The sequence below is a fragment of the Numenius arquata genome, chromosome 2, assembly GCF_964106895.1.
Source record: "Numenius arquata chromosome 2, bNumArq3.hap1.1, whole genome shotgun sequence".
Taxonomy (NCBI): Eukaryota; Metazoa; Chordata; class Aves; order Charadriiformes; family Scolopacidae; genus Numenius; species Numenius arquata.
The window spans coordinates 83302434-83418956 of record NC_133577.1 but is presented as its reverse complement, the minus strand read 5'-3'; the positions used below and the strand labels follow the sequence as shown (position 1 = coordinate 83418956).

At 40.4% G+C, this 116523-nt stretch overlaps 1 protein-coding gene across 2 annotated transcripts; it reads right to left on the bottom strand.

The window, feature by feature from the left end:
* Nucleotides 1–7007: 7007 nt before the first annotated feature.
* EEA1 (early endosome antigen 1) lies at nt 7008–77946 on the bottom strand. Of its 2 annotated transcripts, XM_074168111.1 has the most exons (30): nt 77817–77946; nt 69766–69858; nt 66674–66796; nt 56429–56556; nt 51999–52053; nt 51794–51859; nt 50929–50968; nt 49960–50067; nt 49752–49873; nt 47933–48088; nt 42840–42956; nt 37707–38045; nt 33274–33423; nt 32128–32247; nt 31692–31895; nt 30878–31078; nt 30429–30542; nt 28997–29152; nt 26921–27060; nt 25978–26308; nt 24442–24543; nt 23483–23677; nt 22475–22657; nt 15361–15546; nt 14785–14916; nt 12763–12948; nt 12213–12451; nt 10586–10706; nt 10144–10242; nt 7008–9083 (listed from the first exon to the last, which is right to left on the bottom strand). In XM_074168111.1, the coding sequence occupies exons 1-30, from the start codon at nt 77838–77840 to the stop codon at nt 8961–8963; spliced, it is 4353 nt and encodes a 1450-aa protein (XP_074024212.1). In that variant the 5' UTR covers nt 77841–77946; the 3' UTR covers nt 7008–8960. The 2 variants fall into 2 exon arrangements, with proteins under 2 accessions (XP_074024212.1, XP_074024213.1); XM_074168112.1 differs by lacking the exon at nt 66674–66796 and having other exon boundaries at nt 77817–77925.
* Between the last annotated feature and the right edge of the window lie 38577 nt (nt 77947–116523).

Sequence of the window (116523 nt, the reverse complement as noted above, 5' to 3'; positions counted from 1 at the left end):
ATAAATTTCATTAAATTAAAATTGTGTAGCCATAGCTCCCAACAGTTATGCCTCTCTAAACTATAATATCAGATGTTTTTTGCATTAACATTGAGCGTGTGGAGGCAGACCAGTAAAAACATATATTGTGTTCACCACCTATTAATTTTTAAAGTGAGATTATTTCAATTTCTTTGAAAAGGGTCATATTTACATATAATATTCAGCTAAACTAGAGATGCTGCAGAAAATATAAAAAGGAAGAAAAGTACAATACCCTGCTTTATTGGGATTTTTTTTTTTTAACCTGAGGTTTATTACCACTTTATTAACAGTAGATCTGTCATTACACATTTTTTACACCCATCACAGCTTTTAGAGTTCAAGTTTGCTTCGCAAACTTGAGTGTTCCTTTTGCATCAAACCATTCAACACTTCACTGCTATCCCACATCTGTGGTCCACATAGCAGAAATGTGCCTGTTAATCACTTCATTTTTCCCTCATTTTGTGGAAGAGACCCACAGAACAGCCCAAAACTGCTTGCCACAACATTCCTGCAGGTTACTAACCGCGGAGGGAGGGTGCTCTCACCAATCCCACCCCTGAGATTAGCCACAGTCTGGAGAGAAAGGGAGACTTCCCTCAAACTGCTCTCGGTGACTGGGTCACTTCTCCCACCTTCTGTCCCCAACCAGTCAGTCTCCCTCAGCAGAAGTTAGCCCTTGGAATATCCCCTCAATGTCAGGAATCACTTCAGGGGGGACTGAACAGAGAAGCCACACAGATGGGGGCTATGCTGAAGGACGCGGGAGCACGATTCAGGTTGTTCGCATTATTCACAGGGAAGTCAGCGCTCATTCTGCGTTCACCTCTACTCCATGATCAAACTAGTCATGAGCTCAAGCCTCGCCCCTAACCCCGCTCCTCCCCAGCTCCAACCATGAGGATGTGGTGGCACATTTTATGCACTTGAGCTGGTTCACCTGTACATACAAGCTCCGGTCCGGAGGCTGTATATATGTATGTGCTTACCTGGTTCAGCGCCCTCCAGATGCGGCCTAGGCCTCTGCGGCACACCTTCCTGCTCTTCCCCCTCTGCCCGTGACGGGCAAGGCTTTGTCACAGCTTCCTGGGGAAGGAACAGCCACTCAGGCTCCATGCCAAGGGGTAAATGGGCAAGGCGGGAGAGCAGAAGAGTGCGGAGACAGCAGATCTGCTCCAGGGCACCACGCAAGCTGCGGCCACTTAGCCACAACTTGGCTTACACAGCTGTGCGCAGCCTCTCCCCACCCCAAGCCCAGCTGCAGACCACGTCGCACCCTCCCCCTGCCACCCCTCGTGCCTCACCAGAACCTCCACGGGATCTTGAAAGCAAGGCTGACAGGACAGAAAGGCATTCCAAGCCCAGAGAAGTCACACCTGACAGATTAAGCTCTGCACTTTGTGCAATGGTGGAAGCGAGAGGAAAAAAATACATCTCTGTGTATTTTTTTTCCAAAATGACTAAAGTAGTCCCAGAGATTCAGTATTTCCTGGAGGCCAGCACATCTCCCAGGAGGATACCTCCGGGCAAGGAAGTACTCACACACAGGCTTTAGGGAGACATAAGCTCAACAGGCTCTTCTGTGGTCCGGAGAGAAAGATGCCTCAGAAAGCAGTCCAGGCAGAAATTTACTTCCCAACTCGAATTGCCTTTCAGAGGAGACCTCTTCTCTCTGTCTTTCTCCACTGTCTACACAGAGCCCCTAGGAAGATCGGCTTCAATACCTAAACACACTTTTTTGGTGAATGCCCCCACAATTCAACAGTGGCTTTGTCACAGGACCAATCACACACAGATTAATCCCCTGGCTTCTCTCTGCAACACAGCTCCACCCTGAAAGGTTTCCATATGAGAAGCAAGCCCTTCATTAGTCTAAAGAACTAAAACAAGTGCCACTTCTGAGTCTTCCAGTTAGGCCAGCTGTCCAATTGCATTGAATATGATGTCTGAACATAGCCAAGTGACAGAAGGACTTTAAATGAAGGTGGGATACCCAGCAGCCTCGTGCAGTTATTGGGAATGGAAAAACTACGCTGAATTTAACCCGTGAAAAAACAGGTGTGAAAAACAGTCATTATCACTGCCTCCTCAGGAACGTGAAAGCTTTTGGTGCAGCTCCCCACAAGCCTAAGAAACTGGAGCGTTTAGCTTGTTCTGAGATGTGTGGCTTCCCAGCAGTTCATTTGTAAAATGATATATCCCCCATTTCAAAGTAGCTTTGTTGTCTGAAATGGGACAAGGTAGTTTTGAATGACAGAACTGATCTATTAGAAAGGTCCAATTTATTATTTTTTTTATTGTCATTAATCATTCCTTTAGCAGGTTAGAAAACAAAAATGACATCTCAATAACATTTCATCATAGTTTATACAGAACCATTTGATGCATGGTGTCATCTTCTCATCCAAATCCACAGCCGCCTTCCAAATCGCAGAGTTTAGGAATTACAGTGCACGCTGGACTAAATTCTTTCACAATGTAAGGCACAACTACATGATCACAAGTAGTAAACACAAACACTGAAACCAGAACTTAAGAGAATCAAACTTCGATTAAAAAGAAACAAAACCAAAACACACTCATGCAAAAAAAAAAAAAAAAAAGAATCTATCTACACCTACCAAGATGGTATGATCCAGTTTAAAAGACGTGCAGTACTCTGTAGGTAAAACTGCAACATAAGGTTATTATAATACATTACCTCTAAATACTGGGTAAGAACTTAAAACTTTTTCCATTTATATTTTATACAATTATACAGAAATTAAGCTGTATGGGCAATATTCACATCTGCAATATTAAACTGATCATTAAAATTCAGAAAAGAGGCAAAAAACAAGACAGTGTAATTTGTGACACGCATCCGTTACAGAATACCATTCATCAAGTTCACATCTTGAGTACTGAAGAAAAAAGAGACGACTAAATTAATGGTACATTTGGTGAATGAGGCTATCTATAGCCAACTGACAAAGCTGCATACAAAATTGTTTTTACCCAGCAGACCGTGACTATGAAAGCTTGTGGTTATGGTTTATTTCCTGTCCAGCAGCTAGAGTTTGCAAGATTGAAACTACAGAATTTAAAAGAATACAAGAGAGTTTACAATAACCTGAAACTATTGGATACTTTCAAACACATTTAAAAAAAAAAAGACAACCTTTTTCCTTTTTGGTGATAAACTTTTGCAATTTTGGCATTCACTATAACTTATACATAACATGAAAGTAAGCAAACCTTATTAAACTTACCTAGTGTTTGAATTTCACGCTGAGAGGTAGTTTAAATGAAATCTTATGTAATGGCATCAAATGGTGGGGTTTTATGATTTTTTTTTTGTGATTTTTTTTTTTCTTTTCTTACAAAAGTGACAAATCCTATACAAGCAGCATTTTGGACACATTACTATAAAAAGTTCTGGTATTTGCTAACCCAGCGAGACATTCTTTCAAATATCCCTTTTGTGCCAGGAATCAAGCTTTAGCGTGACAGAATGAAGAACTTTGCCATGAAGCCAACAGCAGGAACTTGGACCTGCCAGCACTGGCCTGTTGACTTATAATGATGAACACTCTTTCCCAGCCCTCTTTATCCAAAAAAGGCAGGAAATACAGATGAATTTGGTTTTAGTTTAGGCCACAGGGGGAAGGAAAAATTGGAAAACACGCCTACCAGGCTTCTGCTTTCATAGTAACGTTGATCCAAAAGGGTTAGCAGGGCTTCAGTAATCTTCAAATGAGCAGATACTCCTGTATCTGCTGCACAGTGAGTGCATAGTATGTGGTGAGCTACAGACAAAAGGCAGAGTTTATTACATTAACTAGTACCTATCCTCTTCCTTATTGTGATCTTAATTGGCATCTAATGTTCTCTCTAAAGATGCAAACCTCTTTATTCAGTACCCCTTTAAAAGAAAAAGAAAAAAAAAAAACCCAAACCAAAATCCCCTAGCAACAGAATACCCCCAAAACTGAGTTTCTGTGGAGGGACTTTACTATCCAATTATTGCTGGTTTTGAAAATACACCACTTAGTGCTTTTGGAGAAGCTGTGGTTGGACAACAATTTTAAACTTATCCTAGAAGGGATGGTGAGGCCAAGACTTCAAAAATTAAAAACTGGACAACTGTCAAGTCCTTTGAAAATACATAAAAGTCATGTTTTCTCATTTTATAATCTTAAAATGAAGCTCTACAAAGACATCATGTGCGTGACTACATGGTTTTTGTTGTTACATGTGCTCTCAGACGATGATCGCATTTTTGGTACAAAGGAATTATGAGTGCAGTTCTCCTTACTTAGCAAGGGGCCAAATGTGATACAGTGAAAAATCCAGCTGAAGATAAGCTGTAATCAACGGACAGAAGGTTAACACGTACAATGCCAACGATGCCGTTCCATTTACTACAGATTATATCGGTCAGACAGCAAAAAGTGCATAGTGCAAATGACAGTGTTGTTTCCTAGTCCTCCAAGAACATGAGAGTGGGAGGGGTGGTACTTGGAGGAGTAATTTATCAGTTTCAACATACTCAAACTATGGTATCATTCTTCTTGGCGTAGCTGATGTTCTGTTTGAACTTAAGCTCTAGCGGTTTTCTGTCTGCCACTGAGTACTGGTCGTAAATTTTTAAGTTTTGCAAAAAGCATTTGTTCCCACTTCGTGTTTAACTGACATTTTACAATCCAGAAAAGTACTTGAGCTTTCCAGGTCCCTTCTTTAGGAATGTCACTTATTTTACATCTAGCATGAGACTCAATTGTTCTTGTTAATGTAATACAAACACAGCAAGGTTACTTCATGCTTCTGCTCCCAAATCCCTTCTTGCTTCACTAAGAAAGCTTTTCCAGTGAGGATACTCAAACAATCCTAATCATCCCAAACCCAACAAAAATAGTTATTCATTGTTCTTGTCTACCTAGAGCTCTACATTCCATGGCAACTTGGTTACTTGACGCCTTCAAAAAACAGAGGAAAAAACCCACAGTATACCCTAGAGCTTCGGACTCTTGTGCCAGAGAGTGAAGCCAGCTGAAAAATGAGATCCCTCTAAACCTCTTGCCTCTGTTGGAAGCTGCAGCAGAAAATTCCTTTTGTCTCCTCATCTGCAGACAGCAGCTTCTCCTACTGTGACTCATTAATTTTATGCTCAACCTTTTTAAAGTTCAACCTTTGCAGAAAGGGGAAGATTACTGGAGGGAAGGAATACATGGGGAGAAGAAGTAACAGTGAAGCACAGCCAGCTAAGATCAAAAGCCTACCACTGACCCCTGCAACGCTACCTGCCTCCAGAGGGCTTGCAGGAAGGGACGCATGAAGTATGTATTGCTGACACGACGCTGGAGTAGCACAGTAGGATTTGGCATTTTGGAGGCAACAACACAAGGGATTGGGGCTCTTTGACTGGGAAGAGAGGTGGTCTCCAGGAAGCTCTCCCCACCCTTAACAACACTATCCTTTTTATACTTTTCCTGCCTCTGTAGCTTCTCTCAGCCCACATAGCAGCTGGTCTCTCATATTCTGCTCCCCAACAATTCTGAATGTGGCAGAGTGTCCTGCAGAGGGGATAGTTTCAGGAACAAACCCCACACTTCACTGTCCCATTCCTCATGCCATGGTAATGGCTAGTAATCAAAGGCAGCTTGAGGATCCAACACACCTAGTGGTTCGAGCGCTGGTTTTACCATTATTTCCACCTCTTGCTCTATAATGGCCTCTCCTCAGCGAATCAGAGCAATCTAGTTCTTGCTGGAGGCTACTAAAACACATCACTGTGTGTCCTGCGGTTCCAAGGCTCTAGTGTCTGCTGACATTTTATTAGTTTTTGCACTCTGTTCCTGTGTTTCCAGTCTGAAAAATCAGTGCACTAAACTATTTCGTCTGGAATCCTTTAACTCGGTGTGGTAAAGGTTACCAGGCTTTTTACTAGGCTTTTCTATTATTTATATTTTAAAGCAGCGCAACAAAAATCCCACATTCCTACCAAAACATGTCCATCAAACCAGCCAGACTCTGCAAGCCGATTTATAAATGCAAAGCTTTTCACCTTTCAGTTTCCCTTATTATGTATCTCATGGCTCATTTTACTGAGCTTGAGCGGAACTTCCAACCTGGCAGTGAGGCTGAGAGCATTATAGGGTCTATTATACCATCAACTTGTCAACAAATACAGACCAGCACTAAGAATCACAAGCACAAAAGAAGGAGCGTAAGATTTAGCAATGGAGTCATAAATTTACTCCAGTGAAAAGCTGTAGAAATCCTGACCTATTGCTGCAAACTCAAAGCTCAAGCATGAAAGCTTCTACCAAACCACCGTTCCTCCAGATTTTAACAATCCTTCTTTCTACAAATGTGAATTTGAAAAGCATTTCCATCTCCTTGAAAAGTTGGTCATATAAACTGGTCAGCAAAAAGCGACCTTCAGAAATCAAGCTGGTTTTGCCCCTGAAGCGGAGGAGCTCCAGACCAAGGTCTGATCTGCAGTCAACCAACCAACTTCCTTCAGCAGCCAGCTGAGGTGACTCTGCTCATCTTTACACTAAGGCATCCCGAAAGGCTGAAATAAGAACAATTAAGAACCCTAGTAGAGCTTCTACCACTTCCTCTTTACTGCAGAGCTTTCACACGTTCCTATTCAAAAACAAAATGCCTGAACACAAGTGAGTCTTTTAACCACTTTCCTAGCTCACCCTAAAAGATTTCCATCTTCTTCTGCCTCATGTATTTTGTCCTTGTGCAGTCCCAGGAAGCTTCTCTCTTCCCTCTTTCCACGTGGTCGTCCTTCACCCCAAGAGCAGCACGAGGCTCCCTGTGTTACACAGCAGGGCAGAGCGCATCTGGGCTGGGGCACAACTGTCACATCTTTACCTTTCCCACATTTCTGAAGTCACTCGTTGAAGAAAGAAAGGCTCGAAAGCAAACTCTTTGGATTCTCGCAGTAAATAAATCAGTCAAAAAAAATTCCCGGAGGCAGAGATTCTGGTTGTATTTTCTATTCAAAATATTCTTATGCCAAACAGCTAACACTGACAAGGCGAAACAGTGAGTCCAGAGCCCCTGTTCATACAGAACCGTTGCAGCAATTGTTTCTTTTGAGCAAGCACCTCTCAAGTTCGAGCCAGAAAAGCAGGTCAGTATTTCACACAAAGCACGGTTGTAACCCAAACCTTTTTACAGCGAGGAGAACCAGTTACACAATTCAGCTGGCTTTTAGGAAATAAGAATTTAGTTTTAAGAAAACTCCTTGAGGAAGACTCCTTGAGACTGCAAATGTAAAACTAGACGGGTAAGCTAAGAAGGGACATGAAACATACAGATCACTACTTCTGGAGAAGTGGCATTAAGAAGTTCTTTCACTTGAGAGTTCATCAGGACTAGACGTTTTTCATAAAAGAGACTCTTCTTCATTCCCACATACAGCTGTCAGTAGATAAAAGCAAACAAACCTGCGTAACGATGGCTAAGCTTCCATCATTGTGACAGATTTTCATTCCTTACCTCAGGAAGAAGTAGAGGAATTCAGGACACAGTCCTTTTCTCTGAACAGCTGGCAAAATTTTGTAAGATGCAGAAGGGCTCAGGGTGTGGGGAATTTATTAGGGTATTTAAGACAAAGGGTCCCTAGATATCAGAAGGCATAACCCCCACGCAGTAGAAATAACCTTAACAATTTTGAAATACCAGATACAAAGGGAGGAAAAGTCAGAAACAGGCAGCCAAGAACAAACAGGTGTAAATAAAATCACAACAAAAAAGAAATTTGGAGCCTATATGAACTCTACAAGAAACCTCTGTTGCAAGTACAGAAAAGAAAATGTGAACCCAGTAATGGGGGTCAGATGGAGCAATGGAAAACTGAGGTTTTTTAGGTGTAGCAGGACTTCAGCTTCTTCCACCAAAAGCTGAGGGAAGGGACAGAAGAAAAGGTCAGATAAACTGCAGCAGTCTCAAAAAAGACTTTTTCTTAGTAGGATACCTAGCATGGAAGGTCTGGATATCCCTTAGAACTACAAGGTCCTCTCAGGGTTTCCAGAGTACGAGCATGGGGAGAGAGGCACTACAGGCTACTACCAGTGTTGATTGTTTGCTTTTTAAAACCCACATATAAGGGTTTCTGGAACATTAAAATCCATCAACCGAATATGTAGAAGTGAAATCAATCAATACGGGATGGAATATTGTAATGTATCATGTAATATTCCTACAGCGCCAGCTAAACTTTGTCTCATCACTTGGTCACACATACTCTCTCTCAGACACACACACAAACTATGCAATACAGTATGTGTAAAGATGGTCCTGTAGCTGGGTAAGGACTCGGGTGCTGATACTACAACAAGTTGTAAGTGAGCAAATAAAACTGAGCTGGAGTCGACTCCAGCTGTTACCCTCACTGTGGAGTTTGAACTTTAGAGAGAAAAGTCCAAGAACCAGAGATAGAAAGAACAAAATCACAAGGGGTTATAAAGAACATCAGATATGCAATCAAATGCAACAATTAGTTATGCTTTTATGGCAACATTTGATACATAAAATCCTCACAAGTTTTTGCATCTTCCTTTTCCTTTGAAGGAAACAAGAATAAACTTCAATATCACATAAACGCTGTTTCTCTTGAACAAAAAAATAAAAGATAAAAAAATACATTGTTACTCCTCTGTTTAAACTTTATTTACAAATAACTGGGTATTTCTAAACTAGACATAGAAGCTCTTTCCAGGATAAATGGCAATAAGCTATGGATGATCTGAGCCCATGTCTCACAAAAAATACAATAGTTTTACTTGGTATCAATAAACATTTTAAAATATACTAAATTTTGCCAAGTGTTACAATCATTGTCCAAACTGAATAGTAGTCTGAGCGCTGAACGAAGTGCATCAACAGAAATTATAAGTTTAGTGTAACATTTCTTTGTCACTCACGATAGCCAGTTATCCTTGCAAGTCATTAAAGCAAGTATCACAGACTCGAACAGGCTTCTTAGAAGAAGGAGTTAAGGCATTCTTTGCTGAGCACTCGGCACAAAAGATATTTCCACACTGTCTACAGTGATGCTGTGAAAGAGCAGAAACATATACGCTGAATATCAATGACAGGGCATCAATCAGTAACAGAGATCACTATCACGTCAAGTCAACACTCATGTTTCAGAAGTTACCTTGAATTTTAAATAGTAGTTACATAGCACACAGAAAGGCATAGGAGTAAATCTTTCCTAAAGGGTATAGGAGTAAAATATTCAGAAGTGTTTCACTGAGTCGGGAGACTGTATCAGTTTTGGAAATGAACAGGTTGAAGTTCACCCTCCTTTTGAATTTCTCCTCTTGAACTTGTTCTGGTCACATAAAACATGTTATTCTTACATGTAACTACCTGTTTTCACATTGAGGAGTGAATGTGAAAGGATTCAGCAGCCTTTGTTCAAAGACTACCCAAAGAACATCACTGAAATAAAGCAGGACAGGGAGAGCCACCTAAGACCAAGCCAGGAAGCACTGCAAAACGAACCTCATGAATATCCCTCATCTACTTCATTGCCCAGTCACTTGTTGGAGGGACGGTCATCTCTGGATGAAGGGCAGACCCAGCCAACTGAGGATGCTAACATCTTAGCTGACCATAGCTCTTTTTACAAAGAAGTTCTGACTACAGACCTAAAACACATCCAGCTGTTTTCTTCTGTTTCATGCCTGGTTAGTATTTAGAAATAAAGAGTCACAAACCACCAGATCATGTTGATGCCTCAGATTCTCACAAAGATCTAATTTCAAAAAATGTACATTCCTTTTATACCTGTAAATCCAGTTCAGACCAGTTATAAATAAGTTTACTGTAAATACCCCCACAACAGTGTAATTCTGCTTGCTTGCTTAGGGGATTGAACTATTTTAACACTGTTTGTAAACTGATGTTGTTAAAATGGCAAAAGAATCATGAATATAGTAAGTCCCACGATTTTTAATACTTAAGGCATTGCAGGCAATGACTGTATTCTGAGATGTCCTGAGTATCACAGCACTACTAAGGCCATTTTCTGAAGTTTGTATCCCATCTAAGAGTTTGAAAACAACAGAAAAAGAAAATCCCCACAGACACACAGTAAAACACACCTACCCTTCTCACTGTCACTGAAAAGCCTTTTCCACAGGCCATACAATTCTGTACGTCATTGTCTTCTGCCCATTTCCTGTTGAGAGCTTGGGTTTGTTTGATCTATATAGAAGATATAAAAAAGCAGGGTTTTTTCTTTAAATGCATGTCTAGTTCCTACTAATTTCCTCCATTTTCAGTGCACACGCTACCCAGTGGGGTATAAAAGCACCAGTTCTGCCATGAAACTGAGAGCTTATATTTGTTCAGAGAGAAAATCTTCCAAGTTTCAAAAACTATGAGCAAATTTAAGAACCCACAGACAGCAATATGGCTCTGATACACCACACTGTAACATCTTTACCACTCTGGATTGGTAGTAACCCACCGCCAACCTGACACAAACTTGAAATAAGTTTCCCACACAGAGAATCAACAGGTTTAGATGCTTCAAATCAAATTGTACCTGTAATGACTGGTTTTCTCGGCCAAGTTCCTGCATTGCAGCAGTAGTGTTGTCCAGCTTTTTCTTCATTTCTACAAGTTTGGCTTGAAGCTTTTCAATTTCTCCCTCACTTTTTATACACCTGAGGCAAAATAGTAAGTAGTCAGCTCAAAGCATATAAGGCAATGTAAACTGCCCCCTTTGGGCGGGCTCTCATGACTGAGAAGTTACTCTCATAAAATCCAGCCAAAAATATCCTTGCTGTGAAGAGTTCTTGGCTGCCTTGACTGGAAAAATGTTCTGTTGTAACAATCAGTTTATCTGGCATTGCCTCCAAATATTTGGAGTTACTCCCAAAACCAGGGACAGTACTGAATGCAGCCCATCAATAGCAAGCCCCGATAAGTAGTACCCCTGTGGAACAGGACACTCTCACAAACCAGCTGCAGCAGATCAGGTCAGACAATGGAGCAGAAAAGAACCCTTTTTCTTTTAGCAAGGCCACCTCCCATCAGCTGAAGTTTAGTTAACTGTTGAAAGCTAAATTTCAAAGGGTGGGTTTCTGCCAAGCTGTAAACAGCTACTGGATGAGTTCAGCACAGTATGGCAAGGGATTGCCAAAGAAAGAGGATCTCCCTTAAACTGAGCCCATCCTTTCCCGAGGTCTTCTGCTCAACAACCAAATCAGCAAGCTTGACAGTATCAAATAAAGTTTTCCACTCTGCCTTCACCAAACATGTTAGGATATAAGGACAAAGAAAGCCTCCTGTCTCACATGTGTTTTTTCTACCCTTGTAATCGCTGCTTTCAGGTAACTCCTGCTGCCTTGCATGCCTCCTGCTGCCTGAAGGAAAGATTTACTAAGACTAAGTAAGGGTCTAACACTACTAAACTAAACACTACTAAAACACTACTAAACTAAACTACACTAACACTACTAAACTAAGATTTAAATATATTGTAGAGACAACAGCAGAACTGGAGAAAAGAAGACTGTAGGTTTTCAGGAGGAACAAAATGCCTCCTGTGTGAACCTCAGCCTATCTAATCCAATTACAAATTCAATCTCCTAACAATGAGCAGTGGGCATACCAAGAAGTCCCTAAGCAAATGCTATGTTATTGGAGGCACTAAGGAGTCTCTTCCAGGCTTGTGGATGACTAGTGCATCCACTCTGATTGAGTCAAGGCAGGGGAGCCTCAGAGTGATGGAGAAGGATAGTTAGATAAGAGAAGCTCTCTCTGCCAGGCCTTGCAAGGTTCACACAACAGATGAGATGAGCAGCCACAACCTACACACCTTAAAGTTCAGAGGAGCCCAATGGATTTAGAAGGCTTTTACAGATGGGCATAAATCTTCAAGCACAAGCATAGAGCTGTGGCTTCAGTGGTGAGGTCCTGATAAGCCTGCCTGATTTTCTACAAAATGGTCACCCTGTGCACAGTTTGTTCTCAACACCCCTTGCTGTGCTTTGGCAGGCAAAACAGAAGGTGGCACTTTGGAAACTGCACTCACATACCAGGCACTAGGAACAAACAGGGATTTAATAAAGCATGACAGAGAATCCTGAATCAAATGAAACAAGTTTTCAGCATGAGCCTATCCGTTTCCCAGACTTCACTTCCACATTGTCATGACCACAGCTTACCTCTCCAGCAATGCTCTTCTCTCATCCTGATTATTCTGCACTGTTGCTTCCAAGACGGCAATGTCCCCACGTAAATCATCCGTCTGCTTCTCCAGCTCACTCACTCGCCTCTGACTGCTTTGCCACTCTTTCTTCATGGTAGCCAGGTTTTCATTCAGAGCTGTGACCTGCATGGTGAGCTTGGTCTCCTTTTCCTCATGCTTCCGGTTTTCTTCTTCTTTCTCTTTTTTCTCTGTGTGCTAAGCAAACAACGGAACAATGAAAAACAACCTTCCAAGTATTCTTTCCCTATTCCCTACCTTTAACTGAGGCAAAGAATCTTACTGTACTAGTAAGATTCTACTGCTTTTAATCAACAACCTCTATTAGACAAGGCTGTCAAACCACTGAATTTTCCTACACCGTTAAACGCCTCAAAGATTTCTGACTTTGTCATTTAAAAATTAATGTAATGTGAACCCGAAGTCAACTCTTTGCTTCCTCCCTGTCTCTGAAAAAATCCAAAGGCGTGTTCACAAAACAACAGCCTTATACTCTCTACCATACTAACCAGTTTAGCTTCAATTTCAGCACATTCTTTCTTCAGCTCCTCTTCTCTCTTTTTCAGCTGATCTTTGACAGCTTGATGGTTTTTCTTCTCCTGTTCCAGAGCTGAGTTTATCTTATCTATTTTGCCCTGCAGCTCTAATTTCTGTTGAATCAACAGCTGTTTTGCGTCCTTGAGATTTGCCACCTCCTGTTAGGATACAGAGCTCAACGTTAAAGTAGCTACATTGAAAGCATAAATGATTTAAATTCAAAACCACTGTAATTCTTTCTAAGGAGAGGATAGCAATAATTTTTACTTTTATCACTGGAAGAAAGTATGATTTTACAGCACAAAGTATCAGTGATTTTCACGATCAAAGATTTTAAACTTATATTATGAACAACATTCTATTTTTAAAATAAATTTAATGTATGTTTCTAGTAAAGTAGTGGAAGCTCTGTTGGATTATTTTCTACAGTTCTTTGAAAAGGTAGGTCCATTGCCATTTTCTAGAGTCTGTGTTAAAATTTACTTCACGCTCTTCTCTGGTTGCAATACTGAGGTTAAAAGCATCATGATGACAATGTAAAAACCAAACATTGATGGAAGAAAGCTTGTTTCTATTAGTCCTAAATGTATAAGTAATTACCCTACGTTTTAAGCAAGTAGGATGATAGATTTGGTTTTAAATATTAGTTTTACTTGTTCTTCTGTAATAAAACATAAAAAATCCTTTAGTAGAACAGTTAGTTAAATTTAAATAATCATTTTCCTTAAAATTACATAGCCAAGCATGCGGGTCCTAAGACTAATAGCGGTTGTCAGTTTTCAGTAAATCAAAATTCACCTCACAAATTAAAACCAAACCAAAGACACCAAGAGAACATATACTGAGGACAGGGGGGTTCCCTGCAGATGCATACCTACCCATTCCATGGTAGGAGATGGGAAACAGAGTATAAGCCTTTAGGAGACAATTTCTGGTTTAGTCTGATTGCTTGTAGGGAGATTGAGAGTTAAATATTAAGCTGCCATTGGTGTGCACACATTTTATATACATCTTTATAAAGTTTCTTCTTTAGAACAGAGATTTTAGGAATGACAAGAATTATAATAACGTTTCCCCAAAATCCAAGAAAGTACCAGGCATAGATTGCTTGACAGAAACAAAGTACAGACTTCTATCTAAAAATGAGAGCATTTTCTAGACACTGGAGAACAAAAGAACATCTGAAACTCGTAAGATATCACATTATTTTCTTTTTATTAGCATATAGGGACTGTACCTTCATTTATAATTGTGCAGCAACTTAAACCCTATGTGCTTAACAGATGCAAATATAACTACTAATAGTAGAATATGGAAAACACAAACTATGGCCCTTTAGGAATGTTTGTTTCTACAGAGACTAAAAAATGAAGTACATCGAATGCGGAGAGAAATAATTTTACTAAAGAGTAAAAAATATTTCATTAAAGCCCCCAAACTTTTACTCTTTAGAGAGCTCATTTGATTGTTATGGTTTTGGAAGACAGTTAGTCTTTTATGAGACTCCTGACATTGTTTCTTTCCCGACTGTGACTTTTTAAGACATTTTAAGAAACCACAGCACATCAAGGGAGTTTCAACTCTACCCTGCATCCTTGAGAAGTACCAGATGTGCCTAGAATATCTGGGAAACTTCACATTCATGAGACTTTTGGACATTTTTTCTGCACTTCAGAATAGTCAAGCAAGGGTATGCACAGTGAATCTACAATGGAACAGAAGAAAAGCCTGGACATACAACCCATCCTGAACCTAAGACAAGTTACGTGGTCCACCTGGCCAAGAACACTGGGCACTGGTGCTCCAGGGTTATCACTACCAAGTCAGCATTGCTCAGGAACCTCAACAAAATCTGTGCTTTGATTCCCTTACCTGTAATACTGATATTTACAGCAACCATCTTTGCAAAGCCATTCCAGATAACATCTACTGAGTAGGCACATATTTCTTATCAGATAACCAACCACATGAAGACTCTGTTTGTCTCAATATACCTTCTCAAACTCTTGCTTGCAGGCTCTAAGCTCTTCACCCAGCTTGGCACTTTCTTTTTCAAGTCTACTCCTTATTTCCTGGAGCTCTGTTGTTTTACATTTTTCATTAGCCAAGTCTTTTTCTTTCAAAATCTTGAAGAGAAATAAAAAGTGCTAGAAAAGTTACTTCTTCCAAGTTCACAAAATAAAAACAACCAACCAAATAAAAACCATCCAGGGTCCAAAACCTGCTTGGAGGCTTTGTAATTAAGGGGAAACAACTGCCACGGAGTTCTATTCACCGTTCGTAGTGCAAACAATTAGCAGCATGTTTGCAGTTTTAGATCTAAAACTAATAACAATTAGTTTCCACCTGTCTAGCCACTTGGAACAAACTGACAGCCTATTTTGAACCAAATTCATTTCAATTGTCTGTTAAAAGTCTTTGCACCGCAGGTTCAGTAAAACTGCCATTGCTATGCACTACAACAGAGCTATGCCCTCAAAATACCCCTTGTTTAGAGACATAACAGAAATTAGTAACAGGTGCCAGCGTGGGATGGATGCAGGAAGATTTCAGAAGACAGAGGCACTTACCCTGTCATTCTGAAGATCCTGCAACATTTTGGTCTTCTCAGCCAGCTGCTGCTCCTTCTTTGATGCATCCTGCTCCAGTGTAGACTTGGCTTTCTTCAGTTCCTGAATCTGCTGATTATTGCTAGCAATTCGATTTCTGCTGGAAACTAATTCTTCTTGAGCTAGAGCAAGTTTCTCTTCTGTGGACTAATTACAAAGAGAGTTCTGCATATTATCTGTCAGTATAAGAGTTTCAGATACTCAATAGTCACTTAAACATTTTCCACATGGAAAAATCATTATCCAGCATGCAACCTTTTGCTTCAAATGTTGAGAAAGCATAGTTACAGAAACTTCTAGGTTATGAGGTTACCTTAAGTAAAAAGAAACTACCCCATTACCATTTCCAGCAGCAATACTTTACTGTACATATTCCAGTTTGCATCCTTCCACAGAGAAACGGTGAAAACATACAAAAGGGCAGAGAACAAAAGTTTGACTGATGAAAAGAGAATGAACTTGAATTTGCTCACACATATTTATTTTATTCTTGGGGCAAATCAGCTGTTCTATAACTCTAGACAGCTGTTACTGAAGAGGCAGTGAAGCTATCCTGTGAAGATTTCAAAAGTCATTCAATAGTATTTTTTACCAGTGAGTTAATGAAGCTAGTGCTAGGGTGACTGTAAAATTTCTGAAAATCTGAAGTGAAAGGTACAACCTAAAAATACTAATATCGGGACAAAACGTTTCACAGTCTCAGCTGCATCAGCATTTGTCCTGGTTTGAGGTAAAACAGAACTAATTTTCTGTTCAGTAATTTTACCTTTTTAGCTGGGCCTCTACTAACCAACTAAACTCTGAAATTAACGGCATATTGTTCAGAAACTGCTCGCTCTCATAGTGATAAGACCTGATAATACCAAGGAAAGGTATGCAGAGAGGCCCTTGCTTATACTTATTGCTATAACAACCAAGGTCAGGTAAATTTGTTATTTGCCCCATCGGAGGGTCGAAAGCAGAAAAGTGTAGAGGGGTCACACCTGTAGGGAGGAGCGGACAGGACAGGTGACCCAAAACTGACCAACAGGGTATTCCATCCCATCTGCATCATGCTCAGTATAAAAGCTGAGGGATCAAAGGGTCATCTCTCTTCCTTCAATGGCCGACATCAGAGAAGGACCCTGTCTGTTCATCTGCCTTTGATCCCGATCCGAGCAATCCTGACTCCAGATCCGGAATCCAGCTCCTGTCCATCACCGAGTCCAGCCTGGGACTTTCCCCTGTGCCTGCTGGTGACGTGATCATCACCCTGGGAGCTTGATACGGTTTTGTATATACTGTATATTTTTTTTTTTCCTTTTTTTCTTTTTTTAAATTATTTATTATTTCATTATTTATTAATATTTTCATTAAAGTAGTTTAGTTTTTTCTAAACTCATAAATCTCTTTTATCTCTTCCTCTCCTCTCTTTTCCTTGGGGGGGGGGGGAGGGGCCATCTGTCGCTCTGATTGGTTAATCTGGTCAAAACCACGACAGCATTTTAACCACAAAATTTAAACTTCCATTCAAAATCTACTACAGATTATATTTTAATTTCCCTCTGCCTCTCCCCATTACCTAGAAAAATAACTTGGACTATCTCTCTACAACAGGTCGCAAAAGCCCAGGAAGCAATGTGAAACTTGCACCCAGGGCTCATTCTGTTTGCTCACAGTGAAGTCAAACTTCAGGGATCTTCTTGAGTTAGTATTCTGGACATTTTTTTTAAAGCCTTCGGCTTAGGCAAGGACTAGTTCCATTTAGAAGCATGTTCTTTCACAAAGAACCAATGAGAAAGAAGAATACCAAGTTCATACTCCACTCCTCCAAAATACTGGTATTTTATGAAAATTTTTGATGCTAAGATACAGAATGTGAGGTGAGGAGATTTGTTATTAGTAATAAATTTATTACCTTCAGTGCATCAGTAAGGATTTAAATTCTTCCAAGACAAATTAAATTCTTTTTGAAGCTCTTACTTATATCCTAATCAAACTTTTTGTTGAAGGTCAGTGATTTTAAAAGGAATAATAAGCACAACTTTGACTTCACTTAATTATTCATATGCGTTAGCCACTCCCATGTTGATTTAAAAACAAATTGATTTCTGATGCCTCCTAACCCTCCCTTGTAATGTCTAAAGTATTTTGCCTGTAGAGTCAGACTTAGTTTGAAACATCAATGATGGAATGCCGCTGATTCGACAGCACTTTCAACAACCCCAGTGGCTCTTAAAAAGCTCACACTGAGTTTTAAAATTAATTTGTAAACAAATTATTTTATTTCCTTTCTGAGCTATTAGAGTTTACTGCTTAACACTTCACAAGATGTTAACTCAGAAGCTTTTTTAAGCAAAACAGGAGGTGCTTTTGCAATTTCAAGCTTTCAGCAGGGTGGGTCTTTCAGAAAGCAAAATTATCCCTCTCTGCTCCACTGGGGGCAGTGGAGTACCATATATTTCCTAACAATGAGAAAGGATGGGAAGTGTAGCATCATCATGTAACATCTTCCCAGGAAAAACCAATAGTCTCTGCAGTCTTAGAAAGAAACATAATGAAGCCACAGCTTTTATCCATTTTTTTTTCCAGTAAAAGAAATGTGGTTACATCCAATTTGTTAGCACAGAATGATGAAATTTGATGAAGTGAATAGTGACACCCAAATTAAAAACCTCACACAGGGAATATTCCTCTCTCAACAGCCTCCCCCTCCCTCAAGGTTTCTACACTGGACAGGTTATCTCATTGTGTCTATACCTAGGCTAAGATGATGCAAATGCTCTTATAAGGGGAGACAGTATTCAGCTTACTCTGCAGTGTATTACATACAAACATTATTATCATTATTCTTATGTATTGTATTATCATTCAATAGTTTGTCATATAAAAGACCTGGAATTTTGCATACAATTTAGCATACTATCACAAAGGTGCCTCTTAATTGTGCTGTGATTAATCATGATGTTACCTACCCTAACTGGGAAACCATTCAATATCATTATAACAGTAAATCAACCTTCTATCTATTTATGCTTTTCTTTCTGCTTTGCTCAGAAGTGCCTCACAGCATCCTTTGGGAATGAGCAGAAATCTTATGATACATGGTTAAACATTCCAGTTATTATCCTCTTGCTCCTGGCCCAGTCTCCACTGAGACTGTTAAGGAGCTCACATCTTTAACGCAAAATCACCTCTCAAAACATCCAATGCCATTTACCTTATTTAATTACCATTCAGCTTTGCCATTGCTCCCAGAATATGACAGGTGTTCTCTCAGCAAGAAACCCTCAGTTACATGATAGCTCTTTAGGATGACAGGCAAAATTGAATGCAAGGAAAAGGTACAGAATGGAAGATGCCAATCTGTATTTACTTTTGTAGGCACATCCTACCTACAGATGGTAGGATGATGGTATAGAGTTTAAATAAATAAATAAGAAGATACCACAGTCTGATTCACTACAACTTGGGCTGTTGCAGTGCAAATAATAGTGCCAACAGCAGAAGTGGTCCTAGCTGCGTGGTAAGACCTGGATTCATTCCACCCAAGTAAGATGCACAAACGAGCAGTTTATTCAGTGTGCTCCCTGATCCCAGTCCACAAGGAGAGACACGAAATTATTCACAGATGCTAACCTCATCTCTCTTCGCTTCCTAAGAAGAAGGGTTAGGCAGACTGTAGGCAGCTAGGCTCCTGCCTTACAGACCTGAGGTTTGGCATCATGAATATTGTCCCAGAACGTTGACTGAAGATACACTGACAGTGATGCCAATATTGGAGGCAAGAAACATTCTTTTGAGAACACAGAGGAAAAAAAGCACAAATGCCAAGACCGAAGGATACTTGGCAAAGCTCAGGAGATCAGGATTCACACAAAGTATGTTTGCACTAACTCAAAAACAAGGCAAAAATAACAGTTCTGCATTTTTGTTAACTCTTCTATATAAAAAATGCCTTTTCCACAAATAAAAAAATCCATTAACTAATTAGTGTGTGTGTATACAAAAATGTTTATATATTCTATATATACAAATACATATTTGTATATATGTGTGTGTGCATACACACAAAACACATTCAGTGGTAGTCTTTTTTTTTTTTATATATTCTTTTTTTATCAAAAACTATAGCTTTTATAAGCACCCAAATCCTACCCGATTTCTTTTTCTAGTCAGAGAGACAAACTTGTATGAGTGTAGTTAGTTATAGACAGCGAATTTTTAAACCGAAGTAAATTTGCAGCAAATAGTATCCATAAAATTATAACCACGCTCTCGCTTCCGATTCTGTTACAGCACTTCTCACTTTTCCTCTGCAAGATCTACAGCTTCAAAGTTTGCATCCGGCTACAGCTACACAGGATCTTTTGTTACGGAACCAGAAACCAGGATCCAGCCGTGCTGATGGCATTCCAGCAGGCAGCTGCCCGCTCTGAAGCTCTCTCTCATGCGATCTCCATGTATCTCCAGCTACAAAACTTCACTTTTCAATCACACCTCAGTCTCCCTGCTGGAGATGAGCCAGCGATCCCAGCAGTGATATTCCAAATAGATGCCAGCAGATGGTGCTCTGTGAACAGCCCAACTCCTGCCATCCCCTCCCAGGAACTACACCTATCACCCTACTAGGATCACCCATCCACTATATGGCCTTTTATGATCTATCCCCACGCCTGAAACCTTGACCTCACCAATAGCATGGTGCTACACCACGTGAGAATATTTAAGTTTTCCCTTGTAGTATTTTTAACTAGAGAAAACCTAGCGTTGCTAACATCTCACCACACGGCCTGGCCATGCCTGTCTTGTCCAACGCTGGGCTTCAGACTGTGCTGACTCAACACGGCTGTGCAGGGAGTTCCTCTCTCTCCTAAAAATCCTGCACGGAAAGACACCCAAGCTCACCTTACATAAAAGTTGTAAAATCTTCTACTACTGCCTACTAAGAAGATTAAGACCAATCTGAACCCCAGCCCACACATCAGCTTTGGTTCCAGACTTTAATCGAAATCCATAGCTCTGGCTCAAATTATCTACCTTTATTAAGTAACTCAGCTAAGGCAAAACATAAACCAGACAACTGACTTTGAATTGGACTGTGAAACACTCTACCATAAAGTTTTTCTGACTTGGGTAGTACTAACACTATCATGCTGGGGCTTTTTGAATGCGCTTTTTCCTTTGTGGTCTTCTAAGACAAATAATCACTGCTTCTTCAGGTCAACATTGCAATGAGGCAGCACATCCATGATTAAACATCAGCTCCCCACCTTTTCCCTCTTCTACATTGTACAGAAAAAAGCTGTGGCAAGCAAACCTCACTAATACTAATTAATATGTTTTTAATTTTTTTTTTTTTTTAAATCAAGCAAACAGCCTTGAAGTTGGTACATCACTTCAATACTGAGGACCCCAATCTTCCTCAGGCTCTCTAGGCTCCACAGAGACTTACACAGTAAATCAAGTTACCTGACTTCTCATCTTGAAAACCTTGTTTTCCCATTGCCGTCACCTTATTTTACCTTTTTGCATGGATGTTCTCTCTCTCTCTTGCTACCAACCCCATTCAGGTTTAAAAGCATGTGGGACACCTACTGTCCTATTTTATACTTGCCAGAAGTAGAGGTCATCAAGTTGGTTTAATACTACTTATTCAGAGCTATTTTTGCAACAAGCAATACTCAAATGAAAACTGTGCCCCCAAAAAAACAATTACTGAGCACATCCAATGCTTTTAAAGGTCATTGCATTACCAAGTGTTGAACTAAACACATTGCCAGAAATTAACTTACAGACGTACATGTGCAATAGTAACTAACTGTAAGGAAGAGTATGTTTAAACCACCTTTGCTTGTTAATCAAGCCGAAGTTCTTCCCATTTTTACACAGTGATTCAACCAAGCAGCACTGATAAGTAAAGCTTCTGTAACCTGCAGGGAAATGCAGCAGGTAATCTAATGATGCAGGGGAGGAGTATGATTAATGAAACTCCAATGGCCTATATGTAAAGGAGCTATTTTCCTTTTACTTAAAATAACCCCAAACCTGGAATTTGGCTAGGGCTCCACAGCTCACATAGGCCTACCTGAAACGGCCACAAGACCTTTAATGATTTCAGTGGTGGGACTGAAAGGCCTCCAGTGGGACAGGTGAAAGGGAGCTCTGAAATCTAAGCAGTCACCAATGGTTCCCTTTATACATAACGTAGCAAACAGAAACTGGCATCCAAAACAGATGATTTGTCCTCAGAAAGTGCCTATTTCCATAAACTTCTCCATAAAACAACACAAAGACACAGACACAGAGAAAGTTGGATTGGGATTCACTTGAAGAGAAAAGTGCTAAAGCTACACATCTTGCCAGCAGACAGTCTCTGCTGCACATTACATCTTGGGACTAACTGGAGAATTGCCTTAGAGCTGACAGGAAGGAGGATGGCAGAAAAAAAGGACAAAAACCACATTTACTGACTGACTCAACTCCCAGCAATATCTCTTTGGAGGCACTACGCCCTAATACCAAATCAGATAAATACAGCTTAGGAATAGCAAAAACTTCAGATTCAGGCACCCGTACTCCAGGCAGGTCCCTAAATCTACTGTTTCCATTAGTCTGACATATCTAGAAGTCTACATTCAGCCAGGAAGAAGTGGAAGGGTCAAGGACATGTAAAAAGACTGACAAAATTCTAGTTAAATCATCTAGAAGACAGCGGTTACTCACATGCTGGCAGAGACTTTGCCCTAATTAGCTATGCTATTTAGATTAGTTGGAAGCTACAATATATAGCAAGAAAAAGCAACACAAAAAATTAACTCTTAAAAGAATATGGAAATTAATCATCTGTCACTTTGCTCAGATTGCTGCTGTGCAAATGGAAGAGTAGTTCAGGTAAGCCGGCAAATACCCTTGGCTTTAAATTAATTTCAGGATGTCATTTGTCCCAGGGGAAGTGATTGAACAGCACTAAATTCTATATATAGCAGAAGAGCTTTTTTACTCCTATACAGTTCTTGCACTGTTTCTTGTTCTTCAAAATGGATATAAAAGAGATCTACTAAGTCATATACGACATTAAAATGACTCTAAGTACCTTAAGGTCTTGCCTGGTTGCCAGCAGCTCAGACTCTTTCCCATAAAGGTCCAGCTGCAGCTTCTCCATGTTTTCCTTATGTTTTTCATAGGTCTTCTGTAAGTCTCCTAGCTTGACTTTCTCTGCTTTAAGCTCCTGTGCTGACAAAATAGACTGCTGTTGCAGCTTATTCTCCAGTTCTGCCTGAAACATAGGATAGGAAGCTTCAATTGAAGTCACAGACAGTAAAGTAAGCTTAAATGTTTACTTTTCAATAAACTGTATTTCTACTACAAGATGAGATTTTTTTCTACTTATGTAATAGCATTTCAGTAATCTCATGTTTGTGATTTTACAGTAACTAATTTAACAACAAAATTTAATTCATGTCAAAAGACTAAGTGAAGCACATTAAGACCAAACAGCAAAAGTATAAATAATGTTTCCAAGTGCTAAGGTTTCCACAGACTGACTAAAGCACAAATATGATCATGCAGCATAGGGCAGCCAAAGCTGGAGCGACATTTAACAGTGCATGGCACACAACACAACATTCCCTAACGTTCCAAGATATTTGAACTCTTTCCATTATGGTTTATAAGTATAATAAGAGAAGATTTGGTTTGTAACTGCCATAGAGGTTCCAGCACACCACAGAGTTTGTCTAAAAAGAACTCTCAGAAAACTCTATTGCTTCACAAGAAAATGGCAGCTCTTGCCTCATAGCATGTTCCTGAAGCAAAATAAAAACATTAAATCTAGCCATTTTTATCACTTTATTAAAAGTCAATTCCTACATAATCCATATTTCAGCACTAGTTCTTTTTACAGTATTGTTGCTGCTGATGATGATGCTGTTTCAATCTCCAACAGCATCTCAAGACCTTGTTTCCACATCCTGACCTTGCAATTTCCAACAAGACTACAGCAAGTAGCTGTTTATCACAAAGATATTGACATAAAAGCTGCAGCATTTATCAGAGAAATTTACATTAATTTTCTTAAAGGAGTAAGAGAGGCCAGCCTTACCTTTTCTAGGAGGGCAGTTTTTAATTCAGCTTGCAGTGTCTCACTATGTTTTTTCTTCTGCTCAAAAGATTCCTTTAACTCTCTCAGCTTTCCCTGGAGGTGTTGCTCGCTTTTTTCTTTCTCTTTCAGAAGACCCTGAATTTCCAGCACTTGGGCTCGTGCTGAATCAAGTTCTATCGACAACTGCTTAGAAATCTACATTCAAAAAATATTAAATAACTGTATACAATTTTAATTTAAATCACTATTTGTACACATGCTATACTACGTGAAACTGCCTGTTGAACTGTGTGGATGACAAATTACAGAGTACAAAAAGCAAACGCATAATTTCACAGAAAAAAAAACCTGGGTAAAAGCTCTTAAAACTGAAGATAAAGCTTCAGGAAATCAGCTCACAAAGGACTGCTAGAAGTTGTGGAGAATCCCGATTGTAGAAATCTGAAAGGCTTGTCTTACTCCTCTCTAGGCATCTGCTATTTTCCTCTGCCAGAGACTAGACACCGGGCTATCCCTTTTCTTGTAATCCAGTATGCCCGCCCTTGTGTTCTTACAAAGAGCTGCAGATCACACTCAGCAAACAGTTTCCAAGTATGCTACTGTTATTTCTTGCACAGAGAACCAGACCATCCCACAGAGCCATTGCTGCTGCCTTCTGCTTCAGAGCTAGGTGCTCCAACACCAGCAAGTAGATCTCAAGAGCTACCACAACACATTAAAATCATCTGTTATTCCCAATTTCCTACCCTTAGAGCAACTGCAGTCTTTTTTCATCATTCAAAATTAAGAGCAGGCAACTTTTCTTGTATCACCCTATTTCAGTGCCCCAGGTAGGTTACAATTAGAGAACTACAATCTCTTTATCTCTCATCAGTCCCAGCATGTGAGACTGAAAACAAATCTTTTAAACATTTGTTATTATTGTTTTCCAGATTTTTTGAAACTAGCGGACAGCTTACCCCCTCTTTTTTTTCCAGTGAGTTTTTCAATTCATTCCTTTCTTTAGCCACAGTCTCTGTTTGTACCTGGAGCTGGTGTTTTACCTCTTGGCAAGATTTTTCCTAAAAAACATAAGACAAGGAAATATTCCTGTGAGCTTCTGAGACGCAGTACCAGGTATTTTTGCAGGATTTACAAAGCCTTGACAAATAATCCTTTCCTTTTCACTGAAAAAGCTTTCCTTGACAACTGCAGATATATTTTCAGCTCAAAACTCCTCAAAACTTTAACAGTGGTAAACCCAAGCTGAACAGAGCTGATACCCTGTACTAACACATGCAGCCATGTGCCAAAGATTTCTTCTGATTAGGAACAGTGTCCCTGTTTGAAGCTGCTGTTGGCAGCTCTTCTCCATATCTTGGGGGAAGCAGTAGGCTTATCAATCTTATCAGGATCCAAAATTTCCTGATGTTCTAAAACTCACAAGCAAGTACATTTGCAGGACTTGTAAGCAAAATACAACTACATTTTAAGCCCAAATACTATGCACTTAAGAGAGTGGCGAGCCTCCAAATGACTACAGAATTAGAAGCAGAATCTGGACTCCTATCTTTAAATTGTGGATAAAATCTTTCCAGTTTTTAGGAGAAACAAATATTTAAACAGCAGTAACTAAGTAAAGCAAACAAAAAGGCTTATCTTAAAAAGGTGAAAGAGTAAAGGAAAAAAAGTTATTTTTAACTAGGAGCAGATTTTTTTTTTTTTTAGATCAGAATAAAAGCACCCATGAACCAGTTCTGGGAAATGGTGACATGTAAGACGAGAAGGGAATGAGAAAGCACCCCTACCATGTCTGAGGCAGGAGTCAGAAAAACTGTATAAGAGAAATCTATAAAATATGTATTCATATAGTGCCCACTCATACTACCAACAAAGCAAAAGACGGAAGCACTTGTCGCTGTACTGTCACTTGTGAGACCTTTCTTGAACTCAAATGGTTCTAGTACTTTGATAACACCTGGAGCTAGGCATCGCCCCAGACAACAGTGTTACTCTGCTGCCTACAGTATGCAGACTTCCGGCACGTCCAGACAAGTGCACAGAAAGTTTCTACATACAAAGACTCCAGAAACAAAACTAAAATGGTCTCAGAAAAATAACATCATCTTCAATATGGTGGCAATTAGCAAAGGGTTTGTAAGTTTGTTTTGTTATAACAAGGCTGATGTATTTTAAAACGGGAGGACATTTCCCATGAAATTGTTTCACCACTTTTCTCCATTTAGTTTCTTCACTATAATAAAGGCATGCAGCAAGAAAAAAGTATCCTGTTGTGTGATATGACTGACGTTTACTACTGTGAACACCCAGCCAAAAATTTAAGATAGGACATATGTATGAACTGCTAAAAATCACAATTTGTCTTTCCTTAAGGCAACTATTTCCATACATTGTACGTATACTGTTTTCAGTCAGAAGGCAAAGTAATTTATCAGTCTGGAAATACACAAAACTCAATGTCTAATACTTAACATCTCATGAAACAAACTACTAACCATTTCTGCCACAGCTTCTTTTCCTTTTTGTATTTCTTTTTCTAATTCTTCCTTTCTTTTTTTGAAGGATTCCGAACTTTTTGAGAGCTTGTCTTTGGTAGCTGTAAGGTCCTTTAATAGATTATCCTTCTCTAATTTCACTTGTTGCAGCTCTGATGTTGCTGCTTGCATTTTACAATCTAATTCCTTGAGTTGTTTACTTGTATCTTGATTTGATTTCTCAAGGTTTTGTTTCAGGCTGGCCTTTTCCTCCTCCTGCTTTGAAATTTGCTGCTTCGCTTGTTCAAGGGCCTCAGATTTCTTCTGTAAATCCAATTTAGCACTAGACGTCCTGCAAATACAGGGAGAAAAATAAAGCGCACTGTGGTTTTTTCTTCTTCTTCTTCACTGGTTATTTTGTATCATTTGCATTATTAAATGTCTCATTTAATATATTAACTGCAGAACTACTTCAAATCATAACTTTTTAATCTAGAACATGGGCATTTTGTCTCTCCAATGAAGACATACCAGCAACTCTAAATACTATTTTGAGATGGATTTTTCTTCCTCAAACATTATGAGCAGAAACTACTCCTTTGCTGGTTATGCATAAACTGCAAATCGGTCTTTGAAAGTTACAGAGCTATCGATGTTTTAAAATGGACCTCGGTACATCAAACTGTTCAGATATTTAGCTGACAAAAAGCACAGCAAATAAACTGGTGTATTGAATCACAGCAGTTAGTGATTCACATAAGACAACGTGGCAGATGGGGTCTGCATGGCATAGAGGGAAAGAAAACAGGTAGGATATGACTCAGTTTTCATAGCAGAGGGAGCACACTGCTTTTATCTTTGATTTTAAGACATCACAGGAGAGAACAACAAAATCTGAACTCTAGTCCAAGCCACTCAAGCTTTATGTCTGACTGAAAAGTACTGTAACATAGGAAATGCATACGCTTCTCTTGCTGCTTCAAGCTGTTTACTCAGTTCTGCTGTTCTGAGGTCTAATTCTGTATATTGCTGTCGCTGCTGCTGTAACTCCTGAAGAGCTTGTTCTTTGCTTGCTTTAGCATCAAGAAAGTCAGCTTCAAGTTTCTGAGATAGAAAAATGAAAAGTTAGAGCCATCAGAACACAGCCAACAAAATAAAAATAGCAATAAAAGGAAGAAGTCTAGTCTGTGAGTAGCATTTACTGCAGAAAGTCCTTACTGTAGAAAGCAGTCACAATTCTCACACATGGTCTGACCTATTTCATTAGTTTGCTATTTATCTTTCATTATTTAGCTCCTGCAAATCTCTTGCTCCCCTGGAAGTGAACCATTTTGGTAAAACACTCTGAAATCATCTTTAAATTAAATGTCAAGCAGCCTTTTCACTGCTAAGTAATAAATAAAAAGTAGAAATTTTTAAAAAGCCTATCCAAAACACCTATACAGAAAAAGGTCATGCACAGTGCTCAGCTCTGGGACCAGGTTCTCAGCCACCGCTAAGGAGTTTCAGCAGTTTCAAACGACTGTTAATCTACATATCCCAGGAACTCCACCATTCTTTATAACAGAAACAAAGGCGCCAACTACAGCTGTAAAGAAATCCTACGCTCGCCTGGAAGAGGTTTTTCTTGTTTTGTTTTCAGAAGGTACTTGTTCATTGGCGTGGAGTATAAAGAACACAGGAGTCTTCGGCAAACAGGCACTGCTCAGGCTCTTCAACACACTGGCTGTTTTACAGGCACTTCTGCTTTCGTGCAGTGACCATAAAACAAAATGGACAAGTTTCTCCGAGAAAATTCCTGAGGGCTTTTTATTTCTATTTTTTAAATTTTTTTTTTTTTTTTAAATATCACGCATTCAACTAGAATAATCCCAAAGAATGGTGATGACATCAAGATTTTACACAGAATTGCATTTCTGTTGACAGCATCAACAACCCTGTGCATTTTTCACACTTCAGTTACCAGGAACCTCGTAAAATCTTGTGCAAGCGAGCACTATATTCCTCCCAAGCATTTGGATCTGTTGGTTACTTACAAAACTTTAGCAAAAGGATAAAAAATAAAAACGCAAATGAAAGTGGACAGAAAAAAAAACAGCATGCAACAGAAAACAGAGCTGGAAGCACAAAATAATGATGCTAATAATGCAAATGTATGGCTGCTTTATATTTTAATAACATTGGATTTAAAATTTCATACTGGGAAAGCACCCTTCCTTCTCTCTGTAGAGCACATAAACTAGGAAAAACACCCCACTCAGTTTTGAGCATAGAGACTGCTATCTCCCTCAAAATAGGCAACACTGCAAAACAATTCTGCACTGCTCCTAAGATCCCTGTATGATATGGTTTTATGTATTGTGAATCTTTGTTAAGCAAAAACGCTTAACAAATATTGAACAAAGGTTAAAGCCCAAACTAAAAAGCTTTCAAGCATCCATATCCTTAACTGAAAATATTAATATCTCAAAACACCAAAAGGTTCTGCAAACCTTCCACTAGAATTATATATACTTTAAGAGAAAAACTAATTCTAGAAATAGAATGCAAAACTCATGGTCAAGTTAGAGGAAAAACACTGACAGAAAAATCTGATAAAAAAAACCTTGTAGAACCCTAATTAAAGGCTTTTGAAATAAATTAAACCAGACAGGTAGTGTTAACTTGGGCTAACCGATGTAACATATATTCCCTGCTACCACTTGCAAAGTGGACAAGGTTGAAGACTCTAATTTCAAAAAGTAGTCATTTTCCCTCTCATAACACTTTCCAGGTAGCGGTTTGTAGAAGCCCACTTTCAGAAAAATGACAGTATAGTGGCAATGTCCTAAGGCTGTCACCTTAGTCTGATATGCTAGCACACAAGAAGAGGAGAATAGGATTAAAGACTGGATCAGGAAACACTAGTGAAAAAGAAAACATACAAAAGTGGTATCGATATAATCCTTCCCCCACAATTTGAGCACAGCTTTTATCACATACTACCAAACAGAAGAGAACATCAGCTTCTGTAAGCTCAGATACCGTGTTCAATACAAACCTTAAGCTGTCCCTCTAGCTCTTCAGTTTTCTGTTCTAAATGAAGACTTTTCTCTTTATACTCTTTAAGATTGGCTTCCAGCTGAGCACAATATTCCTGCTTGTCATTCAGCTTAGCCATAACCTGATCCAACTGAACGCTGACCTTATTTAACTCCTGAGGTAAAATAAAAGTACAAGGATTGTTAGTTTTTAAATTACTTCCAAAAATGACTAATTTTACATATGCTTTAAATGATCTAACGCGTTCAAATTAAAAAATGTTAAAAATGTAAATAAAATGTAATAAAAAAAATAATGTTTCATTTTTATTCTGAGGGGGAGGAAATTGAGAGCAGAAACACAAACACATGCACAAATTCTCTTTGTTAAGCTGACAAAATTTCTTTTAAAGCCTCAATATTCCTCTCAAACTGTACAGGCTGTGGGGCTAAATCTTAACAAAGGTGTTTTAACTTCTAAATGAAAGAGGAGTTGTAGGTAATAAAGGCACTATATTCTGCAGTTAGTACAATAGTAACAAGAAAGTAACACTACAAAACCTTAGAGAAAATTTTTGCTGTCTTCATGAAATCAAGCACCACCGAAGAGGAAAGTCAATGCCATGGAAACAGTCATTTCCCCACATAACAGAGATGATTTCAAACCATTTGGTTCAACACAAAACAACGTAATTTCCGGAAGAGACTAGGTGAATGCATTCACCTAGTAACCACTATGATGACAGCTGCATCAAAGCTCATTGCTCTTTAACCAAGCTGATTCATTTAATTATTAATTACTTATTTAGTAGTTGGAAAAAGAGGTCTTCTGTTTATAGCAATTAATTACATTCCTGCACTAAAAATGGTGCTACATGAGCATCTGCTGGATGTTTCCACGAAGACCACAGCAGCACTGATTCTAACAGTGCAAGTATTTGATTCAGCAGCTGGTGGAACGCTTCACTAGGATTAACACACATTAAAACACGCAATTTTAGCAACAGTCTTTTGGGTTTTTTTGTGTCATTTGGCACACAGATAATTATTTCTTAATACAGGCATCTGATTCTGAATTTATCTGAATCTGCAATTCAGACAAGAATTAACTGCAAGAGCTAAGAGTTTTCCTTGTACCCAGTGCATTCTACAATCTTTTCTTCATAACATACAAGTGAGAACTGAATTATACCCCAGTAGGATATGTTATATTCTGAACCGTAATCCTACAGCAGAATGGATTCCCAAGTGAATTCCTTACGCTGCAAGATATATCTGGTCCAGATTACAGCAAAAAGAACTGAATAGATATCACATGGTTAAAATATCCTAAATTATTATTTCCAAATGTATATTCATATGTTTATCTAGTTTGTAAACAGACTATATTCTTAGGGTTTTGAGTATTTTTTTAGGTAACATAGGAACTTGATGTTTATATGTTGCTTTAACCTGTTGCTTATCTTGCAATGCATGCTGGGCAGTGTCCAAATGATTTTGAAGATCCGCTCTCTGAGCAGCTTTCGATGCTTCTGCTGAAAGTAGCAATTCAGTCTTTGCTTTTACCTGAAAGATGAGTTGTATTTCACTAAAACATTTATTTTACCATAGCTCATTTTAAGTTTTTTTTTATACTTTTATATCAGTAAGTTTGATACTAAAATTAATTTTAAAACCCCACAAAATAACAAAAACAATAGACAAAAACAACAACAAAAAACCCAACACTTGTCATTCTGAATCCACTTACATTTTCTTCACTTTTATCTGCCTTATGCCACCTCATTCATCTGTTAGTAAAAACATGCAATTTTTCCCAAATTGCTTTGTATGTTCTCTGGAGAGAATACAGAAATCACAAGCAGGATTTATCATCACCAGACAGTACAGAGTTCCATTACCTGCACATCAAGTTGTGATACTTTCTCTTTACTTTCATTTAGCTGGCTGGTTAGTTCAGTGATATTTGCTTCCAGGGAAAGCACACGGTCCTGAGCAGCTCTTAGATGTGCCTTTTGCTCCTGCACTTGCTCATGCAAATTCTCTTGGGCTTGTTTATGACTTTCTGATTGATTCTTCAGCTTTTCTGTCAGCTGAGTTACCTGCAGTGAAAAAAAAAAAAAAAAAAAAGGAAGGAAGGAAGAAGAAGAGAAGGCTGGAACAGCATGTCCAAGGAAGTCATAAATCTTCTGAATTTTAGCATGCCTTATCATGGCTCTGGAGACTCAACACTATCACATGTCTTTTTCTGAATTATTACAGAAAGCTATGTTGTACACAATACCAGAGTTTAAATAAGTTACCAGCTGAAAATGGAAGCAAAAGGTAATCATCGATTTGGCCTTAATGTAACAAAAACAAAATACTAAGGTGACAACAGATGCAGGCTAAACTGAATTTTGGTGTTGAAAGTGGGAATTAAACCTCTTTTTAAAACAAGGGAAACAAACATGTAGATGTACCTAAAGATTATTTGTAAGCAGATACTACTGGCATAGGTACAAAGGAAACATCTAGGAATTCCTTCCCTTATGCTGATAGCAAGGAAGTCACCAAAACTAAGTCCTGCAAAATTTATAGCAAGGTATTTAAATTAATTATAAAAGAAACAGCGAAGTACAAGAAAGATTAGTGTCATACCTGATGAAACAGAAAAAAGGAAATAAGATTCAATAATGAGAATGAAAGAAAAGAAACAAGTATCCCAGTGCTTACCTGTATTTGCAATGCATGGTTTTTCTCTTGTAGCTGGTTAAGAACTGCAGTTTCTCCTTCACCAGCTTGAATTTTTGCATACAGGTCCTCTCTTTCCTTTTCTAGCAGAGAGATGTTTTCCTTGCTTTTTTGAAGCAATGCCTCAAGATTTTGAATTTTTTGGTCCTTATCTCCAATTTGTCGTAGTACTTGCTCCAAATCATTCTAGAAAATCGCATAATAGCTTCCTTAATTATAAGGACCTTAGAAGTTATTCCTAATGCATAAAATGTTGGATAAATTTATTACACACTTTCTGTATATTCTGTTATAGATTTACAAGTTAATTTATTGAAATTAGTGTAAGTCATGCAAGTCACTTTTACAGAGAAAAAAATATTTAAAATAATGACATCCTGAAATACACTTTCACATGAGGATACAGAACTATGTTTACCTGGGCTTCTCGTAGTTTTGCTGTAGTATTTTGCTGAAGTGTCTGCTGTTCCTGGTGCTGCTGTTTTGCCTTATCTAATTGATGCTGCAATTCTGTGGAATTTACTGCTTTTTCCTTTAGCTGAAAAAAGCAAACAAACAAACCAGACTAATGAGTGAACAAGCACCATTCAGTATGCTAATAGTGCTCCACGTTCATTCTAATGTTAAACGATTTTAGTCTAAACATGAATATTTGAAAACTCGTACAAAAATAAAACGTATGTAATGCTAGTTAAAGACTCAAAATCTAACCAAAGCATTCATTACTATTAATACGTGAGATTCTACATCACAAGTGAGAAATATAAAACAACTATCAGACATGTATGTATTTTAGCTCTCAAAATCTAAAACATAAGAGATTTTTAGTACGTTTTTTCCAAATGTTGTTAAAGTGTAACATGACTGATGATACAGATACCTGTAAAACAACATTATTATTATTAACATTGTTGTTATTATTACCATCATTATTATTAGCGGGTTTAGTAGCAACTTCAGTTTAGCAATCTCTCCACTTCTATACCAGTCAAGGCTTTGCAAATTAGCTACAGAAAAGCTTTAAAGCTTTGACAACATACCACTCAGATATTTGGCCAATCCCCATACAGGCAGCAGAAAATCAGCAACATATACAAGATGCTCATTAAAACAAATAAAAATTAATAAAACAAGTGTTTTCTGCCCATCCACCCCACACAGGTTATTAAATATCAATGACATGCTGTGCCATGTTCACTTTTTCTTCACGTAGAGTTTTATGTCACAAAAATACCTACAGACAAAACTTGACCGTCATGGGCTTAGGTGCTCCTAGGTCTTTTTTTTCATAAGATCCTTGACAAAGTTCATAAATGCAAAAAGCACATCTTTTATTAATCTGTAAAGCATGATACATGCATCCAATGAGCATTTAGCCTTACAAAAATCTGTAATCCAAGTGGGATTTAGGCAGATTTTGACAATTTTACCATAAGACTTGAACAGTATTAGTCAAATGAAATTCCCGTAAGTACAAACTTTATAAACTGCAACATCACCGCAACTGTATATACAGGCTACTAGCAGAACCAGAACAAACCAGAGTCTCCAGAAAAGCCCCTACCTGCTCTTCAGCACGAGAAAGTTTTAATTGCAGATCAGCCACCTGCTGCTCTTTGTCCATCAGTTTCTCACTAGACAGCTGCCTCTGTTCCTTCAGCCGCCCATGTGCTTCCCCTAGCTGGCGCTCTGTTTCTAGCAGTTTACTGTGCAACTGCAAAAAAAAAAAATATTCCATTTTTTTTTAGTCATTCTTTAGTCAACGGTGCTGTATTTTAGACTCGATTTGTGCAATGTTTACCCTAAGTTTTCATAACCCAGAGTAAAACAACTACATGAGCTCCTGAAGTCATGTATGTACATCATATACTGCAGAAACACAAATCATGTTGAAGAACAGCATCAGCTGCATAAGCATGATTCAAAAAAGTGGGTTGGAGGGACATCAGAAACATCCTCATTTATCTAGAAGCACTTGAATACGAGTTACAGAGATTTAAGAGAAATACAAAGAGGGCAAAATCCTCCAAAGGCATGAGGACTATCATGTAAAATAGTGATGCTTATAGTGATGCTTACAGCAATCTCATCTCACACAGCACACATCCTCACTCCTATTGATTCAGTGGCTGAAGCACCATGCCTTTAGCTGCTCCCCTGGCTCCCACAATATACTGTTCTGCACTGCCAGATGAGTAGGAGCATAATTTTTAGCTTGACCTGGCTACATCAATGGCATTCATTCTCTGTAGAGAAGAGATGCATGAACCTTCAATGCAGGGTACGCAGCAACTTTGGTCACTTATAGTCCAGCACCTCTCAGCAGCAGAAAGTAATTAGGGGGATGTGCTCTTCCAGCGGGACATAAGCCTACCTCGTAATTTTTTCAGTCATGAAAAGCTGTACTGCACCATCTTCAAAGTGCAAGGACGGCCTTTTACTATTCACCGTTATAAAAAGCTCTCTCCATAAAATCAGCTGTTGTTCTATGTGAAACTGCCACTGTAGGTCCTGGGTTACCTCCTGCCTACTTCCACATGAACACATCCAAGCACACACAAATGAACTTTCAACTCAATGCAAAACCAGAGAATGGATCAGGCCTTGCAGCACAGCAAGAACTTCCTACAGGTATCAGGATGAATGAAGCTTGCTTCCCTATGAATTTATGTCCAAGACGCCTGAACCATTCACCTTTTAATTCCAGGCCCTCCCTTCAATATCCCTTTCTAATGCTTTCCTCAAATTCCCACTAATACCTAGGCGAAAGGCAGCACAATCATGTTGCTCACTGCAAGCTACCACTTGTTGACCAGCTGGCTGCCTAGTGGGACAGAAAAAGGAACAGTGGTTGTGATAACATTAGATGTTCCCCGCAGGCATCGAGGGGGTGAGGCATGAACATAAGCCTCTCTCCTTTACCCAGCTGCTTGTTTCCACAAGAATTTAACACTGAAGAATCTAACGCTGAAGACCTTTGGGCCATCTGTCAAGATTTGGCTGAAGTTATCAAACAATGCAAAAGTTACAGGGGATGGAGACGGGGAAACAAATGTGTCTATGCCTTATTTTCTTAGGAAATTAAACTAAATTATTTGTTTATATGCCCACAACCACAAAACCTGTGAACGAAAAGCTGTTCAGCATGTGGTCAAGATGCTGATTGCTAACTGTGACTGCAGAGTTAAGAAAGAGGTAGGAGAAAAGGGTGAGGAAAGAGACCATTATCTCTCCTCTAGTAATCAAGAACATTAGTCTTTTTCTGCAGGAATCACTAAATTATTAATACTTCCTCCTCCCTAAAAATATGAACAAGAGCTGGAGGAAAAAATCTAATGAAGAAACGGTGCTAACTATTCATGGCTATGTTGATAATGGGAGAGAATATTTAGAAACGAGGAAGTCAGCAAACAACATTATACAAAATTTTATTAAAGGCACAGTTAAGTATTTTTGAAGGACTTTAAATAAACAGAACCATAAAATCCAGGATTAACCTATGTTACAGAATGCAAAAATAATAAAAAAAAATATTACACTTTCAAAGCTACAATCAAGTAGATTCACATTTTCTAAACAACAACAGTATTTATTAGCAATTAACATTTCTTCAAGACTGAAGGAGTCCCTATTTTCTTGTGTTACCCTCTTCCTATTAGCTGTGCTGGAACCAACATTATTATTCAAGTTTCCTTCCATTATGAAGATCATTTCATTCACATCACTCAAATTCTAAAATATACAAACTTAATCAGACATGTATCTGTTCAAATGAATTTTGGCAAGGATTCTTTGAAAATGTGGTTTTACTGAACAACTATACATATACCTTCATAAGCAGCATTCATTTTGTCAACACAAGCTACTGGATTACATGCATAAAAAGATAATACCATTAAAGTATTAAGTGAAAAAATATGAGAAATTTAGTCTCTTCACAACAATAGTAACTGAACTCTTGTTTGGAGGGAGAGAGGGCAAGAGAAGTTTTTGCTTAGCTTTAATTTTATTTTATACCATCTATGAAGGGATTTTTTACCTCCACTATTCTTTTACAATACAATTCTAAAACACATCCTGAGATCCAGCAACTTGTTCAGGTTTTCTTGCTTAGCCTGTCTCCTTCCCAATGGTATCACCAGAGGATGGGCGATGTCTCCATTTCCTTTCATAGGAATGCATTCAGCAATGCATCATGTTCCTCCTCCTTCATTTTTCCACCCCCAAAAATCCTTCCTGAAAATGCCCTTTCAGGCTGAAGCCAGATTTCAGCTCAGCCTCTTGGTTGTGTGTCTGAAGCTTGAATACATGTTGCCCAGACAGACTGAGGCAATTTTACCAAGTGACGATTCCTAAGCAGATAACTAATATAATTACCTCCCCTCCCCCTGACAGAAGACTGATGGGAGAAGGAACATCATTCTGGAGATGTAATACATACATAAATGAAGTTTTGCCAAGCCATAGTTCTTCCAAGATAAACTATACGCACACCGCTTGCAACTTAATCTATTTCAGACTTGACAAAGGGTTGAAAATTGAGAAACACTTTAAAATGCTAAACCTTTAGTGAGAGATTAAAATGAAGTACGTCATACTAACAAAAAAAAACAGATTATTTTTTCCATCTCAGGACTGGACACGATTCCTGGCGTACAAATATTTCTCCAGTCTAATACACTACTCCCCACGACACTAGCTAAAACAGAGTTCATCCAGCCTCAAATGTCAGCATGCTCAATGGTAAACAGAAGTCCTGCTTCCATAACTCATTGGACTTAGCAGAACAACACGTAAATGATGGGGGGATGTACGCTCTGGGTGTTCTCGTAGCTACCAGCAACATAAAGAGAAGGTGTTTGTTAAGAGATGAAAAGGAAGCAATATTAAGAGTTCATATTATCTCTGCTTCTCACTCTTAAGTATTCCCTACTGTATTTACTACTCAATTTTAAAGCAAATCAAGCATTGTTCAGTTCAGTTCATATACAACAAAGACTCACTTTTCTCAAACTTCCTAGAGAGTAGTAAAATTACTATTAGAAGTGAAACTACTTCTGATACTCTACCTGAATTTGTTTTTCTCATAACCTGAATTCATTATAGCTTCCACTACCTTACTGAACCAGAACAAATAACCTTACTGACTCTTAGGATTTGTATATTACCATATTTGTCATGGAAACTCAACATTCTGGGTTGCCCTTTCATTTGACAATACTTCCCTAATTTCAGGGAATGCATCAACAAAAAAAGGGGAGGAGAAAAATTGCAGGATGAAAGAAGAGTTCATTAACACTAAGAGAAAAAGAGTGGACCAAAATCTGTCTCAGATCAGCTAAGGCCTTTTTTAGTCACATACAAAAAAAGTCAAATCAGAACATGAGAAATAAGCTACAAAGTTTATGCTCATTTAACCTTAATCTTCTAAAACTGAAATTACAGACATAGTTTGAAGAAGAGTTCCAGATAGAAGAGAATTAGTAGGATGTTTCCCTTTCAGAAAAAGGGGAATTATACTACAGATAGACAGATGCTACAATAACCTTCCCATAAATAAAAATGTGGAAAGGTTGTTATAACTGTAGGTTTTGCTGAGTTTGGTTGTGACACAGGGCCTACAACCACCCTCATTTGCCCCTGACAAGAATTTGGACCTACTAAAAACATTCAGATGTAATGACAAGCAAATACCAAAGAATTTCTGCACTCTTATCACAGGCTCTTCTTTTTGCCTGTTCTTTTCTTTACTTCTCTAAGGCGAAGAGGTGATTGTATTTCATTCTCTGCAGTGTTAGGAAGAATGCTTTACATTTATTCAAATACCAGCTAGCTTTATATTTATTCAAATACAAGTGCTGGTTAGTTACTCCCCTTCAATAAGGAAATGCAAATGCACATGCATGAAAAAAATGCACGCACAGTTAAGAAAACCCCCATGGGATGGTTTGAAGAGCCATCCCAATAGGAAGGTCTAGGAGGCTTAAGGAACCTTACCTGACTGAGTTCACTTTGGAGTTGCAGGCCATGCTGCTCTTTTTCCTCCCTCTGCTGCTGGAGCTGTTTACATTCCGCCTTGAGATGCTGGTACTTGGTCTCTACTTCGGACAACTCTTCTTTAAGTTTCTGGCTTGCTTCCCCCTTCTCACCCAGCTCTGTCTGTAACCTCTGTATGGAGGCTTCAGATGCAGACAGCTTTGCCTGAAGCTGTTGGCAGTCCAGGTCCTTCTGGTGAAAGCTTGCCTGCACGTTCTTCTTACTCACAGATACCTCATTGTGCTTTTCTTCTAGCTGGGTGTAGTCCTGCTCTTTCTTCAGCAGCTTCTCAGTCAGACTCTATGAAGAGAGTTCCACAGCAATTGAATTGCAATTCTGCTTATAGCTGTTCAATGCATTATTCAAATTTCTTCTCAAGTCTTGATGCTAAACAGCAACAAACTTGCTCAAAAACATTATTAAAGGAAGTATTGACCTCTACTTCATATTACACAACTTAATTCTGGACCCCATACGGCACACAGTTTCAAATAGAAATACTGTTTTCATATTCTCACATAAATCCACTTCCTCTTACTGAGAGCACCACAAAAAATCTATTTCTGTATTGCGAAGACTAATTTGCTTTCTCTGAACGTTCAAATTCTAGGTTATTACAACTGCGTTTGCTTGGGGGAAAGTTGAGGTAGTAATTTGAGTTACTAGTATACAGGAAAAGTTTTCAAGTATCACTGTCCTGCACACAATTGCCTAAGCAACAACATTTGTGGTTTAATTCCTGTCTAATCCTGTGCAGACATCATGCTGGTAATTTTTAGACGTATCCTAATTTTGCCCTGTCACTATACTTACAGCATGATCTGTTATCCAAATTACGGAAGAGAACCTATGAAAACTAATGAAATCTGTGATGTTGACAAATCACAGAATAAAACACTAATGATTTAACCTCCATCTTAGAAGATGATGTTTTTACATTTTAACTCATTTTAACTCATACCCTCTGATTTCCTTGCATACAAATCAGCTCAAAGAGGATGGTTGCTTTGAGTTTGAAAACACGAAAAATTGGGATTCTTAAAGGAAAGACATGAACATCACTGAGTGTCAGATGTTTCTTACCACATTAACAGTAAAGATTGCAGCGTCTAAGGTCATACTATCAAATTTACACACTGAGACAACTACTGGAAAAAAATTATTTACAGATGATTTTCAGCTATTACATAATGCTTTTTATCAAATTTCATGAACTAATCAAAACCATATTCAGAGAGAAATTAAAGTCTGAATGGACAAGATACAGTTCCAGAAAAATTTAGGTTTTCCCCAAAGCTTAGCTGAGACACTAACTAGAATTTCAGACATCTCCAAGCAGGACAAAGAAGCCATGAGAACCATTTCCATTTTCCAGTGGCACTTTTTGAAGCACAGAAATACAGTTACAGGGAGGCCCTGGTCATCGTCCCCCCCAGGTAATTGATTCCTTCTTCTTGAAATGTATCAGCAGGTTCCATTTATTGTAGCATCTTACCAATATCTATCTCGTTACTATGCACACCTTTTAAATGTTTGTGTTCTTCCTGCAGTTTCAGTAACTACTATATTCTCTAGTGATCCTTTCAATTAAAAAAGAAAGATAAAGAACACTTCTATCATGTCAGCCTGAAACAATGCCAACACTGAGGTCAGTCTTATGTATCAAAACTTCAGACAGTTCTGCAACTTTGGAATAACAGTTCCAAAGATAAGATAGTGCTGCAATTCCAGCTATGCTGGGCATCTTAGAAGTGCCCTTCTGCACAGCATCCAGGGATGAAACCTGTTTGGCCAGAAGAAAAAGTTGTTCAAGGAAGTTGAACAGTTTTTTTCTTTACAGATTTTAACAAATGATGACTATATTGGTTGTTATAAACCATATAAAGACACTTTTATTTTACAATCATGGTAAAATAAACAGAAGAATCTATTAAAAAAAAAAAAAGATAAGTTAGAAAACAAGTAATCTTGCAAATGAGAACTCTAGCAGTCCAGAAACCCATGTGATAACAAATATAATTAATGCCCTATGTGTCTATTTAAAAGAATATATACTTTCTAAAGCATAAAACTTAGCCAAAAATTCTGGCTCAAGATTAAAGTTTGGCTATTGAATTCTAGCCCTGAAGTAGTGTATTTTGAAACGTTTCTTGAAAAATAGAACAACTTGTTGCTGTTACAGGTATGTCAAAGTTTTTATATATGCATATATAAAATACAGGAACAGAGCACATAAGAACACACTGACAGCAGGTGCCATCTTTTTCCTCCTGAAGTCAGTGGCAAGGCTCCCACTGGTTTTAGAATATATTTCACCCTCAGAATATAAAATAAAGTTGCAATTCCCTTTTCATTAAAATGACCAGGCAGGATCATTAACATTTGTAATGAATAGCGTTCCTGCAACACCAACACCAACACAGAACCTTATTCATCATAGCTGGGCAAGTAAGAGCTAAGGCATTAATCTTACTACTACTCCTTAACTAGATCCACACGTCACATGTAGAACCGCTATGAGCTACTTTATGAAGAGCCAGTGCAGGGCATTAACTTAAATTTTCAAGTAAAGGAGTGGGGAAGGGAAAGAAAAAAGAGGTACTGTTGTCTTGAAGCAGACTGAGACTCTGGGAAGCTTTCAGGAACGCCAAGTAAAACAAAAAAAAGAAGCATAGCTTCTTCACCATCACCTTACAGGCTATCCCAAGGACAGCCAAGAGCAGCAGCTACACATGGTTGGAGACGCTGCCCCACATCCTGCACTACTCTTCCCTCTTCCTCCCTGGTCTGACGATCAATACAGCAATGAATACCAGTGATTAAAGCCACTGCCCCTGACAGTAGAACACCCTCTGCAGTCACAAATGGCCAGACAGAGCTGCAAACTGTTGCTTTCAGGAGAGAAAAGCTGAGTTTGCCCAACAGCCTGCTACCACCATGCGTGACTGAAGCCCACAGAGCTGCTATGCTATGCTCATTCAAGTTACATTAGTGGACCCTGCAGTTTTTCCTCCCTGGATGCATGTCCCAGCTGCACCCCAGATATATAAAGGGATGCGTGGGCACACACGAGCCACCTCACTTCCCCAAGCCTCCATTTCCACAGAAAAGAAAGAGGGAACAACAGTATGTTACAGCATTCAACGAAGAGCCCTGAACCTTCAAAGCTCATGAGATACAAGAGGGAACACCACACTGATCCTTTTCTTGCTCCTTGCAAAAATACACGTAAATACATATTAGTAGTGACAGTGGCCAAGCATTAAAGAATGAAGTCTGTCGTCACTGATTGAATTTCAGAATAGTTACTTCAGCAGAAGGTTAGAAACTAAGCATTTTTCCCTGTAGACAATGCATCGCAATTTTCCTAAAAGAAAACAAACAAAAAACCCCACATGTAATGGGTTTAAGATTACAGCAGTCTAATACTTCAGGGAATATGCTGGTTTTACACATTAGGTCTCCTCCAGGCTACAGGCCATTACTGGCCTCTGCAAGGCAAGCCAAGCCCCGCCCCATAATTAACAGTGCTTTATAAATGAAGGAAAGGAAGTTCCTGCTGGTCTCAGAGAACTCTCTTATCTACTTGTCATCTGCTCTTCTCAGTATAGCTCCTGAAAATGTAAGAAACAGCTTGCTTGCTTAAGGTTGTACATGAGCTTGAAAAACTGCCTCAATACACAGAAATATCTTGCTGGATCGCGATGGAATTACAAACGGATGTACACTTCAAACTTCCATGTATTCTATCGTTCATTAAGGGCTCCTCCCTGACAGTTTCTTCAAGGATGACAAACTGTTCGAAGTGGGAGCAATTTATGTTATTTGGGAAGCTAGTCTTACCTTGTTCAATTCTAGGTCCTCCAGGGACAAGATTCCTTGGCTGACATACCATTTTTTACGGTTATTGTCTTTCAAAAAGCTGCATAAAAAAGTGGCTGTAAACTGCTTTAAGTAACTAAAACAAAGACGAAAAGCAGCTCACTGCCACTTCTCTTCTTCCTGTTCCTCAAGTGGTGTTCAGCATTAACCTGACATAGCAGAGACTCTCTGTTAAAGTACAATTATCTTATGCAGCAATCTGTTTCACTCCACGTTGCTAATGGTATAGCAATATACTCAAGCAAGGGCTCTATACTGAATAGCAATAATTTTCCCAAAAGCTTGTTTCAGTGTTGCTGGTCTGTGGAAAAGAGCAGCCTGACAATACTCACCATGCTACTAAGGGCAAGTTTAATTTATTTAATTTTATTTACTTTAATAATTTAAATAAATAATTAATTAAATTACTTTTATTAATTTAATAATTTAATTGCACCTTCTTACATTCTTTGCAAATGCTGTTTTAGTATTAGATTACACTAAATACACACTGTTTGGTCCCTGTCCTTTCCTGTTTTCCAAGACTGACAAGGCTGCTGGTAAATACACATGGGTAATATGTGTAGTTCATATACAGTGTTATATATACACACAACAAAAAGCAGCAGGCATCTTTCTTCTTGTCTCCTGTCCTCCCTCCCCTCCATTTATTACCCCACAACACATGCTTTCTTAATGCAAATAAAAACGCAGCAAGCTCAAAGGGCTTTGATAAAAGCTCTCAAGGAATACTTATAAGCTGAGAAGCTCCTGGAGTTTATCTCAATTTTCTTCCATTTATGACTCTGATAACAGCCAGAAAATATGACAGGAGTACAATCTAAAAACTAAGAAACTGGAACAGCAATGAAGAAAGCTCAAAATGTCTTCTGAATTATGATTTTTAGGAAAACACTGTAATATTTCAAAGGGTAATGCTTTTTCTTTTAATGTGTGAGATGGCAATACTGCTTAATAACAGGCAAGATAAACAGCAGTAATTAGAAATAATAACAACCTCAGGATTTCAGTTGTAACATACTGATCATTAAAATATAGTGTTTGCCTGTACATTATGATATCCCTCATGTTAAGCAGAATGGTAAAGGAATTCTCAATTTCTGCAACATCAAGAAGTGTTTTGTTACAGTCCTCAGCGCTTCCAAAGGCAATGTGTGACACGTTTCCATTTTAACGTGAGCCGACAAGCATAGGAAGTAACAGCATTCTCACCTGGTTTTTCTGTTCTAGCTCTTTGACTGAACTTTGAAGTTTTTGCAGCTCCTGAACATACACAGCTACCTCCTGAGGTCCTTTGGCAAGTTCAGCTCTTAACTGGTTAATGGTAGCCTGAACAGACAAATAGAAAAAATCCACATTTAAAACAAAGCTTTGCATGCTTAACTCAAACAAAAGCAAGATGTATGGTAGCAAAGTAAAAAGCATCTTGTACACAAATAAACAGCTTAAGAAAAAAAATCACCTGCAAATTCATCTCAGAGCACCATCAGCTACAGAAGTACCACTGAGCATAATTTCCCAGCTGAGATTCATTCATGTCCTATTTCAGAAGACATAAATTTGCCCCCGTCCAATAGAAAATGCCAGGTTGAGCCCGCAACCGATGAAAATCACAACAGATTATCCATTAATCATTATCACAGTTCTAGCTCAAGGTGAAACCCTCCCAAGTCATTGCAGTTACACAGCCAAAAGCTTTGCCCCCCTGGTAAGGGGAGTACTGGAAAAGGCACTAGAAGCGAGTCTGGCATCTGATGCAAACTTGGGGTTTTAGTTTTTGGACACATCAACCCTGCAGGTCAGCATAATCAGGGTAACGATACTACCCCATTAAACAGGAAAGGTACAAAACAGAACATATCAATGACTGTGCAGTATTTGAATACAGTAATGAAAGCAAACAAGAAAAGCACTTTAGATGGGTAACAATGGCTGCCCTAAAGCATGCTGTGTATGAACACGCCCACTTTGAATACACTATATAATAATGACCTTTTAAAAGAAGTTTTCTTTCCTATTGTTCTCATAACCACAGATTTCAGCACAAAGGTATAAATACTGAATTCAAGAATGAACTAATGCAGTAGAAGGAAGTAGCAGACAATTTACAACCTTCCTACAGAAAAAGGAAGACCAAAGAGAACATATGAACCAAGGAGAACCATATGACTACATATAGTTATTAATTCTGACTTTCTGTAATGCTGTGCTTTACAAGGCTGTTTTGTTACAAAGCCATTAGCTAAAACATATCCTGGGATCTGCCTTTGGCAGAAAAAGAATCAAGGACATTTTCTTAGAAAATAAAGTATGGATATCTCACTACTGAGAGAATACAATGCAGAAAACATGCAGAAGATAGCTAAGGACACCACTGCAGGCTTTCAAATTAGAATTGTAATTTATATGCATAAAGATACATTTCTCTCATTCACAATTCAATAACTCAGTCCCACATTTCATTCTTAACATGGAGATATATAATGGATAAATATTCATTCCTGATATTGTCTGGCTGATGTGTCTGTATGATTAATGAACCAATAAGCAACCAGGAATGCATCTGTTTAACAGCCTCTTGAAATTATCTTGATACAACAGAAATCTACTATAAGAATAAAAAGCTTTCAAAAAGTTTACCTCAAATTTAAGTGTCTCCATTAGAAAGCAGAAAAAATAAAATGGATGGATGAAAGATGGAAATAAGCAGTCACAAAAGCTGTTAGCAGACACACTTCCTCAAATCTGTTTTCAAATATTCAAGTGTTTTTAATGCCTTTGCTTAATGGGAAAAATAAACAGTCCTGGCTTTATTAAGTTTACTCATAATTTAATCTACTAATCTTATTCTGCAGGCATTCAACTTAACAATCAAGTCTAGGCCCTGTATTTTATGAAGATTTATCAGATACTGAAACAAATTCCAATCTGTGGAGATTCATAGAAATGCTTAGCTCCACAGCAGTGCAGCTGTTTTCATAATGTGTTTACTATGCAGGAGTCGCTATAGTGAGAAACCAAACATGGAAGGAGTATCTCAGAATGAATACTTATCTGAGCTATCTAGACACCAGAGTTTCAGATGCAACTCTGAAATAAAGCATAAACACCCAACAACAAAACAACAACAAAAAAAAAGACAGGACAACAATGAATACATTGAGATAACAATTGTAGAGCTATTCTTTTCTTCATATCCCTCTCCTGCAGCATTTGAAGACACTCATATAGGGTTATGATGATCTTTGTTATTCTATTCACCCACACCATAAATCTAACTTATTTTAAAGACAACTCACTTCGGAAATCAATATTAATATATGTATCCTCAGCCTGCCTGGCAAAATAGCCATGGATGGCCTAAGAACCACTTAACTCTTTCAGCCCTTGAGGTAGTCTTAAAGAGCAAAGCTAGATGAAACATGGCCAAAATGTTACAGTCAGGACTGTACCTATTCTGCCAATGAAGGACTTCCGTTTTTTGTTTTCTTAGGGCTAACACTTTTCACAATTGAGGGTTTTTTTTTAAAAAAGTAGAAAAGTTTTCACCACAATGACTTTGAGTAATTTTTTACTTTTTTTAAAGTCTGATCTTTCAGTTTACATTGACAGAGAAGCTTTTCTTTCAAACACGTCTTGGACTATTTGTTGCCATATGTTGGAATTAAGCAGAGAAGGCAGTAACATTTCTGAGAAGAACTAGACTGCCACTGCCTACCCTGTTCTGCCATGCAGCAACTTGGGTCTTCTCCGGTTCAGCCTACATACTGATGATACTACACAGACATCTGATATTATTATAGTTCCTGCAATGTAGTTTATAATCTTTCCATACGTCTAAGACTTCTTATGTGAACACATAGTAACAGCTAGCGGCATCAAGCAGCCTTCTCCCCCATCTGCTGTTACTTCCAGGAGGGCTGAAAAAACCTTCTTCACTTGTTTGGGTTTTTTTCCTGTTAAAAGCTGCACTTTAAAGGTAACTTTTAAAATGGCTAGTTATGTAAAAACTTAAACATACCTAATTTGGGGGAACAGGAGCAATTCACACTTCTGTGAGAATTTTTTAAGATGAAAGTTTTTTGTTACACCCATGTCACCATGTCATTTTATCTTCACATGAAAACTAAATATCCCAAACCACAAAAGACTACAGAGACAGTACTTTGAAATGAAATTTAAATTCTGCAGCATAGTTGTGGGATCTCACAGTTAAAACCAAATTACAACTATGTAGCAACTTACATGGCCACATAACCACATTATATTCATAACTCCAACTGGGATATTCCTTTTTTCACATCTTATGAAACTCTTGGCATACATAATTTTAACTTGAAAACAATGGTAGATTCATGTTTAGTACAATACTGTACCCTTATACAATTCCTGGAGCTCAACATATCTGTTGAGGGAACAAGGCAGGAGGGAAAGCCCTAAGGAGTTTAGAATAATGCTGGGCAGCACTTCTCTAAAGCTCTGCACTGCACATCAAGAAATAGAAAGTTAGAACTGCAGCTCTGAAATCTAGGGCACTTGAAATCCCAGAATAACAAGATGTCAGGAATCCTTCACATCCACAAATCTCACCAGGAGACAGGATACTAGGAGTCCTACAGAAACTCTAGGCGTTCCCTCTTGTAAACTGGGTAATTCTGCAAAGACCCCACTTCACTAGTGACCACAGCCCTGCGTTGACAAGTTTTGCTGGTGTTGCTGCACTGGTGGGGTACAATAGAAAAGGGAGAGGACAAAATGAAAAGGTCTCAACCACAGCTGACAGTCTTCAGTGAAGATGGTTACACTGCCAAGCCATTCATTAGTAAAACTATACCACTCAACCCGCTAGTGAGATGCAACAACGATCAGCAAGAGAATTCTTCTGCAGGTATGGATTTACCAACTCCTTAGTAAAATAAATCATGTGTTAGACAAAAGCCTTTTTGGTCATACTGTATTTTTATTAGGATTTCTTGCCATTATCTCTGTCGGACATTTCCATCACTGTCATGGTAAATAACATCAAACAGGCTTTAGACAGGAGGGACCTGAGAAGTCTGAGGAATAAGATTCCCTCTTAAAGATCCAAGTCAGAGCTGTTATATTCCCTTTTCTCCATCTTGCATGGAAGTGGAAGTGCTCACTGGCAGAAAAGCAGAGCAACCAAAACCAAGAAAACTGAGTATTTGCTGTGGGAAAGCCAGTTAGTTTTGCTTCCTTAAACACAGAGTTGTCATCAATTCTGTATGTTTTCAAATCTCCCATCAGCAATTTAAAACTTCTTCCACTGACTCAGCCAAAGCAGAGGCAAGCCTTCACAAAGTACTTGTGAAGAAACCAGCACATTCAGCAACTGAAGTAGACAGTGAGGTCTCTTTTAAACAGGATGAATTTAAAAGGTTCAAATCCAGGAAAAGATGGGTAAAAAACATTTAAAAAAGAACAACTAATATGACACCGATAGATTTTATTTTCTACTTTAAACTGCAACAACAAAGAGAGGAAAACTAAGGTGCTGTTGCCTGAAAACAGACTACAGGTGACATCCTGACATCTTGACCTTAAGACATGGTGAGGCCTGGCAGTCACTCACTTTCTGCTCCAGTAGATAACAGGCAACACTTGGAGGCCATTATGCACTGGATTTGTGGGGGGTATTTGTGCAGAACAGATTTGTCCTTTACACACAAAATATTCCTACAATAAATAATAGAGGCTTTCCATTTGACAGTAAAAACTAGAAAAAACCAAGAACGAAAACCTGTTTAGCCATTAAGACTTTTAAGTCTTGTGTAAGTTCAAGAATGAAATGTCCTAAGAGAACAGTCAAATTATTATCTACCTTGTATTAAAAACTGCTTTTTTATATATTTTAATACTCTAGCATCACTTTTCAGACACATAAACTCAAATACTAACCAAAACCATTATTTTCAGTAAAAACTGGTTTTATCCTCATGTAGCTCAATAAGGGCAACAAGTCTTTCGATCACACAGATATTGCTCTATTTCTCTCTCCCAACAGAAAGAGCGCAGCTCTGCCAGGTGGCTTTTTCCTCTGCTATTGGGCTCTTGTAATAACTTTTTATGCCAAAGAAAGGTTTCGCAACGAAAAGCATGGGGGTTTTTTGAGGGTAGATATTGACAAAATTAGGCAATTTACTGTAATGAAGAAATATGTCTATCAGATAAGTTGGAAGATTTGGTTAAGAAAGAGGTTTTTCATTATTATGAATTAGTATTTTCCATTTTCATACGAAAATCATGGCAAAGCTAACACACACATCTTTAGGTATGACTATTACCTCTGAGTTAACCTGCTCTGCCTGCAAGTGCTTGCACTCGTCTTTTAGCTTTTCAGATTCCCTCTCACGTTCCAGTGTCATTTTGTCCATCAGTGTCTGAACTTGGACCAGCTCCTTTTTCAGGACAGCTACATCTTCCACACCAGGCCTTTGGAGCTGAAAAGTAAAACAGCAGCAATGAGCAACATGCTGTTGGCAGACATGCTTTCAGTGTCAATATCATCTCTAAAAATCTTTCAAATCATCAATTTATAGATAAGGTAACATATACAATATTACAGCTGTGAAGAAAAAAAAGAGAGGGGGAAAAAAAAAAACCCACAGAAAAGTATATATTATTCCCAAAGGAAACAAGATTTAATGGCTGGTTGTCAGTTCTTGCCTACTAAACTTCGAACTTGTTGATTGATTTCAACCAAATTTGACAAATGGGAAAAGGTCTCAAAGATTAAATTTCTGCAATTTTCATGCAGGTAGATGGCTAGGTACAGGAGGGAGACTTTCCCTGGCAGAAAACAACAAAGTAACAGGGAATCTATGCAAGAAATTTATCTGAAGTCACAATTCCCTGAGAAGTAGGCTGTATTGCCGCCACTACCCTGGAGAAGGGATTACTGTATAAACTCTACCGCTGCAATACTCAAGCCCCTCTCAGGACTGAGACACGTAACAATCCAGCAGTATGCAGACTTTTATAATGATCCTGCTTCTGTCTTCAAGAGCTATTTCAGAAAACCACAAGAACAGACAAAAAAAAAAAAGGCAGCTGAAGGAAATTCCCTGAAAGAAAGTTCCTAAAGGAACTGTCAGACACGCTTCATACCAGACCCATAGGTAAAATCTGTTGATAATTATATCTAAAGCACCATAATGTTCCTTAAAGAGAAAAGCTATGGAGGGAAAAGGGAGGGGAAAGGCAATACTGGGCACTGAAGAAAGTAGAGAAAAGGAAGTGCTGGCATCTAGAAAAGGTACAGGGAAGGGGTAAGAACACAGAAGGAGAGCGGAAGACAAGAAACGGGTAAACAGATAGAGAGGAATGGGTGGGTCCAGTGACTAGGCAGGGCCAAGAGGGACTCATGAGCCTACAGGGAAGAAGTGGGATAAACAAGTCCTACTTTCCTCCAGAGTGTAAGCAGCGGTTGAGTGGAGGAATGAAGACAAACAAGAAGCTAGAAAGTCCCTTCACTACTGCTTTGGAGGCGGCACGACTGCTGAGTCACTGGGATTGCTCCCTGGAGCCATGGCTGTACATAAAAGTCACCAGGAGTCAAAATCCCAGAAGACACATACATTAATATTATCAGCCAAGCACAAGAGGGACAACATTAACATAGGCATGGTGGTGACAGCTGCCAGCCTTCCAGCCACCCTCTCACAAAACACCTCTCTGAGCAATTCTTATGAATGCAGCTGTCCAGGGACTGTCAGAGCGTTACACCTCATGGAAAAAGGGTGATCTAAAGACAGCTGTGGAAGTCAGCAACGGCGTGCTCCAAGTACAGGCCTGCACAGCACATCTATATGTGTAATCCCCTGCAAAACTGCTGAAGGGTAGTGCATCAAACAAGCAGACTAGAATATAATATAGGGGAAATTTTAATATGTCAGAAACTACATGTATTTCCCCACTGGAAAAACACTGAAAATGTAGGTCAGTGAAACAGATCAGAAACAATGGTGTTCTGAACATTTTCAGCCCACAAGCAGATGTCTTCAAGTTCAACAGTTTGGCTGCATTAAAACTGCATTTGCAATCATTTAAGTATATCCCTCCCTTGACTTGAAAATAACAAAAACATTAGTGTGATGTGAATACCAGTTCTGTCTTTAAGTCTTCCACTGTACTTCTCTCTTTCTGCAGTTCTTGTGTCAAGTTTGTCACTTTCTGTTCTGCACCTTCCCGAAGGCTGATTTCTTCATCGTACTTTGATTTAAGATCTAATAAGAAGGAACTTGAATAAATGATCACTTGCACAAGTTGCCCAAGCAGAGAACAGAATCAGACCTCATGTTAATATACTCACCCACAAGTTCAGTGGCCAGTTGTGCCGCTTTTTGTTCAAATAAGTCTTTCATTTGCTTAATGTTAAAATTTTCTACTTGGATCTCTTCTAGTTGCCGTTCTAATGATTCTATTTCCATAAAAAGAACAGTATTATTTTCTGGAAGAGCTAGGACAATACAGTTACTCACACCCATAATGAAGCACAGCAGGTAAATAAGTAATCTAAGTTCACTTAACATCCAATTAGCTTAGCCAAGTGAACAACTTTACTAAGTTAAATATCTACAAGCATGATGCTGGAACCTGTCACTAGTTGAGTACTCCACAGGATTAACTACATATTGGTTTTCACTGGTCACAAATAGACCTTCGGATCACTGCAACATGCTGCTGAATTCTGAGCTCTGAACTGTGATTAAGAGCTCTTCAATCATGATTAGTCAGATACTTTATGCACACATAAGGAAAATTTTATTCCATAAGTGCCTCATGGAGAAAACCAGAGAGAAAAATTATTGGTCTGCAAAACAAGCGAAAAAAAAAACCCACAAAATTTATTGTTTTCTTTGCTAGCAATGAGTTCAGAAAAACATCAAATGAAACCAGCACTGACAAATGCTATAGTTTAAATATCAACAATCACTGTCTTTCTCAGCAAAAGACTTGTACTGAATGCTTAAATATACACAATGATTAAAAACATGTTCAAAACTACTCATGAGAACTGCTTTCAGAGTCAGGAGAAGGCCTGTCTCGCTTCTAGAAATTAAAAACCCCGAGCCTCTGGAACATTTCCCCAGAGTATAGCTATCAAGAGCTATCTAACTTAAGCACTTACATGAACTTTATTTCCTGTAATTGTACCATTTCAGCTTTCTAGCTCTTTAATTTACCAAAAGTGCTTATTCACAAACCTAAAAGCTATAATGAAAAAAATTTCAGAAACTACAGAACAGTGAAGAAATGAATATAATAAAATGTTAGCCACCTGTAGACGTAGCCGTTGTCAATCCATCAGACTTAGGATCCTTAAGAGAACAGAATAAATGCATCATTAGATAGAAGGAATAAAAAACTACTATTTCCAAAGTTCATCCCATTTTTGGAAAAGACAGGGAAATAAAGACTTCTGTGCTCAAATACCGTACAGCAGTATAAAAATACCTGATTTCAAACAGTCATATCTGTAAGACTGGAAAAGGCCAAGATGATTGTCCATTTCATGTACCACTACACTATCAGTCTTCCAGACTTGCAAGACTCCAGTAACAATCCCCTCCCCCTCCCTTTCCTCAATGCCCTAAAAACAGAGGTTACAGACATCATTAAATACATTCTGAGAAGGTACCTTGTCAGATAGCAATTTCTGGGGTTTGTAACAATCCAGTATCTAAGTAGTTCATAGCAATAAAAGAATTGAAAGCTTCCTTTGGGCACAACACACCACAATTTGCCTTGCCTTGTTTGTTCATCTGGACATCTGTGAAACCACACTTCTGTTCTCCAAAAGTTCTTACAAGAAAAACTCCATCACCGTTTCTCATAACAGATGAAACACTACATTTCATTTATTTTCTTTAATAAACTGAGTTCTGAATAAGGCCAACAGAAGGAAAAGTCTGAACTGCACTTGTAGTGAGTAGTAGGGAAGAGTCATTATCTAATCTGACTTTGTTCTTCAGATTTATATATACAGTTACATTGTGGAGAGATAACTAGCTTTGTTTTCAAGAACATGTCAATATTCAAATTACGGAACTAACTAAATCAGGCCACGTGCCTTACAAAAAAGGTATTAATCTTCAATGTCAATGCTGATGATAAACCTGCTTCAAGTATTTTAAAGCAATTACTTGCTGCCGCTGCCCCTGCAATTTCTCTAGTTCCTTCTTCAGCTCTTCTGAATACCACCTCTCCTCCTAGGGGAAAAAGGAAAAAAAAAAGGAAAAAAAAAAAAAAGGAGATGGGGGAGAGAGAACTGTAAATTTGGTTGCTTTAGACAGTGGAACACTGCAATTTGAAACAAAGAACAAAGTGCAAGTAAAATACATTTCCAACCTTCAGTGAAGCTTGCAAGTCTTGGACTTCTTGTCGGAGCAGTGATACTTCATCTCTGAATAAATATATCCACGGAGTGGAGAAAATGAATATGCAGTGGTTATATTTTGTCAATTACATACAGATTATAATGTGTATTAAATAACTGGAGTGATAGCCAGGTACTACATAAATATAATTTACATAACTATAAATAGTTATTTTAAGGTTTTGAAACTTGGAACAAACCAGATTAATAGATACTTATTAGGTCACTGTACATCACTGGAAAAATGCTCAATGTATTAATTGGATAAATTAAAAAAATAGATATGCAAAGAGCCACATGAAAACAGAATGCAAATCTAAATCGGTGCCTCAGCTCAACCACGTAAGTTCAGAATGGCAAAGCTGTGCACTGGGACATTTAACTGTTTTGCTGCCTTTTTAGGAAAAGGACAGGCAAAGTGAAAGAGAATAGACCTATCACATACGGGAACACTGCTAAGAGACAGCATGCTCTCTTCCTCCTTTTGAAATATGCAGTTACATAATTTTTCATGCACACAGCAATTCGGTATGCCCCACGGACACACCCACTTAATGGTCTGAATGTTTATAGCCTTGGGATTTTAAATTCTCAAATTTCGTGCTCAAGCCTCCAGCCACGCAAGAACCAAGGCTAGAATTGTCACTAATTGATTTAGACAGCACCCTTCTAAATCACAGGTCTCCTTACAGAATTGCACAACTATACATACAAGGATAATGTTGCATTACTGAGATACAGCCATTCCAAATGTAGAATACCGAGGTCATTAAAATAATGCAAACATACCCTTTTCTTATTGTTCGTACAATGGCCACACTGAGGAGTACACAGAATATATGTGTGTGGGTGCCAATGCCAACAAATTCTCTCAGTTTTATACAACACAATATTATTGCTGCTGTGCTGCATTATCCCCTCCTCCACAGATGTTCTTTTAAATTATCTCATATTTAGGTGAAAAAGAACACCAAAGCAAGTTGAAAAAATAGTTGAAAAAAGCTAAACTTTGAAGAAATAGATTCAACTACATTAGCATATTAACATCAGGTCAGGGTCATCAAGAAGCAAGTGAAACACACACACGCACTTGAACCAGTGAGGCAAGAACTCCAAGGTGGACCAATTTTAATGGCAAAATAAACGTGGGATATTGGAATGCTGATTTTTTTCAAAGGAAGATTTTCTGCTAATTTACACATTATTCTGCCCGTGTGAGACATTCACTGGAGGTTTGCAAATATAACTTTACTGAGACAGGCGTAGCTGTAACCCAAAACTCATACACTGGTTGTGGGTGGAGAAGAGGCAGCAGCTTTCTCACCAGTATCAGTAAGTAAATCAGCTAATATTCACACCTAAGGTTATAAATGTAATCTCAGGCAGGTGAAACAGTTAACTATATGGAAGTTGGGCCTGAACATACACCAGATCTGTGACACTAAAGCAGTTAAGATGCTCTGGTCTTCGTATCAGATAAAAGGTTTTGAGCTGTATAAAACCAGTTTGTAGTAGAGGGGAAGGAGGAGGGGAGGAGGAGGAGGAGGATTACAGAGTTTGTAATGTAAGGACCCTTCTACAATAGTTGCCTTGCTATTCCCAACGCAGATTTGCTTGACAGTTTTAAGACAAAACATAAATTCAGTTTAACTGACCAGTGGAAAATGAAGGGGGGGGGAAGGGGGACGGGGAAATGTAAGAGATCACTCTAGACACTGTAACTTTATTTTCCTTACTGCCATCCAAATCCTCACCAAATCTTCCCTTCTTCTAGGGCTGTTACAATCCCTTCCTCCTCTCAGCACATCTCCCCAGCCTCACCATCTGGCAAATCCTTACTACCTTTTCCTTATGCTCCACTCCATTCCCCAGCTGTAACACCAGTGCCTCCATCCCAGCACTGACTACCAATGGCCCTGATAAATTGCATTGGGGAGAGTTACGAGATTTACTCCTGGAACTTAATTATGGCAGTTTATTGGGAGGGTGAGGGGAAGAGGACACAATGCAATTTATAATACCTAGCTTTCTCTATTGACTGCATAAGGAACTTCACCTCCCAATCTTGTTCCTATGAATTACATGTAAGCTTCACTGCTAGACCACAAACAGAGTGGCTCCCTGCTGCAGGCTGCAATATTTCTTTAATGTGGTATTCCAAGTCTTGGGAAAACATATTTATGTTGAATGAGAGTTTTGTCAAGCAAGCATGCAACTGAGAAACATTGAAGAATGCCACACTAATAGAAAGAAATAGCTCGTGTTACACAACAGCTCTCATCAGACTCCCTTCGCTCCATCCAAACTCCCTGACCTTGTCCGCTTTTTCAATTATATGACAGAAAACAAAACCACTTGCCCTTAAATTGTCAAGACCCAGGAATAAAATAAATAAATTTCACCAGCCAACATCTGGTTGACATTGGAAACTTGCAGGCATAAAAATAAATCTTTCATAAACTATATAAACAATAGTTATGACCAGTAATTCCCCCATGAGAATGGTATTATTCTACTGAGACTATCATTTCAGGTCTAAGTTGTATCACCCTGAAAAGGCCTAATTCAGGCAGAGAAGAAATACTAATGCTTGAATAAATGTGCAGATAGGAAACTGAATATAACTCCACCAGTACCCTACCACTTTATCCTACATAAAGCCCTAATTTTGACTTCTTTTGTTGCAGCAGCTGGGAGAGAAGGCAGCTATCCACAAGGAAGGGTCTATCTGTGCACGAAGACATGGCCTCTGCTAGTGCTGGCTCTTACCGGCTTGTCAGCTCTGCACAATACTGGGGAAATACGAATCTTCATTCAGATAAGTGAAATATGTTACCTCCCACACTCTTTTCTCACCAAAGAACCACCCTCTCTTGAGTTATCACATAAATACATGTATTTCTTTCAATGTAATTATTCATCACTTTGGGTCACAGTTCTACTAGTGACTACAAAACTTCTGAAGCATTTACTTCCCAGCATCGGCAGAAGGCAGCTCCCTTAGCAGGTGACAACCTGCCGGGCTGTGGGGTGTGTGCCTCTGTTCACTGAATGAGGCCACAGGCAGCTGCTCACTCTGACACGACTGGGTACAAACCAAGAGAGTTTGGGGAAGTGCTACAGACCAACAGAATCATAGAATGGTTAGTGTTGGAAGGGACATCAAAGATCGAGTTCCAACCCCCCTGCCATGGGCAGGGACACCTCCACTAGAGCAGGTTGCTCAAAGCCCCATCCAGCCTGGCCTTAAACACTTCCAGGGATGGGGCATCCACAACTTCCATGGGCAACCTGTTCCAGTGCTTCACCACCCTCACAGGAAAGAATTTCCTCCTAATATCTAATCTAAATCTCCCCTCTTCCAATTTAAAACCATTACCCCTTGTCCTGTCACTACATCTCCTGACAAAGAGTCCCTCTCCGGCTCTCCTGTAGGCTCCCTTCAGATATTGGAAGGCTGCTATGAGGTCTCCCCGGAGCCTTCTCTTCTCCAGGGAAGAGAAATAGAAATTAAAGAAAGAGAAATAGAAATAGTTCTTCAATAGAAAGAACTGTCATTTATAACAGTCCAAAAAAAAAAAAAAAATCACTGAACAGAAAAAGAACTAGCAGGAAGTAAAAAGGAAACCTACATAAACGTTACCCCCAAGAAGAAAGCTCCCCAAACCAACATGAGGGATTACTCCAACACAGGCAGACTATTCAGTTAAACTCTTCTAGAGAAACTTTCGCGTTATCAGTTCCTGCTACACATCACTGCTCTCAAAAATAAAACAACATGGTATGCTTCCTAAGAATATATTTAGCAATACAGTTTTGACCAAACAGTTAAATAAAATAAATTAGAGAAGATTTCTGAAGATCAGCATGGAGTTTCTGGAACACAGAAGGAGAACTAGTGACACAGACAGAAACTTCTCAGGTTTGCAAATAACTAGGTAAATATGGGAACCTATTTAGGCAAATCCTGATATTATAATTACCCAGTAAGTACCCTATCTACACAGGGACAAAATCAGCTCCCCTCTCTATCTTCAGGGTTGTCCTGCCCCACTCTCAAAAGATGAAATTTCAGCTCTATACTGGAAATTAGGAGGAACCTGTATTTTTTCTGCCACACTCATAAAAATCATTCCAGTCTGTAATATTGCATTGTCAGCTGCATGAGAAACAGGTGATTTAATTAACAATATAAACATGTGTATCTGATTTTCATTTATTGTCAGATCAGTCTCAGCCAATATAAGTTTCAAGCTGCTTTGTAATTGTAGCTGGAAATGGGGCATGAACATTTAAATACTTGACTACATAATTAAGTGTTCAAATTAATACAGCCTTTGGTGTAATTAGAAGCAGCTCAACACTGACACAAAAGCACATGCACAAATGAGTACTGTTGCACCTTTCCAGTGACAGATGACCTTCCCCTCCATGAGTTGAATCAATGCCAGAATTATGAACTGCTTCATAGTGCTTGAACAGCTCCTCAGCTGATCCATGAGACTTCATACACAGAGGACAAATAAATCCCTATTATGAAAAGGAAAAGAAAAAAAAAAAAAGGTAAGAAGTAAAACTTATTTTTTTCCATCTTATTTTTCCACAGAATTCTAAGTTTTGTTTGTGCATCTAAAAGGTAGCAGATAAAATTGTTAAGATCCATACTAATTATTTCATGCACTGATAACAGTTTCAGCAATTAAAAAGTTTAAAAATGCCTACAAAAGTCTTATTCCGTTATTCAGTGTTTTTTTTCCAAACAGCATTACATACTAGCAACAAAACCTTTATGTAGAAAAATAAGAAGTCACTTCAGAAGGACTGCTCCGCAATTTCTTCCCCCCTCAATAAAAGAATTTCCCATACAACTTTTCGTAAAATCAGATTCTTCTTCCAACGAGGAGGTAGGGTTTAGAGCTTGGTCTTAAAAAAAGGGGATACAAAAACCCACTCTAAAGCCTACTACCATCATATTTACGCTACTGATTTTAATATGGGCCAGGAAATTAAGAACCACTTTTTATGTTGCATATAATTAATTAGTAAATGCAACTCAGAGAAATACTATATCAAGAAAATCACATCTCTTCAGCCTAAAGAATCAGAAATCATCCATTTTCATTTCAGCATTTTTACTGCAAGGTTACCAGAGTAAAAATTTAGCAGAGTCACGCCTTTATTCTACCCATTAGCACACACAAATGAAAACAGTAAATATTATGTACCTCTAAACATTTGTGGAGTGTCCAAACTGCTATTTATCAGAAGTAACATCCATCTCATTTTATCTAGCAACCTATTACACCTGCTTTTAAGGGCTGAACTTTATATTGGTTCTTCACTCATTTGGTTGTCATGCCCACTCCAAGCCCAATTCCCATTTATGCTACAGCCCATACACACCACGGTGGGAAAACAGAGAAACATCAGAGTGAGAGGATACTATTTAGTCCCATGTTAAAGGTCCCCTGTAATTGCAAGCTGTGCAAAGAGAATCTCGTGTAAATCAGATGAAGGCCCCCAGTTTCCTAAATTCATTTCAAATATTCTTTTGCATATTTATATGTTACCCTTAAGTCCCTTACGCTAGTACAAATTGTAGCACACTCTAGTATCGAAGATGAGATTACCCCTGCGGGATTATCACACTTCACGTAAAATATGCTCCCATATGATTTCTGAAGGATGTATGAAGAGTTTTGACACTTCTTTTCTTCTCCTAACTTTGCCTTTGGATACTACGAGACAAGCCACAAAACTTTAAATATTAGCACAAAATGAACATACTGAATGTGTATGTTGATAACTGTGATAGCACTCATTTTCTAACTTGACATTCAGAGTATTTTGTTTCACTAGTCACTAAGAATTCTACAACCAAGCACTTACATGGATTTAACCCAGGAGAACCATCACGTTCAGCCACTCAAGCATGTCCGGAGCTCCAGAGCACCAAACAGGGACTTTGTAACTGCTATTACATGTTTAGTGCTTCAGAAATAAATAACTAAATACAGCTGCTTGTCAAAGCCACCGCATATCATATTGAAGATTAATTCTGGCACTAGATCGAAGAAAACAGTATAGTCCTTCCTAAGCAGACAACAGGCATTCACCCCTTAACAGCCATTTATTTCTTTCTAGGACTGATCAGCACAATTCCACTCCAGATTAAACCACGTTAACTCATACAGATGTATACGTGCCAAAATGGCTACAGAAAATTGGTTAAACTACTACGTTCCCAGTAATGTTTATCTGATACAATTAGCATTTAATTATACGATGGCAATCACTCTGAGCCAAAGAACCAGAGGGAGATTCCTGGCAAACAGCAATGGCAGTGAACTACGGGAGGAATCAAACAGCACGCAATTTTTTTTTCCTAGTAGATGAAAGCAGTCAGTCTCATACAGTGATGCCGCAGCAGCATCCTTTTGGGATGAAATGCTACTGAGTGGTTCTCAATGTTTAGTTTAGTTTCCCAGTGATGGGAAAATCGTTTGTTCACAGAGAAAAGCAAATGTTCCTCCTAGCACCAGTAAGTGCATCTGGAAAGAACGAGTGTAGAAAATTGCTCTGGCCTCTCCTTCTTTATGCTCTTTATTTCTTTCCATTTAAACAGCAAAGTCTGTTTCTTTGCTTGGTTGTTTTTTGGGTTTTTTTTGTGGTTAGGTTTTATTCTGTGGAAATAAGAGTCCTGGAGAAGAGGAAAGAATAGATTATACGCACAATTAGCCCGAAGGGACAGCAATCGGTCATTTGTCTCAATTATTAGGCAAAGCCAGCCCAAGATTTCCCAGGCAGGCAGATCTGAAGGGGGTGGCTGCAAGGACGAGGAGCCAGAGGCAGAGCAGAGCTGCCAAGGCAAGGGAACGTGCTGCGGCCGAGAGCCTGCAGGGTGGATGGGAGCTCTGAAGAGGCAAGCGGGCTGCCACCAGCAGAGCAGGGAAGCACAGACAAAATCTCCTCTTTATGGCAGAAATCATCTTGCTTGCACCCACCAGCCCCAGCCTCTCCACCAGCACTGCCGTGGCCACAGCTGGCCTTGTTTTCGGGGGACCTAGCACCGACGGAGGCAGCGTTGGGTTATGGATAATGTCATCCAGGGGTGGGCAGGGAGGCTGGCTCCTACAGCTGCAGGCACCACCGCTCGCACGTCGGAGCCTTAAACTGCACAAACCCAGGACCCGGCTGCGTCTCAGAGGCTGATAATACTCAGATGTTGGCTCTGATGTCAGCAGCATTAATTCAGTTCTCTTTATAGTAAGAAAATCAGAATCGTCAGGCTCTTCCTGGGTACCAGACAGAAGCGTAAAGGTTTCCAGGGCCTGCAACTATTAGCCCCAGGTGACAGTCTTGTTCAGGGACTTGGGTTGGTGCGTTTCTCACTTTACCTCTTTATTAAAAAAAAAAAAAAAAAAAAAACACACACAGCCACAGCCATAAAAATATCTCTCTCAGCATCATCTTGAGATGAATTTTGAAAATACATGCAAAAGTGTATTTTACTGATCTAAAGACAAATGTGTGAGAAGAAGGGAAGAAGCCTGATGGTCTGAGATGCTTAAATCTTGTAAGCATTTTTGTTAGTTTGCTGGAATTTCTATCAAGTTCAACGCATTCCTGTATCGGGACCATATCCGTCCTGGATAAAGAGGAGATAGTGCAATGACAACCATGAGATGTAACACTGGTCACCATAACCTGGGGGAGCTGAGGTGTCCTTTCCAGTAAACCTGCGCTTGGCTCCCTTAGCTAAGAGTCTCCTTCACAGAAGAAGCAAGTATGAGATGAAGAAGAAAGCCACCATATAAAACATGTGCAGTTACACTTTTCAGAAGGCCGTATTTGCAAAAAGGCACTTGGTAGGTTTCATTTTAAAATGCGTTGAGGAATTACTTTGCATAAAGCAGAGCCACAGAGAAGTGAAAGGCATCTCATATTATTCATCTAATAAAAGCGTATATTCTTCATTTAATAAAAACGAAGACATCACTTAAAGCCCCTGCAGCGCTGCACTGTAAAGTCATTACTCCCTAACTGATGTTTCTAATTGGGCCTTATCTTTCACTTTACACAGGCACAAAAAGAGCCTAAAAAGTTAAACAATGATTAGTTGGGTTTTGTTTTTATAAATAGAGAATCTTTTCACCAGGAAATGACAATTTATGGAATCCAAAGCTTTTTGCAGATGCCTGTCAGTTAACGGAAAACAAAAAGAAAACAACAACCATCACATGCACAAGGTTTTATCAGGAAAGAGTTCTTAAGATCACCACAGAACTGCTGAAGCAAGACAGAGCCAGAACAGTAAAACAGAAAAGGAGTCCAAACCAAACCCCCATATGCAGGCATAAGCAAGCCACTAGGAGCACACAATTTACAGCTCAAAGCAGCCCCTGGCTGTCAAAGGGGGGCCATGAGCAGTCAAGGCATTCCAGTGAGAACGGGAGAGGTGCTAAACTTCAAATCCTAATTTTCTGATCCCAAGGGAAATGTTTCTCTTTCAGGTGGACGCCCGTGAGCCGTGCCAGGCACCAAGCACCTCTACAGCACCACGCTGTTCGTGGTGGGTCGGGCCTTCCTCAGTACAAAGACTCCAAAACACACTGGTTTCACTCCAAGCAGAACAGAAAGAAGTTACATAGAAGTTCTGTAGGAAAGTGTCTTGCCTCAGCTTGAGTTATAATGCCAAATCTCACCAAAGATTTTGGACTCCGTGGAAGCACCAGAGGCTTCTTGACTCGCCTTTCTCGAGACAGACTTACTGGTAAGCCTGTAGAACACCACTTGTAGCTTGTAGTATTTTCCCCCTCTAATAGTTAAGAGTTACTTTCAGGCCTGACAAAGTTAAGCTTCTCAGTGCCCTCTCTCCTAAAAGGCATACGAGGTAAATGATTCCTTTCGGGTAACATTAATATTCGTACGAACCATTAATACAGTATTCTTTGGGAAGTATGCCAGGATGCTTGCTTTTAGCAAGACTGGAAAGAAAGTCTCACCACAAGAACTACCATATTTATTTTTATTGCATCAATATAATTTACAGGGCTATTAACTGTTGGAAGAACTTTGGCCTCCCACATCGAAACACACTGCCCAGGGAGAGCAGGGGAACGGACCCACAGGCACACGGCACACAACCAGATTGCCTGCAGGCTACCATAGAGCCCTCCTAATCCTCAAACTATTTTAAAACGGATTCAGAAATAGTTTACATAACAGAAAAAATAATGTATAGGACTGAATGGATTCTGTTTCTCTGGCTTCTCCTCATATTACTCTGTAGGACTTGGGGGGCGGGGAGGAGCAGGACTGTGGTGTAAAAATATATTTCTGGAAATTTCAGCCTTCTTACTGTCTTACTTGTAATGTTTTTTAACTCCTTTTCCATTCTGCACAAACCTGATCTAATGAAGTTGTGTAGTGTGACAGTTTGAAAAGCAGTATTTTCCTTGCTCACTAGCAATGAAAATTGAAGATTTTCAAAGATATTCCCTCAACAGGCTAAAGGCTCTCACTTGAGGTTTAAAAAATAACCAAACATTTACATGTAGGTGTCTAGTCCCCAATGGAGAACTATTCAACACAGTTAATGGAGAAAGAAACTAGTTGGCTGACCTAACAAATGTGTATCCCATATGTAGGGTCAGCATAACAGCTCCCTGGGCTCCATTATCAATAACTGGAGCCTGAGACACCTACATATACATGCATTAAATCTGTCTTCATCTGCCAACTGCTCTTTTTTTCCCCAGAGCTTTAATGAAATCTTGTCTTAAGTAATTAATGGATGAAAGCACAGCTTACTTCATCCAAAGCTCCTTTTTCACAAATTAAAACTAGAGTTATCTGGCAGAAAGATGACACTTCTTGAAGGACAGTCCCATGGGCAAAACAGTTTTTGTAGGATGGAATTCAGATTTGCTCATCTAGTTGGAGTCCAAGAAAAAAGGTACCCTATTTAAGTTTGAAAGTCACAGCCATAGCTACCCGGCTTCCTTAGCATTTTGTTGAAATATCTGATGACTGCCTAGTCTGTTTTCCAACCCCACTTTAATACTGCATAGACCTGAACAAGTGGCCCCATTTAGGCTGCTATGATGTCTACTGATCTAACAGCTGTATGTGGTAGAGAGCCATATAGCATGAATAGCGCACACAGAGCTCCATTTGCTAATACAAGCAGAGCTTCTGCAACATCTTGAATTTTTATCCCAGCAATTATGTCATGAGTCAAGCTCAAAGAACCAAGGAACTTTGCTGTTTTCCACTGAGAAGTCAATTTTATTCCACAAACACTCTTCTTGGAAAATATTTAAGTACTGTGGTGAACAAAAAAAAAAAAAAACACCCACCCAAAAACCTCACCAAACCAAAAAAGCCAAAACCCACAGAATTTCAGTATAATTGATACTTCTACCATATGGAAAAGATGAGTTACTAGTCTACCATACACATGCTATAGGACAGTTTAGCCTAATCCAGTATGCGCTTCAACATGCTTGATGTTGACATAACCAGACTTTAAGTTTATATAAATTTGAGTTTCTGGGCTTCATCTTTCACCTTCCAGAAGTACTGGGCCAGCACTCAAGCCTACAATGTGTTTCCAATGAGCACAAGAACAAAAAGCAATCGCTGTGATTCAAGCCCAAAGCTCTAACACCTTCCAGCCATGACCCACCTTTGCCCATGTCTCAGAATCCAGACTTACATTAACAACTCTTTCACAATTGTATTAGTACGATAAGCTGTATGCTGTGAAAAAAGTCCAGAAAAAACTGAAATGAAGTTCAAGAGCTGTATGGCATGTTCATGTGCTCAGAGGCATAAACACTTTCCTGGAGTTGATTTTAGTTTTTGCGTGTCATGAATATTTGGAAAAATTCTAAATTCACTGTTCACAGGTTTGTTTTTTTTATTTATTTTATACCAGACTGCAGACTCGGTGTCTTCCCAGAAAAGAAGCTGGATTCTTCTTGAGAAGAATAGAACCAACATAATTTCTAGTTCAGTTCTCTTCTGTTTTTACTACTATTGATGAGTAAGACTACAATTCTGTCACAACCTACAAGACTACAATTTTGTCACGAATTAAAAATTCTAATCCAGTGGATTCTCTGTTTCTTAAAGAAAAGTCACATCACATGGCCAAGTCAAATCAAACCAGTATCTCTAATTCTTCATTCTCTTAGCATTGTTTAGATGTTGCAGCAAATTAATGTAATGTAGCTCAACCAATGACTTTTCTTCCTGTGCAAAGCAGGCAAGTACTGCTAAGCTGAAAACAGCCGCTGTAACCTGATTTGAGAAGCAACTGAAAGAGCAGCCAAGGAGTATAAAATGTCAGCATTAAAACATTGACATGTTCTGTGCAAAACCAGTCCGCAACATTCCAAGGGCATCCAGAAAAACAGAAGATGCAATCAATTGCATCTACAGTAAGAGACATGTAGGGAAAAAAGACCCATAAAGAATGAAATATTTTCTAAGACAACAAACCCCCACATTTTTGCAAAACTAGTGTGCCAATTTACACTCCAGGCAATCCTGCTATGAAAAGTCTGTTCAAAAAACATCAGGGGCGAAACTTACAAAGATTACCCAAAAGAACTGTTTAAAAATTGTCTTAGCTTTAGCCTAGTTGTAGATAAGACAATAGATATTAACAGCCACTACATTCTACACATTGCAGGAGGTTTTCTGAATACCTGAGGAGAAACCGGAAAGGGAAGTGTGAAACTAAGCCTCTCTGACTCACTGTTTTGATGTCCAACAGAAACAGTCAGGAAATGCTGGAAACAGTTTAGAAATGTATCATTCCATTAAGAAAAAGAAAACAAAACAGAAGAAGAGTAGCAGCTTTTGCTAGTGACACCATAGTATACATCAAAGTTGGGAAACAAGGTTCCTGTTTGGGATCATGGTGATACATGTGACTTCCATAGTGCATTTGTTTGGTTGAGTTGGCTACGTATGGACAGAGACAGTTGCCAACGTTTTGGTGGTTGTTCCTGCAGCTGAATAAGCCTTTGTCTTTCAAAGTAAGGCTTCATCAGTGCTTGGGGGGCAGGGGAAAGTATTTCACTGTCGTTTTTACCAGTTACCTTACGGTGCAGGTAAGGTCATTGAAAAACGAGGGCTGCATAGACAGCTGTTTTGAGAGGAAGACCATATATAAGGCTGTAGGTCAGTGGCAAGGGTCTTTTCCCACAACAGGACATCAGACAACTTCTGAAACTGCAGGAGTGGATGCCTGTGACTGAAGAACAAGACAAACTCTCACTGCATGGAGGACAGAAAGGAGGGAAGGGCAAGAAGAACAGAGGGGCATATAACTTAACTTACTAAAATTTTCACCAGCAGGGAGGGTGTATTAGTGGAAAATAGGTTAGTGAAGAAAGCTATAGGTAAAATTAAAAGCAAGGTACTAATGCTTTTGTCAATCCAAGTGACAATTTTTCAGATCTTACAGTGTGAACAAACACTGCCCTTGCAACGTGTCCTATCTCTGTGTTTGAGGAGAACACACTGGCAAAAAAAACCTGAACTCACGAGCTTCTTCAGCATCGTTTCTAACAAAATGTATTTGAACTTCTCACAGTAGTTTCCACAAGCAATAAAAAGCCAAACACCAGTCTAAGAAAGCCAAACTCAGTGATGTTTCGTGTCTGCCACATAAGATGAAACTGATAACAGATTACATTCTTCTTATAATGCTGACTCAGGAATGGTAAAGATGGAATGAAAGGTGACAACCTGGTTGTATGGCTGCTTCAGGATCACAATGTGCTTGTTGCAAATGCAAACTCTCACTTTCTATCAACAAATGCAAACCAGCTGCTTCTCAGTAGTTACGTATTTTAAACTTTACATATTAGTATTGATGATAATGATCAACAGACTTACCCACTTTTTCAATGCTTCTACGCACACTGATATAATAAAAGATCAAACTGGAAAAAAATCAACCTATATATATTAGCATTCTTTGTTTCTCATCTCTTCCAGATATTTACTGAATCAGTGTACCAAGAAACATAGCTTTAGCAACATGAAACAGCAGCAGCTAGAAACAACTGGATTTCCATTTAATGTGTTACATTCAATACACAAGTTTTACTGACAAGTAAAAAGTACTGACAAGTAACTGATAGTGGAAAAACAAAAAACCCAAAGTGGGCAAGAACCTGCAGTCAGCTCTATGAAACTACGTTAAACACAAGCCAGCTAAATAAAAGAGTAACTCCTTTAGGCAACCAAACCACCTCTGATGGCTCACATCCCACAATCTACTGATATCATCGCATCAGGAATGCCACAATCTGTCACTGGTAAGTCACAGCTTATTCAAATAAGGCACTTGCATTGTGACCAGAGAAGGAAGAACATGAAAAGCTGACTTGATCACTAACAGCTCTACAGGCAGTCCCTGCTTCAACAGGAGGCAGCAAGGAGTCAATCACAAACCAGTCTCCAGTTGTCCTGGCTCTGAGGAGGTCCCCCAGCACTCCAGGGGAGCAGCATGGGCCACTTTTACCACAGACCCTGCTCACTTTAACTCGTGACACTTCACCCTTTAGAAGAGATCTCAAGTAACTCCAGGATAATCAGTGTATTGATGGCTTTCATTATCTTTTGGGAATAACATCCCACAATCTGAAGTTTTCCCTTCCAAAATAAAGCGTAAATACACATTGACTGTAGAGAAGAGGAAAAGCACTACTTAGCAAACGCGTGCAGCAACAAACACAATAAAATCACATTGCTCACACAGCCTACAATAAACATTTTGATTCCAAAATGCAACAAAACTAACGTCAGCAGAAAGAATGCAAAGCTTCTACTCTCTGAAGGTTCACAGCAGAAAAAAGTACAGATAGCCTTGTGCAGCTGGAGGCTGTTATCTTACAGAATCTGAATTCTTGCAATTGAGGAGAGTAAAACAGCGCACTTCGTTTAAGTTCTTCCACAACTGGAAGAATTTAGAAATGCGCTACTATTCATAATGTCTATTAACTGAAAGAGCCTTTGCATTTTGTCAGGGGCATAAAAAAAATCCAATAAAATTCTATACTAAAAAGTTGTTTTTATAATTACTTTTATAATGTTGCTGCAATACCTAAGGCTCTTAAACATGTTCAAGAAAAGAAGCTTCTAAATTTTTTTATATTCCTGTCCTCTGTTCCATCTTCTACCCAATGTTCCTATCTCCCACTAGAAATCTGCTTTAAAAATAGTTAGCCAATAAGAGCTCAAAATATTTCTTTTCACAAAGGATGTATCATATCCAATACTGTATTTATCACTACACTGAGCCTGAAGTGAAGTAAATCAAATAATGTAACAGCCTTATTTAGAAGAAAATCAAGCAAGAGCCGTTCAAAAAGAATACATCAGTGACTGCAAGTCACCGCAAATATTTCATGCGAGAGACAACTGCAGACTAGAAAGCTAGACATAGATTAATTCTTCTGCTGAATGTATACTTTGGAATCATGCATAAGAGATCAAATTTTGTTTCAGCAAGGAATCAAAAGAAACAATTGAAAAAGCTGACACCCAAGCCATGAGAAAAGATTTATGTTCATTTAAAGCAGCCCATTACCAAAGCTATTGAAACAAAATAAACAAGACCCACAGTAACAGCTGGGAGGTCACGAAGCTCCTGTCTTCTTTCTGTCCCAGTGTGCTCATTCTGGTAATGTTCAGACAGATCAGTGGGAGTTACACACACTTTCATACATAGTGGACAGATGAAGCCCTGTGAAATGTATATTTGTTTTTAAGAAAATAATAAAGACCAAAAAAAAAAAAAAAAAAAAATTGATGTTCAAATTCTTACACTAACAGTTCTCTACAATCACCAAAGGCAAAGTCCACTTTCCTATTGGAAAGATTGGTTTTGCAAACCACATATCAGTATCATGAAGAAAGCAAGAAGGAACAGTTATTAAGAACATGAAAATAAACAAATCCAAAACACACTTTAAAAGCCGGCACCATGCTGCATATTACTATGTGTTTTCCAGACACTCTTGGTATTCCCTTCAAGTGAGAGAGGAATAAACTGCTTAACAAATTGTGAATGGACCATTGTAAGGAACCACGTCAGATCCACCACGTAGCTTCCCATAAGGGCATTCAGATGCTTCACAGAGAGAGGCAAGGGTGGTGCAGTGAGATTGCAGAAATACTCCTGTAAATTAATAGGCAAGTGTGCAGCAGCAGGAGAAGCCTACGAACGAGCGCAGCCGCGCGCCTGGCTGGCATGCTCGCTTAGGGAAAAATAGGTGCGTTCCTCAGTAGAATTTAAAAAAAAAAAAAAAAAAAAAAAAAAAAAAATCAGCACACTCACCAGAGACTCACCAAAGCCAAAAGCGAAATCAGTTTCTGAAGAACAACAGCTTTACATCTTCTAGACACACGCTACATGCTTAAACACATAGAAACAGCGGGGTGGAGAGCGAAGTGCCGTGAGCCTCCATCCACACTGCTGGCTGGAGGATGCCCACGCGGGCCTGGCAGAGTGCTGCAGGCAGAAGAGACTGAACACAGCCCCGCATGCACACATTGGAAGGCTAAAGCCCCTTCCAAAAAGGGATGTCTGTGGCAAGCATGCCTAGCGAACACAGCCACATTACACTAATGAAAGCGTAAACATGCTGGTGGACTCACGGCAAGCACAGAGTATTTAGCAACCCTGTACTGCAGATGGGGTTGCACTGCGACCTAAGGTAAAAAGGACACGCTCAAACATTTCCTCCTTGGGCAGATTGCACAGTGAATAAAAGATGTATCTAGACTTGATTACAGGTCTACGTGTGGTCTGAAGTGCTGACGTGGCCACAGACAAGACTAAAAATGTTTCTCACCTCTCCTTGAGCAAGGAACAGTTTGAATTCAGACTTCTCCACACCTTTTGTTTCATGCTACAATACTCAAAAATCAGGATTGATTTCAAATAGACTTGAGAAGGTAGGAAACACAAGAATCTGCACCGATTTAATAATTATTTTCCATTTGAGCCTTGCAGCAATACAAACCAGAAAATCTCGCCAAGAAACCAGAGTGAAAACAAGTCAATTGGATTTCTGACTCTCCGTAATACTGGAGAACCGGGTGGGAACATAACGCTAAAACAGACAGCAAGCATTCTGCAAAGTCTGGCTACAGTGCTCCTGGCGAGAAGTTCTCAGAGAGACAACACCTCAGGCTAGCTGCACAGGAAAAGGAAGAAAGACCAACAGAAAGGCTCAAGTTGCGCACCGGAATGTGAGAGTCTCAGGAGAGTAAGAGCCCATCACCACCTCCGGAGCTCAGTTTCAAACAGATTTTGAAATTATATGCCAAGGAGAACACCTGATTTGTAAGTGATGCAACAGATGGTGGAATTATTGACAACTAAAAGATATGTTTCAGTATCAACCAAAAGTGACACAGCAGCCTTTGGTCAGACCCGGTTTCAACTCAGTAGCAAGAAAAGCCAATGGTGCAATAGTGCCTGCACACCACCACTTTGAAAGCTGGCCCTATGTCAAGAAAACACTACTACGTTAGTATTGAGGTACCCTGTGACACCCACCAGCTGTACAGTCAGTGATATTGCACTCAGGTTAACAGAATTGTGCAATTTTAGCCAAACTTTGGAAAGAAGCAATTATCTCATTGCACATTTTTAAGCCTTAATTAACTACAAAAGTAATGAGATTTTAGTCTGTAGTTTAAGAATATTTATTTGTTTCAGGGACAGTGTAAATATGCATACAAAACAGATTTGGGCTCACAGATGTGTGACGTATAACATGCAGCAAAATATTAAGGAATGCCTAATTATACTGACTGTAATAAGGGTTCAAGAAATAAGCAGATGCACAGAGGGAAGGCAATGAGGATTTTAAACAGCACAGTGAAAGTTTCTCTTATCTCTTATCATAACAGACATAGGAGTATTTGAATCATCATGCACTTTATTCAGTGTAAGAAAGGGCACTTTGCTCCCTTTAATGCTGTAATAGGAGTAATTAACCTTGCACTGCATTTGTATGCTAAGCTTGAAACATTTTCAAGCTAGGTAATCAGGCGACATTAGCACAAACTAGCTTCAACAGCCAGTGGAGTCAGTTTGCATTTTTCAGAGTTAATATTTGACAACACTGTAAATCCAAAGACATTGTAATAAGGGATTGAAGCAAGAACAACAACTTATTCTGCTGGTTAAGTATGCCATACAGTACATGAAAAATGGATACGATTTACAAGTGGTAGATTTATACACTGGCACCAAATAAAAACCAACATGTTTGATATTTCACAAGGAGGAGGAGGCTCCAAGCATACATTACAGCTTAGCAGAAGCAAGGCGAAAAGGGCATACAAGTGTGATAAAATGTTAAGCCTCATTTTTCGGAATTCTCATAAAAAGATTTATTAATGAGGAGCCTTAAGCTTATGTCTCATTGCTTTTAATTTTAATAATTCATCGCTAGGATTACAGGAAGGACTGCTTGTGACCATTTAGGTAGATAACCCTAACTAACAGTTACATATAAATATGGCCTAGCCTTCCTTTCTTTATTTAAATAACAACCAATTTGTAGAAGATGATACTTCTGAGTATTTATTTAGTACAGCTGTTACTTAGGGCAGCAAAAGCTACTCCCAACAGCTTCATGGCTCAGAGAAACAGCCCCCAAGGTCTAAGACTCCAGTCCCGTGTATGGTGTACAGTACCTCAGAGGAACCTTCATTATTCACGTCCACGGCATTTCCTGGTGTGGCAGATGAATCCGAATCCGAGCTCTGAGACCCACCTCTACCCGGAGTCTGAAATAGAGGGGGGGGAAGAGAAAAATGAGTGTCTACAGACTGTATTTAATAAAGCATGGTACATATCCTTTGCAAAGGCCTCTCTTCTACTTGCTGGAATACAGACAAATTTCCCCTCCACAAGAGTAATGAAGTGAACAAGCTGACAACCAATTACATAATTTTCAGTGCAACACTTCAACAAAAGCTTTTATCCAGGACTCTCCATGCATCAAAGAACAAGGAGACACCAGAAGCAGAGGCCAGGATTTTAAACTACTTCCCCTCATGAACACTCAACACAAAACAAAGAATTAGGCTAAACTCTGCCCTAATATCACTCACTCTGATGTTAAATTAGGTCTCTGTATCCAACAGAAAAACACTAGAAATTACAATCTAAAAGTTTCAGAAGTAGTAAACTATTATCATACTACTCTCTTGATAGCTTGTCTACAATCTTAACAAGCCTTTAAATATTCGAAAGACAGAAAACTAAAGAGTGAGGACCCTGCTGGTACAACAAGCATGCAAGCAGGTACACTGCCATGATTTTGAAAAAATAAAATTCACACCTGTGATAAATTTAAAACATGCTAATCACTAAGACAATCTATAAAAATAAACTTCTATGAATATGCTGAAAATCAAAACAGCAGTATGGATTTGAAACTACAGGTTTAGAGAAAATAAGCAAATAAATTTTAAATACTACATGATTCAAAAACTACATAGATGGATTGCATCTTATAATCCTTATTTAACTATAACTTTCATATAAATTTGATTTAACTTCTCTTACTCATCTCCAGAACGCCACTGCTTGACCAATGGCTGAAGAGTTAGCATACTCGAAGCAAACATCAGTAAAGAAATTATCTTAATACTGATACACAATCCTAGTTTCAACAAAAAAGAAATGTTCATTATCCAATTCCATGACGACAAGTGCAAATGGGATGAAGTAATGCTACCGCTGTATTTTACGCCCATCTGGAAATATTTGTGTTATAAAGGATTTTCTAATTTAATATAGGGGGATTAAAAACATAGAATTTTAAATATATAGATGGAAATCTACAGAGAGGGGAACAGAAGCAGATAAATAGTTTCTTGATCTTGGTGTCTCCAAAATCTTACTGGTTTTAGAATTTTCTTGCTCAAATATACCCTCTTTTATTCTCCCAGACAAACCAGCTATATAACTTTTTATAAGACACCTGCACCATGAATGCTTTTCCATACTTTGAAAATTAAGGGCATTTTCCCACTTTGTTTTGTAAAGAATATTCTGTTCCCAACTTTCATAAAGATAACAGCCTTTCATTACTAATCAAATAAAAAAAATAGGGAATAAAAACAAGTTTACTGATTAAGGACTTAATTCCCAGTGAGACACAGTTCAACTTTAGAAAGAAGTCCGAAGACTGGCCAAATGGAAGCGAGGAGGAGCGAAGCAGCGAGGTACTGCGGCTGGTGACAGTAAGTGACGGAGAAAACCATCTCTCCTCATCCCAGCCTTCTCTGGGGTCATCAGTTAAGTGATCACCGTATGCTGGTTTTCCTACTCCCCTGTCTTTTTTATTTTAGATGTTTTATGTTTCTAAAGAAAGTAAGAACACAATGGAGTTTCCTTCTAGTACAGTACACAAAAGCAATAGGCAAGGTGACACTAGCTCTCACAAGTTAATAATAGGAGAGACAACAAAAATAAACGGTGTAAGCAAAGAATACGATGCATGTGCAAAGCACGTCAAAGTGAAGGCACGAGTACTTCTCCAGGTCACTGATACAGACCATAAACAAGGTACATCCCAGCATGGACCACGGCTGCACAAGTTTTCATATGACATCAGTCTGGGAGGACCAGCTGATACGCTCCAGGGGCAGGGCTGCTGTCAGAGGGACCTAGATGGGCTGGAGGAACGGGCCAACAGGAACCTCATGCAATTCAACAGGGACAAATGTGGAGTCTTGTGCCTGGGAAGGAAAACCCCTGGCAGCAACACAGGACTCCCTGCTGAAAAGGACCCAGGGCTTGTGTCAGACAGCAAGCCAAATTGGAGCCAGCAACCAAGTTTCTCAGTAAGACCGGTAAGCTAGAATATTGCATCTAACATTATAAACAGTTTTCTTCAGGTTATATAGTTCAGAAGTTCCTTTCCATGCAATCCATAAACGACAATCATGCAACCCAGAGGTAAGGCTCACTTGTGAACCCATTCTGTGCAAGAACAAAGAATCCATAGAAGATGTATATACATACATGCCTACACAAGGCAAGATATCAGGTGTCAAAGCTTTCTTCCATAAAGGAGCTGAACTTTCACGATATAAGAATCAACTTCTTATTGAGAGGAATTTTTAAAAAGCCTTTCAAAATCTGACCATGATAAAAAGAATATGTATGGCAGTTAGCTATGGTGGCTGTTCTGTTCCAGAAAGCCTGAGAACTTGGACCCCTATCTGTCCCACCATCTACATATCCACAAGTAGAAATGCGGTGTTTTGAAATGCAGAAATTGTCAGCATTAATGAATATGCACTTCTTTACTAATGCCTTAGAAGAAACGGAAACCTTTTGTTCCACTCTTCAGCTCCAAAAACTGAAAAATGTGGCTTCACGTAGTCACGGACAAGAAGACAGGAGAGCAGAGGGAGAACCTGAACAAAATTGATAGCCTGGGCAATGGGGATAAAAGATGGTCCAACCACCTCCTTAGGAAGCATATACCTCCACTTTTGCAATACCTGAGCATATACTTTCTGCATACCTAATGAATCATTTCACCCCAAAACCAAGAATCTTCTGTAGCAATTAACATAGTATTTTCTTCACCTTACATTGTAACTACTGTGCACTGTTAATTGCCCATAACATTTCACCCCAGAGTTGACTGCATTTCGCAATGAGATTTGCATATTAAGTTCTGCTAGTTCTAGCACTACAAATTGGAGATTATTACAACCTCCAGGATGAAAGCTCTTATATTAAAAGTACAGTGTTATTACTATGTGGTTGATTAAAGTATTTGCTTTATGAAACACTTCAGACATGCTATAATCACACTAAAAGGCACCACATGGCACGTCTTACTGCGCACAATATACAAGACAGAAATTATTAAACAGTACCTGCTAAAATCCTTTTAACCTTTCAAAAAACAACGTGCTCTCTTTAAAAGAGAAAGCATAATTCCAAGCTAGATTTAGAAAGCTTAGTACAAATAGGTGGCATTTTTTGGTGAGTGGCATGCACAGGGAAGAAGGGTAGGAAGGAAAGAGGTCATTAAATAACTTTCAAGATCAGGAGCAACATCCCATAGCATCCATTTGCAAAGTAATACAGACCAGCAAGAAAAATTTAATACAAATTTGGAAGGGTGTTATGGAAACTGAGACCATAAATGCCATTAACTTATCTTTCAAGGCTGTAATATAATTTAAACATCCTTCACCGGTCAAATAAAGAATGGGGGATTGCGAATATTTTTTAGTTGATCACTGCATGATCAAATAGGTTCACACACACGTTTAAGCTAGGCTCCCAGACCACTGTTATATCAAGTTCCATAAAAAAAATTAAAAATAAAAAATTAACAACTTAGACTTTGTGAACTAAGGAAAGACTGAGAATGATGCTCTTTGTTTTCAATTGGAATACACAAGGAAGCAAAAGAATGACTTATGAATCCCATAGGAAAAGTAAATTTTCACACAGGCTTCTGTATATGCATTTTTACAAAATTAACATTTGACCCCTAAAGGCATACCTGGAGTTGAAAGACTTATGTAAGATTAGTCTCTCACCCAGCCTGTTTCTTTCCTAGTTGTCAGAGTTATACCTGTTTACTTTGCAGGGAAGTATATGTTTCTACTACTAGCACTGGAGTTGTGGAAATAATATGCTAAACTCAATAATGTTGTTCTCTGTGTTTTCTCCAAACTGCAAGCTAATAGAAAGAAACATCATTAACAACAAAAAGGGCGACAACGATTGCAGCTTGTTTTCTGAAAAGGAATAGAAAATTATATAATGAATGAGTTGAGCTAATGCATTAAAATGACGGAGTATAAATATGGATTGCTACCGTGCCATTTTTGCATAATCATTTATCTGTCTAGCTACACTCCATTCAGTTATGATACTCTTTTCAGCATTTTTAAATTCAGAATAAATTAAACCTTTGAAAAAAATCTGTTAAGCCTTTAGAAAGTCTGAACAAATATGGATTTATACAGTTTTCCCAGCACGGATTTAAATACTACAGAAGAGTACTATTGTCCAAACATATTAAGGACCTGAAGCAACAAACAAGCTGCAGGAATGGGAAGATAAGAAGGCTAAAGCCCATGTTATCAAACAACTCTCAGTGCTAGAAATGGAGTACAGTGCAATACAGGAGAGTAATATTGTTTACTCCTAAAGAAGAGTGACGCTATTTTACGACTGTAAAATGAAATGATTCCTGACTTCATGGGGCGCAAAACCTGTCTTTCCCATTGTACCACGGGTTCCACACAAGCAGACTCTGTGCCCAGGAAGAGGCACACGTGCTCCCTTGGACTCCACAGGGAGGGCACGAGCACAGCTGCAGCTCAGCATCCATCCGAGTACATACGCTATCTAGCAAGCCCTGCAATTATAAACGTAAAAAGAAAATTATAGGTAAGGCATGAGATGCAATGCATCCCAGACAAGTAAGTATCTCTGCTCTGGAGCTTGCAGTAAGGGAACAGGTGACTGTACTACCTGAGCTACAGAAATGCCTGCAAAGCCCTGCTCTCCACCTAGACCTCAAGATCTCCAGACCAAGAGCTCAAGCGCTTCTAGAAACAGAGCAATTAGATCTTAGAATCCAAACACAGCACAATAGCTAACAGTTGTGGACAGCCAGTTAAACACTGAATGAAGACATGAAGACAAAGAAGAAGAATGAAGACAAAAACTAACGTAAACAGTAGTCACACCAGCCCAACAGACGAGACCTTCACTACAAAACATGAGCGATGGGAAGAAGGCTCAGAAGAAGGTCAAAGTAATCAGTTTTTCACCAGCTGAAAATAAATGCCTGCTCCTTACAAGTGCGTTTTTTTTTTGTTACTATGTTTTGGTGTCTTGAAAATATAAGAAGTGACCTCTGCTTTAGCAGACCAGAGACAACAGCCGCTGTCCCACCAGTAGATGAACAACGGAGTGGGGACACAATGGCCACAAAGGGCCTTCAGAGTTGAACATAATAAAGAGAAGACAGGTCTCTATAGAATACGCATATGTAGGGCTGACAAAAATCAAAACATCTGGGCAGGAAAGCTGTGTCTCAGACATTTCACACAGATGTCTTTTGGGAAGGACTACCTTTTTCTAGGTCAGCACGATGAACAAAGAAACTGAAAAGTGGCAAGAATGAATGAAAGGGGGTTTTACGGTGCAAACGTACAGAACAGATGGATCCCTGAGATGTCACATTGAAAACACACATAAAATTTAGAAACAGCTTGCAGGGAAAGGACCTGAAACAAGGACCTAGTTGAAGACAGCATGGAGATACTAACTTCAAAAACTAAATGAGCTATGTTCAGTAGGAATGAGTATATCATAATTTTTATTTTGAAAATACACCATTCAAAGTCACCGAGAAGATGCTTTTAAAAACAGAAATTACAACTGTGGAAGAAATAAAAAGGTGACCAGAGAACCAAAGTATGAAAAAAGAAATATCTGATGTTTTAAAACTCCGGGAATCAGAATTTCAAATAAGTGACTAAAACTATAAACAGTATCTTTGTAGTTTTTGTCTTCCTCCCTTGCAGCTTCATGGCCAGATGAATCACAAAAAAAAAAAGAAAAAAGAAATGTAATAAAGAATTTTTTTAACATACTTTCATAACTCAAGTTATATCACTACTAATGACTAGCCACCTGGCTAGAAAGGATGGCATCACCTATAATCAAACAATAAAGCAAATACAGATACAAGAAACTAGATTTCAGTGACCAGAAGGTGGTTTTTTGCTATCTACATTAATGATGCACAAGAAAAGGGTCCTCAACCTTGAAACTACTGCCTTGGAGACATTAAAGATTTTAATACTTATGCTCTTTATGAACAAATTTGACAGCAAGCTAAGACTCACTTTTAACACCGAAGTACATTAGAAGTCTTCTTCATACTTTGCTAATCACAGATTGTAAATCAAAAAGGTATGTATGGGGCTGTGTGTACAATCACTACTTTTTATAAAAGGCCTACAGCCCTTTTAATAAGAGGTGGACTTTTAAAAAAATAGTTATTTGCACCAACCAAAAGATTAACTCCTTTAAAAATCTTGGTATTTCTCCATTTATTTTTTTTAGGCAGGAAGAAGTCTGTTCCACCTTTGTTGGCAATTAGTTCTGCTGTAATCCTGTAATTTTCGGGAGCCACTGGGGAATAGTTATTCGTTCAAACTTTGCAGAGAAGATGGCTGTTTCTAACACACAAAAACTTTTGCACTGATTTGAGATTTTTATAGGAAGTGTTTAGCTGTATTTATACTTGGGGGCAAATTTCCTTTGGCACCTTATCAAGCTCTTTCCTACATCATAGAAGCTCTCCTTGACGGCCTGTTATTTCTCAGAATCAATAAACACCCAGTTAAACGCTGCCAATATTTAATTAGACCCATACTAAGTTTCCCTGCTTGCTAGCAGGGCTTCCCATCCAACTTCAGGAAGGAAGTTCTTCCCTGTAAACACCAAGCTCCAAATAGACCAAGAGCGATCTTCACCTGCTCGGGGTCTATGACCGAAAAACAATTTGAGGCATGCTTTACGCAGAAAAAGTTGGCGGTATGCATACCGATGTACTTTCTTCCCCTCTGATAACTCTCATTCTTGTGGCAACGCTTCCTCGCATGGCAGATAAGGAAAGCATGCCAGCCTTTCCCATAAAACACCCTTTCACAGAGGTGTTACACAGACAGCAGGCTTCCAAACGAACACAGGATAAATAGAACACCGAGGGCAGCTGGTTTCCCTTCTACCCGTGAGCTCCTTCTGCGTGACACTGACCCCGCTCTCCTGCGGTGTGGGATCTGGAGCGGGATGTGGAGCTCTGCCTTCCCACCGCCGCCGTGACTCAACCCTTTTCGGTGCATCCTCCAGCCGAGCGCTGGCGACAAAGGACCGACTCCCCGGGCCCTGGGCCACCCCGACACCTGCCCTTAGCCAGCACCTCCCCGAGAGCTTCCACCCCAGCCACCAGCGGACTGCAAGCCGGCTGGCACCGCCACGGAGCCACGCCAGGATTTGGGGAGGGGACAAGGGTTTCATAAACGGGTGTCACAACTTGGCTTTTCCAACCAGGCAGAGCTGCCGGAAAAGCCGGTTCCCAAAATACGGGGAGACAGCTGGCTGCCGGGCTGGCTGTCGGCCTTAGGAGCCTGCTGGCCCCCAGGGCAACAAACCCCGGTCCCCGCGGCGGCTCTGCCCAGGCCGAGCTCCCCTTCAACCTGCCCCAGCCGCGGCGACGAGGGAAAGCGGCGGGCGGAGACGCCTCCGCGCTGCGGGAAGGAGCCACGCCGGGGCAGGGCCGGCCCCTCGCCCCACCGACAGGCCCCTCTCCCCGCCGCCGGGGGCCCGCCCGCCGCCGGCACCCTCCGCCCAGCCCGGGGGACGCCGCCACCGCCCCCAGCCGGGACCGCCGGCCTGTCCCGTCCCGCCCCGTCGGTGCTCGGGCCGGCCCCCGCGGCGGGCGAGGGGGCGGCGGCGGCGGACAAGCTCACGGCCTCCGCGGCCACCGCGGGCCTACCCCCTCCCCTGAGCCGCAGGACGGGCCGGGCCGGGCCGGGACGGGACGGTGGCTCCGGCCCCGCCGCGGGGAGCCCGGCCCCGAGCCGGGCCGGCACCAGGAAGCGGCACCTCCCCGCCACGCCACGGCACGGCACGGCCCGGCACGCCGCCCTCCCCGCCGGGGCGGGTCTCGCTGCCTTACCCGCTGCAGAATCCGCCTGAACATGGTGGCGGGGCCCGGATGCCGCCGGGCGGCCGCTGCCAGGCCGAGGGGGAAGCCGCGGGGCCCCGCGCAGCGCCACCCCCGCCCCGCAGGAGCCCGGCGCGGCCCGCTCGCCCCGTGACAGCCGCCGCGGCCGGGGAGGCGGAGCAGCCGCCGCGCCGGGGCGGGACCGCACAGCGACGCACCGCCCCGGGGAGGGACGGGGCTGCCACCGCCCGGCCACGGGGAGCCGGGAGAACCGAGGTGGGGGAGGCCAAGGGGGAGGGTCCAGCCCGGCGGGGGCTGCTCCTGGGGACGGGGCGGCTGTGGCGACGAGGAGTCCGCGACCCCGTCTCCTCCGCGGGGGCCCGGGGCGAGCTGCTTCCCGCCGCGCCGAGCCCGGCGGCGGGGGAGCCGGGCTGCCGAGGCGGGGGAGGAGGGAGGACGGCGGAGTGCCGGCCCCCGGCATCGCGGCCGTCCGCTTCCCCGCCGGTCTGCCCCCGTCCCCGGCAGCTGCCGGGCCCCTCTCGCCACCGTCACACGCTGGCCAGGGGAAGGGACGCGGTGCGGTCTGAACCTGCAGCTGGGGACTCGCCGCATGCGGCAAAGCGACCAGGCGGCTCCGCGGTTGCTGTTTCGGTCGTGAGGTGTTGAAAGTCCTGAGGAATGCACGTTAAAAGGAGCGTTGTTAAGGCATTCTGGTTTGGATATTTAACTGGAAATTTAATTCTGGAGGAGCAGTTGCTTCCTTCAAGCCCTGAGTTGGAAAGGCGACCTTGCGGCATGACCCATTGGGTGCTACTCTTAAGTATTAGAAAAAATTTTGCTCATGCAAGCACGCACCTACCTTCAAAACATCTGCAGCCCAAAAACAACCAAGAAACAATCTCTATATGTATGTGCTGAAGCAAAAACCTACAAAAGATCTGCTGGAATACCAGTAGTCTCTAGAATGCGTAACTCAAGACGCTACAGCCCGCTGTTCTATTCTAAAGCTGCAACTTTTACGCACTGGATGCAAGACAAATGGTCATGAGTAAATAATAAACCTGTTCAATGACTAATTGCGCCAAGTAGAGCAAATACCATAGCAGAGCACCAGTTGCGCTGCAAAGATTGAAAACATTTTTCCACTTAAAGGCTGACATTTCCCAGCCCTCCAAAATCCTCAGACTTCGCGTGAGCTGCGAGCACGTGACCAGCGGGATTCGGCTGCGGCAGCTTAAGGCTCGAGGCACAGCAGCGCTACGTGTTTGAACTGGGCTTACTCCCGCTACAGGGTCCAGCGTGTTCCGCGCTAATGTCATTTAGTTCACGACTGGGGCGGGTTAAGAGCTCACACGCAGTCGGTGATGGCTTCAGCTGACAAGCAGTGACATCTTTGGTCACATCCATTAGATCGTTTTCATTTATGTGTCCATAGTTCAAAATGGCCTTGAAATTTGATGTGTGGCAGTAACGAGGTTTGTTTCTAAATTTTGTACATGGGATTAACAGTGGGAAAAGGATTGTTCTTGTATGGCTGTACAGTTCCTTAAATATCTAGGCAGTAAATGTAGACATTTACTCTAAATCTAACCAAAATTACTGCAAATTTTAATACCCCACTCCCTTTACCAGGTATTTCAACAAGAGCGATTGACAGCCTAGATGATAAACTGCTGGGGTGCTCAATTTGCCATACCCGAGTAAGTTAAGCAGCCCGTCTTTACAACACAGAGGAAGATGATAGAGATCTGAGGACACTAGTTAAAAGTCTTACATCAGAGGAGGATTTTCTTAGACAAGTTTTGCAAGGAAATGCATAATCCTTTATTTGTGTGGATGTTTGTGTGAACATATGCATCTGTCTCCCTGTCCACCCATCATTCCCTCAGTAATTTATTAATCCACCAGCCAATTTCAATCAAATACAACAGAGCCAGATAAGGCTCAAAGATAATTAAGTTCCTACAAATTTAAATAGGCAGCCGGGGAGAGGAGAGAGACCAGCCTGTAAAGGAAAGACTGCAGAGTGACTGGCTTTACTAAATACCAGAGAATGCACATAAAAATTCACCCTAGGGGCAGAGCTCTAGGAAAAAAAAAGATTAAATCGGTCCCATTTCCAGTGGAAGTCTTTGGTTTTAATTACTGTGTGTATGGTAATGTCTGTGAATTTATATCATATGCTGCCCTAATATTGAAATCTCAGGCTGTTAGAATATGGTTGATGTCCTCAAGCATGGGAGTTGTAAATTTTCATTTCATCCAACCTCATCAACTCTGTGAGGAGTTTGGTGACAGGAGGGTTAAGGAGAGCCTTTCCGTGGAGTCCATTGGTGGCAGAAAGCCTTAGACCATAATCACGACAAAGACCTTTCCAGATCCAGCTGGAAACGGGTATTTCATCCTCTACACAGAAGCCAAAGGCTGAAAGTCTGAACTACATCAACCTCTTGCATACCCGCAGAAGTCAGCATGCCTTTATTTCAGTAGAGAACTGAGATCAATCTTTTGACTGTAAAAGCAGTATTCAAGGTGGCCAAGCTTGCACCAGCATCTCTCAGACCTTCCAACAGATACTGCCATTTAAAAAAAATAAAAAAATTAATGGCTATGCATGTAGCCAAATAAAAGCAATGATCCCTGGACCATGGCTCACAGGAATCAGTGCCCATGCAATCTTCTGCCATGACTGAGGGCCACAAGGAACCACCACCACTTGGTACAAAATGCAGGGAAAATAATGGGTGGTATGTCCACAGCACATATGCTCGCTTAGACTTGTGGCCTATAAATTTGCAAAGATTCTGGGCTACTGTCCTACATGTTTTCAGTGTTTATATGTATGATTATTTTCAGTCATGTTAAGTTCCTGAACTCAAAATCTCTTGATCACAAGCTCCTTGGGTTCATGAAGTGCTGCACTGGAAAAGTATCCTGTTTTTTCAAGGTGTTGCTTTTAAATATCATATTTATAAAATGCATCAGCCTCTCAGGCGTGTTTTTTTTTCTACCTTTTCAGCTATACATTTTTGACTGTCACTATATACTGCTCATATACTTTCAGCAAGTAGATTTCAAATTTGCCCACATCTTTTTCTGAGAATCTCTCCTTTCAAGTTAAACTTTCTGAAACTCAGTTGAACACAGTTTGTTTAAAATATGTTAAAACCCATAGTAACTAGCAGGTAAAAGTAATATAATGTTAAAAATACACATCACGAACCATGGAACAAAGAGAAATAACAAGATTAAAGAGTATTAAAAAGTTGCCAACCATCTGTCTTCAAAGATTAAAACTTGCCATAAACTCCCCTTTATCTCCTCAGCCAAGCTCCTCCAATAAACCCATGTTTGAGGAGAAAACTGTATTCTGTATTGGAGAAAACTGGCTTCTACACACAATTTAAATATGAAAACCCTCCCTCAGCCCCCAAGAAATGATACAACTTACCATATGGAAATTACAGATCAAAAGAAGTATTTTATCTTAAAATACTTCATACAAGTACAGCCAATTTTTTAGCTCTTGGAAATTGTTTATAATATTCATACAACAACTACTGTGCATATTTATGAAATGGCAGCCAAGGAGTCAATATAGAGATAAAGATTATGGCCATCATCTCCTGTTCAGTCCTCAATAATTTAAAAAACCTGCCACCTGGAGTTTGGATTCTAAGATGATGGTGAAGTACATAACATTTCATAAACAGATTGTTGGTAAATTTGTGACTAGAAGAAGCAGCAAGTGCAAAGCTGTAATTCATAAGTAGTACAGCGTAAGTTACAGCATTGCTGAAACCAAAATAAGACGTACATCTGGGATTTTCAAATTCCTCTGAGTGACTTATGAGCATGTATTTCATAGAAAATTAGGGATTTGGGTGTTCCTAAATCAAAGCACCATTTCATCCGAATGCCTACTAGGAATTGTCATTTAAGAAGAATGTAGCTGGGCAAATGAAAATTTGTGAAGGAAAAACTAGCTTGAAGAGGAATATTTCAGCTATTGATACTCTTGTCCCTCAAAAATATTTGCAAACAAAATACACAGAGTGCAGTTAGAATTCATGTTTTCGCCATTGTGCTGAGAAACCACAAGTGAAATTTGTCATTCTTGCAGGCAGCACCAATAAGCTTGAAGAGGCAAATGGCAGAAAATACTCAATAAAAGAGAAGTTCTTGGTGCAACTAGCGATACGGAGAAAAAAGTGTTATATGGTTGGGATAAGGCATCAGTGAGACACACGGTACATCAAGAAAAAATATTTTTAAAGTGATACATGAAGGCAAAAAGGTGAAAAACATCTGAACAATCTTTGTAGACTTATGAAGACACAAAGTCATAAAAGCGTATGACAAAATTTGGAAGCTTTATGAAGTACAGATTTGGGCACAAATGCATTTTCAACTGAAGGCAGGGCTGCACAGATGGGCCACTGCCATCTAATGGGGGTACATGGACCTTGCTAGACAGTGCTAAGGAAGGCAGCTGCCAGTCCCTCCCTGCCTGTCACCTGCAAATACAGGGCACGTCTGCTCCACAGTAGCCATAGGAGAACTATGATATCCAATTAAGAACAGCTAAAAGGCTTCTCAGAGTCCTCAAAATACAGAAATCTGTATTTGTTACTGATATTACTATTTGTGTAGGAATAGACTTTGAAATGGACAACAGCTAAGTATTAAAATGACAGCATCTATCTTGTCTTCAAGAGAGTTTGACAGTTCGAACTGTACTCCCAGTATTTCATTATTTACCATTTGGCTCCCCTTCAGCTTTATTGGCAGAAACAAATGTGTTTAGCCTGGAAAAATATTTAGAGTGGTTTTAAATTGGTATTAGTAAAACAAGATTATCTAGTGGCTTGGGCACTAATCTAAGACTTAGAAGATCATATAATTTTGTACTCAGCCCAAAACTAGTCCTCTTAGTAACACTCCCCACCTATAATGATGAAAATACTGATACCTCTCTATTGTGAAAATAAATTTGAATCTTGTGATGAAAAGCATCATAGAAGAGTCAAATATTTCTACTAATGTAAATTTATTGGCAATCAATTTCGTGATAACCAAATTATTTATGAACGGTGAAAGAAATGAAGTCTAGTTTCCCATGAAGAACATATCCCACAGCTTCACCTTTACAGAAATTTGATCTTCTGTCTCTCCAAGGTCACTCAAGGCCCCACCCCACAGGAGACAAGATGTGCTGTGGTCAGTCCAGAGATGCACATCAGCTCCTGTACATCAGCTTGGCTCACTAAACTTTCCAATAGCGTAAATGTGGATCTGTTACTTCTACTCAGTCATCAATTTTATCAGAAACTCAAGAAATGTAATTACCTTTAAGACATCTACAACTATCTCTGTTTAGACTTAAACTGCCCCATGGGTTCAAAAGGTTTGTCATGGGGAGCAGAGGGGAAGGACGGTGAATCATAGAATTGTCTAGGTTGGAAGGGACCTTAAGATCATCTAGTCCAATCATCAACCTAACCCTGATAAAAAACCATCACTAAACCATGTCACTAAGCTCTATGTCAACCCGTCTTTTGAACACTTCAGGGATGGTGCCACAACCACTTCCCTGGGCAGCCCCTTCCAATGCTTAATAACCCTTTCCGTGTAAAAATTTTTCCTTATATCCAATCTGAACCTCCCCTGGCACAACTTGAGGCCATTTCCTCTTGTCCTATTGCCTGTGACTTGGAAGAAGAGACCAACCCCTGCCTCTCTACAACCTCCTTTCAGGTAGTTGTAGAGAGCGCTAAGGTCTCCCCTCAGCCTCCTTTTCTCCAGGCTGAACAACCCCAGCTCTAAGAGATCACCTCTCCTTCCCTAAGGAGCAAGGCAAAACCCATAGGGTGGTTTTAGTCTGTGTTTGAAGACTTAGGTCAGTCTTTCCTGACCTGTTCCCTTCTCAATACAGAGAAAAATAACAGCTCTTCAGTTCTTCACTTGAGGTACTGAAGACGTTGGCCAGAGCATCAGTACTTCACCCTGCATGTGTTAGGGTGAGTGTGTTTTCTCAGCTGCTTTAGAACCAGGCTGACTCTGTGATGATGTTTGTAACAAAGAGCTGATGACTGGAGGCCAGCTCCTGTGCTACAGAAAGCCTCTTTTAAGTCAGTGCAATTATTTGCATGAGTAATGAGCATGCGTACTAACAAAGGTTGCACAGCTAGCATTAATACCAAATCCAAGACCTCAAAGTCATGACTTGTACCTCGTGTTACAGACCTGAACATGGTAGGATTTGCACAGCTCCTCCCGAGGTAATCCCAATTAAAGACAGAAACAACAGAATTATCTCTATTAATAACAAAAAATTGCTCCAGTGACTGATTATTTTTTTTCCCACCCACCCCAAGACTGAATCACTGCGTGGAGTATGCCATATAGCTTTGCTGGAGTAGCTGGAGAGACAGGCACTGGAAGTAGAGAAAGCCCAGCAGCACGGAAGAGAGCTTAAGTCATAAATATGTATGAGTTCATGTAAAAAATAAACCTGATATTAATATAACCAAAATCTGAGATGGAGAAGATCTGCTGCTGAGTCATGCAGAGCACTCTTTGCCAAATGCCTCAGCTAAGAAATTATTCTGCATAAAGTTGAAAGGCTGCCACAAAATAAACACTTCCAAATTCCACCCTAAAAAGCTGTGGTGATACCATGGTCATTCTGATCCCGTTACTTCAGAGATGTTAGCTCGTGCTGGCAAGTTTCCCAGGCACTTTCCAGTAAATGGCACAGAAAATGGGTAAATAGGAAGAAGACAGGGGATTGGTGGAATTCCACTGCAGAGTAGAATTCAAATATTTCAAAGAACAAATTCTTTGGGGTCACTTATCTGCTCACTTTGGTGTGTGCTAATATACATATGTAGCTTCTCTTTCTTTGGGTCTTAAGCACAAGCTTATTCATCTCCATCAGTCTAGGCACATTTGAGGATGTTTCAAAGATTTTTCAGCAAAATGCTTAAAATGCCAAATGAAATAAGCAGGGGAGCCCTTAATTATGCAGGTTGTAGGGGATGCCAGTAGTACTGATTACTTAAATTAATCTCATTAGGACTCTCTTAGTTACAGTGGAAACATAAGATGTATTTTCAATGTCATGTATCAAGATTTAGTGATAATAGAGCTGTGGGCATTGTTTTAACCACCTTCTGAATAATTGCAAAAAAAGCTGAAGATCTGCAGGGGGTTTTTCAAACACAAATCTCACCAATTGCATTAACAAGATTTTTTCTTTTTTCTTTTTTTTTTAATTATATAAATGTCCACACAGCACTGATTCAAACACTGTCCTCTCTCTGAAAATTAATGCGCTATTTGTTCATGGCTCTGTATGTAAGCAGATGCAATAAACATTGGCTTTGTTGGGGTCATTGTGTACATGCATTGCATCAGCAATTCAGTTAAATATTTTTAAATGGTCAGAATAGAGGCTGCTAAATAAAGAAGACAAATAACTGTAAGAGGAAGTTAACAGGCTTTCTTAAAGCACTAAACAAAAACTCCTGTAGCTTTAGAGTAATCACACAATGCTTAATGGCATCTGTTACTATAAACTTAACCTCTCAAAGTCTTCCAGATTTGTATTTTAATGTTAGAAATATACTGAGTCTGGAATCCAAAATGCTATTTTTAAGCTATACGGTATTGCACTGCTAAATGCCCTGCTGGCCAGCCCTTGATTTTCTTGCAGTACTGGCCAAACCTGTCTCTGTAGCAATTGTATTAATGATTTAGACATGAGGAAGAATCTTGAGAATAAGCAAAGGAGGATTACAAATCTCTCTCTGTTAAGCATTTTTTTTAAAAAAGCTAAAATGCTCACACTAAAAGAATAATGAGTGGGACCATTCATTCATCATCATCGTTTCCTCATATAGAGCAGGTACGATTTATAATTTCATAAAACACTAGATAAAGTCACAAACAAACAAATGAAAAAAAAAAAGGGCTAATTTATAAATGGAAAATAAAATGTGTATACCAAAGCCTAGGGCAAACAGGCACTGGGAGTCAATGAAGGAAAAAGTAACAAATGCATTTCCCGTGGGATGATGAAATCCTACATGGTTACATGGTTCTCAAGAATCAACCCTTCAACAGCTGAGGTTTCCCTTTCATTAATGCCAGCTACATGCATTACTGGGTCAACTGACAATATAATTTTAATCTGGATCAAATGCGCACGCACCGCTGTATTTCTGTTTCTTCTGAATAACAAGAATAAGTGATACAGTGTTAAAGCAGTTTTATACTTTTTGTTTACTGTAAATTGATTGCAAGGAAAAAAAACCCAACACCAAATCCATTACAAAGCTGGCCAGAAGAAAGTTACTGCTTTAAAACAGTATTTTATTAGGTAGGATAAGTTTGCACCAGACCTGCGATTTTACCATTTGGGCTGGTAACTTTTCTGATCCAGCATTAAGTAATCTGAAGGCAGATTTACCAGCCCATGTACCCACAGCCTGGCCTCTATACCTGTCTTTTCTTAGGCGGTTGTTAGCTGTCATGGCAAGAGCAATGCCAGTGATGCATATGCTCAGAAAATAAGCGTTCAGTCTTTATTTCCTGCTTGGCATTATAATCATACTGAAATGGCTTCTCCAAAACTGGATATTATATATTGTAGAAGTCTACAGTATGGGCAGTCACTGCCTCAAAAAGTTTTTGAGCCAAATCAGCAAGAAAAAGCACCCTCTAAAGAAAAGCTCTTTTTAAGATTAAAGAGTACAAAACCAATTAAAACCGTCCAACCTGCAAAATGTCTCAGCAGTGGTTAAACTACTTGGCTAGAATATATGTTTAGTGCACCAAAATTTCTTGATGAGTTTGCCAGGTGATTTGGATGAGCAAGAAATGGAAAATCAGGTGTACTGTTTGAAGTTGACATATTTTATCATATTAGATATACATAGACATAGAGATTTCCCATAGTGAATAATAAAGCCCTTTTTGGTAAGCAATTGGACAATTCTGGTTTGTATAAAAATCCTTTCTTTTTAAGCCTGTATAATGTAGTCACAGACCCTGACAGTGTAATTGCAAAAATATAAGGTTAAAAACATCATTTGTCTTTAGGAAGGAGGTGAGGGTTATCTGCTGCTGTATCATTTCTCAGCTGTCCAGCAACCTGACGTCCACAGCCAGTTTGTACAAGACATTCATTTTAGAGCCTGGCCCAAGGCAAAAAAATAAATGCACAGGCATTCAGCATTTCATTTCAAGGCATTCAAAGAAATCTCCCAGTAGGTGTCAGATATTGAAGGCTGGACTCTTGGCTCACTTGTAGGCAGAGGGAGTTTTACTGCTGACCTCAGTGAGGCATTCAAATAAATATTCCAGTCTACACTAAGAAAAGAGAAGAACCATTACACACGGTTCTGACTGGGCAGGGCTTTTCTGGTCATCCTGACTTTTGATTCCCATTAAAGACTGCTGTCCCTGTTAGGTAGAGACACAGCTCGGGATTCTGTTGACATGGAAAGGTGGATAACGTGTACATGTACCTGTCAGAGAGGTGTGAGAGGCCACAGCAGAGGACCTGGTTGAGTGTGGGAACCAGAGCGAGTTCCTCAGCGGCACAATGCAAAGGCTCCACTCTGAGGTCTCACATGGAGACCTGTGCCAGCCTACAGACATACATGGGATCTAGGAGGAAAAAAAAATGTATTGAGTCACAATCTTAAACTTTAAATATCGGGATACTAGATATGGAGCTTTCTCAACTGGGGGTTTGCAAGGAAAGGCCCTGAAACAAAGGGGTTTTGTGAAGGGCAACTAGTTGTAATAAGTAATTTACTGAAGTGATCAGACAGTCTTATGTTTATAAATAAATTTATAAATTGACTTTTAAATACTATTTTTATGAATGTAACAAACAGCAAATACTAAAAGGTACTCTCAGATCTGAGCAGAAATTGATGCTGAATGAGGTTACTAACCTGAAATATATTTTAAGAGTATTTAAAGAGATTTTAAACTGAAGTTGCAGTCAGGAATTCAAATTGCAGCTAGTTATTAAAGATGTTGGTTTCCTGATGTCTGCTACCCTACTTACAAAGAACAAGTGCTGGCTACTCTTAACTGCATCGCGAAAACATTTACAGATGTTTATAACAGGTCTGTCCATTTTTAGTTGCCAAGGGCCAGGTTATTTCCTTCTGAGACAAAACTGTGTAAAGGCCAGAACTTTGTACAGTTACTATTTGGTATTTCTCACTGACCCTTTAGTGCAGAGGATGGCTGGGATTTGCGGCTCTACGAGTTACACGTCTCTGCATTCATAGAGTCATTGCAAAAAACCTGAACCCCCCTGACATCCTGTGGTGACTGGGGAGGCCTCTGGGGCTTCTCTGCTTTGCTCCAGAGCTACCCCCCAGCAAGGCTCCCTCTTCATCTCTGCTCTCACTAAATCCTCCCTTGAACTCACCAAATGCAGAGTTGCTGGGCTCTTTAGCATGCCCTTCTTCCCAAATGTGTTCCTCTCTGTTCTTTCTCTGTGATACCACTGGGAGCATCTGCTTCCTCCACAGCAGTTTATGTCTTTCTCTGAGAGCTAAGCTGACACAGTGGCAGATCCCAGGGGCTGTCCCCCCAGGGCAGCATGCCTCCGTGAAGTGACCATGTCCATCAAGCAACCTGCCAGGGGAGTGAGACTCTGTCACAAAATAAATCCCATTTCCTTTCCATATGCCAAAGGATATTTCTAGGACCTACAGCTGACGGCAATACTTCTTGCAGCAATGGCAGCCCAAGAAGCAAAAAGCCACTCACCCAATGCCAGGCAAAGATGCTGAAAGAAAACTATTATCCTCTGATGGAGCAAATACGTATCAGCAGTCCCTGCTAAAGCAGAGGATCTCTGGGCCATCCAACCCTTCCATCTTACCAACACAGCCCGAAGGGCAGATTACATGGTGATCACTAGTCCCTTTTTGAAGCATGTTTTAATATACCATTTATCTTGAGATTTTTTGTTGTTTATCCCCATTGTCCTTAGCATTTTGCATTTAATTAGTAGACTACATGTAGCTTTATGGCTGATGTTTCACAGCAGCAAATAAAAAATACTTAACTGCGTCTGCGCAGCATGCAAGTGGATCCTAATCCTATATTGAACCAGTTCTCTTTTCTGTCCTTTCCCCTGAAAATGGAGCTTGAGCTGCCAGAAAGGCCTTCTGATGAAAGAAAAGGTCATTAGCCACTGTGGATGAACTCGGTCTCTTTGAAGAGACCTGTTTGCTGTGGACCTCAGGTGACTCAGGATATTACGCCTTCTGTTACAAAAAGCTATGATGGTTGAACAGCACCCAACAAATCACTGAGATGTCATCACCAACCTCAGCTTAGCAGACAGCGTAGGTGAGGACACATCACGTTCTCAGCATGCAGGCCTCTCCTGGTGAACAGTTTTCCTCCCTCCACCCTGACCACTCAGCACATCAGCGTTGCTTTACATCACCTTTGCTCCCAGCTACAGTCAAACATGATGAAGTCTTGTAATGCATCCGTTTTTAGCATCGTTACACAAGCAATCGCTAGTTCATTGGGTGCCTTTTTTCCCCTCTTTCCCCTGCCTCCTAAGTGTCTGCTCGCAGCAGAAGTTAAGTCCATTTTCCAGCAGCTAAGGAAGGCTGTGGTGGGACAGCAGAGGACCTGCTGACCAGCAATGTCATGTAGTGTCAGAACTGGAGGAGCACGTGAGGAAGGTCTCCACACAGAGTGAACAAGAAGGGCTATTTAGGGGAAATGAAATAACAGAAAGCATTGGTAACACAAACATGCTTCAGTCACTCACTAACAGAACTGTCCTTACACATCCTCCTCCATGGAGGCACTGTAGCTTCTTTTGCATTTGTGGAGAAATTAACAACTTAAGACCCAATTTAAAAAGTTGGATGTATTAACAAAATTCAGCTGTATTATACTCTTATAATAAACATACATACACAGAAGTACTGATTTAAGGGGGTATAGGCTCTCTTAACTTTGGCATTCTCCACCACTTGAAAACTTGACCATCCAGCATTCAGTATATCTGTCTACGTTTAAACAACCACAGATACATTTTTTCCCATGTCACATTGAAAACTTTTTGTCTATTCACTTTGCTCTGCCTTTGGCAATTCCTAGTCAACAACAGAATTTATTTCTCACCTCAGACCAATTCACCCTCTTTCCAGGAAGCTGTCAAAAACCTTCAAATTTACTCTTATTACTTCTTTTTCCTTATTTCACTGTCCTGTTGACACACAGTCCTACCCTTGTAAACCAGGATGAACTGCCGTATGTGCGGCTTGTCCAACACCGCTACAGAGCTAAAGGCAAAATGGAGGGTGGGTTTCCTCGAGCCCAGGAGTAGTTTTGCACTATTCCCCACTAGAAGTCAGTTGCCTACCAAAAACGCTTCTCTTTTTTGAACTTTGATGTAAAGTTCAGGCCAAATCCATCTGCAGAACAGTGATTTCTAAAAAGGTATGAAACCAAGAAATTTATCATTTTTCCCAAATTATAGCCATAGTAGGAAGATGCGAGGAATATAACTACCTAAAAATCTACTGAAGTCTTCCTGGGCTTGCCACTGCACAGAGGCTATGAGTCACAACTCCAGAGGCTTCCGGTTAACAACTAAAAGGGAGAAATGATTGATATAATTTTTCTCAGTGAGTGATTAAGACTGCTTTTAACAATGCAGTCAGGCATGCTATGTACTAAAAGGGGTGATTCATTAGTTACTTGAAAGAAAAGCATCTTCTTTTCTCCGTTCAGAAGCCAGAGGGATTAGGCAGCCTCCCATGAGCATGGCTGATTAGCATGGAGAGAGAAATGGAGAGGAAATACTGGCTACTTTTGTCCCTGTCCCCACATCTGTAGTGCTCTTCTCATTAAAGCAAGAAAGAAATGGGGGAATTTTGTATTCAGCAGTGACATTGTTTTAGTCATACTTTGCATAAGTCTGACACCAGAGCTGGCTGCTGGCAGTTCCTGGCAGCTCCCTCCTCTGCCCTACAGTCACAGGCGCCTGCATCCAGCCCAGAGCACCATCTTCACGGCCCTGCCAAGTAGCCCGAATAGCAACACCAGCTGCTCTGCACACCACTTTTTGATGTTGCCCTGGAACATATGTGGGGAATTTGTTCATCCTGATTTTTGTGGTGAAATAAAGAAGAACAGTTATAGGTAGAACTGGCAAAGAGGGCGACGACAATAATGTATTTTTTCTTATTTGAACCATATTTCTGCTGAAATGAAATTTGTAACAGCTCCTCCCAACTTTCCATCATCTTAAGCATGCTAAAGATAATCTTCCTTTTAAGATGAGGTCATGCGTACAGTAAAGAATATGCCGCTCCCAAGCCTTGTTAGGTTTGGGTAGCTCCACATCGTTAAGGCATTCATTCTTTGCAACGCCCTGGTGGTGCAATACAGTAGCATGATGGCATAACCATCTGAAAAGTAACGCTGGGATTTCTTACAGTCTTCTTCCTGTGAGGAGAAAGGATGTTGCCAAAGCCTGCATACAAAACATTTCCAACAAGTGGAAATGGATGTTGCTGCCTTTTCATCACAATGCGAGTTTAATTTATGGACAAGTACAAAGCAATATTTTTTTCTGAAGAGACTGATCAAAACTGTCACATGCAAGACTTACATCTCTTTCCCCTTTTCTTAGAGCCCAGACATCAGATAAAAGTATAACTTACTTGCAACTCGTTCTGCATGCTTCTAACCACAGTCTCATGTAATAATCACTTGGACACGCTGTACTCAGAAAACTGGCAGCAATTCCAAGATTGACGTATTTGACAGACCTCTGGCACCAGCTTAAAGATGTTCAATATCTGCAATGCTACGATACATACAAATGCCCTTGCATTCAAACATAACCGTCACACTAGTGGTAAGCATACTTATATCCTGGATTCTACCAGTTTCATAGAAACTCTGCATCGCTCATCCCTGGGCTAAGTCTTTGTCTCAGTGTTTCTCTCTGCTTTTGCTTAGTCTTTCTTTCAACCTATTCCTGGCTACCCCTTTTTGCCTTTCACCTCTCTTCTCCTCTGTCACAGGTTGCCTCCTTGACTGCCACAGCACCAGTTATTTAAGTGAAATGATTCATCTTCTTCTCCCTTACTCATGTCTTTCTTTTCTTGAAAAGGTCTGGGTGGGATGAAAGGAGATGCAGCCTCTGCATCCGAGGACAACCTTGATCCACATGAAGTGGAGCAGCTCTAAGGGGTGGATAAGCAACCCCTGTCAGTCCTTCCCTCCCCAAACGCATTTGAGCAATATCCTGCCCTGAATGTGCCCTACCCTCAACTCTCCTGTGCTGATTGGTGTTTATTACCAGCCTTTTGTTACCTGAATCCCTTCTTATTTCACCTTGTCAAGTGCAGATTATGCTTCCCGTAATGATGGAGTGGAAAAAAGTCTCTGTAGGTGCCTGTCTAGCTGAGTTCCTGATAGAAAGATCACAAGGATATTAGTTTAAATTATTAGTTATGTAAAGGTGCTTAAAGCCTATGGCTACATAAATTTCATACAATAAAATTCCAAATATACAATTTGAAACAAATATACTACTACTAAAGTAAGAAGTTATTTGAAAAAAAATTAAGATTTTTTTTTCAAATCAAAAAGATGGTATTTTGGTCTAAAACAAGGATAATTTTTGTGGTTTTGAAGGTCAAAAAATGTCTCTTGAAAACCAAACAATTGAATTGAAACACAGCTAGGGTTTCTTTTCATTAAATAACGGAATATATTGACCAAAAGAAGGATCTTCTGTGAAAATCTCATCTTCAGACAAAAAGTTTAAATCTCCTGAATCTCCTGAATATATGCACAGCACACATTGGACACCAAATGAAATCATCCTCATTATATCTATGTATATAACCATTGAAGAGTAATTTATTCCATATAAAATCAGAACATTATAAATTCCATATGTGAGGTGTTATGTAACTTACATATTATTTTTTCTTTCACCATTATGCTTCAGCTTTCACCAGAAGATTCAAAGACAAATAAATCATTAGTCATTTAACTGGTGATATATAGTACTCATATTGTCATCTCTGGCAGGGTTTCACTTTTAAGCTTAAGTTAAAGCAATTCATTTGTGTCCTAAGTGACATAAGTACATAAACTTCATTGCAGCAGATCTCCGATAACACTGAATACAGAGCAAGGTCAGACCTTGGGAAGGAAAAGTGAGCACAGTGCTGAATGACTGCTAAGATTATTTTTTTCTGTAACTAACTCAAGCAAACTTGTATGTTGCTCTTCTGACACTTCCTTGGAAATGGCCACCGAATTTTAGCTAAAACATTTCCAGCCTTCTCTCCTCAGCTCCCCACAAGAAACAGCCACAGGTATTTATTTAGCATTGAAAACATCTGAACGATTCATTCATATTTAAGAAAGTATGGAAGAACTGAAAATAGTATAATTTAGTGGAAAGAGCTGGACAGTCTTTTCCTAGGAATTAGTACCTGTGCTGTGCATAATGGAAAAAATGCCATTTTTCTTTATCAGTAATTCCATGAGATTGTTACCCTGCCACTCTTTGAAAGGTCATCTATAGCAGTTAATATATAACTCACGGATGTGTCAGTTCTTCCCTAAAGTGTTATTTCAGGCACTGCAGGGGAATTCCCTCTGATATCTGTGCCACAGCAAAGGTATGCTGGCAGCCGAGGTTTCACGAAGGGGGACTTCAGCTGCAAGGCCAGCTTGGGAACGTCTGTCTCCCAGCCCTGCCTTGCCTCCGGCTACTTCTTCGCACTCATGCTGCTCTGCAACTGTCGTTGGGGCTGTGCTGGAAATCGGGTCACTGAGCTGATCCAAGCTACAAATAATCTTTTTTTATTTACAGGGTTGTTCTTAATACAGGTTGCTTTTCTTACCAGAACGATGCCAGAAACCGCAGTGCTGGTGCAATTGAGGAGGCAGGACCCTGGGACAGAGAGGAGAGAAAAGCAGTCAGGATAGCAGGCGCTAGGGAGGGAGCGTGCCTGGGTTCAGGGAACAACTATCGGCTCAGGGGGTGTCTCTTCCACTAATACGGGTAGAATGCAGGCAGGAGGGTGTTATCACAAACCAGTAACAAACAGAAAGTTCACACACAAAAGGATCATGCATTGGTTTAAAACAGGCTAAGACCAAACAGTAAAAATTGCTCCATGCGTGACTCCTGCAGAAAAAATATCTGTATACATAGGTGTTAGAGAATGTATATATGTATACACACATACGCACATGCATACGCACACATATTCATACACATATACACACACAAATATCACCTCTGAATTTGAAAGAAATGCAAAATATGCCTCAGTTCAGTTTTTGCCAGCCTTCAAAGCCTGCATGCAGCTCTGATCCCCTGGATGGCCCGTTCACGAACGCAACCCCCAGGAAAGCCTATAGAGGGAGCAGGTGGCCTTCTTTTCCTGAGTGACAGGCGTTTTCAACCTTAGGCTCTGACCCTGACAGAGAGAGACAAAGGTAGAGGATGGAAATGTCTTAGGGAGCAGTCTCAAGGGCCAGAGTGAGTTGCAAACAGGGGGAGCAGCGCCAGCACCAGCACCTCTCTGGGCAGGGGCAAGGGGGCTGCAGATCCACATCTACCATCTTTTCCTGCTTCCCTCTTTTTCAGGTTCACACCTGAGCCCCACAAAGGGTCAAGAATCTCTCAGTGTTTTCTCCCTTCTGCAATTGTTGGGGTGTCCTGGCACTTCAGCACATTGCAGGATAGAGATTTGCTTGGTTAGCAATTGAGCAGAATTTCATCTTCCAACACCTACAGCCAAAGTAATAGAGCACCACCTAGAAGTAAAGGAAGATTGCACTAAGAAAAGCCCAGCATTTCATGTTGAACAAAAAGAATAACTCAATAATATACAACTGTATGTCACAGACAACAGAAGAGAAACGGTATTAAGCAGAACCAATACTGAAACTGCATTCATAAGATAGAATATGCAGAAATATCAAAAAGTTAATTATTGTCTGTAGAGGCTATGTGCCTGAATTGAACATTATGTTTATTCTAATTTACATCTACATGCACAAAAATTTCTAAAAATCTTTAACCCAGGTATACCTGTATTGTAGGTCCAGAAAGCTGGTAGTTATTTGTAGGACTGTAAAGCCCAGAAAGTTTGGGCTAATCAGAATTGCATTTGCTGACCATGACACAAATATCTACCAAGAGCTTTTTCCCTACCATGTTTATTATAGTCCAACAAAAGAAAGGACAAGATTTTTTTTTTCCCTTATTCTTTTTCTTTTTGAAATAGATAGGGAGCTGTGACCAAAAAAGTTTAACAGAGACTGGATCTTATCAAACTCAGATTGAGTCTTTGAGATCAAAAGACTAACAACTAAAAAATACCTGTTTGGGAGCAATGACTTTCATAAGATGCTTGACTGAGTAGTATATGTGTTCTCAACTTAAAAATAACAATTACAAATGAAAAAAATAGCGTGCAATACATGGCAAATACACACACGTTTTTTACCATGTTATACATGTGAGCTCTCCTTGTAGAAAGACTGGCCACCAGAGTGTGCACCAGCTAACTTACATTTCTGTAAAAACCTAAGAACTTGCATAAAGCATACAATATTTATACATTAAAATTATACTAAGAGCTCTTCCCCTCACGCACTGAGGTCTAATAATACTTTAGCGTTTGTCTCCTGGGAAGCAAGAGCAGGTCTTAGGATTGCAACATAAATAGTTAAGCGCAGGTCATGCAGCAGTAAAAGAGAAAAGGAACACTCTATGCCCTTCAATTCCCAGGCACTGCAGCATGAGGCATTAAAAAAAGATAATATTACTTTTCCTCAGCTAACCCATATAACGTGTTTCATCTTTTGATACAGGTTTGCCTTTGGTTGGTTTTTTTTTGCATCATTAGAGAGAGGCCATTTGAGGAATATATTCTGCATCGCGATGTGATTCAGCAACTTTCTGGATAACATAAATGCAGCCCTTTTTTCTGTGCACTAATGAAACACAACTGGCAATAATTTTCTTCAAATTGAGCTTAACTGGAAGCAGGCGATGTACCATGTAAGCTGAAGCTCAGCGGTCTTAGATCACAATGTCATTTTTCAGGGTTTTTTATATGATTGAATATGAGCTGAACATATCCTGCTGTTCAAACCAGGCCAATGACAACAAATACATCACTGTAGGAGCTGTTGTGTTACCAAGAATGGCTCAGCAAATACATTTTCCTTTTCATCCAAATTCTAGGTAGCATTCGTCCATACCAACAAGTGAGACCGCTGTTTCTGAGTATGTCCCAAGGGCATATCCGCAGAAAGGTTATCCTGCAGTTCCACGAGGGCAAACCCCCTGTCATGAGCTTGCCCTGTCATAACTATTTTTGCACAAGGGCATTGAACGGTACTTAGTAACACCACTGTAGAAACACTATGTAATTTTGCATATTTTGTATTCTTTACCCAGAAGTGCTCCAAGTCTGGGAAACGAGATCAGGACCAAAAAACCGTTTGCCTTAAGAGGAACAAAATCCTCCCCAGAGGCACACAAAGTAATCAAAAGAGTTTAGGAAGCCATAGAGCTCTGGTGCTTCACGGGTGTGTTCCCCAGCAAAAATATCCTAATAAAGAGAGCCTTGTCTATGTAGCCTGATAGAGGAGTCCTATTTGCAGGCAGGCACGATGTGGTAGCCCTGGCAAGCGATGAGTGCCCGAGCTGGGATGTGCTGCCTGTCCTGTCTTAGGGCACAGGCTGCTTTTCCTTCAGGCAACGCGTGGGAGCGACGGGCAGCATGTGTCCCACGGACTGCTGCGACCCTTCCAGCCCCGAGCTGCAGGAGAGCTGCCATCGGAGCTCTGCAGCCAGCAGCAACCGCAGCTTGGGGGGGGGGGGTGTCCCACCCCCCCTGTGAACCAGTCTGAAGATGAAAAGTGCTGCGTAAGCACCAGCCCTTATTGTTACTGGCAGAGCTGCGTGGGGACATTGGCACGCAGCGCCTGTGGGCTTGGCTAACCACTAACCAGCGTGGAGCCTTTGCTCTTAGAAGCACCAAGTAATATTCCCCAAACATACTCCCATTTGCAAAAGAAAAAGTCATTTTGACAACAAAGCCTTCCATTGAGTAAGCGGCCAGTGTGGTGCTGGCATTATATAGCTGGCAGGATTTCTATCATAAACATTGCTATCAGCTGTATCTCAGCTATGTTCACTGTATCTCAGCTGTAAAAACTTGCTCCAGGCTGATATTTGGCAAACAAGACCCAGCAAGACAACCCTTTTTTAAAAAACATTATCCTATTTGAGTAATCTACAGACATGTAAATCAAGAAGTCTGCAAGTGTGGGCCCCACTGACACCATCGTTGATTCTTCTCTGCAGATGCTATGGGCACCAGGGGAAGCGAGCACCTGGCCATTCCAAAGCACTTGCTCCCGGGCTTTCCTTTCACCTCCAGATGCCCTGAATGGTCCAGATCACAATGCTGGGGAGGTGTGGGGCAGAGCAGACAAGCTGCAGTCAGTGATGAGACACGGAGAAGTTTCCCCAGGAGAAAAGCCTGTCTCCTGGGAATGCACGCAGAGCAAGACACTGATCACCTTTTACGCAGGTGAAGAAGAGCAGCTGCTGGAAACCCCCAGAGTCCTACCTAGCCATGTACGTGCCCCCCTCCATATATGTGAAGGAAAAATTGCACTTATTTCTATCTCAGAGGAAATGCCTGCTGTTACTTCAAAGCTAAAACAGCTTCTTGGTCATAATGCCATAATGCTGCATTGGCTACGCAGTCCTCTTGTGTTTCGAAAGTTTTCCTGTGGACTTTACCACATCTGATAAACACTTTGGTAGAAAACATGTCATCCACTGGCTCTTCCGAATGGAGATTTCCAGATCTGCGCAGAATATCCCTGGGACAAATAAGCAGTTAAATGCAACAGAGACAGAAAACTCAGCACTGAGTAGCAACTCTTTATGTATCCGTGTAAAAGTATTCAGGATTTTTAGTCAGAAATACTCTTTTCATTGATTTCATTATTAAAAGTGTGTTACAGCTAAGGTTTTTTTAAACACTGAGTCTCATTTCCAAATGCCCTGAGGGAACAACAGCCACAACAATAAAATTAGGAACCCATTACTGAAGATAAAATTAGAATAACTAAGCTCGACACTATACAGGGAAAATGCAATGTTAAAATGTATGAGGCAAAATGCTTTCTAACTATCCCAACGTTAAACTTCATTTTGTCCTTGGAATGAGCAAGGGCAGGAATTTGTGACAAGCTACCACGTTATTAAACACAACCATGTTTTGTGCAAATTACTTGCTAAATCAGTATATTTTCTCAGTACAGTTAAGGACAAAGAGGCTTAATAAGATATTTTTAATTAACTTTTAATTAAAAAGACATTTTTTTAAATGCTTTTAACCTTCCCTTCCTTCAGGATTGTGATACAGGGAAGTACTGAGTAAATAGATGGTTTACTTTTCAGTTCTGCTTACACAGGAAACCTGGAGAGATATCTCAAGTGAGAGATTCTTCAGCAAACATGGAGAAGCCACTGCTATCACACCTACCACCTCCATGGCAAAAGCAGCAGAAGGTGACAGGTATCCACCTATATATACCAGGGCAACCACTCAGAAAATTCGTAGTGAAATTTCCTGCCATAGGTAGGACTCACATTTGAGAGCACACATGCTATCGTGCCCTGGATTAGAGTTAGGCTTCCTTTATCACTCCTGAACAACTATCTTCATGAGCCACACATTCTCACACTGCCTGTGTGCGGTGCATGCATAGGTTGCACAGTCTAGAGACTAACAGTTCCTCCTTACAATCACCTTGAAAAATGCATTCCATCTTTTTCAGGACCAAAAAAAAAAGGAAATCACATATTTCTAAAACCAGAACAGCGTCGTAATATCCAAAACGGGATAAAAGGGGTGGGGGGCTGTTGCGGTCTGCTCTTTCTTCTCACATTAGGTAACTCCCCCCTTCCTCCTCCTCTTCCAGCCTCAAACACATGGCTGTCATAAACTCTTTAAGGGAATATTGTCAAATGCATTTACTAAACATTCTGACACTAATGAAAAAGAAACATTCAAATGAAAAAAAAAAAAAATACAGCCACGAAAACACTCTGTTTCAAGCATTGCTTCACATTAGTGAACAGCTCATTCACTATTCCTGGGTATTAGAGTCGAGCTCAGTGCTTTTGCAATAGATATTTTTAAATAAAGGCTAAAGAACATGTTTTTCTTATGTTACACACTCAAAATGTCTGTGGAAACAAACAAGCACCCTTTTCTTACAGTAGCGTCTATAGGTTCTGAAACAAGCAGACAGACCAAATACTCACGGGTTTCACAAACCGTTCTCGAGAAAAAATCTACACATATGAGCTGACTCCTTATCTCCACTTCAATCAAATGAGCTTATTGTTAAAGTTTTACAAAGCAACCCAGCAGCAAGGTGAAAGATGAAGAGATTATTGAATAATAGATAAGAATATTTTTAGTCAGCTCAGACGTATTCATGTATCTGAGAAAGCACGAGGAAAAAGCCCTCAGAAAGGCGTTGGTGGAATTCCAGCAAAAGCAACCCAGCCGTCAGCACCCCACAAGGGCCAGGGGCTCCCTGGGTCCAGGGTGCTGGGGGCTCTCCATGGGAGGCAGCAGGGCAGAGCCCAGAAGTGGGCTGGCAGGGGGTGCACCAGGGCACCCGAGGCAGACCCAGCCCTGGGCATTGGGCACTTCCCTGGGGCTGGGGACATGGACCCACGGGTGAGCCCAGCTTGGGGGGTCCATGGCCAGGCAGGGTTGTGGAGAGCTGGAGACCATCCCTGCTGCAGCATCACTGGGGCAGGGACCAACAGCCCCAGGGGGCTGAAATGGGGTCCTGTGCTGTAGGCAGGGTGGGGAGAGCCCCAGGAGGGGGTTGGGAAGGGTCAGTCAGGGCTGGGGGTGCCCTCAGAGACCTGACACTGTCATGTAGACGTGCAGGATTACTAAGAAAAAAGATCTTGGTCCTTCTGCTCCTGGAATTGATGAAGATAAAATTTTTGCTTCCTTTTCATTCATAGCTTTAAAAGCCCAGCAATCCTGTCAAATTTGAAGTAGTTGGAACTGTAAACCCATTCCCAAGGTCATTCCTTCCCATCGGGTTTCCTACAATCTTGTTAAATGCAGGGGCAACAAAGAATTTGTAATGCTCTGGAAAGGACCTTCCCCATGCGCAAAAGAAGGGAACTACCAAATTGTCTGATTCCAGTGCCGTTCTGCTTCTTACCCTGCATCCAATCAAGAATCATTGCTCTGTTATTATGGTCTGAAGAGACAAAGATTTTTAAAAGATCTTTTCACTGCCTGAGCCAGCCCTCTCCCTGTTGTCTTTCCCTTTTAATGAAGATCACAGGGCGGTTGACATCTTTGATCTCACCACAGATCTTGAGAGCCTCTGAAGAAGTGGAGGTATAATAACATCATTCACTTAAAAGCTAGGGAGATTTTGACTGACTGAAACTGCATCTACTGAAATAAAGTACCAGTGAATAATGAAGAGTCACTTGGATATTCAGAACTTCATTCATTAAAAAACATTTCTGAAAGGAACTGGTTCATGTGTCCCTGGGAACGCTAGTACAAGAAGTGCCATGCTAAATCAGACTTGGCATTTAGTCTAGAATCAAAGTATTTGCACATAGTCCATCCTCCCGCAACACTGACTACAGAGCAGAAAAGTCTTTATCTTACCTCATGTACAACTATGAGACTATATACAATAGTGGAGTAGAAAATTTTTTAAAAGGCAGGTGTAAACAGGGGATACTTACCTCAGTAGTATGCAAGCAGCACAGTCCCTCACAATGTAATGATATGACATCCCCAAAAATACTGTACCATGTGAAAAGACCCAAAATTTGGTCTTTTGAGGCAGGGACAGCCATAAACCTGCAGCGCCGTGGAGCTCGGCACTGATTTACCTCAATTTTTCATTTTTTTTAATTTACCTTGATTCTCTGACAGGAAATTTTTGGTGAACTCCTTGCTCCCCTAGCTAGGCTGCTATAGGCAGCTAAGCTAACACATTTAAAATTAGCTCAGATGTGTCTAAGTTATACCTTGGGTCCTGGAGATAAAGAGCAGATACAAACTGGTGCTTGAGACTGCAGCAGAGACACAGCCCAGCATTTTTGGACCTCTGTCCAGGAAAGCTTTTCAGCATCCGTGTAGCTGTAAGGCTCTGAATAGACTTGGCGAGTGCATCAGCCAACAATGGTGAAGCATGTTGTGAGCTCCCTTCTGGACTGGGAATTATCTCTGAAGGGTTTTACAAAATGCAGTAGAGCCTCACGAAGCAGAAAACAACAGTTATTCAATTTCTCTCCTCTCCACCTGGATGCATTGGAACTAGGATGTTTTGGCATAAAACCCAGACATATTAAAGCAAATGCCAGAGGCCATTAAAGGCACAGCAAAATCCGTTTTGGGGAATATGGGCAGGTACAGACAGGGCCCTTGTTCCAGGGCCAGGCAAGCCCAAGTGCCAAGTGACAGAAGTCAGGGTGAACACTGGCAACATGGGACGGGGAGCCCCATGTCATCTTTCTGTGAGGACTTGGCCAGGCTATTGTGCCATTGCGGTATGCAGGGCCCAGAAGGCTGCTGCAAGTAGCACAGCTTAGTAAGAAAATAGTGGTAAATAAATCTGTGCATTATACACTCCTTCTGGTGACAACCATTTTCAAAAGAAACCCACAACAAGCACCTTCAAGAGAAGAAAACCACATAAGAACCCCTCACAGAATCCCAGCCTGTACGGTGCATACACACAAACACACAGAGACCAGCGTATTTATCCAAAACAATCCCACATAGGATTTCGCTTCAGATCTTGCAGATCATGCGGTGGTGGAGGGTTATCCACATGCACATCCACTGCTTTTGCAGCTGTTTGATCCACCATCTGCATCTTTCACTTCCCAGCTCCCTCAAAGTGAAGTTTCAGAGCAACCAAAATACTGAAAATCTCCCTGCCTGCAGATTGCATCATTTGGAAATGGCTGAGTTAGCTGATCTTCCCCGTAATTGCACCATTTGAAGCTGTATTTTCATTTCTGGGGAATAATGCACATGCCTCAACTCCCTTCTCAGATGTGTCATCCCACTGCTATTCCTTTCTTCTTTAAGCTACAGTTTGGTATTCTTTTAAGTGAACACCAATGCCAATAAAGCAGTCCGCACTTTCTCCCACTCCCATATCATCTCCCAGATAATCTGTTGTACTGTGCCATCATAAATATTTGTGTGGCTACATGGTGAACCAGATAAGAGAACCAATCCAGCTGAAAAAAAGCCCCTGGGAAAAAAAAGCAAATGCACTTTTTCCAATATAGTTCCCACAAGGTCATACAAATACTTGTGCTGCAATTGAAAGGAGGTTTCTGTAAGGACAGGAATGACTGACAGCAGCTCTGCTGGCCTTACTGTGGTGCCGTGGTTTGGCATTTGCTTTCACCAACTTTCATCCTCAGAAAGCACACAGAAACCCCTGTTTTGGGGAGGAAACAGGCACAGAGCTACTGAAAGTTCCTTCTGAATGCCCAGGGAAAAGTATTTTGCACGGCAATATCTAATTCTTGCCTGCATTTGAGGCCAAATCCATCATCTCCAAGGCAGTGCCCTTACACCCAAAATAGAGCTTTCTCCTATCAACAACATGCTCAGGGATCCTTTGGAGTCAACTGCTAGGACTTCAGAGGCAAACAGCCTATTTGTTCTTCTCTCACTTTCTCCAGATTTGAGGACTGATGAGACAGAATAGTGCCTGGTTACCTATTGCACAGCCCTATATTGTAAATGGGAGGAAAAAGTCTGGAAGCATTACCGTTTGATTGCATTTTATCAAAAAGCCTTTTGAAAACGGCTCACCTCACCATTTAACAGTTTACAATAAACTAAGCCTAAAACTAGACCCAGAAAGTCTGACACTAAGCCCCTCAATTTCACTTCTTTTTGCCTCATTTTCTTTCTTCACAATAAAGTGACAGTTCCGCTGCTGATTTTTCTCAGGATACGTGTGATAATCTTTTGTGCAACACTTGAAAATTGCAGTTAAATGCAATCTTGCTGCTAAATAAAGCTGTGCAGAATACAAAAGTGTCCTTCCCTTGCCTCCTCCACTTCAAAAAAAAGAGTCAAGAATTACTGTTTTCTCCCTGCTGGTTTGTGGTGTGAGATAGCGAGGATATGAAACTAGCTGATCCCATGAGTGGGAGGACTGACTACAATGAGAGCTCTTCTTTTATCGTTTCCAGCAACTGTACAATTAACTTAAATTGTGGCTATCTTTTCGCCAGTGGGCTTAATGTATTCAGACTAAGGATAGAGTCTAAGCAAACATTACAATTTCCTGAAGAGATTGCAAACCAGCAGTCTTCCCTGAAATCATATACCATCACTTACCCTTCACTAAACTAGAAACACGAAGGCCATATGTTATCACATGCAAGGGGACTTCCTTCACGCAGCGTCTGTGCCGTGACAAGCCTGGGGACAGAGCTCTGACACATACATTGATGGACACATTTAGCTTGAGGCGGTTTATCCAGTAAAGATCAGAGGAAATCATGCACAAAGATAACAGGGAGGGAATTATCCTGGTCATCTCTACTATTTGGGTAGCTCTGCTAATTTTGGAGAAAGCCAAGCGGGATTCAGCTATGCAACAAACAGGTGAGCATTTTTAGACATGAAATGGGTTTGAACTCTAGGGACCCTAGAGAATGTAAAATCTACTGCTGGGCAGAGGCTGCATAAGGAAGGCAGAGACCTTTTTTTTAACATATCCTTGGGAAAGCCAGCAAGAAGAACTGCCTTTGGTTTTTTCCTCCAATTCAACTGCCAGTTTCCCCAGTTTAATTCTGTCTCTACTTCTGGCTGTAATAGTGTGGCTGTTGGAGCTGTGACAGTCTCAGGACATAACCAAGGCAATATTTGTAAGGACAGGTCCCAGTTTTTATTAAATTGAGTATTTGGGAGACAAAAACAGAGATATTTTCAGGCACACAAGCCCATCTCCATGTCACTGAAAAGTCAGCGTGCTTAGAAGTACGTTGGAGCTTTTTCTAGCTATATCTGCCTAGTAAAAGATGTGACACCTCCCTTAAGCACCTCTCTCCTCAATTTGATGCTCATGTCTCTCTCTCACCAGTAAAGCTTCCTCTAACCCCATCTCCATTCTGACAGCACTCCCAGCCTTGTCTGGACCTAGTGAATTTTCATACATTCATTTCCACCTTTCTTCACATTCTTCTCACCCTGCCCCACCACCTCCTTAAGGCCTCACTGAATTCATCTTCTGGATCCCCCACTCTCATTACACTGAAACCCCTTTGACAGACCCCTGTCAGGCAGGAGCAGTTCCAGAAAACTTTATTGTCTGCAAGGCAAAGCCACCAGAGATATTCCTGTCCAGGCAGAACCACTTTCTCTGCCTGCTAACAGCACGATGCTGCTGACTATATCGCTGCAGCCATCAGGAGTACAAATAACCCTCAGAAATCAAGTTCCCTTCAGCTTTGATCATTTCAGTGTCAGGGTTCAACCAGCTGCCTGGCACGCAGCCACAGAGGTAGAGCAGGGAAGTGGGGATGGGAATGAGAGGTTGAGTGTAGGGTGAAGGAGGAAAGCAGCGGGTTGAGGCCGAGAACCACTTAGGGTATCTGCACCCTGAGGAGAATGCCAGTGGGTCAGAAAGGAGCTTTCTCAGTAGCAAGGAAGCAGCCAGCGTACAACAGGCAGTATTTTCCCCTGTGGTACATAATAACACGGCATTTTGTGAGCTTTGTCCACAGCTGCTGTGTAGAAAATGCAGGAACATTTTGCAAAGTTTTTAATGTTGTTGTGTCATAGCGTTCTCCAGTTATGCATGAGTGGTTAAAAGGGACAAGAACAGGTTAGGACCCCACTGAGCAAGGGGAAAAGGAAGGCAAGGGAAGGAAAATTCTCAAGTATTTGCCTCAATGGGCCACGAGGAACTGAAAGGGGCAGCACCCTGCAGACACACACAGGTTGGCAGCACAGTGAGGACCCATCAGATACTGTGTTTCTGCAACTGATGTGAAGACCGAAGAAAGCCCCCTGAAAGAAGGGTGCTGGGGGGAGAAGGAAAAATTTGTAGCAATGCTCTGCTGAACAGTGAATCTCCCCATATTCAGGCTTGGCTAAGGGCTGTGGTGAAGAGTAGGAATGCCTGAGACAGATAGGACGAAAGGAGAAAAATAATGCCTTAGCCTTCTGCCTAGCGCAGACCGTATGGACATTTGAGCTGCTGATGAATCAACATGAATCAGCCCTATTATACCCCAGACCATAACCGTGATGTAAACTGAGGTGATGCAGCAGCTGACTCAGAGGCACCTTTTACGTCCAGGGTGAGGCACAGAGCTGGGGACAGCAAGCTGTCAGCCATCCCCAAATAAACTCATAAAGCCTGGGCAACAGGCCCAAGGGATTTTGCCCTCTCCAGTTCAAATAACCAATACATATCACGCCAGCTGTGCAAAGGCTCATTGGCTTCCTTTAAAAGAGCAAGCCCTCCTTCAAGATTGATTTGTCTCGCCAGTGAAGTCACTGGGAACAAGTAAAGGTGCTGTGACTACAGCCTGTCTCACCACACTCAAACGAGACAGGGGCTGGTCATTGCATAGGATCTTCTCTGAGGAGCAGCCGAAGGGTAGCCATGGAAATGTGTAAAGACTTGTGTCACTAGCAAGAGCTGCTTGACAAGACGTAAATAGAAACATAAGAGACTATGCAGTAGACTATGCTGAGCCTTTAAAAAGCAGCTCTGAGCCAGGGTTGTTCTGTCAACCTCACCATGGACATAATAAAGAACACATCAGTCTCCCAGTCCGGTCTCTCACCTGGTGATATGAACAGCTGTGTTGGCATGGAGAAAAGGGCCATCTGCCTTGAGATCTCAGCTGGGATCAGGTCTGCCACCAGGGAATTCCCCTTGAGACTATGTCCCTGAGCTGCCTAAGAAGTCTTGACCCTCCACTATACTTCTCTGAAGTACAGTTTCTCTAAAATATCCCTCACTTGCTGCAGATAATAACTTGCTGTCAGCTCTCAAGGAATGCACTTATGTGCCTCTCCCTGTGTCATGCAATGCTTGCAGGCATGCAAGAAATGTAGGCAGAGCTGTCACAAGAAGATTTGGGAGCATCCCTCTCCCAGACCATCCTACTGTGGTGCTTCTCTTCCTGCCTTCCACACTCCTACTAGTTGCCACCAGGGACCTGCAGGCCCTGTTTCTGGGCAGCTATTGGCATGCCCTTACGCATCACCTTGGTGTGTAAGGGCATGCCAGTAATAATTGAGGTTGGAAGGGACCTCTGAGATCACCTAGTCCAATCCCCTGCTCAAAGCAAGTCCATCACCAATACTGTATCAGGTCACTTGATCAAGTTTGCCCATGTACTCAGAGCCCCTTCCTGGGACTGAGGCTTTGGCAGCCATGATGCTTTTGCCAGCTGAAGCCATTCCTACTTCACCTCCAATCCTGGTTCTCACAGTGCCCTCCCAGCACAAACATTTATGTAGTCTCCTAAGGAAGTGCTTCAGCTGAAATATAATCTGTGCCTCCAATATAATAATCATTTTTTTAGCTGGAACGCTTCCCCAGTCCAACTTACTCTGCAGTCCTACTCACAAATGTGCTACCATGGTCGAGGGAGAGCCAGACAATGACAAGCAGCCAAGAGGAGGAAGGGAAAGGAGGAGGAAAGAGCGAGGAAAATGCCTGCCTGAGCCAGAGCTGCTGATTAATGAGTTCTGTGCCAAGCCCAACCCTCAGAGAAGCAAGATTCAATTCCTGTTCAAGCCCCTTCACAACTACAATTTCCTCTTCTGTACAAGGGGGAGGCGGCTGACCACAGAGAGTTTGCAGATGAAAGATGAAAGGCCTGACGTATTGCTTATTGACTATTTTCACACCCACTGAACTTATTGGGAAAACTCTACCAAATGTATAGGAACCAGGTGAATCTGTACATCTGTTTTAGAAAGAAGAAGCAAGCATAAAGTTGGCCTGAACAGAAGAAATAAAATTTTCCAACTGAAATAGACAGACTGGCTGAGCTACAGAACCTGGGGTGTCTCCACCCAACATCTTGTGGAAAGGCACTTGCTTCAGAATTGGATCAAGCCTGAACAAAGCTGGAATGAACTCATCTACCTTGGCTCCAGCTTTCCCATTTTCACAGTACTTCCATATTTGTCAAAAGGATTCAAAATGTTATTCAAAATAACTGACAAGGAGAGCAACCACCAATCAAAATAATCTAAGTAAATTCCAGAGTAGTGCTAGATTGCTACTGATGTGCTGAAAATTCAGGCAATTGATCCTCATTAGGGCTACTGCCAACACGCAAAAAAGATCTGATTTATCCCAGCTAGCAGTAGGTATTTAATGTGGACATCCAAGTTGGAAGTCAGATCACACTAGACTTTCTGTGTAGTCCATGAAGAGTAACAAGCATCCCCTGAAGATAATTCATCCCGACATTTAACTTACCATTTCTGTACAAGCCCATCAGAGGTTAAGACTGCCCTGCAAGCGCTACTCAAACCTTCACACTCATCGCTGGCCAGTGAAAGGCTAGATGCACTGCCCTGTCACTCTTGAGTCCAATCTCAGTCTCTCATTTCTACTGGCCAGAGTTCAAAATTTGAAAGCCAAATACAGATTGAACTAAAACTTGAGTTGCTTACTAAAATCAACCCAATACTGAAGCTTGAGTTTATTTTTAAAACTACACGATTGACACTGATCTGCCCACATTTAAGGGTTATACTCCTAACCGGAGTATAATATTCCCATAGAGATTCAGCGGAAGCTGAGGTCTCCAACTAGTCCTGATTTTCATTATTACCCTGACTTAAACATTAAATGTATCCCTATAAAGACTTCCAGTCCTACCAAATGTGGAAGTAGGAATAAGCTCCTGGCTCCTAACTGTCAAAACTCCTAATTCATTTCAGCACATGTACGACAGAAGTAGTACAGGAAAGCTGCCTTAACAGCAAGGAGTGGCTTTAACTAGAACGCTGTACCAAACCTTTAGCCTCTGCCTACAGCTATATCACAGATTACAGGTTCAAACTGAAGGGTTACTAGGAGAGCCACAGCCCACAGATCAAAGATATCTAAGTACGTAACAGACACAATACACATGCGGTATACGGACTGACATAAACCAAGCTCTGTACTGACAGTACTTCTCAAAGTTACTTTCAAGAGCACGGTTGAGTTAATTTTAAATACTGCATTCTATTTAAAATCAATATGTTCCCTTCCTAAAGTATTAAGAGTAACTTAGTTTTCTAGGATTGATTCTATGAAGACCTGTATAATTAAGAAAAGGGAAAATGTCCTAATTCTACTTCCCTGCTAAATCTCATCCCACAAATTACTGCCTTATTCAGAAAGCCAAACTCGCCCTGCTAATTATAAATTCTTCACCCCCAGTTAGGTAATGGAAATAATAACAAATGACTTAAGTAACTAATCACAGCTAAATAGCACAGCTTGTATTGTGGATACCGAGTATTCCATACTGCAAACATACTCACGGAATATGGGCAAGGGAAGTGCAGTCTGTTTGCACAAGCTCCACAAGTGGAAGAGGTTACGTTCACTGAGCAAAATGCAGCCAATAAAAAAAAATTATTTGGGACTAATATGAAATGCAATTAATATGTCATCATTCAGAAGCTTTTACCTTCAGTGCATTACTTTATTTTCAAGATGCTATATGAGCTGTTTTCTGTCTTTTTACCATGCTACTAAAAGATTTTACAAGTGGGTAGTTAAAGAGATCTCAGCAAGACCTGCAAATAGAGTATTTCTGTCTGACTTATTCTAAATGCATGCAAAGTGGAAGACCAGACTGAAAGCTGATTACACTGCTTTTAAACATGTCCCTGAGCATCATGTACAGTCTGCACAGTGACTTTTAAGTGTTACATGATTATTATTTAGAAACAAGTTAATCTTTGGTGCATGTTAGCTTGACGCTTTCAAAAGGCATAATATATTTTCACGTTACCAAACCTGACTACAAAGAAAAATTTAATAAAAACTCCAATTAGAAGCACTCCTGGATATGAATAGGCTGAACATGGTTTTGCACTTTGAAATCCAAATGCTAGCACATTTAGCTTAGAAATTAGAAGACTCTGGCAGCTAACTAGTCAGACTACAGCAGGGCAGCAACAAATGGAAGGCAACTTCCATTTTACTCCCTAACTAGAAGATTATTTGCAATAGTTCATGGATAAAAGGACAGAAGATGGATACCGAACCTCTGCCTTTGCAGTGCAGTATTCAAATACCCCTGTAGGCTCATAAGCAGAAGTACAGTTACCACATAAGAGCAGGAATAAAGAGGGATGAAGAAAGGTTAGTTGCACCTTCTGGTAAGGAGGGATGGCCAGTGGTTCAGAAACTCACCTCTGGTTTGTGACACCTGACTCCAATTTCTTGCCTTGCCTCAGCCAATCTGCGTAGCTCTGGGAGACCCACTGATTGTCTCTGTTCCTTCTCCTGTAAAATGGCAATAGCAGACCACCGTTACTCCACTGCATGGTATAAGGTAGCCTGGTGAGAGACAAAGAGAAGTGCTGAGATGCTATGAGTATAGTCAGATGTGTAGCAGGGAAGATTTAACAGCTGGTTGGCTCAGGATGCAATGGTCCTGCTCCTCCACTTTCCTTCTCCCTCTTCCTTGCCTGTATCCCCATTCCTGCCCACACAGCCTCAGCTCCTCTCTTGTGTAACTTCTGATGCTCTGTCTGTACAATAAAGCCAATTCAACTTACTAAGCAGCAAAAAGCTATACTTTGCTTTTGTTTGGGGGTTATTTTAGTGCTGCCAAGTTAAGTCAGGTCACTGTACGGTTAGATAAGTCCTAGAGACAGTGGAGAGGACTGCCAGGACTATGCAGCCTGAAGAAGTAGGAACAGAGCAGGGGAGAGCAGGGCAGCAGGATCTCCCCTCTTTAGCATCAGTAATTCACCAGACTGGGAGCTATAGCATATAACTGCCCTTGACTGATGGGCACCTTAGGTGGCAGTGCACAGGTACAGAGAAAAGCAGCAGCTGTTGATTACGAGGAGTGGTGATCAAGGCCTGATCCAACACAGACACCAGAGTCCCAAGAGGCTCCAAGAGATTGACAAGAGGTCACGAACAGTCTAATGGAGCTGGGGCTTGATAATATTTTTTTTAGAAAGAGACTGAAAATATAGCAGCCCAAAAATATAGGCAGTGAAGTTTACTGCCAGCTAAGAAGAACACATACTCTCTCTCCCTTAACATAGAAGTTATTATGTCTTGGTTTCAATTGACTGCACAGTGCTACCCCACCAAATTTGATACTGTTATTCAGTTTGCTTGCAAATAATATCATTTTCCTATTCTATTTTGCTTTCATAACATGCTTCAAGGACAGCCTGTGCATCTGAATAAGAGGGTACCAAGTGGCCACCTTCAGCAAGACAAAGCTTTGAGTCTATGCAGCAAAACATAGTAAAGACATTATTTGTTGACTGGATGCCCTTGCTTCCAGTGGGGCCCAACAGAATATCCTGGGGAACATTAAGAATTGTTGTTAGCTTTCATCTGGTGTTCCTCCAAATTGTAACCACTGTGTTATAATACATGTGTATCGGTTGTGTGATTTGGTGTGCTTGTTCCCCTTCCAGAACGGCAGAGCAACAGCACATGCTGCTTTTACACCTTACTGCTGTGAAAGCTAAGGCTGCCACCATTTGATGCACAGAGGCTTTCTAAATTTGAAGCATACCATGCACCTTGCTGGGGGGGCACTGAGAATACATTCCCCATCACCACTGACTCTGTCCATAAGAGGGCAGTGACATACATCTACCACGCAACCACTCCGCACCGAGTCTTGGGATGAGACCTGGGTAAATACAGTTAAAAGCATACCCACTTCTGCAAAAAATAGCAAGGACAGGCGTGAGCCTGTTGGCATCACTCCTGCCCACCTTCCACTTGCCAGCCTGAGTGACTAAGCCTTCATTTAAAGCAGGATCCCTTGGGAACCACTGTCAGCACTCATATGGAGCGCAGCCTGTGCCCATGATTCTGGTTCTGCAGCCAGGTGTCCTAATTGCTCTGCTACCAGGCCCTATGGGCTGACACAGGTTACATTATTAATGACTGGCTAGAGCTGTTGGGAGCTGTGAAGCAGGTTTATTAAACAGATAAATGCACCACCTTGAAGAAGAATGTATACTTCACCTTTCACAGTACCTTCCCTGCAGTATTTTTCCCTAACTGTGGTGGTGAATTACATTGCGTGAAGAAGGCAATCAGATCATAAAACCTGTAAATATTCCTACCCAGTGTGATTAACAGAGGAAGGGAGTTGCAACTGCTCACGTCTGCTATACACATTTTTCCAGATGCTCAGAAAGAATGGTGATTACATTTTGTTTTCTCATTTTAAAAAGATAAATAAGAATATTGTCTGTCAAGCTTCAAGAGTAGATCAACCAGCCTTTCATTCTCAAGAGAATTCCAAAATATCAGTATTCAAAGGGCAGAGAGCACACCTAGCAATATGTGCTGCAAAGCTCCCAGTATGCTAGAAGTGCAATAAATAAATGATCATAAAAATAAAGCTGTCTTGTATGTAAATAACAATTCGCCTTGATGTTTAAATTTAGTATGCATTATTTGCCACTGTACCTCAGTTTTGATTTGCCTATGAAAAGGCCAAATCGTGAAGTGTTGTTCTGATGATCACAATGGTGCAAGGAATGGGATGTGAAAACGAGGTTAGGACAATTTAGGAGAATGAATGAAATAAAAATAACTTCCAGGGAAATGAAACCAACTGAAAGTAAGTGTCTCCATGATATTTCAGAGAAGACTTGAGACAATTTATTAGTTGTTTAAAAATTCATATAGAAAGGATAATGGGCATCACCTAATTTTAGGTACCTCCCAAGCAAGCAATTCTCACGATATCCATCAAAGAGGAAGAGGTTCCTTTGCTGACTGATCAGGACTCTCTTAACTCGGGTGTATTCAGTTGCCTTGTCCAGGAGTCTCACTCTCTGCTACCCACACAGGAAGCCTAGGCAGCCTGAGGCCACAGGATTCAATGGCTGGGCTGGCTAGGACATCAGGAATGCCTATCTTAAGTATCTAATGCTGGGGAAATGTACCGTCCCTCCCCTGTCTGATACTGCATCAATCTGACAGCCTTTATATCATTCACACATTATTTCTCAAATAAAAGATTTTGAAATTAGCTCAGCTGTTTTTCTTTGGGGTTGTTTGGGGTTTTTTGTATTCTAAGACCAGTGTAACTTACAAATACCCAGTGGAGAAAAGAGCCTAGGAGTATGAGAGGCAGGATGAAATACATCTTTAAAGGGTAATTACGTTTTTCCCTGACATAGCAGCCTACAGGATCTTAGACTTTCACTGCCTCCCGTCAGGTAGCTTAAGAAACTTCAGACACTTTCCAAAGAAAGGAAGACAAACGTGATACCATTTTTTAAATAATTTCCAGAAATGTGTTTATTTTTCAGAAAGTTTTTGTTTGATTATAGAACTTCTTATAGAAATTACATTTTCTGCTCACTTCCAAAGCTTTGGTTTGGTTGTTTTATCTACCACATTGAAAAACCCTGGTGAAGACAGGAAAGCTAGTTTTATCCTATCGAAGCTGTTTGGTCTGGAGTGCCCTAGGCTTCCTGCTCTACTGGAACACGCAGCTCTAACCCATGTCTCCCAGCCCATCACAAATGTCACTATCTAAAACCCATGGGCACGTTCCTCTAATCTTTGAAAATATATGGAACCAACTGCATAGTTCAAGCTACAAAACTGGACATTATTCTATCACACAGGGACAGGTAAAGAAACAAAATGTGCTGCCACAAGATAAATGCAGACAAAGGGAAAGAGCAGAAAACTGGAGATGTCAAGGGGGCCAGGGTGAACAGCACACTGCACAGAGCAATAAGAGCACAGCATCCCTCCTTCACCTCCTGCTTAATAGCCAGGTTAGGTTACTCCTTTAATTTATATAGATTCACTTTCTGGAGTTCCGTACTCCCCCTCGTTGGTGGGAGTACAGAAATCCAGGAAAACAAAACAGATGCTCAGGCAATGGCCTAAGCAGGCAACCAAGTAGAGGCACTAAGGGTTGCTGTGCTCTTTACAGTGGGGACAGATGGCAACACAGGACTTTATATTCCCTTCTGGGCGCTACTCAGTTTGGCTGGTTTGCAGTTCACTCCTGCCCACACCAGCTACGTTTTCTGGAAGTCACCTTTTGCCAGATGTCACCTAAAGCCAGACAGCATTATTCCTGTCCGATTATCCATAACAACATGGTCTGAAAAAACATTTTTTTCAACTTGCGTTTTCAAAGACAGTGCCATTCCTATTCTGCTAATAATTGCTCCAAGAAAGAATATTCAGCAGAAGGGATCTTACATAGTATGTAGCCAGCAGAAGCTGCTGTGTAACGTTGTTAAAGAGACAGTATACGTTCCCCTGCAGCTAAGACTGTTCTGCCTGATCTCAGGTTACTAAAACAAGGGGTTTCATCACCAGCTTCCCCCTTAGCTATTGTTATTGGAAAAAAACCAACAACAACAACAAAAAAAAAAATACAAACCAAACAAAAAAACCCACCACTAATTTCTATTTTAGCTTTTTCAACAAATGCCAGTTTGAGAAATACATTATCTGTTATTGCATGTAAATGCATCCAACATTGATGTTCTGGGTTTTTAAGCTATTTTCTAGGGCATTCTTCCTTCTCTCTCTTCCAGGACACCCTATTTTTTTCCATGTCTTTTTGGAGTGGATAACAAATGGATTCCAGTATTAGGAATGTCTATTCTTAATTCTGTATTTTCTATATGGTGTCTCAATTAACAAAAAAAAAATTTCTGTAAGCCTGAAAATCCACACTGGCACCAAACTGAAACTGAAGTAGAAAGCTTTCTAAAAAGCTTCTCAAACGTTGTTTTAAGCTGGAAGCATGACTGCAATGTTTTTCTTGGCATACCTTACTGCCTTTGAAATACATAGACCACTATTCTTGATATGTTCATGTTTTCCTTGTATTTTATTTTAATAAGATGTGTCCCTCGGGAATGCATGGCAAGTCTCTTTTCATAGGGTGGCTGTCATCTAACTGTGGCATCTCTCCACTGCCAAGTATGCAATATATATATTTGTTGAGTGTTTACTTAAGTGAGGTTCAGAGACTTTCACAGACCTAAGCAAGAGTCACAGTCTTTGACACCAAATGTAATATCTAGTGGTAACCCCAGAAAATATTAAAACCAAGTGTTTTGTTGCAGGGGAGCCAAGTAAGGAAGTCTTAGAGCTGTTCAAATAATGTAAAAGCCTTCTTGAAACAGCCTCACTTAATTCAATATTTGATCTCTCCATTATGAGTTGTTCAGAAATATTCCGAGAACCAACACACTGCTCTAACAGAATTCTGCAAAGACCAGTTTCACAAACTTGGTTGATGAGGCATATAAGAACCTGGAGAGAAGGATGGAAGAGGAAAAATTGATTTATAAAGATGGGTGTATTTGATGAGAGGATTGTAGCAATATGACTTACAAAATACAACACTAAAATGCTGTCCCCTAAATTTCCCATTCTTATGATTTTTAAATCAGTAAAAGGATTCTTTGGAGGGTCAAATGTTAACCTTACAGTGATTGGGCTCTCTGTACTGAAAAGGTCTCATCACTTACAGACGGTGAGCAGTCCATGCAATCCATTGGTCAAATATAGCTGTAACAATTACTTCAAGGTTTTCTAAAACTTAAATGTGTTCATACTTGCTAAAAGGAGGAAAAAAAAAAAAAAAAAAAAGAGAGCTGTGTTTGGAACAAAGAGTGACATTAGCCCTCACAGATCACTTCAGTTGCGAATACAGCTTAGAGGCTAAAAATTTTATACTGTCTCAAAAAAATTCAAAATAAAATCAGTCTGTACTGGCAGAAAATTAAGACCTTGTCAGGAAAGCTCCAGAACATTCAGTGGATGTGACAGTCACACCATTCATCCAGCTTGCTGGCAGCTCATGTTCAAATCCACTATGGACACTCTTCCATTGTTCCACGGTACTTGAGGATCTCCTGAACAAATAAAGAAAAAATAAATAATTATTTCAGGAATTATTAAGATGTTGGAGTCCACTTCTACTTTCACATAATTCAGTTTCTCTTTCTTTCCCTCTATGCTTGATCCAAATATAGCACAGACTAATGCAAAACTATATTCTCAGTTTCACTTTGAATCAGACTTCTTGGATATCACCACCATATGTAAGCCTTGTGTGTTTTCTTGCATATCAGTCCCAAGTTCAGACTCTCTTGCAATTTAAAAATATTTATTTGAGAATTGTATCTTCTTATTGCATACCTCCCAAGCTTAGTCTTCATTCCTTTTTTTTTTTTTTTTTCCTTCTTCTTCTCCAAATAAACTGAAATTAATAGTTAATATTGCTATTCACAAAGAGAACAGATTCCAGGCTTATAGGATACGGCAGGAAAACAGAAAAACTGCCCTTCTTCTTGCATAAGCCATACATATATTTGTTAAATTTGATATAGAGAAAGCAAACCTTCCAGGTTCTTGGCAACCTAATTCCATCACTGCTTGCGGATGAAATGAGATGACTAGTGGTGGTAGGAGGGGAGAGAAGGAGAGCGGGTTTTAAATTACACACACTTGGTAATTCATTGCAGAAATCAAGCCTAATAGGTACAGCTGCTTCATGGACATGGAGACGTTTCAAATGGCCAGCATTGCCCTTGACAGCAGGTGGTGTTTTGGATAAACAGCATCAGGAAGTAGCTAGCAAAAGGCAAAAGAAACACACTTGGAAAAACTGTGTTGGAATTTGATCAAAATGTTTTCCAGACAGCTCAGCTCCTACGAGACATGCAGATCACTTCAGTTCAAAAGCAATATCCAGCTGGGGAAAAATCCCAAAGACAAAAAAACTACACAGCAGTAATACTTGGTCAAAAGGGCTTGTGCTACTCTAATAATCATTTGTGTGTTACGTATCAGCCACTGCTTCAGCTTTAACACCCAAATTTGAAGACAGTGTTAGACTTCAGCCTGAAAAAGCTGGAAAGAATGAAAGAAAGGAGGGGAGGAATGTCCCACAGCAACACTGCTTCCTATGTGGGTTCCCCTTGGGAGCACTGTAACCTGGGTCCCGCTGTCCCCCTCACCACTATACGTTACTGAGAATCAGCATTGTAAATGTGCAAGGACGAGATACAGCTGCTGTGAGAACCACCCCTGGATGGGTGCAGGTCTAAGACCTGTACTTAATCTGTGGTGTTACTTTCAGTGTTGCCTTCTTATTCCTAAGGGATTCAGAAGTTTGTGTGAAAGGTCACCTACACAGAGAGACAGGATGAGGAAAAATAGACATCGTGCAGGTGCAGTGGGATTATGCATCTCCAAAGAAAAGCTCCGCAGAAAACAAAGCTTTCTCAGGCCAGACTCAGGCTTTTGGATGAGTTCCCACTGGAATTATCCCCAGCACAAAGCTCTTCTACTCTGAATGTGA

Bases quoted from the DNA above. Each gene is read 5' to 3' on its own strand.
- EEA1 (XM_074168111.1), bottom strand. From the start codon at position 77,840: ATGTTCAGGCGGATTCTGCAGCGG. The intron at 50,969-51,793 runs GTAATTGCTTTA...TGTTCTCTTAAG, and splicing joins TGCAGGGGCAGCGGCAGCAA to GATCCTAAGTCTGATGGATT. The intron at 23,678-24,441 runs GTAAGCTGTCCG...TTTTGAATGTAG, and splicing joins CACTGGAAAAAAAAGAGGGG to ATTTCTAAGCAGTTGTCGAT.